Raw genomic sequence first — 144,179 nt, 5'->3', positions numbered from 1 at the left:
TTTTGATATGTCATATATGAAAAGAAAGGCAGAAGAAAACCTCGTTATACCAGGAATGTTCTACGCAGATGACATTGCACTGTTAGCAGATAGCCTGGATAAGTTACAGGAGCTGATTAAGACATATGGTGATGCCTGAAATTCAGTAGCGTCAAGTTGGGAATAATGGTTTATAAAGAGGAGAAAGGGGATGTGCTCAACATTCAAGATGTCTTAATAGAACACGCAGAGAAGTATAAGTAACTAGAAGTATGGTTGCATGAGGAAAAACAATACTTAGAAGAACAGAAAAAATGTGCTTAAGAAAAAAAATGAATGCAGCAATTATGAAGCATAAGGCACCAGGGAATTACCATACATATGAAGTTATTAAAAGAATATGGAAAGGAGTCATGGTGCCGGGGTTTCCTTTTTACAATGCGGTATTGTGCATAAAATCTGAGGTCCAGTCGAGCTTAGAGACCCGGCAGAGGAACGTCGACAGACTGGCATTAGGGGCGCAGGGGATTACACTGAATGAAGGAGTGCAAGGAGACATGGCCTGGACATCTTTCCAGGCCAGAGACGCAACCAGTAGTTGAAATTTGAATAAAGGCTAGACATAATTGAGGATTCGCGATGGGCGAAAAAGGTCTATAAGCATCTATACATGAAAAGTTTGAGCACTAAATTGACACACCAAACCGGAAAACAAAAACACTAGTCATCCTCAAATGATATTAATAAATGAGGAGGCTTGTAATTGTGCAGCGTCTGTGAAAGAATTTTTTGTCTTCCTTCACTCAACCTAATCTGAGTAGAAGGAGGAGGAACGTGACTAATGAGTGAAAACGTACACATGTAGGAAATTTAGGTTTTAATGTAGGCGTTCACTTGGAAGCAGAGGATCCACCAGAAAAATCAAAGCCCCTGCACTGGAACTTTAATATTGCCATAGTAAAATCAAGTGCAGAAAGATATTTGGCAAAAGTGCTGCGTTAGCATTCGGCTAGGCTTCGTGTCCAGTTAATACGTCGAAGGACACTCAGCGCCGGATTGCATTGCTGAGATGGTGCAATCCGAGAGGGATTACGTTTGCTACGTTACGTGGAGCAAGAGAAGGCTGTTAAAAAGCTCTGATCATTCCAGGTGGTGTTGAAACAGAGCTTCGCTAAGCTGAACATAAGTGCTCTTCGGGTTTCTTTGTCTCACTACCTTACCCAGAGTTCAGCAAGGGACCATAAACAGAGCACGAACGTCAAACGGAGTGCAGCAGATTTTTGAAGAACAAGGGTAGCACAATTTAGTGAGGGCAAGTAATTACATATCAGCTTGTGGTGCTTCATGGACGATAACGGTACACTCAGATGCTACCAATAAACAAAACAAAAATTGTCCTAACATAAAGCTAAGCTGAACGTTTTTAAAACTTGATTTTTTTATTTGTTGTATCACATATATTTACGCTCTTGACGTTTAGAGTCTGTGAAACTTGATCCACGGGCCGTTCGCTGGCGTAGACATCATGCCGTAGGGATCCATGTCCAATATTCCCTGTGAAAAACGTAAACGGTACACCATCCTTTCAGTGGAAGGTCTTCTTGGCCACATCAGCATTTTAATGCGATCTAGCCAACAAGTTAGCGCCCGTTATTTTGATATCAAAGTTTTGATTTGCTTATTTCTTGTACCATACACATCCTAACCATTGGAAGGAATTCTTGGAGTGAAGGCTATGAAAACTTGCATACGTTACAGCACTCTAAAATGCTGTTCGTCTACTTTCCCGCAAAACACTTGAGAGAGTAAATTGTTGCATTCTAGGGAGGGTAATCAGCGAAAGACACGGCTCACGATATGTTTACATTTAAAAATAAACTAGTCCGTTCTGTAACACCGATTGTAATTAAAACACAGGAACATCATTCTTAGCGTCACAGTGCATATTGTTTTAAAAGTCTATTTCGGGTCTCGTCATTCGCCGAGCTCTTTTCATGGGCTTTGCGAGGAAGAAGACGCACTGGATATTTTATAATCAAGGCCGTCTCTGTTGTATGTCTGCTCTTTTCTTTTTTTTGAAACGGCTGTTTAAATTAAAGCCAATGTGAAATTAACATGCCTCTCATGCGAGCCGTCAAACCTAATCTACGCAGTGTGCCCCTGTAGCTTTCAAGGTTTGAGAAACGCCCTGGGGAAAAAATCGGATATTTTTAGGTCGCGTTTCTGTTGTGCATCACGTCGTGTTCTTTCAAGCGCTTGGTTAGTGCCATTGGACAGACGCTGTCGAACGCCGACAGACGCTAGTTTACGCCCGTGAATCGTGCATCATGGGTCTCTAGGACGCCGCTTCACGTCAAACCTACATGCTCGCGTTTCGAGGACGCTAGCGGAGGCGCCTCTTTTGTAGCCGCGCCTCGTGGACGCTACAGCGTCCCTTTGCCGAGATAAACAGGTCTATTGTCATTGAAGACTTCAGTGGCAATAGGCTCTGCTTGGCGTGGGGCGAGGTTTCAGCATTTTATTATAGCTCCTCAGTCAATGAGGTTGATGCTTCAGCTAATAAAAACTCCGAGGAACGAATTACAAAGCAAGAAGCGTGGACACAAACACCACGCCCGGCGCTCTTTAATCTGGCTGCTAGTTACCATAACAAAATACACAATATGTGGATCCTTAGCACCGCATCCTCAATCTTGTATGACAGGGATTGTCAATACATGTTAATCAGTAACCTAGTTCTACATTTTTAACCCATCCTACTTCAGGGAACTTGCTAAAGTAAACAAACTACAGGAAGATGAAAATGCAGCCGTGGCCGATAATGCGGTTTTATGCTGTTTTTCTTATACGTTCTTTGACCTACTTATTGGCAAATTTTATCGCTCCGTATTCAATGAGGCTGCATCTCAGCGACTACGGAGCGATAATAAGATGCGTGGGTCTCGGCCACTGATCTCCCTTGTAGTAGGCTCCAACGCCGACCGCAAGTTCGTCTGCTTCTTTTAAAGGGGTTGGGGTGACGTCCGAACATCAAGCTCTGATTGGCTCTGATTAAAAGATAGTGGTTAGACTTCAAGGCAGCTTTCCTTGAGGTCTATCCACTATCCTGCAATCAAGGCCAATCAGAGCTCGGCCTTCTGACGTCACCACAACCCCTGCAAAAGATGTCAGAACGCCAAGCTCTTATCGGCCAATTGCAAAAAAAAAAGTCGGTGGACGTCGAGGCATCTACCATTGACGTCTACCCACTATCCTTTCAATATTAAAAGCCAATCAGAACTCGGCATCTTTCTGATGTCACTGCCACTGCTGCGCAAGAAGCGAACGACTTGCACTCCGCATAGCCTGTCTATGCCTTCGATGAAATATAGGGTGGTTCAAGTCACCAGGCTCGATCTAAAATGGACCGTAAAAATCGACGCCTGCACGTAGCAATGTAAACTTTTCGTCAAAGGTGTAATTCACAGGTCGGTTTTTTCTTGTAAAATTACGAAGCGTAGCTTTCTTTCTGTAAAAAATTAAGGCCAAGAAACTTTAAGGGTCTACGACGGGCAGCAACGCAGACGACAGGGGTTCAGTAGCGGGGTGTGTTTGGCGTTCGTATTGATAGATGGCGTTACATCCTTATCGCGACGGCTGTCGACCACCGAGGTTTATTAAAATGAAAATCATCTTTTTGAAATGCACCTTCGGTTAAAAAATAAATGCGAAAAATAAAAGTAAAACTTAAAGTAAAAAAACGCGTCTGCATAACGGCGGCGCTTTTGCTGCCAACGGATTTCGTCTGCGTGTCGTCTGCTATCTTTCGCCGGTCGGCTGCAACTTCAGACGCTGCTCCCGACGCCATCTATCAAGACGAACGGCAAACACAGCCCGCTAGTGGACTTGGTCGTCTGGGTCACCGCCCGCCGTAGACCCTGGCAAGTTTCTTGGCCCTATTTTTACTACGAGGGAACTTCGGTTTGTAATTTCACAAGAAAAAAAAAACTCTGAAATATACCTTTGACGAAAAGTTTAGATAGGTACGTGGAGGCGTCGATTTTTACGGTCCATTCTAGATCGAGCCTGGTCACTTGAACCACCGCACGACCCAGTTAGGAAGCTCTTTGATTCAAGGTACCCATGAAACTATGAAATACAGCTGGCTGGGCCTAGCTAGTACGACTCTGACGACAATGTCTGTGCCTTTCCTCTCAAAACTTCGTATCTAATAGAGCCAGGCAGCGCTGCCTAGCTTACGTCAGCATTGCTTTTAGGGGGTTATGCCACGTCACAGGACGAGCGCGGTGCTAGCATGAGCCGACGTCAAGACAGACGCGCTTGCCGCTTTGCGGGCGTCTCTGGGCGAGCTTCAGCCGATTTGTCACGACGTATGTGGTGGATCCACTAACAATGACGCCATACTCAGGTCTCTGTCTTCTAGGTGGCATGGGTCTAGCACACCGGGCCTTCATTTACTTCATCATGCGTACGGAGACTAACTGAGAACAATTGAAGTAGCGGAGAACTACGGACAAGTTCTCTTATCTTGGTGCTTTGAACTCTTCCGCGAGCTGTTCGCGGTGTCGCGACATTTTCCAAACAAAGCCTCTCTATGGGTGGTTTATCTATCATTTAAATATTGGAAGTGCGGTCTGCTGGAAACATGTGCAAAAAAAAAAAAAAAAATAAGGGCAAACTCCTTTTTTGAATGGACAGCATAAAAAAGCGGCCTAGAATATGGTTGGCGCTGCTACTCACAGAAAGCACAACATTGAACGAAAACTTCAAAGCTTATTCTAGATGAACACAGGAAAGGAGATTCAGCGGATCCGAGTGTGTGCGATAGGTACACCATCCGTGAGTATCAAGTTCAACCAGACGGTTTTTGTGGCCGCTTTCTCCTTCCCGTACATAGAAATGAGTTTTTCTTTTTTGCATTTGTGTCCGGAATTTCAAATTCGCAAAAGTTTAGTATGATGAATGCGCCAGCTAAGGACACCTTTCTGAACAGTTTATTTGTACCGTATTGTCTGGGCTATAGGGTGTGCAAGTTCGTCGTAAATCCCGGACCTCGTGCGTTTGTCCAGCCTCCAAGTCCGCCTACGTGTTTGTCCCCCCCCCCCCCCCCCCCCCCCCGACCTCAACCAATCATGGTGTACGCTTGGCTTCCTCGTCATCGTGCGTATCCTGCACGTTCTCAAGGATTCCTTCTGATTCTACCTCGAGCTCCTTCTTGAGGTTAGGTGCTGTAATGACTCCTTGACGAGCACTTCCTTGACGTATAATCAGCACCCGGTGTATAGTCCGCAGTGGCAAATTTGAGCTCAAAAATAAAAGTAATTTCTTTGGATATTTCGCATCCAGTGAATAATCCGCACGCCGTGGATAATCGGCGTATGGTGCTTAGTTGACTCGAAAATATTCTCATGCAAGGTGTGCCGTGTATAAGAGAGGTGTGTCTTGTTAGCTCACAAAGATGCCTCTATTATACATAAATCACCATAAACTTAATCTTTCATTCACAAAATCCGTCACGTCTCGTCATAATGAACTTACCTTACAAGAATAGAAAGTTGGACGAGTTGGTAAGAATCCATTTAAAAAACAGCGCGAAGGACACACGGACAAGAAGGAGAGACACAGGACGAGGCGCTGACTATCAACTATATATTTAGAAGAAACACAGAGAAATTCACGCGAGGACGACTTCGTCTTTTTCCTCTTCCACCAGTCATTCACCATTTTGCACGCAACATTGTAAATCATAACAAATTGAAACACACCAGTACACTAAATCACACCAGCACAGGTATACGTCCTCGCGTCTTCTTCCTCATTTCCTCTTTCTTCGATCTTCAATCTCGATCTTCAAGTCTCTGGTCATCCCATGTCCATAAAAACCATCTCACTGTCCACTAGGTTAATGGATGGTTGGCTCACGCACCCGGGTTTTCGTTTTGCTATATGGTAAGCTTCTACTACCTCCCTCGATAGCTGGTCTTGTGTTTAAACAGCACGTTTGTGTCGCTAAATCGTGGCTGACATCCACAATCCCGGCAGTGGACAGCTAAATGGGAGTACGCGTTACCTTTTAATGAACTGTGGTGCTCGCGTAGGCGAATGTTAAGACAACGTCCCGTCTGACCTATATAAGAGTGACCGCATGAGAAAGGCATTTCATATACGGTCCCCCGTATATGAAATACCTTTCTCATGCGGCCACTCTTATATAGGTCAGACGAGACGTTGTCTTAACATTCGCCTACGCGAGCACCACAGTTCATTAAAAGGTAACGCGTACTCCCATTTAGCTGTCCACTGCCGGGATTGTGGATGTCAGCCACGATTTAGCGACACGAACGTGCTGTTTAAACACAAAGACCAGCTATCGAGGGAGGTAGTAGAAGCTTACCATATAGCAAAACGAAAACCCGAGTGCGTGAGCCAACCATCCATTAACCTAGTGGACAGTGAGATGGTTTTTATGGACATGGGATGACCAGAGACTTGAAGATCGAGATTGAAGATCGAAGAAAGAGGAAAGGAGGAAAAAGACGCGAGGACGTATACCTGTGCTGGTGTGATTTAGTGTACTGGTGTGTTTCAATTTGTTATGATTTACAATGTTGCGTGCAAAATGGGGAATGACTGGTGGAAGAGGAAAAATACGAAGTCGTCCTCGCGTGAATTTCTCTGTGTTTCTTCTAAATATATAGTTGATAGTCAGCGCCTCGTCCTGTGTCTCTCCTTCTTGCCCGTGTGTCCTTCGCGCTGTTTTTTAAATGAACTACATTGAGAAACAAAATTACTGTATAGTCCAACCGCGTTGATAGTTTGCACAGCCGAAAATTTAAACATTTAAACATGGATAGTCTACCGACTATAGGACGGAAAATTACGGTACTTAATTTGTTCTCTTTCATAAGCGGTCTTTTTAAGGTAGAATAGTACTTGCAAAACTCGTATTTATGCCTCACAAACTAGCCCAAGCGCCTGATTCTTCAGAGTGTTTTTCCACGGATATATTTCGCTAACCAAGAAGTATGTGGATGGCATTTAAAATGCTCTCAATAATTGACCTGCATAATTCTTATGACACCATAATTAGTATAAATCAAAGTTCATGGTGGATGAAGGCGCTCTATGATGCTTCAGGTTAGTCCTTAAGGCTGTGATACATTTTTTTTTAAAGCGCTGCTCTTAGGCGCCCGTTTCCGGCTTGAGCGGCGTCGCCGTCGCCATTGGCGTCGCCGTTGCCGTTGGTGTCGCCGTCGGCGTAACCGCGTGATGCATTATGAGAAATGTCCCATAATGCACCACGCGGGGAGGAGGACGACGGCGAGGAGGGCGAGGGGAAGGGTTGGAAGAGGGAGAGAGGAGGAGCGGGAGGAGGAGGGGATGAGAGTAGGGAGAGGAGGAGCGGATAGAGGAGGGGGAGGAGGCAGGATGAGGGGGAGTGGAGGGTGGGAGCTTAAAGGAGGAGAGAAGGGGAGGAGGAGGGAGGAAGGGTATACCCTCCCCTCAGTACCCTTCCCTCCTTCTCCTCAAGAGCTTCGCTCCAATTCAGCGTTACAGGGTGTTGTAAACGTCTTTCATTTTTTTTTAATTTTGTTTTTACAGCATTCGAGATGACGCATACCTTCTGAGTTTCTCCAAGATCGAATCGAAAGCTTTGAACCATTCTTGCAAGGGTGTAACGAAGTTCGAGAACGGCCATCATGTATCCGACACAATTCCGGGGTCCGTGGCCGAAAGGCTGGAACGCCATCTTGTGAAAGTTTCCTATATTTTCTGGACTGAACCTGAAAATATTAATAAGGATCAGTTTGATTGATATATGAGTGCTGCAGTAGCATAGTGGTTCGGCCCAATTTTTTTTTTTTTTTGTCAGAGAAGTTTGGGTCTTTAAAGGGGTTATGACACGCTAAAAGTAAAATATGAGATTACAATACTGCTAAGACCCATTGTATGTTCCTATAATCCTGTTAAATTTGTTTTGAAAATGGCGCGATAGTTTAGTGGATAAATCGATCCGGGCGAAGTTGGAGACTGGCTACGTAGCCAGCCCCCCACGCGGTGTCCCCTTTCGCGCCCTCACAGACTTGGCTTTCTTAGCATCTCGAGCTTCAGCTTCCTCGTTTATCTTCCGCGTTTCGAGAATGCGGTCCGTGACGATTACGTCTACGGCATCGCTCGCCTTGTCAAAATGTTCGACAATGAACACAGCAGCAATAAAAGTGATTGCTATCAAGAAAACTTGGAAGTTGTTCATTTTTGACTGCGACTCGCTGGCTACCGGCTCCAGTGACAGCGAGTTACGGACGAACTCGCCGTGGTCACCGTCGTCTGGGAATATCTCGCAGGCGACAGGATAGAAGATGAACGGACCGGGGGCGAGAGCGAGAATATCGTTGGGGTTACCGAGTTGCGTGAGCGGTTTTAATCGTACCGCCGCGAGGAGAGCTGGGGCGATCATGGGGGCGCCTAAAATGAGAGAAGGTTCATGATCACGTGGTTTATGAATACCAAGGCGTGACTAACTTGGGCAGTGTTGCCTGATCGCCAGATGAAAATGATAAAATTCGTAAATTGATCATTGAAATTACCAGAGCTCGAAAAATCGCGTAACTTTGTGTATTTAACAAGTAGCCTAAGATCATTCCATTTTAAGAATAATCTATCCGTTTCATTTTTGTGTCATAACCCCTTTAGAGACCCTAAAAAGTCAAGTTAGAGCCAAGCTTCGCCTTTTTTTGTCAAGGTCTCTATCTTGGCTCAAATTAGCAGAACATCCCGACCGAAAAACCCATTATAACATTTTTACTATCTGGGCTATAAAACTGGACATGAACTGGGATTGTTTCTGGAAACATAAAATCTAGATTGACGACAAAGCTGTTGGAGCGCTTAAGTGGTTCGTAATAAGCCATATCACTGGCACGAGGACATCGAAGACGAGGAGGAAATCGGCCAGAGACGTCTTAAAAAGGAGCGCGTGGCAAGGAGCTGGCGGCCGGGGGAGCGCGTGGCCTGGGCGCGAGACGAGGCTCGTGCTTGGAACGGTTGAAAACGACACGTCAGATCGCATCGCTTGCAGCTTGTAGATGTATGTAAATAAAAGTTTGCTTGAACTTAACCATCGACGACTACCAGAGGTTCCTACACTGGTGCCGAAACCCGGGAAGAACGACTGAACGAAGGGAACCTGGTGGTTTACAGCAATTTTTCATCAAGCCAAGCCAGAACAATCGACGATCATGGACGTCCTCAAGAAAAAACGGAAGACGCATCGGATGCAAGTGACACGACTCACTGGTGAGGCCGATGCGTTACTACTCTTAGCTACGCCAAGCGTCAACGACCTCGAGGTTCTAATCGTCTGGCCCGCGACCAACTGAACGACGTGGACGCGGCGATCGAACCTCTGATCACGGGGCAAGATGCAGAAGCAAAGTTCACTCACGCGATCGAGTATTCGGACAAGATTGTCACGTACCTCACCAAACTCAAACAAAAGATGAAGAGCGCGGAGGGCAGCCACCCAGCAAGGGGAACATCGAACGGAGATCGGAACGGAGGATCCTCGGTGGCATCAAAAATCAAACTCCCAAAATTGAAACTAATCCAATTCAACGGGCACCTAAAGGACTGGCAACCCTTCTGGCAGCAATTCGATACCGCCATTCATCAAAATCCGGAACTCACGCCGTCAGAAAAGTTCAACTATCTGCGATCAGCGCTGACCGGCGATGGAGCAGCCGCCATCGGTGGATTGCAGCCGACCGCTGAGTGTTACGCAGACGCCATCGAGCTCCTGCAGTAGCGGTTAGGGAAGCAAGAGACGCTTATCCAGGACCACATGGAACGTCTCATGGACATACAGCCAGAGCCACCACAACGGAACACCCGAGCCCTACGGCGTTCATACGACACTCTACAGGCGCACATCAGAGGCCTTAGAGCGTTAGGGGTGGGCGAAGAGGCGTATGGAGCTATGCTCTACACAGTTCTTTTGCGAGTGCTACCGAGAGATATCACTCTCGATTTCAACCGGAAGATGTCGGCGGAGGAGACCGGGAATGCCAACGCCGCAAGGGCATCAATGACAGACGCCAGTTTAGAATCCGCCCCACAGCAAGTACACCTGAGGGCTCTGCGGTTTCTCCTCGACTCACGACGCATCGAGGTGGAGAGCCGCGAAAGGGCATCAAAGCACCAGCTGGAAGACGCCGTTGGTAAGCCCAGACCTTCTTCTTTGACGCATAGCTTTGTGAAGAGGTCAACGATCAACACTCAGACTCGGAGTTCCACCGCGGCGGCATTGCACGGCAGTGTGGACGTCTTAGAGTGCTTGCTTTGCAAGTCAAAAGCGCACCGAACACCGGAATGTAACGCAAGAATCGGGCTAGCGGAGAAGAAGCGTAGGTTGCAAGCAGACCGGAGGTGCTTCCGCTGCACGAAGGCCAATCACATGGCAAGATTATGTCGAGGAGCACCCAGCTGTGGCAGATGTCAAGGCAGACACGCGTCCACTATGTGCGACCCGAATTACGCGCCGGGAAAAACGTCCACCAGATCGAATGAGACAGAACCGAAGGAACCGGCACCGGTCGCTATGCATGTGCGTGGTAGGAACAGCAAGCCGGCAGTGCTCCTACAAACGGTTACTGCGTGGGCAGAAGGTACAAACAGAAGGAAGCTTGCCCGTATTATCTTCGACAGCGGCAGTCAGCGCTCCTTCATAACTGAAGAACTGTCTCAGCGACTGGACTGCAAATTGCTCGGGACAGAGATCCTCACAATAGGCGTGTTCGGGGGCGAAAGCACTGAACGTACGTTTCGCAGGGTTCAAGTAACTTTGCGAGACCAACACTGCAACAAAAGATATGACATCGACGCTCTCGAGACACCTACCATATGTGAGCTGGACTTTCCGAGCCCAGATGAAGCCATCGTGGCAACTTTAGAGGAACTTGGCTGTCTCGTGGGAGACAACATGACCGGACTGGAACAACGCGGCGTCGACATACTGCTGGGATCAGACCACTACTGGGGGTGCATCACAGGAAGAATTCATAGACTGAGCGGATGTTTGACTGCAGTAGAAACTGCATTCGGTTGGGCGGTCCAGGGACGGACAGGCTCGGAATCGACCATCGTGAGTTGCTCCCAGGCGACCGCGCTAATAGCAACGCTGCAGGATCTAGAAGCCACATCGGTTCTCCGACATTTCTGGGAGCTAGAAAGCGTGGGAGTTACCGACCCGCCAGTAGAGGATCCCTCGGACAGCGCCGTGAGACGAGAGTTCGAAGCCAACATTACGAAGACCGCCGGTAGATACGAAGTGGGCCTTCCATGGAAATCGGACGTAAGGCTGGCAGACAACATGGAGGTGGCAAGAAGGAGGTTGGAGAATCTACGTAAGAAGTTGACCAAAATTCCCGATTTCCTACAGAAGTATGACGAAGCGATTCGGCAATACCAAGTCAACGACATGGTGGAGAGGGTCGATGAAGAAACACAGAACGAAGGTGCGGCGAGGGTGTATTACATGCCCCACCAGGCTGTTCTCCGCGAGAACAGCAGCACCACCAAACTTAGGATTGTGTTTGACGCTTCCTCTCACGGCGCAAACTGTATATCCCTGAACGAAAACTTGGAGAGTGGACCGAACATGAATCCAAATCTCGTCGCCCTACTTCTGAGGTTTAGGACGCACCCAGTAGCGTTAGTGGTGGATGTGGAGAAGGCTTTCCTGCAGATCGGAGTCAAGGCGGAGGATCGTGACGCACTGCGGTACCTCTGGTACAAGCAACCGCCGATCCAAAATCAACCGGTACCAGAGGTAGAGACATGGCGAATGACGAGGGTGACTTTCGGTGCAACGTCAAGCCCGTTCCTTTTGGCGGCTACCCTGCGGCACCATTTCGCGGCGATGGAGAACACATACCCGACAACGGCCGAACAATTAAGCAAGTCTGCATATGTTGATGATCTGTTGACCGGAGCGAGCAACGAAGACGAGGCTAAGAAGTTGTACGCCGAGGCGAACGAGGTGTTTAGGCAGGCCGGTATGAGACTCCACAAGTGGGGTTCAAATAGTGCATCACTAGCGGAGGTGTTCGAGGAGGACGGCGCAGGCCAAAAACCACTCGGACAAGTCGCGAACGTGCTCAAGGTGTTCGGAGTGACTTGGGAACCCAAAGAGGACAGTCTCATGTTTTCGCCGGAGCACGTGATGGAGACTGCTCGCCACCAAGAAAATACGAAGCGCTTCGTGCTGCAAACGACAGCTCGCCTTTACGACCGTCTGGGATTCTTGGCACCCTTCGTCGTGAGAGCCAAGGTCTTGTTCCAGGAAATCTGGAAACTAAACCTGTACTGGGACGATGTGCTACCAGATCACCTGCAAGGCGAGTGGACCGGGTGATGCAGCGAACTTGTCGAGCTAGAAAGGGTCAAGATCCCAAGGTTTTGCGACGACGGATTGCAAGGCAAGGTGACCCACCGATCATTGCATATCTTCGCCGACGCCAGCACCGCCGCCTACGGTGCCATGGTCTACCTTCGCACTACCAACGACGCAGGAGCGACGACGACGACGTTATTGCTCGCAAAAGGCCGAGTTGCGCCCCTCAAGACTGTCACACTGGCGAGATTGGAACTGATGGCCAGCTTGATCGCCTCAACGCTGTCCAAATACGTTCAAACCTGTCTTGAGCTTGAGGTGAAGGAGGTTCACTTGTGTACGGATTCAATGATAACGCTTTACTGGATCAGGGGAGAGGCCTCCCGATGGAAGCTGTTCGTCAAGAATCGAGTGCAAGAGATCCAGAGAAATTGTGAAGGCGCGACGTGGCACCACTGCCCGGGAAAAGAATATCCCGCTGACCTCATGACACGAAGTCTGACCGCATTCCAGTTGGTCTCCAGTTCACTGTGGTGGTCGGGGCCGAGTTGGTTGCCACTGCCAGCGACAGAATGGCCCAAGGAAAGGTGCGGAGAAGTCCCTCGAGACGCCCTCGAGGAGAGAGGATCGAGAGCAGAAGCGTTTGAAGTCACAGTAACGCCCATTCCAGAGTTGATCGATATCTCGCGATTCAGCTCTGCTTCAAGGATCAATAGAACAACGGCTTGGATTTTTCGATTTCTCCACAACGTCAGGTCAACTGAAAGACGAACGGGACCACTGACAGCCGAGGAGATCGAGGCAGCGCGAACTCACTGGATAAAAGGAGGCGCAGCGCTCGGCGTTCGCTACCGAGCTTCGCCTTCCAAGACTTCGCCACTTTCATCGATCAGCGTGGAGTACTTCGCATTCGAAGTCGCCTCCAGTCCGTCAGCATGACGTATGACGAACGAAACCCGATCGTCCTGCCCAAGCAGCATCGATATTCAGCCTTGCTGGCAATCGACGCGCACCGACAGCTGCTGCACGCGGGAGTCAGACATACTCTCGTGCGGCTCCGTAACCAGTATTGGATTCTGCGGGGCCGAGAGCTGGTGAAGAAAGTGGTGCGTGCCTGCGAGACCAGTCAGCGCTTTAGCGCGACCCCCGCGAGTGCCCCCACGGGACCCCTGCCGGATGCCCGGACAACACGAGCGGACCCTTTCGAGGTAGTCGGCACGGACTTTGCGGGCCCCCTCTACGTCAAGGGCAAGGACCTCACATGCAAGTCCTACGTGGTGCTGTTCACGTGTGCAGTCACCCGGGCTGTGCACCTGGAGTTGGTTCCAGACCTGTCGACCCGGAGCTTTCTCTTTGCCTTCCGTCGATTTGTGTCGCGCCGAGGGCTGTGCCGCGTAATTTATTCCGACAATGCGTTGACCTTCAAACGAGCGTCGAAGGAACTCACGGAACTGTGGAAGACGTTGCGCCACCCAGACGTAGTCAACCACTTTGCGAACGCGGGTATCCAGTGGAGGTTTATTGTCGAGAGAGCCCCATGGTGGGGAGGATTTTACGAGAGGCTTGTGCGCTCGGTAAAGGTGTCTTTAAGAAAGGTTATCGGAAGGAACTGTCTGGACACAGAGGAATTGACCACCGTTCTGATTGAGGTAGAGGCCGTGTTGAATTCGCGGCCATTAACGTTTGTGCACGACGCGGTCGGAGAGGGGACCCCGCTGACGCCGGCCAGTTTCCTAGTTGGAAGGCGGCTGACGACACTTCCGCCGACGGGTTGGGACACGTTCGCTTCCACACCGGAGGAGCTTCGCGTGCTCTGGCGGCAGCGAAAACAACTGCTTAACCGATTTTGGGGAGCATGGAGGGAAGAGTATCTTCGAGAACTCAGATCAGCGTACGCCATTCAGAACAGGCAGTCTGCGCCCATCAGAGAGGGTCAAATTGTTATGTTAAAAGAGCCGCTTCCACGCCTGCTATGGAAGCTCGGGCGAGTAGAAAGAGTGTTCCCCGGCCGAGATTCTCGGATCTGGTCGTGTGAGATCCGAGTGCATCGCGGCACCATATTGCGAAGGCCAGTGCAGCTTGTGTATCCGTTGGAGTTAATGGAAGTTTAGAATGGACTTCCATCCATTCGGTGGGGAGTGTGTTGGAGCGTTTAAGTGGTTCGTAATAAGCCATATCACTGGCACAAGGACATCGAAGACGAGGAGGAAATCGGCCAGAGACGTCTTAAAAAGGAGCGCGTGGCAAGGAGCTGGCGGCCGGGGGAGCGCGTGGCCTGGGCTCGAGACGAGGCTCGTGCTTGGAACGGTTCGGAACGACACGTCAGATCGCATCGCTTGCAGCTTTTAGATGTATGTAAATAAAAGTTTGCTTGAACTTAACCATCGACGACTACCAGAGCTTCCTACAAAAGCGATAATAATAAAAAAATTCCCTGAAACCCCGATAGAATCCAGAGAAATTTCTAGTTCCATAATCGAGATAGCAAAAAGTTATACGGGGTTCTTTGGTAGAGATATGCCAAATTTAGGCTATAGTTGTGGTAGTTTAGATGTTATCTGGCATCTTTGGATCTAACATGCAAAACATGTGCTAGACATAGGCCTCACTTCCGGCTGTTTGGCTTTCAAGTGCAACTTGGGGCATAATTGTCAAACAAGTGCTAGATTTAGGCTTTATTGTTGGCGAGTCGGTTTATACGTGCATACTGGAATCAGGAGTGTCACTTCATAAATTATCTGGCGAGCAAAAAAACAAAAAACAAAAAAATAATAGTAGCACTACAGAAAAATACTCCGGCAGTAGCGACTTCGAGCAAAAGCGTATTATATCCCAGGTTAGGCACCGACGATTGGCAAGCTTGGGGAAAGTTACTTGTTTGTCTGGTGTAGTTCTTTGAAAAGCACTAGGTGAAGAATAGCATAAGTATATAATAATTGTGCATTGTGGTTTTGTTTTGCCAACCTTTTGTTGATACATTAAAGAAATTCCTATACATAGACAGATCTTCATGCCACACAGTGGTTTTCTTTTCATGACAATACAGGAAGATTTTATCAGGTAAAGAAGTGTGTTTCCAGTGCCTTGTACACATGAAGATATGTCATAATTTGCGTGTTTTTTTATTTGGGGCATATGTATATCAATAAGTGGGGTTCCCCAGGATACGTGGGCAAACCTAAAAGCCGGAAAAGACACGATCACATAAAAGGAGGATCTATTTGTGTTCTTGTGAGTTCATTCTTATGCACTATTGCATATAGCCACTTTCCATCATTTGGCTTATAGTTGGCAATGTACGAACGATGTATGAGTTTCAGAAAAATTCGCAAGTACTTTTACGATCAAAAGTGAAGACGATGAACGTGAAGTTTACTAAAACGGAATAAATTAAATCAGATTATAATGAAGACATATAAGAGCATCCGACATATGTTTTTTTTTAATTCTTTACATGCCTGCTCAAATAAGACTTCTTCAGTCAAAAACGCAGTTCAAACCAAAATACAGTTGTGAAGTATGGGCACACAATTTTCTATCACACCTGTTTTATTATAAAATTTTCCAGATTGTTTTCCCCTCCAAACCAACTTTTCATATCATATTCGAGAGTGACATTCGACCGGAAATATTTGCATTTAAGTAGAAGCTTCAACGATGTAAGAATAAATGAACAATTGGTCCAATACATTACCGATCAGGGTTGAACTTGTGGGGTTCTGGCCAGTACCTCGAATCCATGTGTACATGAAGCACTGGCGACATAATGCTCAAACCTGCCTTGAATTTCGTGCCATTATACTCGAAATCGTTTTTGGCCGCTCTTGTCATAAAACTGAAAGCAGAATAACAATGAGTGTGCGGGCGAGCCTTTGGATGATTGAATATAATGTGTACCAGGTCGGCGTGTTTCCGTGTTTTATGCGTCCTCCAGACGGGTTCTTGTTTTAGTGGGTTTTGTTGTTCATTGTGAAAGAACGTTTCTCATGGTCATATCCATTGTGCGAAAAGTGTGTATAGTTTGGATAAATGGGTCTCCCGGTTAAAAATTATTTCTGTTGTGAGGTCTTTCATTTGTTGGGTCGACAAGAAGAGTATCAGGAAAGATGTCCGTGACGTCAGCATCAGCTCTATGTAAGCAGCAAGAAAATAAATGATATTAATTGCGCTTGAGAAGGTTTCCTACTGTTGTCTTCTTTCGACTTGTGTTTATTAATTTTTTTATCAGTTTCAGCTGTAACATAATGACAAGGAACAGAAACTTTTAGTATTCATCCGACCGAAATCAATATAGATACTTATAATTTTAAACTACGCATAATAATTGAGAGGTGAGTAACCTCAGGTACAGACCCTTGCGGAGGCTGCCGTACAGCCTTTCTTGAGTAACAACCATTTTTCATACTGTATATTTTTCACTCGCCTGTGCCATGCCAATCTGTAGACCACAGGACACGACGTCCTTATGCAGCCTGGGAAATTAATGTTCAAATGCGGTGATTGTATGAAGCGCCCCAATATACCCTTTTGCATTTTGCGCGCTATTATCCGCTGCTTCGCCACTTTAGCCAGTCCGCTATTGTTTGGGCACGACCCTTGAGCATGTACTGAACACGAGGAATGTGCCAGTGGTTGGCGAAAACTCGGCCGAGCCACTATTGAAAACGAGGGCTATGTCAGTGTTCGGCAAGGACTTCCATCCAGACACGCGCTTCGTGACCAAGAAATGGCGGTCATCAGTGTTGCCTGATGAGCTGCTGAAAATGACCTATTCATTGTTCACTAGGCTTGTCCCCGAAGATACCGGCGGCGTCGAGGCGACGCCCCATTGTTGCTCACTTGCAATCCAAAGTCAACGGAAAAGACAGCGGCGACACTGCACAAACCAGAGTATATTTGGAACTTCCGTGCCTAATTGTGATGTTCTTGTATCGAAGAGATATTTTGATGGCCAAGGGGAATCGCGTAGTCGTGCTGACAGCAGCGCACTTTCATTTACAGTAGATTAGTGTTGCTACTAACTTGAAAAGCGGACAGTTGTAAACCAGGCGGTCGCAGTGCCCAATCCAAGTGTCTGTCGGCATTCATTTGTGAAGAGACAACACGCCCCCTGACTGCCACGGCATGAAGGTAGTGGCGTCTTTTTGAATAGTCAGAGCCCTTACGAGGCTGTTTTCGTCCGTACCTCAAGGCGACAGCGAGTTGGACAATGTGGTTGACTACAAGAATGACCTCCTTCGAAGAAACCAGGATAGCTAGCTGACCACGGCCTCGGCACTTATTTACTCAAGTCAGGAATTCTGACTTTTGACTTAGTGTGGTGCCATACCCAATGTCTTTGAGGGACTTGTTAGTGCCCCGTCATGACGAAGCAACAACTGCCTCAGATATCCAAAAAAGGTTATATGAGCCGTTCTCAGGGTTTAATTAATTATTTACACTTGGTTTAAGACAAAATACCCGGTATATAGCTCTTTCTGGTTTGATGTGTTAATCGATAGAAGCCTGGAACCATTCGGATATTACGGGCAGTATATGGGATTTAATTCCGGCTGTTCTGTGGTGCCCGATCACCTTGTGACCTTGTGATTGTCCTACGCAGCGGTAGTCAAGAGCGTGATGGCTCCCGATTATAGAAAAAAGCGCAGCTGGTGTAGCATCATCTCGCTGGAATGCGACGCAGCGCACTGGTGGCGGCCCGCGGTTGAGATGATTGAAGAGTAACTCGACAGCACTCTCGAGCAGCTGATTAGAGATTCCACTGGAATTCGACGCAGCTCACTGCTGCGGTCGCACTTCCAGGTAACAGAAGAGAATTTGCAGAGTAATTTCTACAAGGTTCTAGAATTTGGACTGAACGTATCTAAGAAACCGGGATAAGCAACGTGATTCATTATATAGTCAGAATTCCACCGAAGCCTGTTTACAATCTGAAGGTAAAGGAGTCCCGGAAACAAAAATTAATGTATTGTACTGATTGAACTTACGTGAGGGACGGCGGGTACATTCGGAGAGTTTCATTCAACACTTGTCCAAGGTACCTTAGTTTGTGCATCACTGTCTCATAACTGAGGCTGCCCTGTAGTATGAAGACTCCATGAGACAAAATACCTTCCCATACAGATCTCGTGTGTGTCTTCAATTATTAGCTATTACGCAATAGTTTATGTAGTTTTAATGGTGTTTTCTCTTCTCCCCTTCAGTAGAGTGTGGTTTCTATCATATATATATGTTTGTAATTTTTACATAGTGATGATATGAATAGCATGACTTTTAGAATCTACGTAATCAATTTAAAATGTTTATTGGCGGATTTGTAATAAACTTTAAATGAGACTTTAGCGCAGAGATGATTCAGTAAAGTTTAAATAAACTAGGAATATAACTTTGTACTCACCGATTTTGCAACTGCCTCGCTAACTTCCTTTCTGACTTTATCTTGAATGTCAGGATGCTTAGCCAAAAGGAAGGTTGCATAACAAAGTGATATTGATATAGTTTGAAAACTGCAATAAATAAGTAAACTTAATCGATCATCAGTGAACTGTCATTAAGTTTTCAACAGATGTATAATCATGTTGTCTACGGTAAAAACATGGTGGTGAAATCCTCAAACAGGAAAAATTCTAGTGGAGGCAAATGCGTAATGTTTAAAATAATTTGATGCTAACTATGCATTTTATATCCGTCTGTTGGTCAACATAGGTGATACCTGCTGAATTCCCAGTACTGAACAAATATTACAAATTATTATATTAGACATGTAATAAAAGATCTGGGTCAATAGCGCTAGCTCATGGAAACCGTTCGCTGGGGCAGGATTTGCTTTGGGCCGGTTTTCTTGACTCTTTTAAACAATCTCCACGTGAACAGCAGAGTCAACGAACTATCAAAGAAGCGCTTCAAAGGACAACAGTCTACTTGTAAAGAAAGTAACATGTATGCACATTTCTGTAAATATTCTTTTATTAATTGTTCTAGAATTGTTTAATTTCTTCAGAACGTTAATGGAATTTGGGCATCATTTGATATTCCCATTGGGAAATTCATAATGCGACAATCAGAATTCGTAGTCCATAACATGTTGGATGATTTGGTAGCGTTATTGCTTGACAGAGACTCAACAAATCAGCGATTATTGGTACCACATGGCTGGGAGTTGCTAAGTCCCATGGAGTTTGTTGTTCGCCTTTCTGGGCTAGAGGTGCTAACTGGACAAAGTATAAGTAAAATGGAGCAAACCGTAGGATTAATTCCTAAACAAAGAAATATTTTTAGCGGAGAAGGAGCGGGGACGTGATAAACGCTACGTAAATTTAGATATTTAGAAAGGCATTTACAGTTGCAGTAGTCTTTTTCGGTGAACTCACCCTCCAAGGAAGAAAATTGTTGCCTGCAGAGTTGTTTCTTCTTCTGTCAGCTTTCGAAGCCTTTTGATATTGCCTGTTCAAAAGTTAAAATTCCGTGCTCTAGCACATCACGAAAGTATTTTTTATTCGGTTTTACTAAGGCAGAAATGTGTTTATTTGACTTAAACCTTTCTAAACTTTTTAAGTTCGAACACGCGAAAACTAATGGGCATTTGTTACATTTCTAAGACCGTGAAACCGAATATTTATAATAATAGTAAACAAAAAGTTCCGTTATTCACAATTGATTTTCCTTGAGAAGTGAAGGCAACAATAAACCCCTATAGATAAAGATAAAAGGAATTACCTCTGATTCCGAAGGCGACGTTGTTCGTTGATTTCTTATTGGATTTATCATCAGGTCTTTCTTCAGCATCGATAAGGCACTGGAGCACGTCGTTTCTTCGAAGCTAGGCAAAACATGCGGCCGATTGCAATGTTTGTATTGTCTTTTCGAGGGGTTCAAAGACAAGATTCAGAAACATTCGCTTCTTTAGATTTAGACAAGAAGGGTTTTTGCAAAGCCCTCAAGAGGTTGCGAACATGCGACAGTTTGCTTGAGGGAAAAATGTAGTTCAGAATTACAGAAACATTTCGTATTCCTCATTGTGTGTTCTATCAAAATTAGAACTTAAGTTGAAGAACTGAGATGTGCGTCGGGGTAGGAATGCGGGTCAGTTTTAATTCCATCACTGAATAGGCAATCTAAAACAAACAAAAAAGTTATATCAGCTTCCTTTAACGCTATGCGACCGCGTGTTAATTTGACCTTTTAGTATATAGCTACATCGAGCGAAATTGCCGCTGTCATGACATACTGTCGCCAATAAAAAATAATAGATGAATGTAAAAACAAGAAATAAATGTAAAATAAAGCGAATCTTGTGCACACAAACTTAAATGGTAAGGTACCACATAGGTAGCTAAATTTTTCGGGGATCATTTTGAATTTCACTTCGGAACTTACGGCCTTGAAAAGTCCGAAGAAACCAAAGCGGAGGCAGACTTGGCATTGTTTCGACCAGAATCGAGGCATCTCAACCATAATTCCTTAAGCAAGTGCCGAAGTTAAGTTTCGCGTTTTGTTGTTTGGCTTTCATAGGGCAACTTTCGGGCCTAAATTTCAAAACTAAAGTTAGATTTCTGTTTCGCTGCTGGCTCCTTGGTTTACATGTAGCATCTTTGGATTAGGCAACGCAAGGATTTCCGCGTTTTTGGAGGATCTTTATTTGAAAATTTCGGAGGCTGTTCTTCGGAATTTCTTTTTTCGCAAAAAAATTGGTGTTGATCGAGGTTTATTTTTGCTAGATTCATACTTTGCCGAAATTGGGAAAATTATTTCATAGTTTTTTTTTAATAAGAACAATTTTTTTCGGAAATAACAACGTAAACTGAGGTCACAAGATTTTGCCCGTGTCGAAATATATTTTTGCAGCTACATTCAACGTTGGTGCAGTTTGACAGCATACTAACTGCCTCACGATCATTCTTCAAAACCTGTGTTATTTCATTAAATATCGGTAATTTGATATAGTAAAACCCTAGAGTATAAAACCTGCAGCTTCCCTTTCCATCCCATTGAAAACTCTCACTAATTGAAAAAGAATAACGCCGGCTCTCTCTAAAAAGCCCAAATAATATGGCCCAAACTGGAAACAGAAACAGCATCTTTTGTTGTGGTTCAGAAGAAGATTTGCACATTGTATTGCACCTTGACGGGATAAGCTGGAAGCCGCCTTTCGTATATAGTCCAAGACAAACATATACTGAAGTAGCATTTCCTCAGGACCACTAATCCTGTGCGGTGTTCTCAAAATTTGCAGTTCTTCTGATAAATCTGAATTGCAAAAAGTTGAACAGGCGATCATTTTTGGCGTTTATCGGATTCGTAAGAGTTTAATACAAGGATAAAGGCGACCTGTTTGAGAACTGAAAATGTTTAACCTTAAAAAGGGGAGAAAAAGAAAGACGGGGCAAACAAACCTTCAAGCACAGCTGTGTCAGAAGATTCGTGTTATACAACGTTACTAGAATACTCTGTTGGAAAAGTGCCATATATGAGCCTGCATTAAAAAAGTGACTCCAATCCGTAGTAGAAAACCAAACTTATCGCGATCAGAACGGCGCCCTTTCACACTCAGCGGCCACTCCGGGAACTGCATGGCTGCACCAATTTTTTTCAGTTTGAGTCGCGCAAGGGCGAGTGGCGCCGTCTCGCTGTAGCTAGAGTCACTCTAGGTTGCAGAGTATCTAACTCGATAGCGTCCGTTCTTACTGTTTCATTTTGGCTTCGATCCGCCATTTTGACGCAAAACGTATACCGTGGAAGGGCTTTCAGGGCTGGCGACCCCCGTCTCCAAAGCGTGCGCCCCGCGCTTGACCATCAAAGTTAGGATGCGCCCAGGTCGGGACACGCTACCTTAAATCACCGGTGGCACACGGTTGTATAAAGACAATATTGATTGTGCCGTAAAACCTTTTAAACAAAAATGTTTTATGGAAACATTGGGCTCCTGTCACTCTGTACTAATATCCAATAAAATGTCATAGAAGAGCCTTTTCCGTTTGTTTTTCCGGAAAAGCCTGCTTTCTAAAAACTCATAGTGATTAAAAAAAAAAAAAGGTTGAGCCGCCATATTGGTATATCTAGTCTGGTAGTTTCGGTACTATGAGAACATTCAGCGACTCTAACAGTAGCCATATAAAGCAACTTTTATGTTTTAACTCGTCGCAGGAAAGTGGCGCTGTTATCGCATTCAGATCGGTGTCGGCGGACGCCAGCGGTTTAGGTTCCAACGGTGAGTTTCCCAAGTGAGTGTTTTAGTAACGTTGGTGTTGTCCTGTTCTGTTTCCCCCCTCTGCACTGTTAAAAAAATGTCAGTTTTCCGAAAACACGGATCCCTCAGTATGGCACTCTGCCGAATATGTGGCAAGCCAGTAAAAGCTATAAAAACACCAAAGAAAAATATTTTGGTACGTACTAACGCCTTGGCGAAAATTCGTTTTATACCAAGATTAGACCTCTAGGATTGACAAACTTGTGCAAGTTAGGCGCAACTCTGGCGTGTGTCAGAAAACCCTGCTTAGAAAAAATAAAAGCTGTTGACCCGCTTCCGCCAGTTCCGGCTTCTAATATATTAATAATGCCGTAGAAGAAAAATATGAACTAAAAATATGAAGTAGAAAAAAAACTAGAAATATAACTCGAGACTCTACTACAGCGTAAACTATTTGAAAGGTATAATGCAGATTTCGGCAGATGAAGTTTCAACCCCGCCCACAAACGTGGAATCTGTTTGCTCCGCGAACTCGCAAATGTACGTGGCAATACCATGCATTATGTGATGCATTTGGTTGAGTAAAATGAGGCGATTGCTATGCATACATTTTGAATTCTATAATTTCCACATTTGTGTTTTTGATTTGTTAAAATAAACATATGTAGCAGAGTTAAATTTTTTACGATTAATTAATAATTTGAAACGGCATAAAGTGACCTCCAGACTTTGACGGAACAAATTCCAGAGCAAAAAGTCTTTTGAATATTTGCCGTTTTTGTTGATTTTTCAGTTTTTGTTCTGCTGAATCTATCCATATATATCATCGAAATATCCGTACTAGAATTTAAATACGCTGCAAATGCATTTGTAAAGGCTTACCGAAGGGTTATTTCTTCTCTGCTCCACTATCTTGGCAATGTCGCGAGAGAAATTCTCAAGGGCGAATGTTCCTAATAATTTGTTCAACCAAGCCAGGGGCTTCACGATTCGGCCAAAAGAAGTCGTGCAATCTAAAAAAAATAGATAATAAAGAAAAAATATATAGGTTTCCTAGACTGCTGTGCACAGTAAAGAAGGAATGCCTGAAAAATGTGGAAACTTAACATTTTTAGGGATAAATTTATTAGTAACGATGATAAAGAAGGAATGCCTGAAAAATCTGTAAACTTAAGATTTTTAGAGATAAATTCATTAGTAGCGACGGGCGATTTTGTAAACAAGGATCTAAAGTTCCGTAATTACATTTTTATGAAATATTTCTTTAACTTGAACTACCCAATTGGAGCTTTGTTGACCTTCGTCAAAATGAGAACTAACCGCTTCTAAGCTAAGAAATCTAAAACACGCTTTAAGGTACGAAGGAACTGTGATAACGAAACCAAAAAATGAAATAGCAAAATGTGTGCCACTTGCTTGTGGCGTACGCGTCCGACAATCCCGCAGCGGCGAGTCATCTGAGGTTAGGAGGGCACGAAACACGCCTGTCATGCACTGTCGTCACCAAATACATGTTTGTTTGGATAAATTAGTTTATCCATTTTTACTCGGCACTGATATTATGTGTCTCGGTTGTATCTCCAGCTGATGTGTTTTGTCTTGAGGCATAGGACAAAATGGTCTCGGACCAAATAGCGCCAAAAAATGGACCCGGTCAAAAGTGGTCCCAGTCAAAGTATTCCCGGTAAAATGGTCCCGGGAAAAATGGTGCCGAATGTATACTCGGACGAAATAGTACCAAGTTATTTTTGACAGCTTGGGCTCTCATTAATAGTTTGAATGGACTGCTACACTGAAGCTTTATTTTACACACGTGTAATGTATGTTTATTCAATTGAAGCATTTCGAAATATATGTTAAAGTCAAGGGCAATGACAACCGTAAATCCTAAGGCAGGGTTTTGATTTCCTCTTTTTCATTGTGTGAAAACTTTAAAGTGAGTGACGGGGTGGTGCTCGGGTAAAAGGAGAGGAGGAAGAAGAAGGGACGCAAGCAGAAAGTAGACGTTTGTTTTTATTGATCTTTCTACAATAGAGTCCGCTCAGTCATTTTCTCACCGCCAAAATTAACAGACCCTCGGCGTTATCAGTCATCGGGTTCCAGACGCAATCATAGAAAAAGAAAAAAAATCTGCACTATATATTCTAAGAAACAACAAAAAGTTGTTTCTTAGAATATATAGTGGAGATTAGTTCTTTTTTTGTGATTGCGTCTGGAACCCGATGACTGATAACAATAAGCCCTGAAATTAATTAAATTTATATTATTGCTCACTTTGCTCTATGGCTTCTGTTCAGCTCAGAGTACAGTACAAAGCTCGAGCCTGAAAGTCACTGCGCAAATGCATACGCGTGAACTAAAAACGCGATGGCGCGACACACTCTGTGCTCTATTACACTAGTCGGTAATGATATGCAAAACAAATGGACGAATGTCATTAGTACGTTTTGTTTTCCCTGCTTGATTAGCTCTATCAGCTAGTAGCGCCGGCTGAACTAGGACTCTAGTGAAACGTAGTGGGGTTAAAATAATCATATCTAGCGAAAATATATATACAGTGCAGTCCACTTATAACGATATTGAGAAAACCGCAAAATCCAATCGTTATAGCCGATTATCGTTATATCTGGATCAAATCAAATCTAAAAAAATAGCGATCAAATCTAAAAAATTTGATCGCTATAAGCGATATATCGTTATATCTGGTATCGTTATAAGTGGATTACACTGTATATATATATATATATATTTAATTTAAAATTAGTGCATCGGAGTTTAAAGATACAGCGCCTGCATTATGAATTAAATATATCATCATGCACATTCATATTTATGATTGCTAATATAGAACAAGTATTATTGTTTACAGGATACGCAACATATTAGTAATCCATAAGTTTATATATGTACAGTCGGGGACAAAAGTCTCCAGGACGTGCGAGCTCCGGCTGAAATGCATTGCTCTGCCATCTGCCGGCGGGTCGCCTGGTTTCGAGATCACACAAAAGCGCATGCGCGTCCTACTTTGCCTGCAAACATGTGTGTTTTCCCGCTCTTCTGCGGCACAGTGACTAACTCGGAATCGGGCGCGTGGTACCGCCTCGGAGATAGCGCTGGCGGCTGACGAGCGTCTGCTACACATTCCGAAACTCGAGATACCGCCTGGGGCATTGCGCCGCATTTCGCCGTGTCAGCGCACCTTGCTTTGTAACCAGTTGAGCTTCTCGCTCAGTTGAGCTGCCGTGACTTCTTGCTTGATAGGTGCCATGTCAGTAAGCGCTATCTCCGAGGCGGTACCACGCGCCCGATTCCGAGTTAGGCGCCGCGCCGCAGAAGAGCGGGAAAGCGCACATGTTGGCAGGCATAGTAGGACGCGCGTGCGCTTTTCTGTGATCTCGAAACCAGTCGACCCACCGGCAGATGGCAGAGCAATGCGTTTCAGTCGCAGCTCGCGTGTCCTGGAGACTTTTGTCCCCGACTGTACTTGTATATTATTTCTACAGTGAAATTATCTGTTTCGTTCAGTAACTAAAACAACTGTACTTTAATTGAATATACAAACTTTAAAATGATTAAAGGTTCAGTTTTAGTATTCAGTCAATCATTTCATCTCTGTTAAATTTTGCACAAAATACGAACCCCCGACTAACCACGGAAGAGCAAGCAAACTATGCCGCAAAATTTACCAGGGACCATTTTGTCCGGCGTCAGTTTGACCGGGGCCGTTCCGGCGTCGTTTTGACCCGTATAATTTTGTCCGAATCATTTAGTCCTGATCCCAGCGTCCTAAAACGTGGCCCCTCGATTTCCAATTGATTACATCCTAAAAGTGTGGTTCTTTTTCCGGCCGCGGTTTTGAAGGTTTCTCAGCAGCGGTTGTAAATGTGGCAGACGCGTGTTCTTTATCAGGTGGCTTCTCTGGCTCACAGTCGACAGAAGCTTTTGCACTCGGGAATGGGGACGGCTCGACGTTAGCCACGCCTGCTTTCCCTCGTACTTTGAACCCGATAGAGTTAAGAAGCTCGTGTCGCAAAGAAGCCGGCATCCGTGGCGTCGTGACGAGAAAACATTGATTGGTCGAGAGGGTCATGACGTCACAGCCGCATGACATCGCGCGGGTATTTCCAACAACCCACAAGGCTCATTTGAAACGTAAGGTTACGCCTGGAATGAAAGTGAATTCAACGTGACACGTAATGCGAACGAAGGTTCGCCGCATGTCTCAAACGATATCACTTTATAAAGCGATTCATTTGCATTAAAGAAGCAGGAATGAAGCGGGACTCAAACCCACAGCCTTTCGGCTGCGAGCCAGACAAGTTTCTGACTAGGCCATGTCTTCCGCGCTTCCCACTCACTGGCAGGAAGAGCATAAGACGCGAGAGAACGCGATGCGACGGAGCCTCAGAACACTATTGCGCTCCACTCTTAAAGGCGAAGCTTAAGCGACCTCCAATTTGTTTACCGGTACTTTTAGCAACACCCGCGTGATATCCGGCAGCATGACTTTTACGCTAGCATTAATCTTATTCTGAATGAGCGATTGACGGGTAATTCTTACGTGCAATAAAGTGGAAGGGCCCGGTCATCATTTGGGGTATAACATTCAAGGCTTTAGCAATGAAGGCATCTTGAACGTTGTGCTGAAATGTGCTGTTCAGTCCAAAGAAGGTCCGCCCTACATTGTCCATAGCCAAAGCCTGAAACGTCTCAAATGTAGACAGCTCTCTTCCGAGGTCGGACACTTCTCCCAGGATGCCGAGAAGAACCTCTGCTTGCTCGCTGATATGAGGCATCATCTGTGATGCGGTGCAACATCCATTACTGTCAACAAACGCTGACGAAAATAACAAAAATAATCCTCGGAGAAGGGGAACAAGAGGGACAAAGGACAAACACAAATCTCCAAACACAGCTAGGTGACTGGTGCGCGACCGAAAAAATCCGCCTTGTCCGCGTATCGAACTGGGACCTCTCCATTTCCAGTGGAGCGCTCTACCAAGTTAGACGTCACTATGCAAACAGGTTTTGTCAGCCGCCACCAGTCTAACACCCACAAGGGTGAAAAGCACCAGTCACTTAGCTGTGTTCGGAGATTTGTGTTTGTCCTTTGTCCCTCTTGTTCCCCTTCTTCAGGGATTAATTTCGTCATTCTTGTCCAGCTCGCTGGCCCCTTTGCATTTAATTGCATTATAATCGAAACCTTGAAATGCAAGCTTTTCACCTTTGTTGGTGTTAGACTGGTGGCTGCTGATAAAACCTATTTGCTCAACTGACGTCTAACCACTGGGTAGCACAGTTGGTACAGCACTCCACTGAAAATCGACAGGTCCACGTTTCGATACCCGGACCAGGCGAATTTTCACTCAGCTGTGTTTGGAGATTTGTGTTTGTCCTTTGTCCCTCTTGTTCATCTTTTCCAGGGAATATTTTCGTCATTCTTGTCCAGCTCGCTTGCTCCTTTGCATCTAATTGCGTTCTAAAAAAAAACACAAAAACACTGTCTTTTTTGCGCAGAGAGAGTTTCTGTGTGGGTGTTTGTAATTGATTTATATGCAAAACTTGTAAGCCCTAAAAATGTCCAGGTTATTTATTTTTTTTTACCGCGAAAGTAAACTATGCATTCTCGAACGTTCAATCTTCGCCCAAATGTAGTGCTAGTGATCGGAACAGATGCCAAAGTTACAAAACTGACGGTTATCTAAGTTAAAAATTATGAGTGATATGGCGACAATTCAGAAGGAAAAATAACGCCCTTTCTCCTTTGCTGCCGCCATTTTGCTTTATGTATTTAAGGACTCCGTCTGCCGCCATTTTTCCATTCAAAATGTTACAAAATCCCTTGTAACTTTTGATTGAGGTAATGCTTAGCTCTGAAACTTCTGGAGTTTGATTCAGATCACTAGGGCTGCACTTGGGAGAAGAATGAGCGTTCAATAATGCCTGGTTTTGTAATCGGTAAAAAAAAGCATCCTGGAACTTTTTGATGAACACCCTCTACAACGTTTGTGTGTTCCCCGTGAAAATGTTAGGAGCCAAAAAAGGTGAACATCGCGCAAATATTGATCACAGAGAATAAGCGTCTAAAAAGGAGAACGATAATTCTCAAATAAGCATTTCATATAAAAAAAACATCCAGCAACAACAATGATGTCAGTCGTCACACGTACAAACAAGCTATCTCTTTGGTGCGCACTTTGACCAAACTTTGGTAGACATATCAACCTACTTCCTTCTTTTGTTAAAGCAAGAGCCTCTCCTGTTTCCCTCGCTATCTTATCCCTCCCACCACTTCATGTGTCAGAAAAGAATGTCTTTCATGCGTGAGGTATCAGCCCTCCTTGGCTGAAGGCATGAGGGAAACAATTATCGTGACTCCTTCGATAAGTTTTCGCCAGAAATCTGCGCAGTACAGAGTAAGTGACCTCCAGCCGAAGTCCGTTTGGATCACCTATTGTCACGCATAACTTTACTTACACAACTTGTTTGGCCAATGTAGGCACTTCTACACGTTAGCGCAGTACTGTAAAAGATGTCAAGCGCGCTCTACACATACGGCATTAAGGGCTGTACAAATAGGATACCGCAAACACCGCGCACGGCAAAAACAAAATTGGCAGTGACATTTGTCTTCAAACTACTGAAATGCTTGAAATGCAGTATTTCGAAAGCGATTGTTTTAGTTTCTTTGGAGGACAATTTATAGTGTCTTATGAGTCATTCCATGCCAAATGAGACGTGGAAGGTTTTTGTCTGGGATATGTACGAAAACAATAACTTGTATAAAAAAGCCCCTGAAATCCAAGAAGTGGATTTCTTGTAAAAAAGCATATTTTATTTTTGCTGATATCATGTTCTAAATTTCTAAAATCGCCATAAAACCTGCGTAGCTAAAAAAAAAACAAAAAAAACGGTTGGGTACCAGAGAAATATATGTAGGCGCCTAATTTCTTAATAACAAGCCCTATCTTACAGTTAAATACAAGCATTGAAAGACGATAATTTGAGTCCGAATAAGAGCTCCAAAAAGAGGGACTTTACGAGGTTTCTTAATCTTTTAAGTCACCCTGGAGTTGAGTGTTAACTAAAATACTTTTTTCGTTTGCTCTTCCTGAACAAATAATTGCATCTCACGTGTAAATTTTTTAAACCCTCGTTTTGGTGAGTTTTAATTCAATGACAAATTCTCCAGTTTATGCAGAAACGGCCCAATTGAGAGCCATAAAAGGCAATGTGCACATTGCCTTTTATGGCTCTCAATTGGGCCGTTTCTGCATGGTAATGGCTATTTTGAAAGTGGAGGGCACCGAAGCCCCATGGGGCTTCGGTGCCCTCCACTTTCAAAATAGCCAAACGTTGAAACCACCATATTTTAGAGCGCAGCTCTTAGGGGCCCGTTCCTGGCTTGAGCGGCGTCGCCGTCGGCGTCGGCGTCGCCGTCGGCGTCGCCGTCGCCGTCGGCGTAACCAAGGTCATCCCAAGGTCACGTGACCCCCAAGGTCACGTGACCCCTCCCAAGGTCATCTCAAGGTCACGTGATCACACGTTACCCCCTGAAGGTCACGTGACCCCTCGAGGTCACGTGACCCCTTCCAAGGTCATCTCAAGGTCACGTGACCCCAAGATGACCCCACGTGACCCTTTGAAGGTCACGTGACCCCTCTGAGGTCACGTGACCCCCGAGGTCACGTGGTCGCCTCCCCAAGGTCACGTGACCCCCGAGGTCACGTGACCCCCAAGGTCACGTGACCCCTTCCAAGGTCATCTCAAGGTCACGTGACCCCTCTGAGGTCACGTGACCCCTCTGAGGTCACGTGACCCCCGAGGTCACGTGACCCCTCCAGGTCACGTGACCCCAAGGTCACGTGGGGGTCACCTTTGGGGTCACGTGGCCTTGAGGTCACCCCCAGGTCACGCCTCCCCGAGGTCACGTGACCCCCTCCCCGAAGTCACGTGACACCCCCCCCGGAGCATATTAAAGAATGAGGGGAGGAGGAGGAGAAGGGGGAGGGGTCTACCCTCCCCTCAGTACCCTTCACTCCTCCTCCTCAAGAGCTGCGCTCCAATTCGGCGTTACAGGGATTTGTAAACGGCTTTCACTTTTTTTCAACATATCTAAAAATTAGAAAATACCATTTTGTTGTTGCTCAGAAATTACACTTTAAAGATGAGCCTTTCCGACCATGCCTCCAGGCGCCCGCCTCGTAGTCGACGCACGCTGGCAATCTCCAGCTCAGCGTCAGCGTTGTAAGAAGACGTCGCCGCAAGGCCTTCAGCGCTCACCTGAAAACACCTTTTATTAAGTTGAAGTGGACGTTAACCTCACTTCAACTCATCCGTGTCCTTTTAACGTGATGTATTTATACTGGCGTCTTAATTTTGCTCTATTTTTGCCCAGGTAACAGCCGACGAACGCAGGTTTAGGTGCATCGTCTGCTTCCCGAGTTTGGGTTAGCGTTCTGCGCGTCGGCCTTGTCTGTCGTATGTCCAGATATAAAAACAATGCAGACCGGATAGCTCTTCATCACTGTGCAATGGTAACGGTCATGTTGCTTCTGTATTGAATTTAAATATATTTTGATAGAACATGTAGCGCTACCAAACAAGTGCAATGATGAAAAAGGCATTCTACTGTTTGCGGCGGACGCCTCACACCCTTGAGGTCAAGTACATGTGCACTGTTTCAGGCTCAGGAGTGCACTGGAGGTCAACAAAACATTCTGGAATTCTGAACTGACTAGTATTTTTAGAGGAAGTGTGTTTGACTAGAAGTGGGAGTTACACAGGTGACGTCTTTGCTATCTGAGTGTCAGGCTCGGCGGACATTAGGTGAGGTAATAAACGTCATGGTAAGTCCCTTTATTAAACAAATTGTTGCTTGAATTTTTAAATAATTTCTTCATGGCTGAAGTTGCAATTCCAGTATCGACACCAACTACAATCAGAGGCTTGACCAATTTACAAAATTTGCGAAATGGTAATAGTTTCGATGATAATCATCGACCAGTTCTCGCGTTTTTACACCCAATTCCAACATTGCGTGCAAACAAATTGCCACAATCCCTCCCCAGAATGATTCTTAGATACGTGACGTACAGTGCGGTCCACTTATAACAATATATCGGACGTAGCGATCGAATTTTATGGAAGCATTGATTTTCGCATTGGTTCTATGCAAAAATAAACCATTTATTGCGATGCATTTTTCCACGACATATCGGATACAACGGTCAATAAATGATCGCGTAGAATGTGTTTAATACAAAGCGCGTCCTTGGTGGATTGGCCAACAAACTTCAGTACAACTTAGTTATCTCAAAATAGATTTAAATTCAACGGGGAAGCGACATCACTGTTATTATTTGGCGTCGGTGAAGAGCTATTTGGTCTAAATTGTTTTTACATCTGGACATACAACAAACGAGGCCGACACGCAGTACGCATTCGCCAACGCGGGAAGCAGACGATTAAGCTGAGCACTCGTCGGCAGTTACTTATTTAGTCGATTGAAATTTCGACGCCAGTATCATTACGTTAGTTAAATAGGATACGGATGCTTGGGTCTCAGGATAACTTCCACTTCAACTGAACAACGACTGTTTTCATTAGAAAGTTGAAGACCTAGCGGCAGCGTCTCACACCGTTGGCGCCTTGTTGGCGAGCGTCGGCGTGCGTCGCCTACGAGGTGTGCGCCTCGAGGTATGGTTGTAAAAGCACATCTTTAAAAAAAGGAACTCTCAGCAAAAAACAAAAATACGCTTTCTAAATTTTTATATGTTAAAAAGGTGAGGTTGACTGAACTTTTGGCTGTCTTGAAAGTTGCGGGGAACAATTTCCACATTGCTTTTTCTGACTCTCAATAAGGCCAAGTTCTGCACAAACTCGATAGTTTGTCATTTAATTAAAATGCACCAAAACGTGGCTTTAAAATTTTCACTCGTGCAATTCAATTATTAGTTTTAAGAGAACAAACAAAAGCAACAAAAAAAAAAAACTTCAGCCCTTCCCCTTTGGTGAAGAAGTAAGATCAGCGGAGCTCTACAATGGAAAGTAATGGCCGGCCGCAAGTCGGCAAGCTAGACTGCCAGAGTGGAAAGGCTGTCGCCATCTATGAGCGACGGCGGCAACCAGATACATGACTCGCCGCCGTCGCTCACAGATGGCGGTAGGTGTCCAGAGTTCTGTGTCTTCATTTCTTTGCGGGGGACACGAACCTGGGGAAACTAGCCCTTAACAGCTCCTCTGTAAAAGTGTTGTAACACCCGACTCCAAGTTGGCTAAAAATAAAGAAATCTCATAAACTTTCTCATTTTTGGAGCACCTGTTTTGACTCAAACTGACGTTTTTCATGTTCGTAATTTACTGTGAGATAGGCCATGTTATTGAGTAATTCGGCGCCCACCTAAGTTTGTGTCGTACCCAACTGTGGTTTGACAATGTTTTTCTTCACTACACGCGTTTTATGCAAATTCCAGAAATTTAGAGCATGTTATGAGCAAAAATGAGATTTATTTTTCACGAAAAATGTTTTCCTTGGATTTCAGGGGCTTCTTTATCCGAATTAATTTTTTTGTACATATCCCAGAGATGAAAAAAAGTGCCACGTGTCTTTTGGCATAGATATATGAGGTGGGCGTCAATATATGCGACTATATATAGGCCACGTGACAGCAGGTCATGTGACGTCAGTTTTGACGCTAAATTTAGCGAGGAAACAAAATTGGTGTTGGGTTAGATGACATTAATATTGTCGCTAAATGTAGCGGGGAAACTGAATTGGCAAACGCGCTTATCGTCTATCCCGTTTTGGGCACTTGTTTTGTGTTTTTCTTATAGAAACAAGTGTCAAAAGCACATGATAAGGGATAAGGCGCCCGCGTCGGGTTTCTGTCAAACATTTCATCTCTCGACTACTTTTCTGTCGACGGACACGAAAAAAAATCCCGACCAACGAGTCATGTACAGCTTCGCTGTAATAAATAAATAAAAAGTCACTGAATGTCAGTAATGCTTTCAAACGTACCCGTTTTAGTTTGGCCGCTGAAAATCCAGAAGAAGCGTAACCCCGCAGGGTCCTCCATTGAGATTCCTTCGCATTAATAATAGCCTTTCCAAGAGAAGGGTGCATTTCGTCGGTTCTCATTGTGATCTGCAACATGTCCGAGTTACAATCAAAACCGCAATGTGCCTTAAAGGGAGGTAACGTAACGGCAGCTATTGCTTCGATTCACTTCAAGTCCCGCCTGTGTCAGCGCTACAACTTGATGGAGCCTGTCAAGCAGCGCCAAGAGTGCATCTTCATGAGGTTGATGGGAGTTATGCTATTGCTAGCTAATCCAACTAAAGTCGCTAGATAAGGGCTTTCTACAAGTAGCGACATTCTTTGAAGCGCGGACTGCGTGACGGTGCAGGCTTTAGGAAGCGAATGGAGGCGCACAGCAGAGGTTTGAACTGAATGCCGCCATTTTGTTTCAGAGGAATTTGTTTTGTCATTTTTATAGGTTGTCGTTACTTGTAAAAGAAGTATCAAGGGACTTTGAATTCAACCAGTCCCGGCAAATCCGCTCGCGATCCTACATATTTGTTTTCTGCGAGATTCGCTTAGGGTGTGACTAAAGAACGCACAATGACGACGAGCCTGGTGTCGATGCGCTTTGGACACTTCTCGATTGGCTGGCTCTATCAGGTCGTGGCATCGGCTCCTGTCTACCTTGGAGTGAAATGAAGTATAGTGGCTATGGAACTCACACCGCGATCCGTAAAGTTCTTGAAGTTTCTGACAAAGACGTACTCCAACATGTCCAGGTCCTTCACAACTAGCGTTGGGACGTCGCCGTTGTAGAATCTAGGGAAAGAGGGGGGGGGGGGGGGGAATGGAGTCAAAATATGCAAATATTTATGGCAGCAAATATTAGCATATATATATATATTTTTTTTTCTAAGTTTAGTGGAGGCCGGAAACGAAACACGAAGAGCCTTACATGTTCGGACACTAATCGGGGCTCGACTGCTAGGCTCAGCAAGGTTCAAAGTTTATTAGCGTCTTCGTTCACGACAAAAGGGTTAATTTAATGCGTAAATCTTTGGTATTCTTAGGCGATGCGGAAAGTTATAAAATAATATTTCAAGAGATGCCCTACCACAAAATATCAACCTACTTGCTTTTACATGATTTGCTATATTTTCTAGTAAAATAAAATCAGATGGCTGTAGGACCGTTTGTTGAAGAACAAGTCGAAGTGAGGTAGTCTCCTTCACGGTAATTCGCCTCGATGACGGTTCGTCACACCAATGGCCGAACTCTGTTGAATTTTTTATTTTTGTTTTTTTATCAAACATATTGCAACTCCCAAATAATTAGGCATGTGCAAGGCTCCTTTTTACTGGCACGGTTTTCTATCCTACTCAAAAGTGCCAGCTGAAATGCTCCAAATTAATTTCACAACGTAAAAGATCACAGCCACGAAATACGCGAGCTCCCTATCAGAAGTGAATAACGTTAACCCTGAGAGATATTTCTTTTTTGCTATGATCATCAAGGAATGGAATGCCCTCACTATGGAGGACTTATGGCAAATATGGAATTCTTTAAATATTTCTTCGTTCCACGTGATACTGGCTGATACTCACGCTGAAGCCTGAAAATGACTGAAAAATAAACATATCAAAACCGACCAAATGAACACCGAATATAGGCAGTCACATTCACCCAATCCTAATCCTAACAAAAAAGGTAAAACCGACCTATGAAAAAGAAACCAAAGGACGCGGGCAGAAACGAGTCTTCAACGTTTCGCGCAAGCATTGGTGAACATCTTAAACAGGGATCAACGCGGAATCTTAAAACGAAAATATAGTGTCATCACTCCAAAACCAAAAGTAAGCATGCAAAAAAAAGTCTTCGTAACTTTATCTTCTTCATATGCGCGTCAACCTTGTCACTCTCTTTCCGGTTTTGAGCCAGCGCACTAACCGACAAATTGTCCTCTGACAAATTGCATCATGTGACCAATTGCACTCCTACAATTGTTGTCCTGTTACGAATTGTCTTTTGATGATATTGCCCACTTCTGGTAACCTCTCTGTACTGGCTAATGGCGACCCCTCCAGAACCGGGATCAGTTAGCATGAACGCGAGATATAAGAACAATGTTGACTGGAAAACACAGTCCTCCTTGGCTCATTCCCCCTCTGCTCATTCTCCCTCTCAATAGTGACCATGGGGCAAACTGGATTAGATGTGTTGCTAGAGCGAGAGATCCGCACACAATGCTGATCATGTCAGTCGCCCTTGTGGCAGACTCCTTCACTGGAGTGACAAGTTTGAAAAGAAACAGGATAAAAAAATAAGTCTTCCTCAAACGCCGTTACCACCACCACGGATCCACGAACTTAAAAAGCTTGGTCAGTTCGTCTTCCGTCGCAGAGAAACAATGACATCAGTATGCGACAGAGCTTCACTTTTCAGAAGGCGGAGGCGGGCCAATAGCACTGGAAGAACGGAAGCAACGTCAGCAAGATGGCGCTTCAAATAGGGGTTTAATGAATGCAAGTGGGGCAGCAGGACTCGACTAACAAAAGTCACCTACAGCAATGCCACGAAAAAGGCAAATTAAAGCGTTCCTTAAACAACGGATGGCCCGTATTTTCAGAAAAGGTTGCCGATGGGCTCTTCGAGTTCGTCGATATAGAAACAGAATAACAAAGGGCCTATAAGACTCCGCGAGATTTAAGAAAAGCGATTAAACTTGCGCAGGTGGCTAATTTGGGACGCTTGAACGTTTCTAGCCAGTACCTGTCGCATTGGGTGCACAAAAAAAATATCCGGTAAAAAGGGCCCCGGAGTAAACAACCCAGGAGAAAAAGCACCGAAAAAAAAATCAACAGAAAAGAATGTTCGGTTTTATGTGGAAATTAAAAAAAAAATCCGAAGGCGTTCAAAGAAGTATATTCTTGTAGAACCAATTTTGAAATAAGGGAAAGCCTCGCAAATTTCTCTATGACAGACATATTGTTCTGAATTCGAGTGGAGTCATATTATTTTATTTATTCTAAAAAGGAAGCGGCACTTCAACATACTGCCGTGAATATTCTGAGTACACACTGACACGGTAGATTCAAATAGTATGTACATCAATCAGGAAGTCCTCGATTACTGCCATCCCACCGAAATGCGCTCCTCACAGAAGTACCTGTAACGGCGTTGCATTTAGACGAGCATCGACATGCTTATAATTCAATTAACTGCAAAGGTGCAAGCGAGCTGCACAAGAACAAGAGAAAATAATCCCTGGAGAAGGGAAACAAGAGGTACCTTTTTCCCTCTTGTTTCCTTTCTCCAGGGATTATTTTCGTCATCGACATGCTCCTTTTCTTGGGATGAGCCGACTCGGTCCTGGAACATCTTTATGGTTACGGTCAATTTTTCTGAGCGTAAAGCCACCACCAATGCTTTCAAAACCTTATATTATATGATTTCTGCCCGTTTGTGAATGTAAATATTGTGTTGTTATTTTTTTCTTTTAAAAAAGATATTACAGTCCTTCAATCGAGAATGTGATTATTTCGTTGACACAAATTTGCAGGGCTTACATCTTCTATTTCAGAATGGGTTTGTCGGGAAAATGTATTCTTTGTTAGACTTTGGGACATGTATTTTCTTCACACCACTTGGGATCACTTCTTTAGGTGACGTGTTTTCCCCAAACCCGTCGCGTTTACCTTATTCGTGCTGAAGGAGTAATGCCCAAGAGCAATCGAAAGAAGCCATCGCGGCAAGACGCTGTAATCTTTGTGTCCAAAACTTGGGCATCTGATAGATTTATAGATTAATAAAGCTTGGGCTTGAGCTTGGGCTAGTTGGTTGTACATTGATAGACGTGCTGCGCTGCGAAGTTCTACAGAACAAACGCGTGACCAAAAATTGAAATGAAAAGGATGAGTTTACATTGAGATGAGGAGAAACACAACAAATAATCATTGGGCATCCGCCTCCTAGGAAGTTGTGGTCCGGTTATACGAGTGGTGCGGCATGTCTACCGTACCTGGTGGTTTCGAAAGCAGCCCTAGCTCCACGAGCGACTTCCAATGGCGGTTTCCCTTCTGGTTCCCAGCCGACTACGCCTTACTATGTGCGCGACAATGTCATGGGTATTCTGTACAATAATAATAGTGACTGTTCTCTTAAAAGTTTTGAAAAAGACTAGACCGAACGGAAATCAACCAACATTCATGTTCTTTGGCTATGCTTTTTTTTTGTTTACTATTGATTTTACACTGCAAGTTAGCCCCTTCCACTTTTCACCTGAATTCTGGGTGGGCTATATATGGGGATATTACGGCCGTCACTACAACGTAAGAGACGCTAAACTTGGTGATTTTATACCATCTTATTATCGGTCAGTAGCCACTTATATGTAGGGTGTGTATTTTCCGGTTTTAACCGAAAAACACCGATAAACATCCGTCGGCGAGGAAAATATAAAATCGGTTAAAACCGAAAAACACCGGCGGTTGGATTTTTTCGTTCTGGTTAAAACCGAAAAACACCGGTCAAAACCGAAAAACACCGGTCGTGGCATGATTCCGACCTAGCGAAACCTTTTCCCCGTAGAGGTTCGTCAAGCGTGTTATCTCGTGGATCCTGCATTCTTCCAGTGTCTACACATGGCTTGCACGTGGCGTCAGTCCGCCCTTTTTTCTGGGGGTCAAAAGCGTCTAGTGAACGCACTGGAAACTAAGCTCTCACACGCCTTTCCCCTATTGTGTCTCCCATGGCCCCCTTTTGTGGAAAAATTAACGCGGTGGAGGGTAGGCTCTCTCGTGCCCTTTAACCATTGTGTCTGGCCAAGTAATGTCGGTGCAAGCCATATATTCAGAGGTTGCTATGGTTCCTGGAAGACACTGCCAACGTCCGTGTCATACAGGAGCGCGCGTTTTCATAATTGTGGGTTGTGAACCGCAAGGAACGTGCTGCCATGACGGATGCAAGCCTCTCAAAGTATGCTTGCATCTACTATAATAACCAAGTATGAGAAATAGATGCTTTTTAAAAAAGAAGTGTATGAAATATGTGAATAAAATTGGAACTCTCTGTCTGTGATCAATCGCATTTTTTCCACCGATAATCACCGATTTTAGCCTCATCGTGAGACTTTCCACCGAAATAAACCGGTGTTTTGAAAATAAATAAACACCGAAAAACATCCGCCGATTTTTCTCACAAATAAACACCGGAAAGTACACACCCTACTTATATGGTGATATTGTCGTTTTTTATTTTATTTATTTATTTTCAGGGGCCGAATTCCTTACAGAGAGGAGTGTGCTAGTTATTCGAAAATACAAGAATAGAGCGCTAACAAGCCACAAATATATTAATATCATTGAACAAGGCAAGAAATACGTCAATACAAATATAAACGAATAAAAAATGTACGAACATCATTATGAAACATAATTTTAAGAACAATCGTAATTACAGTTTTAACATCAAAGCTGTCATTTATTGAGACTATTGATACCGAAAGGCGATTACGATCAATGAATATCTGGGGAAGAAAGGAAGCTTTGAAAATGGAAGTGTCAATGGAGGATGCCTATGTTTAGTGGGTTATCTATGCACGATGAGAACTAAGATGGCTCTAAAGATAACTTTCTACAAAATGCCGGGTTTTAGTGATAAACCATGTGAAATAAGCATAAACGATAAGGACGAAGGAGAATGAATTACGAATATGAAGTGAAAACAAACCACCGCACTGCATTTATTAATCACTCAGCCCATAGTACAATATTGTTTCCGCGAGTAAGCATAAAATATGTCAGATACCATTAGGATGGCGTTTTAGGTTCCTTCGACGTAGTCAACTTCTCTTTTCATACTGGACTATAAAATAAAAACCCAAAACGTTGAATTTTGATTTCATGCAACAAGTGTACAACTCCCTCAACGCACGGAAACATTTTATTTTTACTGCCATGGACAGTTACAGTTGGATGTGTGGTGTTGTCTTAAACGAAATAAAGCTTATTGCAGCTATGCAACGTCTAAGAAATTAATCATTAATATTTATTATTTGTTTAGTAAAAATAGTGTTATTTAAAGTTTAAAAGGGTTCATCGTAACCCTCAGAAATAAGGGTGTAGTACTTACACCCCTTCTGCCGTAGATAACACACCAAAAACAGTCCACCGACCGTACCAACTTTCACAACCGAATTGATAGTCGAGTGACACCACCTAATATAATAGCTAATGTGTTCATCAAGGAATACAGGAAAACACTTAAGGTTTTGATCGCTCAGCTGCAAAACCTAAGTGTTGTTCTTTGTTTCTGTAGTCTTGGATACGTACATTAGGTATTTAGTAAGTTATATCAAATATCTATCAAGACACTCGTAAACGTTGGTATCGTCCGTTCGATGTCAGTGGACTGAATTGACTTAATATCGGAATTATAGTTTTGGGATGTTATATATGGGACAAGGGGTGTAAGTACTACACCTCCTATTCCTGACTGTTGTAGGCAGAGTTCGCTTGAAGAGAATGATGATATTTAGGGAACTTCACTGAGACCAACATTCAAGCACTATCTTCCAGCATAGCGTAGTGTATTTGTGATAAACCTATAATGTATATTAATATGTATGTTTGCGTTTTTTTTCGTAGATGCAATCAGCCCATAAGAGAGGACCAAGCGAACTTACCCAAAAATGTCACCATAAGTTTGACACCATTCGTTCAACGCTTTGTAAAATCCCTAGAAAATAATTAGATCGCATCAGGCCCCGAAAATATATAATGCAATTACAATCTTTATGTTACAATATCTTTTAAAACATTAAAATATTTTTGTGGATATTAATGCGCTTCCTGGGCGAATTTTCGACAAAATCTTCAAGTACACAGGAAAATAAAATACGGATTTCTCTAGGGATTCAGTACGACATGAGTACCGCTCTCAGCATTATGCACCGTAGGATATAAAAAAATACGTCGTTCAATGACTCGCAGTCAAGTTCGAACGCGGTATAATGCCCTAAAATACCTATTTCATGTTATTTGTATCGCGATAATATTATAGAATACAAAATGTGTTGACAGCAGAGAAATCACTTGTAAATTTACGCGCTTTCAAAACATGTCCGCGTCAATGTCTTAATTATAAACAATTCGCACTTACATAAAAAAACAAGACTTCGGTTTCTTATTTTTTAATACATTCATGTCACCGAAAACCTAAGAAACCCGAAGCGTGGCGAATCTATGTCATCTTAATTTTTATCGCTACGCATTCAATAGAACTGCGGCATTAGGCAATAAAAACGTCGAGGAGTGGATTACAAAGGTAGAAACGGGAACATGATGAGTAACAACCCTTGTTTCTTAAACTCTCGGTTACTCTGGCACTATGCACATTGTCTTGATAAACACGCGATAAATTCTCAAAACATCACTTACGTTTTTGTGATACTCTCGAATGTTTCCCCATATTAAATTAGGCGGAGGCCCGGGTATGCCGATGCTCTTGAAGTATGAAAATGTCTTCCTCCTGCAACTTTGTTTTTTTTTTTTAAATAAAATAAAAACATAGCATTTTTGGTGTCAACCGTATGAGAAAAACACGAATGTTCTGCGAATTTAGGAAGTGCGGTAAGCCAGTGTTTCAACGAGGGGAAGTCTTTCTCTACACATACCAAACATAGCATGGTCATGTGGGAAGACTTTGAGTTCCTCTATTGTAGGGTCGAATTGGACTTTACTATCGCCAGATTACAATAGTGAACTTCGCAGTGCATTTAACATTACATTTATATCAACCCCCCTCCCTCCCGCTCAATTTTGGAGGCTTCGCGTTTATACCTATTGTGATATCGACAGCGGTAGGCATAGACTAAGACACTTATAGAATGTGCCTGACATTGCTCAATGAGCGACAAAAGATTGCGATTTCAAAGTAATAAATAATGTAAATTTTATAGTCGCTGCGAGCTTAATAAACAAACGGCGTGACTCATCGGCCGAGAAGCAGTACTGAGCTTCTTGGTTTCCACACGGCCTGCATTTCTTAAGCCGCAAGTTACAATAAGTATCACATTTAAAAATCTGGAAACACTTACCATGAAGAAGTCGTGGAAAGTTTCTTACCTGAGTAGATATAAGAATAGAAGGCCCGATAAAGCAGCGAGGAACGCTTGAAAAATCATAGTGCACGCAGAGAGAAATACCGAACCTTGAGCTAAGCATTAGTCAAAGGTTTTGTGGGTGAACGCCGAGCTGCGTAGTTGTTCGAGCAACAAGCGATAATGATGAACTTTCTTATCACGTGGTTCGGCTCCTATCGGTCAAGCTTGGCGAACGGCGTAGACGTCTATACCTTGTAAGAGGGAGCTGTTTACTGACCCCTATATGAAGCTGAAAAAAAAAAAACAATAGTTGGTTCTTGTTACCTCAGGCTTCTTGTCGCCAAGCCTGAAGAACGCGAGACAAACTACGAACTTGGCACAAGTTTGGCAGTCCGATAGAATCCTAAGTTGAAGCTAATAATTAGTAAAGTACCGAATCTGCCAAACTTATGATTCGTCAACCTTTGAAGGAAAGTTCGGCAAAGATTCGGTGAAAATTCCGCAAATGTCTGCGCACGCATGAGGACGCGACGGGGCCATGGATTGCAAATGGCCGCCATGCGGTCGTGCGGTAACCATCGTACAGTGTAGTACTACCAGCCGTTAGGGCGAAGTACGGAGTAGGCCTCACGGTAACTGTGAGCTTTTGAGCCTTTGCGAGTGTTGTTCTCTTCAATATTTTCTGCCTCAAGAACAGAAGATCAACCGGTAATTTACGCTGTCCACAGCGCAAGTGACAAATTATGTGGTACATTCTCGATAGCGTGATTTTAATTTGACCTTTGCAATGATGCAACAAAGTAGTTCAACATTGACTGACAATTACTTTAAAGCACTCCTCGCAATTATGAATCTTGTTTTCGGCTCACAGGTAGTTTATAATTATAATTATAATAATTGTTTATTGCTACCATCATAGAAAAGTTTGGTATTGCGGATGCATCAAAGCCAACACGTGGCTTGTGCGACGCCATCCTCCAATAAAAAAAAACGATATGTAGCATGGGTAGTTACTGAAAATACAATAATATAAACCAGACAAAAAAAAATGTAAACATAATTCCATGAAGTTTGGGCTAAAGCAAAGTAATATTGCTTTTTAATTATCGTTATTGCGCGGTTTTCGTGTAGTTCCTTAAAACTAAACACAGAACTATCATGCTCGACATTGCACATCCGATATTCCTAACTCTTATTATCTTCATAAACGCCCATGTGTCTCCTAACATCAGAAACCGGCATTTTAAAGGTTAAAAACGAGCGTTGCGAATATGGGACGCACACTTTCATGCAAAGCTGACGTCAAGCGACTCAAATCGAGAAACATGCATATTTAAAATATTATCGTTATCTCAACCGGTGAAGGCTCACCAACCGTTGCATTCGTTTTCGCGGACGAAACGGTAACTCTCAGAGTAAGAAAGAACTCAATGTTATTGCCTTTATTTTAACAATGTACACAGACACGCAGGCTGGCGCTGAACAGTCAGGACTCAAAACCGAAACTATTATTGTATCGTGTTTCGCGACTGCGTCTGCTACTGCCCAGCCTCGCTGTCACGCCACTTCTGCAAGAGGTCACTGCAAAATTGACAGTAAACACACAAAAACGACACCAATACAATCATAATATGCAATATTACCTTATTGCGTAATAATTGTTTATATAAGACTACATGTTGCATTTAAAGTAATAAAAAACATTGCTCAAAACCTTTTTTCGCCAGAAAGAAACTAAATATCAACGTTAAGTATGGTAAAAATGTACGTTTGCCGAATCTTTGCCGAATCTTTAGAAAAGTCTGGCAAAAGGTCGGCTTTGCCGAGTCCTAAGATTCGGCGCCGAATTTGTGATTGGGCAGAAGTTCGAAATATCACTACTTAAAAGCTTTTGCTTCAAGGCGTCAGTTAATGCCGAAGTATTTTTTGCGGGGTTTCGATTGCTCACCAGATATTTGCAGAGGTGCCAAACCTGATCCAAGGGTGATACGTATAGACCAATCAAGCAGCACATCCTTTTTGGACCATCATCGGCCCACCACTGGCAAATATTGGCTTCAATATTGGCCTAACATTGGTTTTCTCGAAAGCGCTACCCTATCAAATGTTGGAGCATTCACTAATGCCAATGTTCGACCGCGATTGAACCAATATTTAAACCAACACTGGACTATCATTCATGCCATTGTTGGACCGCTTTTAACCCAGATTAAACCCACATTCGGCCACAAATCAAACAATACCCAAGTTATCATTGAACCACCGTTTGGGCTAGTTAGTATTTTATGATTAAAAATTAAAAAAAGAACAAAAAAACGCTAAGACACGGATAAGAACGAGAAGGTAGAACAGGGTGCTGACTTACAACTGAAGTTTATTTGTGCAAACATCGAGTATATATACTGCTACTTCAAAACAAACAAACCATAAAAAAATACATGACATTGACGCCACGTTCTCCTTAAGGCACAGTCACCCTCTAGTATTGTGCGTCTAAAAAGCAACATTCTTTGATGGACGGAGATAGTGACGGAGCGTTGACACAGTTTCTAGCTAATCTGCCAATTTCCCACACTTCAATAATTTTTCGAGTGAGTTTATCTTTTTTTTATCTCCTCACATTAAAGAGCAGGTCCTCGGAAGATTGGGAGAAAACTGGGTCAGCACTCCATCACTACCCCTGTGCGATAAAGGGTGCTAATTTTTAGACGCACAGTAACAGCGCGTGACAGTAGCCTGAAGGGCGCCTGAAAAATAATATTTTTTTTGACAGTCTGGTTGGGACACACGTGTCTAAACATAAATCTTAAGCAAAAAAAAAAAAAAATGTGGGCAATATTTACGGCGAAAGATTTATTTGAAATTCTGCGTGCAAAATCCATGACGTCACGGAATGCTCATTCGCATCTTTCCGCCTCAACGTGAAGGTGAAGACGATTCCCTTCTCCTCAGCGCACCCGAAAATGAAGAGAGGGACAAGTGGAAAGGAGGTGACTACCAACAAAATCGCCTCTCGCGCTGTTAATATCTCTCCGTTTTTTTTTTTTCGCGTAGAATTCATTTGTGAACACGCGTGTCGCAACCAGACTGTTAAAAAAAATTTTTTTCAGGAACTTTTTAAAGGGGCACTGACTGGGTATTGATGCTCGCTAAGGTTTTTGTTTGTACGTTACATATGAGAGCCCCAACTAGCCAGCAAACTATTCGCGGCTCGAAATTTCTTTCTTTCCGACCGGAAAAAGCCGATCGAGAACTCGCCGGTTGGAGTCGCGCTAACTCTCTTCTCCATGGCCACCTGCGTTTTCTATGGTTTAGAGACAACCACCAAATATAATCAGTCTTAGAAAATCGAAGGCACACACAGACAATTTAAAAATAGAAAATAAATATTTTTTGTGGCTTCTAAAAAGCTGCGAATGCGTTGTTTGGGGAAACAAAAAGTATCACAGCCACGCGACTGCCAGCAACTCTCTCCTCCTCTATATTTATTGTTCCTCCTCAGTCCAGTTTCGGTTTTGGATTCGAGCAGTTGCATTTTTTTTTACTTTATCAAAAGCAAACATGACGCTGTAGCAAACAATTGATTAGATAGCCTTCTAACACCACCATAACCCGCATGGCAAAAAAGAGAAAAAAAATGGGGGGGGGGGGGGGGGGTGTCAGTGTCTCTTTAAAAAGCACGTAGCGTGTCCCTGTCATGTATTTTTCATGGTTTGCTTGTTTTGACGTTGCAGTATATATACTTGATGTGGGCACAAAGAAATTTCAGTTGTAATATATAATAATCTTGAGTATTCTAGTATACAACAACAGCATTTCCTTCTAAAACAAATAATGCGCAGGTACGACACCACAGCCGGCTTGCTAAAAGCAGCGTCTTAGCTGAGACTGTGAAGGAAAGCACTGCAAAGGCTGGGGCGCGTGAGCCTCTTGAGACGCTTTTGGAGTCGCGCTCAGCTCGTGCGCTGCCTTTGACTCTGCTTCATGTTTCCGCCAGTCTCAGCTGAGACGCTGTTTCTAGCAACCCGGCCCAAGCGTTTACTGTCGTTTTGTTCATCCGACTTGTCCTAACTCAGAACACAACTGATACAGATTAAAATGCTGGAAGTGAGTGCAGAAATTAATCAAACACTGTAAACGACTTAGTTGTCGGCGGCTCGATATTTCGTGGTTTAGGTCAAAGCTGAAATTATGGAATAATTCGCGGGTTCTAATTTTCGCGACACGGTGTGATCTCGATATAGATTCCAATGTCTTCACATTCCACAGGAATCGTTGGTGGGACCTATATTTCGCGAATTGTAGACAATTCGCGAAATTCGCAAAAATTTGGTCCTCGAGAAAATTAAGTCGTTTGCAGTAGTAGGAAGGTTAATCCATCAAGTGCTTAGCCCTATATAATGAAATATAATGGAAAAAAAAAACATTGTCACAAATCGTACAAAAGAAACAACCGCATCTCCATGTGGTGAATGATGTTGATTTGGGCGAAGCTCTGGTGGTGCTGATGATACTGATTTTGTTCATAGGTAGTGCTGATGGTGCTGATCTTTTTTTCGTCTATAAACGTTGAGCGGATGCATGCAAAGTTTAACGCGATTATATACGCATTTGACCGAAGCGCCCTCTCCTGTATAGACTTTGAGCGGCTACATGCAACGTTTCATCCATGACAGAAACCCCAGCTCTTGAGTTACTACCACATCTCAGGGCCCCCTACTCGTCCCGCAGTCGCGGCCGAGCGGTTAGGGCGATGGACTAGAAATCCATTGGGGTCTCCCCGCACAGGTTCGAATCCTCTCGGCTGCGCAAATATTTCTTTTTTCTTTTTTTAAGAAGACATGTGTTTAATATTGTCTAAGGGTGCATTACCATCTATGGTGGAAAAAGGCGATTGTTCCTATACTCAAGGCTGGGGATCCTTCGCAGGTTGGGAACTATCGCCCCCTGTCCTTCCTATGTTATTTTGCAAAGGTATTTTAGTTAGTGGTGCACGCCCGTCTTTCTTTTTATCTTAACGTATCAGTTCTCATCAGCGCGGTTTTATCAAGGGACGCTCCGTCGAGACAGACCTTTGTACCTTTCTTGACAATTCAGTACTTTTTTTTTTTGTGGAATCGCGGTCAAGTTGACGTTGTTTATTTTGACCTCTTGAAGGCCTTCGATTAGGTGAACCACGTTTGCTATTGCACAAATTGGAACAAAACGGGGCTCCTCCAGTGCTTTTTGAAATGGCTTGAAAGCTACTTTGGTGACCGTCACTGTGTTGTGCGCATTTCAAATTATTTCTCTGATCCTTGTTGTCCGTTATTGGGAGTATCAGAGGGCTCCAATTTTGGTCCACTTTTGTTTCTGATTTTAGAGCGGAGCTCTTAGGCGCCCGTTTCCGGCTTGAGCTGCGTCGGCGTCGCCGTCGCCGTCGGCGTAACCGCGCAGTGCATTATCGGAAACGTCCCATAATTCACCGCGGTGACGCGCGCGTTCAGTTATGGGACGTCTCTCCATGATGCACCGCGCGGGAAGGAGGATGAGGGGGAGGGGAGGAGGAAGGAGGAGTGGGAGGAGGATGGAGGAGTAGGGTGGGGAGGAGGAGAGGGCGGAGGAGGAGAAAGAGGGAGGAGGAGGAGGAAGAGGTTGAGGCACCAAGGAAGTCAATTCTGATGCGTTCAAGTGGGCGGTGTGGTTGAGGAAGAGCTGTAGGCAACCTGGAGGCTTTGTGGTAGGACGTTTCTTGGTCTGGCAGTGGTGGCACGCTCGAAGGTACTTGCTGATGCTGCGGGTCATGCCTGGCCAATAGTAACTGCTTCGGATGCGAAAGTAAGTTTTAGAGAATCCAAAGCGGCCAGCTGTAGGGTCGTCATGGTTTGCTTGGATAAGGTCCTTTTGTAGCAGGCGGAGAATCACTAAAAGCCATGGCCTTCTTTGTTGTGTGTCCTAGTTTCGCCTGTGGAGAACGCCATCTTTGAACTGAAAAAGGCGGGCACGGTGCCGAATTTGCACAGAAGGATGCGGCAAATCACCTTCAAGGCATTGAAAAATGGGGTGCCATAAAGGATCAAACCGCCCTTCTGCGATGTTGACGGTGGTCAGGACAGCAGTTGTGCCTTCGTGGGCGGAGGGGGTGTAACATTGCTACCCATGGGGAAGGGGGCATCTGGAAAGGCTGTCAGCATCAAGGTGTCGTTCTCCAGATGTGTAATGAATCGTGTAGTTACAGTCTTGAAGTTTCACGGACCAACGTCCGAGTCTTTCTGATGGGTCTTTTAGGGTGGCTAACCAGCATAGGACGTGATAATCGGTTACGATAGTGAAGTTTGTGCCGTATAGGTAGGGATTGAACTGCGATATTGCCGACACAACGACCAAGGAATTGCGTTCAGTTATGGTATAGTTACGTTCACTTTTCATTAAAGTGCGACTGGCATAGGCAATCACTTGCTGGACAACGGAAATTTTCTGGGCCAGTACGGCGCCGAGCCATGGCCGCTGGCCTCTGTGCGAATCTCGGTGCCAAAGCCAGGAACGAAATGACCGAGCACTGGGACAGTCGTCAAAGCGGTTTTCAGGGCTTGAAAAGCATTGCTTTGAGGGCTATTCCATTGGAAATTGCTGTTGTTATGGTGTAGCGTGTTGAGGGATTCAGCGATGTGGAAGAACCCGGGTATACATTTCCTGAAGTATGAACAAAAGCCCAGAAAGGACAGAACGTCTTTTAAATTTTCGGGGATGGAAATTCCGAAACAGCTTGTAATTTAGATGGGTTAGGGCGAATGCCATGCGCATTGATGATATTGTCACGAATGACAAGTGATGAGGCGACGAAAACTGAAGTAAACTAAACTTTGAATGGGGCGAACTTGTGCCCAAAACAAAACGGCCACAAAAGATAATAATAGAGCGTCGATGTCGGCGTAGCAGCAGGATCGAACGCTGGGGCGAGACTGACTCCGGCTTGCCATGCGGAGCCCCTTTTGTACACGCATGGGCTTCTGGAACATTCGGCGTAGAAGGTTCGGTGCGTAGAACATTCTCACCTTGGATCAGCAAGGCGGTTGTCGAATTTACCAGAACATCACATTACAGAATGAACCAAAATGTGTAGCCACGGCCAGGCACCGAACCCTGGCCTTCTGCGTGGAAGGCAAGCGCGATAATTGTTAGGCCACAGGCGCGCTGCCTCCTTGGTGAGCTGTGTGTGCGGCAATATGACCGGGGACCTTAATTTGCCGAGCTCCAGAGATATATTTTTTTGTGTTTAGAAGCAAATTGGCGGTGAGAAAGCAATCGAGCCCTTCTTGTACACTTTGCAAGCGCTCGTTGAATGAGGCGGAGAAAACAATTACATCGTCGAGGTAACAAAGGCAGGTTTCCCACGTTAGACCCCGTAGCACAGTGTCCTTCATAAGTTCAAATGTGGCAGGCGCGTTGCACAGGGCAAAAAGGCATTTCATTAAACTGGTATAGGCTGGAGGGTGTAACGAAAGCCGTTTTTGGCTTGTCGGCGTTGGCCATGGGTATCTGGCAATAACCGCTTCTGAGGCCCATAGAAGAAAATAATGATGATACCTGAACCGCGTCAACGGTTTTGTTGACCCTAGGTACGGGATAGACGTCTTTATTGGTGCTCTTGTTAAGTCGATGGTAATCTACACAAAAATGCCATGATCCGTCTTTTTTCTTGGTGAAAACAACAGGGGCCGACCATGGGCTGGATGAAGGCTCAGTTATGTTTCTCCGCAGCATATCTCTGACGTGATCGTCGACGGCCTAACGTTCGGTGGATTGAAGTTTATAAGGGCGGCTTCGAATGGGAGCTGCTGTTCCGGTATCGATGTGATGAGAGAATACCAAAGTTTGAGCTAGAGGACGGCTATTAAAACCTAAGAGTTGTTCATACGAAACAAGAAGCTTTGCTAGGGCTTCTTTCTGGTGAGTAAACAAGCTAAAGTCTACCATTTTAGCAACTTGTGTGGTGGTGCTTTGGGCAGCTGACGGCAGTCTCGTAGGTGTAACTTCGGGGAGCGTTGCAAGCATAGTATAGGAATGACATGTAAAAGTGGCCAAACGTGCCCCACGGGGAACAATTTGCGTTTCAGTAGATGTGTTGGTGACGAAAAGAGAAACCTGTCCTTGAGTTGTTGTGGCGATGCAGTAGGGAAGAATAACTAGTTTTTTTGTGACAAAGCTGGCGATGGGTTCAATGAGATCAGTGGTGCTTTCGAACGGACGGTCCGGCACGAGTGTGATAGAAATGGCGGAAAGAGGGGCAAGAGGTAATCGTCGTTGGTGTAAAGCAAAATGGGCGAAGTTTCGTACGCGTCGTAACTAGTCTGCCGAGTGTTCAAGTGGAGTTCGCGGCTGGCGCAGTCAATGAATTTCATTCATTTCATTTCATTTCATTTATTGAACCTTAAGGGCCCGTGAGGGCATTACATAAGGGGGGGATCATTCATATTATACATTGGAAAAACAGACAAAAAATAATACATTCAGGAAAAGGTTGGTAAACAGTTAACAACATAAAAAGTGCGATTGAAGACTTGATTTAAAGGCGTTTGGTTCTACGATGGTGACGATGGAGGATGGGAGGCTGTTCCAGTCTTTGATAGCTTGTGGGAGAAAATATCGGTTGAAAGCGTTTGTTGAGCCAGAGATCCTTTTGATGGTACAGTCATTGTTGAGGCGAGATGATGTTCGATCGAAAGGTGATAATAATGCTGTTTTAAGTTCAAGAGAGTCATAATAAATTTTGTGAAGGAGGCAGAGCTGAGAGATGTTCCTACGAAGCTGCAAAGAAGAAAGGTTGAGTTGACTTTTTAGGGAAGAGACACTGATGGAGTTATCGTACGTGGAGAGGATGAAACGAGTGGCCCTGTTTTGAATTGCTTCCAGATGATTAATAAGGTAGCCTTGATGGGGGTTCCAGATGGAGGCAGCATATTCTAATTTAGGTCGGATAAGTGTGTCGTAGGCCAGTTTGCGGACAGTTGGTGGAGCAGGTCGAAGGTTACGTCGGAGTACTCCCAGGGTCCTGGAGGTGTCTGCGGAGATGGCTTCAATGTGATTATTCCATGAAAGGTCTGATGTTAATTTTACACCAAGATATTTGTACGAAGGAACGGTCTCAATTAAATCGGAGCCCAAGTAATATTGGTAGGACAAAACAGTTTTTTTTCTAGTGAAACAGATTAGTTTACATTTAGATTTGTTTAATGGCATCAGCCACTGTTCGCACCATTTATTAATTTTTACTAAATCATCTTGAAGTTGAATGTTGTCATGCAAACTTGTTACTTTGTTATATATGACACAGTCATCTGCAAACAGGCGAATATTAGATAAAATGGTGGCCGGAAGGTCATTTATGAATATTAAAAAAAGTAGGGGACCCAATACGGACCCTTGAGGAACACCAGATGAAACGTTTGTTACGGCCGACTCATGGTAATTAGTAACGGTGTATTGCACGCGGTAAGAAAGAAAGTCACGTATCCATGAGAAGATTAGCGGGTCAAGACGTAGTGAAGCCAGTTTGGATAGTAGTCGTTGATGGGGAACATGATCAAAAGCTTTCGAAAAATCCAGAAAGATGGCGTCAGTCTGAGCCCGACACTCAAGATTAGTATGTAGGTCATGGATGAAGTCGCAAAGCTGCGTCTCACAGGAGAATCCCTTTCTAAATCCATGCTGCTTTTTGAAAAAAAATTTTTTTCAAAAAGGGATGGGATGGGATTTTTTGTCGCCTAGGTGGGCGACAAAAAATCCCATCCCAAAATGACGTTTACAACGCAATTAGCAAATACAGCAAGCAAAATAATATAGGAAGTGCCTCTGATAGAAATAGAGATGTTGCAGAAGCCAAGTGGTTGCACATGCTCACTGTTTCCCATGTGTATAAAATATCCAGCGGTTGGAGGGGTGAGCACTTTGTGTAAACGGTGGTGAAGTTGATTACAATTCCAGGATTTCGCGGCAGCTGTGTCGACTAATGCTTAAAGTTTCTCTTCTGCAATGTAGACGGTAATATTTGTACGGCCAAGGTAAGGAGGATTTAGGAGCAGGGACAGTGGTGCAGCCTGATCTCCATGGTTATGAGAGGCTGCGCTGCTTACTTTGACGACGGACGTTCGGCAGTAGCGTCAGTGAACGGCGAGACGGAGCGGTTTTGCCGAGGATAGGGGGAGGGTGATCGGCCACGTCGGAATTCAGCAGCGGGAAAGCAGCGTGTGTTGCGACGGTCGTCGGAATTGCGGCGGTCGCTGGAACTGTCACGGGTGTCGAAATTTCGGCGCGTGTTATAGTCGTCAAAATATCGAGTATGATTGTGTGGGATGCGAGTGCAGGCTTCGGCGTTTATGCGGCGTCGGCAGTAGCGGATGATACGACCTGGGGCGTGACAGTAGAAGCATAGCCCTTTACTTTTTAATTGCGCGGTCGATACTTGAATATGTATGTGTTATATCGGATCACTTCCAGCAGTATCTGACCTAAAGATTAGAAGAACTTCAAAATCAAGCAGCGTGGTTTGTTAGCAAAAACTACGTTTCATATGCTAGTATGACGGAGGTTCAATCAATCAATCGAGCTTATTGTCATGAGTTGCACCATGCAAATTATTGAGAACCATCTGGGCCATAGCCTTTTGGATAGTTTGGGCCCGTTTTAATAATACCATATTAGGAAGGCAGCACTCTTAAGATATATTACTGGAAATACAATAAAAGGAAAAGAAAAGAAGAAAAAAAGAAAGAAAGACAATTAAAAATAAACGTAGAAAGTGACTTGTTTAACTACAGCAGGTAATTTATACATTGTATAATAACGACACGCATAAGAAGCACGAGTGTATTCGATGTGAAATAAATTATTATGAATTCAATAAGAGAATATGCGATTCAGTATCAGGATGGCTGAAGACATGTTCTATTAAGAAAAAGATAGTATTTTAAAGCGCTGTTAAAGTTGCATGAATTGGTGACTGGAGATGCTAAGTGTTCCAGAATTTAGTTCCGCACGATTGCATCAGTCGCTCGCCGTATACGTTATGAGAACGTGGTATGTTAAAGTGACCAGATGTGTTCGCCCTTGTTAATCGAGTCCCCTTAATTAAAATGTTCGCGGACAGTGGATTGTTTGATTTTCAAATATTATTTATTAAGCAAGCAATCTTATAGTGTTTAATTTCTATTTCAACGCTCCCAACAAAGCATGGTTAAAGCCATGCTCGGTTGGGAGCGTTTAAACATCCGAACGCAGAAATTAAGACTGAATTTTTTTCATCGCATTTATTATTACGATTCTGGTATTATTAAGAATAAGTACCTTTTGGGGCAAACGTACGTTTCAGCAAGGTGCGATAACCATAGATAGCTTCAACATTGTAAAACCCGAGACGTAGGACAAAAGGAGAATAAAAAAGGGTACAACACAGATACAGGCCTCAAACTCAGCTGAACATTTATTTCCCCAACCACGCTTATAAGGGCAACAAACCACCATCCCTCGGCGCATGACGTCACACTGTCAAACATTCTCTCACCCACACTTTCCAAAACCCCCTCCGCAGTTCGTAAACACGCTCAATAAGCCAACACAGCTCCAGACTGAATCACTTCCCCAAAACTTCAAACTTGACACCAACACTAGGCGGGAAGCAACAACCGCTTTACAGATCGCTGAACCAAACTAAAAAAAATGTAACCATGGTTAAAAGGTTAAAATTAGTCGAAAATAGCGTCTGCTAAAGACGCCGGCTCTCGGCGCTGTATGCTCGTTCGTTGGTGGCAGTTGGCGTCGTGACCACTCGTGCCATCTCTTGTCTGCCGTGCGAAACGGTGCCGTATTGTTTGAAGACCGGTAGCTTCGCTGGGTTTCCACAGGACCTAAGCCTTTTTCATTCTTTACTTTTTCCTCAGGTAAGTTCGCTCTTTGCAAATTTTACCAAAACAAAAATGCACCATCTGTGGGCAACGCTGCACGAAGTCGTAGCACGATAGGTTAAGAAACCGAATTTAGGGGTCGATTTAAAAAGCCTGGCCGCTGCTTGAAACACTCAGTAGCTTTGAGTTAGATTTCCAGTTACACAATCCAAACAGCAAAACGTTATAATGGGTTTTGGGGTTGAGAAGCAATTTCGATTACCAGCGTATATAGTTTATATTTTTTGCTGGGTTAATATATAATAAATGAAAGAACCTAAAGCGGACTGACAAAATGATCAGGTAAAAAGTGGGTGTTTTTTTTTTTTGGAGAATTATGAAAACTACACATCAGAAAAATACATATATGCATTCGAATTTATAGCATATCAGATCAAGAGATAAGCTTTGTCACTTCAGTTTCTATTTTTTTTAGAAACTAGATAATAAACTGTGAATACTTTTATTCATAGACGAGTTGCTCATTGTAGGCACGAAACCGTGTGCACATTTCAGTATCTTGCAGCCATGGAAAATGCTGACTTACTGTGAAATAACGTACAGGAGTGATCCCATACCAGGCAAAGTTTCTTTCGAACTTTCGGCTTGCCAGTGCCACTCTAATCTGTTTCCTACTTTTGTTTTTCATGTAAAGTAATTTATATTTATTGAGTGATACGGGCATTAGTTTTAATATGATTTTGTTTAAAATTTTCGTGCAAAATTGCTTTCATTCCTTGCCTGATATATTTCTCTTTTTTACAACTTTTAAAGGGCTGAGTGCCTAAAAGTATAGTATTGTTATCAATAAAATAGAAAGCAGTCGAAGGCTCCTCCGGCTGCGAAGCATAAGTGGCAATTAGAAATTGAAGTAAAATTTAGATCTCATCTAACATGTCCTTAAAACAAGTTAAAAATGTGGCATACATTCAAGACAAACCCACCTATGTGTATAAAAATTATATTGTTTTCCCATCTTTCTGAACGAAAGTAAAGGAGGGTAAAAATTGTGGCCTTGCATTTCAGGGAGAGCTAAACATGAGTTGCTCCCTAGCGAAAAAAACATTTGTGTCAGAAAGTTTCTTTGTCTAATAAACGTTTATGAATAATACAAGGTATATAAGAACATATAAAAACTATTGATATATACGAGCATATAAGAACGATATAAGAAACTTCTCCCAAGATTGTTATACTGTTCTTATATATTCTTATATATCTTATATAATTCATATATGGTTTTTATGTGTTCTTTTATATCTTGTATGATTCATATGTGTTTATTGGACAGAAAAACCTCTCATACGAATGTAATTTTTCAATACGGCTATCAGTGTTGTAGGCGTTACCGTAAAAAGCTGGGGCCACAATCCACGCTTTGAAGTCGGTTGGACAGCGAAGCTGTAGTTTCACCCGGAACGATTGCCCGCTGCACTATATACCCCTTTTTATGCAAACGCCACCAGGTGGTGCTCCAGTTATTCACGTCCCGAAGAACTTCCCGTTTATAAAAAGAATGAACAAAGGACATCTTAACACCGCTGCCTGAAATGTAGATGAAAATTTTAATCACCAATTCTCCAGGTGAATGCCAAAACAACGAAGGAGTTAGAGATCTGTTAAAATTATTGAAGTATTCTTGTAAACCGACTTCCCTCCTCAAGATGCAATATCTTACAGCCGAAGACCATCTTAAAATCTCCAACTCTGTAGTCGGTGTAGCATTTCTGATGTCTAGGACTGGTGGCATAAGCTAGCTCAACAGGCTTGCAAACATGATGGGACCGGAAGTCGCCTGGGCGCCAGCGGCAGTTCGTGTTTGTAAACAGCAAAATGATATGTAATAAATGATTCACGAAAGAAACGTAAATGCATTGTACTAAAGCCTTTTTATATATAAAAGACTGTACGCAGCCGTTGCCGCAGCGCTTGTGCAACCGCAATCGTTACCAAGAAACACACACGGGGAGTGCTACGTGCTTCGCATTGTTCGCGAGCGCCTTATCATCTATCAAGTGCAAATGTCAAACACACGCGAAAAGGATAAGGCGCGCGGGAACACTGATAAGGCGCGTGGCATGGTTTTCTGTCGAGGACTGTTCTGTCGACGGCACGAAATAACGCGACCCACAAGTCGCAAGCAGCTTCGAAAAAGTAACGAAATATGTCCCTCGTTACTTGCAAATAAAACGAAAGCGTTACCGACCTACGTTACCTTAAAATAAAAGGAACGAGTTACCGCTACCGTTACCGATCAAATGTAACGCACACCACTTTTGCGTTACTTCTTTAGTTATGAATTCACATGTACCAGTGTTTTGACGGTACAACTATCCATAAGCGTCATATTTCAAGTTGCCCGTTGCTGTTTTGAAAAAAGTAACGAGTACGTTACTGCGCTACCGAAAAACGTAACGCGATGCCGGTCGCCCCATTACTTGTAACACATTACCGCCAACACTGGTTTCTATGCCGTGGACTCAACACCCTAAATTGTTCAAGTTGCACAAACAACAAAGGTCTGAACAAACTCACAGGCAAAATTGTTTTAAATCATTGCGAACACGACGGATTTACACCCTACACATCCACATTTGACCGCCGATAAGCAAGCACTCCTTGAGTTCCTTTATTTTAGCATCCGGTGGGCGGTTTGCAAATATAACACGCGGGAAGTTTTCAAGTTGTACTCGAGAAAGTATGTTTCCAGAGTACGACTTTCTACTCGAGAAACGTAGTTTATCGAGAATAAAAGAAAAATATGTTCTGCTTGCTACGTTTTTAAGTATATTATTCTTATATTATAATTTTATAACCATCTAAAATCTCACCAGAACATTTACGAGGTGTTACATTTTGCAATCAATAATGAAACCCATGAAAGAAAAAATTGTATGGAGATGTCAATGACGACTGCAACATCCTCCTTCACACAATTTCATGTCCCACGTAGAACAGTGATTTCGAAAATTATAAGCACGCGTCTTTATTTTGTTTGCTATTTTTTTTCGATAAACCCGAAGTGACATGCCAATAAACTTTTTATTCCTGCGTCTAAATATTTTGTGATTACTTTGCCTCGTGTTAATTAATTTAGTAGTTGAGAAGGTGAAACTGCTAAGGCCTTTCCTAGTACCTTTTTTGTATGCTTACATCTGAGGCAGTCCACATTAAAGAAGTTCTCAATAATTTGGCATATTTTCAATCATTCCCTTACTGACAGTTTTTCTAAAGTTATGAGGCTTGTCTACTTGATGTCCATAAAATCATGTACATTTTTGGCCAAATATTTATTAGCAATTTTTATTTAAACCGAATTTTACGAACTTGTTTATTGTGCCTGTGCAGCGAGTCTCTTTTCTGAAATATGTTTTCGTGCGTATAGATAGTGCCTTAACATTAAAAGTAATTTCTTTTTTATTTTGGGTAGCGCCATTAGAACACCGGTAGTTGTTTCACGCTTGCCTTTCAATTTTTTCAAACCTTTATAGCTTGACGCAACTTAGATTTGTGTCCATGATATGTAATTTGCTATCAAAACACAAATCATAAATATTGAACACTATCAGAAAAAAATATTTCGTATAGTTTTTACAGGTATTTAGGGCGTCGTGTTTATTATGACTATGAATATCTGCTACAAAGGTAGCATCTTTTACTTTTGTCTAAAACAAGGAAGGCTCTTGACCTATTTTTTTTTTTTTGCAGAAGCTTTCGAATAGCGCAGTTGACTCGGTTTATCTACATTGTAAAGTTAAGTTTTATGTAAATTCTTGCACTAAATCAAAATTAACTGTTGGGCTAGTTGGCTACACATTGTATAAAAATTCAAAAGCGCTCTGTCCTGTCCCCTCTTCTTTTCCTTGGTGTTTGCGCTTTTGAATTTTTATACAATTCTTGCACTACCAGAGATCCAATATTTTTTTCTCGGATCCAGTCGCCCTATAACTGTGTCGTAACTTCGGATCTTCATATCTGTGCACCAGCCTCTGAGTTGTGCCTCCTGTTGACTAATTCGATCATTGCTAGCTAATTTATACTTTGTGTTTTTGGATATATTTGCAATAGCGTGTGTTCAACGCGATACTGTTTATATTTTTTTCTTTTTTTTTGTGAGATGCACTAATCTCGAGATCATCACATTTAATTGTTTTGGGGTATTTTAATTTTTAATTTTTTTGTTTTTTATTAATACTGTTTTTTTGTACAGACTTGGGCGCACCACACTAAAATAATGTGCTAAATACAATTAAACGGTAGTTGTTTGCATGATTCAAATTTTAAGAAAATTATTATTGTAGTTTTTTATTTATTTATTTATTTATTTATTTATTTGATACCCACAGCGCCTTTCGGCATTACAGTGGGGGGGTTATACACAAAAAATCAAGTATGAAGTCACAGGTTAAAGAGTTAAAGAGTTAAAGACGTAATTAAAACTAACTGGGTCAATTTTGTGGGAAACAAATTAAGTGAAGTCGCTACCACTGATATAATCAAGTAATTATAATGATTCCAGCCCTGCTTTTTTCACATAAGATGTTGGAAACACATATCAATTTTCGATTCTAACCCACGTTTATATATTAAACTATTATATATATAACAAACTGTCAATCAGCAGTACAATAAAACGTGTTAGATAGTAATTCAATGAATGCAAATGTTTTAAATGTGGCATACTGCTGAGCTATATTTTTCTAAGAACTAATTTATATTTGACTCGCTTTGTGCTTTAACGAACAGACAAATTCCACCTTGAAGTTCAACAAGGAAGAATAAGTTCCCTTTTTAAACTGAAATCTAAAAAAAAAATATTATTTCAATAGGCAACCTAGTGAACTAATTCGTTTCAGGGTTTAAATTTTACAAGCAGTTGAATGCAGACTCAGCAGTTGCAACGCTACTTCAAAGCTATCAGTGTACCACTGGTAGCTTTGAAGTGGCGCTACAACTGATGAAGCGCCCAAAGCTGTCCAAGACTAGGGTGCCTAAAACGCGACAGCGACTGATGTCCTACCGCGTCCCCCAAAAAGTGCACCCTCGACGTCCGCCCTCTGACGTCATTGAAGATGTCATGTTGTCACCTGCTCTGATCTTGGCGGTGGCACAGCAGCGATGGCTTATATGCGACAAACGCCTTTACTGCTGCAGGTCGCTCTCCAGATTTACAGTTCGCAGAAGCTTCGCAGCCAGGAGTTGACACGTCCAACTGAGAGGATCGCGACATCTGTCTAAACAACACTCTGGCTTCTATGATTTCGGGGCCACTTTTTACTATATCCATGGGCAGAACTTGACGCCAAACATACCAGTCAAAGGCGCATTTCACAAGCCGTATAAAAACTGCTCACCCAATCGGAACTGCCGAGGACCTGTCATAGATCTTTAATACCGCTGTGGTAATTGTGGCGGAATTTAATGGGTGTGCGAAATTTACGGTTTTCATCTGTAAAATATTTGATTGAGCAATCGACAAGGTTGTACGTCACTGCCTTTGAAAGTGATTATGTTTGTGTAACTCCCACTGCGGCACTGCGAACTGAAAGCAGTGGGCTTTTAGAAAAAATAACAACCAGTCTGTAAGAAGGTAAGGGTTTTATTACTGATAGGTGAAACAATACTTCCGCTGATTTAAAGTTGCTGATGGTAACTTTATAGCTGAAGTGTAATTAACCAAGGAATATACCCTCTAATTGAATATTCTTGGCAATTTTCACGGATCAGTGTACCGCTTAAATATAGCTCCTTAACAACCCGTTAAGAATTGATTATATATACGTTTTTAAGAGCATCTGAAAATTGTTCAAAGTGTAAAATGTAACGTTTCATTCTAAGAATAATTCGAACATTGTTATATTTCTCTGCAAAGCAAACATTTGCTCATATACACCTTGCCTCTGCAAAACAGGCCGCATGTCATACATTTAAAATGTTCAAAACTCTTGATTTATTATTTTGTGAATGTACTAAAATCGCCTGAACATGTGTACTAACCAAACAGCCAGCAGAACATGTATACTAAACAAAAGAAAATATAATGCTTGTAGATTTGAAGGCAAAATCTGGAACATTTGGTTTAATCTGGGGGCATGAACATTTGTAAAAAAAGGACAATACACGCGTTACATTACAAGTATATGCGCAAAACAGCTGATGTTCTAAATGCTCGAAGCAGTAGCAGTATTTTTATATATTCTGCACAGTGCAGCATGTGGTTCGTGGTTTTTTCTGCTGAAAGTGGCGAAATTATATCCTTGTGAATTTGATCCAGGGTCCATTGTCCAGCTTCGACATCATTCCGATAATACGTACCGGAATATCACCCTAAAGACACAACAGATGTACATGTTTTATTAGATATTTTATAACAAACTATTTGCCAGACGTTCATTACTCTAATAATTTTTTTATATTTTGAAAATAGATCAAATGTTTAAAAAGTTTGATTCCTGATAAAAAATGAATGTTTTTGTAATATACAACTGTGTGTAGAAATATAATCACGCTGTGCCAAGTAAACAAAAAGTTAATCAAGTAGAAATAATACTTTATAAACCAGGATTTTTTCGAGGGGGAGGGGTGGTTAGGTAACTGGGATGCCCATGACTTGGGGTGCGGAGAGCATGAGGGGGGGGGGGGGTAAAAAGGCATGTGTATATTATAGGGTCGGTTGGGATTTTGGCGGGGGGGGGGGGGGGGGGCGCTGAGGCCCAAGAAGCTTTCCCGCTGGCAAAGTCCCTGGTATAACCCAAGCTTTTGTGGCACGCCGGCTCTGAACTCAAGCGAAACGCCACCATATACTTCATTAATAACTGGCCCACAGATAGCTCGATCGTTTGCGATTAGAAGATTAATCCAAAATAGTACCAGCATTTGATTTGATTGTTCTGTTTTGCGGTAGCAAAAATACCTATTAGAAATACTGAGGAAAACACACCCTTCTTGCCTTCAATAAAAAGTGAGTGTTACTTAAATATAATAAAATTTTATATATTTTTATTTACATGACATTCGTGATGTGTCTTAAAGATACATTTTCACTGAAAGTGCATAAAATAGAAAAATGGCCAGTCTGATTGTGTGAGGTCCTTTAACATTATGAACATGTTACAGGGACGTCATCAAAGTATATACATATTTTGTGAAATATACCTCATAATAGACATTAGCTGCTGCACGTGCCGTAGATTTCTTGTGTGTGCTTTTTTGACTCTGTGCATCATTACTTATGCTACTCGCCGTTCATGAGCACGGAAAATAAGCAGGTGAATGAATGAATGAATGAATAAAAAATTTCAGATTTTTAATTTTGGAATATCAGAAGGTTCACATAACGAGAAAACCAATGCGAGATCTCGGCACCCTATTTTTTAGCTTTCTAATGCATGACTGTTGTGTGGAATCTGAGCCATTTCACTCTATGATAAGTTTTAGAAATGTTTAATAAAACTCCATCTCAACCTTAGTCCCATCAGTAAGTTGAAATATAGTTTTTGCGTCGAAAAGTGTAAGAATACATTTACATAAAAAAACAGATTCAATAAAGACGTAGTTAAAACAAAGTATGCACGGGCTGTCCTATCTATTTACTCTCTATAATGGTTACCTGACATAGGGAGACGATTAACTTTCTTGTTTTGATTGGTAACCAAGCGAGGTGCTTGCAAGGACGCCTGTCGGATGGCACTCAATTTTGAATCGAACACGAAGTATACCTTCTGTGCTTCTCCGACTTCCATCTTGAATTCGGCCACAATCCTTGCGGTGAAGTACAAGACTTGAAGGATTGCCAACTTGTATCCGACACATCTGCGTGGTCCAACACCAAAAGGCTGGAACGCAGCCTTGCAATAGCCTTCTTTGTTTTCAGGATCGAACCTGTAATAGTAAATGTCGGGCGTGCGCAGGGCGCCGCACTGTTAGGAGTGCATATTCATTTGGTCTTATAGCTGGTAATTAAGCAGGGGACGGAATTCCCTTCCCGCATCCCAGATTGTTTCAGGGTTCCCACCTCCATTAATATCGAAATGATTTTCGTTTGAATGTGTCGACCTCTGAAGCACCTAACAATCGAATACGACAGAAACTTTTTTTTCTTCCTTAGGATTATTAATATATAAAACGCGTGAATAAACTCTTGTTATTTTCACACATGCTTCGCCGATCGGCTTTCTAATAATAATTTTCCCCCTTTCCGAGGTAATGGAAAATTGGTAGGCCTGCCAAGATTGTGGCTTCTTACATCTTTGTATTCTTTTTTTTTTCGGGTAAAGGAGGTAGATAACGATGCAAAGAAAAGATTTATGATGCCACTCGATTTGACAGAGTCCAGATTATGTTCGGCACGCCTGGCGTTTGTTTTGAACGCCAATAGATGGATCCCGCATCAGAGGGTCAATCTATCCGCTTCTTTCCCATTTGGTATTTCAGTTCAATTGCAGCTTTATTTCATTTTTAGAAAGCACATAAAACTAATTGAAAAGACAGCTGAACCTATAGCCAATTCGCCAGCGTAGGTTCATAAAAAGCTATTACCTAAGATGCACAGCGTTTAACGTGTGAATGAAAAGACTAACTGAAAAGCAACTTAACAAAATATAGACGGTATTTATTTCGAACTATAATAAGAATACAAATATTTTTTTTTACTTACAATAATTAACAAAACAAAAGCAGTGCCCACGAGATGAAGATGATTTAGGGAGAAAAGAGAAGATTGTGCTTCAGTGCTTTTTTAAAGTTTTGCGAGTTACAATGATCAACTGGCAATGAGTTCCAGATTTTTGTACCAGTGAATTGAATGAAGTTTGGTTGATTTAAACGTCCAGCTAAAATGCTGAAGTTTGACGAGTATCTTTAAAAAGTATTGTTGTTGGAAATGGGCTGTTTGTAGTTACAATTTCATAAAATGTAGAAATTTTGTCTGTTATGATATCTTGAAGTGTTAGTATACGAAGCTGAATAAATAAACTGCGTGATTCTTGTGTATAATGTGATATCGTTATAATTCGAATGGCCCTTGTTTGTAAAATGATCATGGGCGTGAGCTAGGTGTCATAGCCCGTACCCCAAGCCTCTGTATATTATGTTAAGTTTATTAAAAATATAAAGAAATAGATCATATGTATTACGTGAGAGTTAAACAAACGCCGAGTCTTTATCAAAATATAACATGCCTAGGATTTTTGTTGAGAAATAATGACACTACGATGCTCCCAATGCAAATGAGAATTGAAAATACCACCTACGTATTTACACGCTGTTACCTGTTCTATTGCAGTATTTCCAATGTAAATTTGACAGTTATCATAGTTGATGTGCGTGTTGTTTGAGTGAAATGCGTTACATTTTGTTTTGTGTTTATTGATAGTCAACTTATTATAATTGCGCCATTCTTGTACAAGAATTACTTTATCATTAATTACACTCTTTATGTCATTTAGAGAATGATCGATGTAATAAAGGGCTTTGTCCTCATGATATTTGTAGTGAAAGGTTATGCGGAAATGGTTTGTCCTGTTTTACATCACACTTTTAACTTATCTCTGGAATCAGGTGTATTCCCGACAATGTGGTAGAGCTCTGCCGTTATCCCAGTATTTAAGCGGGGTGACAAAAGTAAAGTGAGCAATTATCAACCTCTGTCACTGCTCTGCATATTCTCAAAAGTTTTAGAGATGCTAATTGAGAACCGTCTATAAATGCATGTTTGCCAAAAAGGTGTACCTGAACAGCACGGAATTTTGAAAGGTCCATTGGTGGAGGTGAATTTGTCTTCTTTTCTGCATGATGTTGTCCCCATTTTTCATAACCGAGAGAAGGCCGACGTGGTCTACTTGACATGAGGAAAGGTTTCGACAAGGTAGATTCACGGCTTCTGTTGGTTAAGTTGAAATGTACGGTTCGTGTCCTAGGTATTGTTAGCTTCTTGAGAGTTACTTATCTAAACACGAGAACTTGGTAAGTTGTCAAGCTGTTTATCTAATTTGCCCACAACATAAAACTATATTGACCGACAAATACTGTAGAGGACTGTGTTTGTTTTGATCGTAATGTATGCTCTATTTCTCTGTTGTGCTTGTCTCAATGTCTTGTATTTAACGAATCAAGAAAAAAAAGCTATTTCTCCTAGCAGGAAACGTGACGGTTTACAGTTTGGTTATTCTTTAGACACCACAGTTATTAGCCGTGTCTGTCTGATTAGAGATTAATATGTATTTTTAGACACCTAACTTTCTTTCAATCAGCATGTTAAAAATATTGTAAACTCGTCGCTAAGAGGTTTTGGTGTTATAACGCGTATGTCGTGTAATCGCAAAATTCACTTTGTTTTTAATGTTACTTCGCTCTCTTGTGCGAAGCCGCCTCCAGTTTTCCTCAGCTGTATGGAACAGCACTGGAGAGAATAACTCATCTAGTCTTGAGAGAGTCACAAAAAATGTATACCTGTGTTTCATGATCGTTACTTGCACTCCACAGTCCTCTTCGACTACGAGAGAATATGGGGGCAGAGTGGCTTACATTATTTGTGTAATAGACGTATGATGCGTGATTTCATGTTCGTGCATAATGGTGATAATGGTGTAGTCGATTGCACATCTTGACTGGACTGTATATGTTTACATGTTCTTTAGAGGGCTAGTTAAGTACGCTTATTGTTTTAACATTTGTTTCTAAAGAAGACTCGTCCCACTACTCGTCGGCAACTGATTTTTAACAAATTGGAATCAAACTTGAATAGATTTGATATTGAGATTTTGGGATATAAGCTAACATTTAGAAAATGCATTGACGTCTTCCTTCGAGCTTGGTGTGTCAACGTGTGATTTTGATGTATGAATTCCTATTTCGACGTAGTGCACCACTAAACAGGCATACAGCTGTTCGCCGGCACTGAAGTAAAGCATTATCAATATACTTTATTATTTGTAAGCGGGCAACACAAGTAAGGATATCGCGTACCGTGTGCGTTTGTTTATCCCCCAAACGCTACCTGTGCTTTTCTTACTCCCCTGATCTCAAGTAATGGCGGCGTGCGCTTCGCTGCATCGTCATCGCCCGTTTCCTCCCCATTCTCTATGTTGCCCTCGGATTGGCATGTTTTTCTTGCTTTCCGATGCACGAAATACAGATTTTGATACCCTTGTTCGCCGCATTCTTCTAGCGCATTATAACATCGCTTTAGTGTTCGCTGCAAACAGGGTTAGAACGTTATGTTTACACTCGATCTGGGAAATGCTCACTGTGGTCGGTCGGTCGATTGACAATGGCGTATGCGTTTAGACTATATGAAAGTAAAACTCGCTTTCCCCCAGATATTTTGATGTACCAAAAAAAAAAATAAACCATGAAAAGTTATGAGACACCAAACATGAACATGGTGACATTAGTAGGCCGTTTGCCACTAGACTCCCAGGTACATTGAGTGATGATCAGAAGCAGCAGAATTCAAAGCAGCGCTTGAAGGAACGTGAATCACGGTTCTAGTCGATTCCAAAATGATAGCGCAAAAGATTCGGATAGGAAAGAACAGTGGTACCGGACAGAGTGCTCTGTCATGTCAAACATGTCCGTCCGAAATCCGGACGGGCATTTTAGATGTCAAGTCCGAAATGAGACGTTTTTACTGACCTGCTATAAGAAACTGACTGTCATTATTAGATAACAAGAGTGCCAAACTCTGCAGGGGATGGAAGCTCGAGCTGACGTCTTTCTTTCTAGAGGTGCAGATACTACTCGGCACAAGGAATAATAATAAGAATATTTATTAAACTTTTGTTTAGAGTCCCTATTTTTCGCTTAATATTATTCAAGCATACGACTTTACTATTTTCTTTTCGAGAAACGTGTCTTCATTAGTTAACGACGACCGCTCTGCCTGCTTCAATTGTTCATAACATAAAAAGCAAGCATTCTTTAAACTGGCCTTTCATGCCGTATTTTATCTAAGAACTTCCTTCAAAATGTAACCTTTTTCGTAAAAATTAAATGTTAGATCCGTTTCACTTGCGCAATTTGAGATTAAATACTCACTTTATTATTTTATATTTAAAATCTTGTTTGCGGAATGAAACCTGGTGCTTAGCGTAATTTGTGCGCGCCATCGGGATTGATGAAATGAGATATGAATATGTTATATTATTTGAGATAGATTTGTAATATGTGAACGCGAAATTGAAGCACTTATTTATAAATTACCTGTCAGGGTCGAACTTGTTTGGTTCGGGCCAATGTTGTGGATCTCTGTGCAGTTGTATTACGGGAGCCGATATACACGTTCCAGCCTTGAACGTGATGCCTTTGTACGTAAAGCTTTCCTTTGCAGTTCTTGTGTGAAACCTGGAATTGTACATACCGGCATATGTGGATTGAGAAAAGGTGCATTTCTGCATGTGTAAAGTCAAAGGTAAGCATAAACTTGAGGCTTAGATTACGTAGATAAACGGAAGACATTCGGGTGTAAGAAGGCAAAACAATTTTGAAACCAGTGCATCGAAAAATGTTTGTTTAATCGCAAAAAATTAATATTTTTCTTTTTTGTTCGATAAAGAATTAATATTTTAAAGCCAGTAAATATACAAGTGAAAAGAAGCTTGATCATTTCAGACAGGACTTTTTTATACCTATATTTGTGTAAAAATGTCTTCAACATTTTTTTTCTGAATTTCCCTTCAGCGAGCGGTACAAATGAATAGTTTGTGGAGTTGTGACAATGTTGTTATGTTTTGCTGAATCGTCAAATGACTGCCATAATCTACGCGCTCTTCTCATAGAGATACCTGCAATACGAAGAAACAAAAAAAAAAAACCCAAGGTTTTTTTTATGTGGACGCATGTATAGCGCAATACTCCTAAAAATCTATCTTCAGGTTTTATAAAAAGGGTAATTAGAAGAGAAATAACCACGCACTTGAATGTGTTTAGGATTTTATAATTTGTACTGACGAGACAACGTGGGCGACCCACATAAAAACATGATATATACGTAGGAGACATTTAAGAATATATATCTGCATATTAAATATATGTTCTATAAAAACGTCTGTATACGGTTAAATGCAGTATGAAGATAATTGGTAATTCTCTAGGAGTCCACGGTCAACATTATAATAGTGATAGAGGCTGTGCCATGTACCCCATACCTATTCCCCTCTCTTATATATTTGTGAATCTGAAATATATTCCAATAATGAAGGTCTGCAACGAAGCGTGTAGTTTTTCTTGTCAGTGAATAGCACGTAATACGTTACCATGAGTTTAAAAATTCAACTTACAAGTTTAACTTAGACCGACTGCACCTTGCAGAACCTTACAGGCTTGTACCTGCTTCACGAATTGTAAATTTAGTTCACTACTACGCTTCTCTTGAGCTGAAAGTTTTGGTGAAAATGACTAATTTGTTTTTTTTTAATGACGCTCAGCAAGTTTCCAAAGGCCCGTTCACACACTCGCGACTTCTTAAAACAGAGTTTTTTTGAACCTCCTAGAATCTCTTAAGACGAGAGGACACACTGGCACCACCTATCGGGTAGCATTTGAACACTGGGCGGTCCCATATATTTTCAGCTTCTTTCGGCCATCAGTCTTTTTTTCTTGGCCTGGAAAATATCTAGTCAATAATATGAACGAACATTTCTCATAAGTAGTACGTACATTTACCTCGCAAATACCGCCAAACCTTCGCTCTAGTGAAATGCGATTCCAGGGTCACCGCATAGATGGCGCTAGCGTGTCAGTGTGCTCTCCCGACATAAGAGATTTTAAGAGGTTTTAAGGCGCTCGGTTCTAAGGAGTCACAATTGTGTGAACGGGCCTTTATTGGAACCACATGTCTCTTTTCTCTCAGTCAAAAATCAATTAGTAATTTTAGTTAATTAGCGAAATAATTAGTAAGTATCGCGCATTCTCTGACGTACGCCGCCACGAGTAACGCGGTTGCGGGAAAAATTATCCTTTTTCCTGGAATACACCAATTTTAGGAGTTTGCGCCACTTACGTAAAACACCCTGCATATATATATATTAAAGCTTTGGAACAGTGCATTTACTTTTCTTTCGTTAATCATTTGGTATAGAGCAGTGGGCGATGGTTCGAGGTGATACCATAGCTTCACTGGCCAATCACATTCACAGCGTGGATTCAAGCCCCGACGTTTTATTACTGACACGAGTTTTCCACCGATAGAAATCCCACAACCGTACACAATGTCAAGTTCTGTGCTGAAACTTAGGTGGGCGTGGTCTCGTAGATAAATTTAATTTTTCTCTCTTTTTTGTTGATTTAGGTGACGTCGCTTATTCTTAAACTTTTGATGTCTGTCCCAACTGTTATAGTCAGAAACAACGAAAGAGAGGCATTGCGACGGTGAAAATGTCGTAAACTAGCAAAGCTGAAGCAGGGAGGAACGACATCCTTTTCACAACGGCTTCTCTTGTGCACACTCTTTTCCCCCTCGTATTGTCTTTCTTACTTTCTATATGTCAATAGTCTCCCCTCCTCACGAAATACGAGCTTTCTACGACTTTAAGTTTATTCACCCATGCGAAAAACACGATTCCCTTTTCTTGGGAACTCCCTGTAGATAAGTAGGTCAGAGCGTTCTTTGACGTATATGTCGCGTACTATCATCATTAGTTATAATGTTATCTTTAGTCTTCTTTCCTGTGTGAACAATCCAAAATTCCTATGTGCTTTGATTTGCGCCTGGTGAGTTTTCTGGGTCCCGAATATTGTGCAACGTCGTAATTTTCTAAGTAATGACCATTTTCAAAACAAAGTATATGTATACTTCCAGATTAGATTATTGTTTTTCAAAACTTTTCTTTAACTTTTAATTTTGTGTTTTTGCGCTTACCTAGATTTATATATGTATTTTCTTTGTATTATTTCAATTTGCCTATTTGTTTTCCCGCCCTCGAGACAGCGACAGATTCCCGATCCGGCCCCTTGGCCAATACGTTTAGAGACCCTTGCTGTAGGCAATTGATGGTAACTTACGTAACGGAAGGTGGAAACAAACGCAGTGTCTCGCACATAACCTGCCTCGTGTACCTTAGTTTCTTCGTCACGGTGTCGTAATCCAGACATCCCTGTTTGAAAGAATTTAAAGAGAGGGTAGCCTTGGTGATACAGTACAGGGTAGACTTGATGACTGAGTAGTTTGATATCCCCCCCCACACACACACTTTTTCAGGTCCGGCAGCAGAAGTGGAAAAGAGAATAAAACATGTGCGAGAAATCACACTACAATAGTGCATAGACAATTTGTGACATAAACTATAAACATCAACAGGAAAACATGTTTTTTATAATATTTCAGCTTGGGCAACAATAATAAATGGAGCGAAAGTGCACAGTGAAACTAAAGGTGTAGTAACCAAAACAAATGAACTTGCACGTCATAATAAAGTGCATTTTACTTCTTAAAAAAGTATCTAAACTACAAAAAGTTACATGTAAAAAATTATAAGGTGCGATGCTTATGTACAGGTACAAAATGATACACCATATAAAATTGCATTTATAATATAAAGAAAAAAACATGGGGCACTCTTAAGCTTCGCCTTTAATATTGGAACGCGATAGCGTTATTGGGCCCCGTTCGCAAAGCGTTCTTATATAAACCCGCGCTTGTTCCCAAGTTGTGCAAGCGTGTGTGCGTGGTCTAGTCGATAGCGTCGCATGTCACGTGACGTCACATGACGTCCCATGTTTTAACTAAAATTCACCCGCCAAATTTGTTGAAAATGTCTTCGACAAATTCGGTGGAAAATTGTTTCGATAAATTTGGCGGGAAATGTTTCGGCTAGATTTGGCGGGAAATGTTCCACTAAATTTAGTGGTAAATTTTCCTGGCAAAATTAGCGGGCCGATAGGGTAATTACGTCACAGCCATGTGCGACGTCAAACACGGCTGCGCGCGTTGCATTATGATATTTTTGGTCCCACCGACGCCGATGCCGACGACGGATTATTTGCGACAACAAGCTGCTAAACGCTATGATGTTAAAAATACGCACATGCGCGTAGCGAAACCAGAGAAGGAGTAATATCGCATGAAAAGTAAGGAAAGTTAGGATGTGGACTCGGAGTCATCGTTAGGGTTAAAGCGAATTGAATGAGGCTGGAAAATAATATTGCACTTATAAAATGAACCTAACATACAACACAGTGTTTTTTTCAGGAACATTCGAAAACGAGCCTTTGGAAAGGTTCAGGCTTGCAGTGTTTTTCTTTCAGATACAAATGGTTCGGGAATTTGAAGATGACGACATTTATTAAAACGTCAGCTACAAGGTGGGGTCAAGCTTCCAGCAAAATCTTTTTTTTTTCAGATCAGAAAACAATAACTTGCAATAATATAAGATATGATATTACCTTTCGACACATAATCGCAGAACTTTCTATGTTATCCTTCATCATTAATTGTTTGACCGAGAGGGAAATGCAACTGTGTATTGGGGACATTGCAAACTGAATTCAAGATGGTAAGATTGTTACAGTAGGCATTTATGTGTTCTGTGTTAGTTATGAAAGAGTTCTACACAGCATACATGTGTTGATTATTAAAATAAATATGACATAACGCATGATATCTTTCATTATTATCGGCTACAGTCGTTGACAGGTTAAGAATGAAGTGGAAGCTCCTCCCACCTCATTCCATCTTAGCAGAGAGAACACTGGAGAGCAGGTCGCTTCCTCTCCAGCGTTCACTGAACTAAGGTGGAAAGAGGTGGGAGGAGCTTCACCTGAACACTTATCTTATAACCGACTACAGTTGTAAAATCTCAAGATATATAAAACCAAAAAAATACGATATGATACCTGAGACACATACCAAACAGATTTAATTTTACAAAAAAGTATAAGGTTAAAACAGTGACGCAGCTACTATAATCTATTCAAGAGAATTACATATCGACTGTTTTGAATATTTAGAGGAAACAAAAGATATCATTACCGAACTTGCGATGGCATCCTTTACTTCCTGCCTTACTTTTTCTTGAATTTCCGGATGCATGGCAAGCAACACCGACATGAAGCTTAGTGTTACCGATGAGGTCTGAAAACTAGAGGAATTGAAATTGTCAGACCCATTAAATATGGTAGAACCATACCCATTAAATACATATAATGTATTTAATGGGTATGCTTTTTTTAAATCAGCGGCCTCATTGTTCAAAATTATTCGCAAGATTCCATTTGAGGGATTGTTAAGAATTCTGAATTCAGGAGGTACTCCAGTCTGCATAAAAAAGTTATGTAATACTAATATTTCTGTGTTTATCGGGCAGATATAAATTATTTTTACAGGGTCAAATGTTAATAAATTGAGTTATTTCGATAGTGGTGAGTTAGATAACTTAAAAAGAAACGTCCGCCTGACCCCTGTCATAGATATTCTTTTCATAAAAGAGGGATCCACCGGGACGTTCATTCAAGCTTTAGGACACCGTAGGAAACCACTAACTAAGAAACTACGGAGTTACCAACATTTGTAGTTATAGTTCTGAGAAACAGTGCGGCATTACATTAACAGCTGATAATTAATTTTCAGGTACATCCCCCAGAGTTTCAATCCAAGCATTTTTTGCGGTTTGTTCAACTTCGTACGCATTAAATGGGTACGGAAATAAACTCCGTAAGCTCATATCTTTGCTTCAGCATGACGCAAGCAGCAGTAGAACCTCACAAACATCAACTGTTTGTTGTGAAACTCAAGAAAACATATTTTAAACTGAATAAAACGATGACCAAAACCCACCCGGTTGTTGGTTAGGAAGCTTCAATAAAATGTCATGACGCCATCAGCTTCTAACGGCAGCGCCACTATATAGGAAGTACACTCACTAGTACATATTACCTAGGCCAGAACGTTATACCAAAGACTTTGTGGAAAAAAGCCAAAGCACTGTATATCACATTCCATGTTAGTCCACAGTTGGTCACCTTCCGAACCGCGCTCTTTAATGGCTGATTTCGAAGCGCTCGCCAGAATTCAACAATTCGAACGAAAAATACAGCCATCCGTTCAAAATACAAGTGTGCGATTGTCACTAGGAGATAGAGTTGATCATGTTTAACCTATTTCTGAACGTGCGACGTATACTTTAAGTTTACATCTATAGTACCCCTTTAAGGTTGGTACATTAATTTTTGAGCTTTAAAGAATGTCAATGCCTGTTGGGTAAGTTGCCATTATTTTATTCCGGGCTCTGCCTTTACATCTACAGCTACTGAAGCATTGCTTGGTCTGATTTATCTTTAACTGTGCCAAAGTTAAATAGTGCTTTAGAAGTGATATTAAGGTTAAGATATAATATAGTTGTGGTTACCTTCCCAAAAAAAGAACAGTTGCCAGTAAAACAATCTCTTCTTCAGTCGGGCGTCGAGGGTTTTGGAGGTCGCCAGCTGGAAAAATTATTTCACTATTAAATATTTAATTGCCCCGGTAAGACCTTCATTATTGTAAGTAGGCTGCCTCACAAATTACAATGCTTTTCCTATTGTAGTTTTATAATATCTCGAACTAACCAAAAAAAAAAAATTGTCTGACTTTTAGCCTCGCCAAAAAAGAGAACCTTCTTGATTTCTTAATGTTAGTTTTTAAAACTTTTATCACAAGAAATAAAAAAACGTTAAAACTTAAAGTTAAACAAAACAATAATAATAATAATAATAATACTTATTAATATTATTATTATGGTTTTTAATAATTATTAAATCAACGGCTTGTAGGTCTAGTCCCACAAGCCCTTGAGGGTTTGAGAAGACCTGGAACTTGATCCTGACTCTAAGAATTAGTTATTAAAGATTATTATTATTATTATTAAGGAACTTTATTTTCTATTTCGTTACATAAATGGATGAAACAAGGAAACAAAGTTGTGAGAACAGCTTGAAGGAGCCCCTTTCTCGCTTCTAGGGTGGCATATACAGAAGTCAAAACAAAGCAACAGCGAAAAAAAAATTGAGAAAACCGACATATCAAAGTAAAATACAAAAATCAAACAGGTCTCAGAACTCGATTCGCTCAGTTTTGACCCACATTAGTTCAGTTCGTAATTCTTGAATTGCAATAGAAATGATATCAATGTTATTTTTTATTAGGGTGTTCAATATAATTGGACGTGTGTATTTGAGTTATTGCATTGAATAGTTGTAATGACACAGTGGCTCAGTCCAATGTTCCGCCGACCGAGCTGGGTAGGAAGTTGCATGTCCTTTTAGCTCCGCGAGGTTGACTAAACTACCCCCATTTCTTTTATTTTCTAACTTAAAACTGATCGGGAGTTTATACTTGTACATGTTGTAAACAGGAAGTATACTATTTTTTTTATGAAACGACCCTGGGCACTAGAGATGTAAGAAACATTCTCAACAAGGCGCACATCATATTTTTGCAATAGTAGTATTTTTTGGAGATTTGTGCGGGTGGTTTTGCCCCAAACTGGATATCAATAATTTAGTTGAAAAATAAAAAAAGTCTGGTATAAAAAAAAGTAACGTTTCTCGGTAGAATAAAACGGTTACGAGAGACTCGTCCAATGACCTTTGACAATCTAGTGCGTAAATCATTTACATGACTGTCTCAAGATAATTACTGATAAAAAATTACACCTAAACTCTTAAAATTATCTACAATATCTATATCCTTTGCATTTAGGAAAAGTGTCTTAGTTGTAGAAACATTTTTGATTTTAGGCCGAAAGATGACTCCCTTCGCTTTACTCGTATTTATGTTAAGCGCGTTATCATAGGACCATTTTTGCAACGCTGTTAGGGTCACGTTTGCGCAGCTGATAAGCTTTTCGCCAGTCTTGCCAAAAAAGAAGAGGCTCGTGTCATCTGCGTATATTACGAATTTAGTCATTGGATTTATGTTTACGATTGCATTAATGTATATATTAAACAATAATGGCCCTAAATTGCTTCCTTGTGTTTTGCCTATTATAATTATCTTTGTTGAACGGGGACCTAAATATGAATTAAGCAAGAGAAGTGCCAGACCTCGAATTCTGTAAATATCCTGCTTCTCTACCAGTAAACTTTGATTTATATAATCAAATGCCTTTGTAAAATCTACAAAAATGCCAAAGGCCAATTTCTTACTCTCAAAACTCCGTAAATTACATTATTTTTGTTCGAGCAATGCAAGTTACATTGATCGATTTTGTTTTTCATAAGCCGAACTTAGCATCAGTATTTATTTGATGCTTATTAAAAAACTGAGATACACGAATATGTATGATTTCTTCTAAGCTCTTTGAGAATACCGAAAGGACAGAGATAAGCCTGTAATTGCTTATGTCGTTCTTATATCTCTTTTAGTATTGTGATCACATTTGAACTGAACCAGTTCGAAAAGGCTTGACTCGTGAGTCAAAACCCAACACTGCTACCTCACAGGGGAGTGTTGTAGCTTCTTTTAAAAAGTATTTCTGATGGTGCATAAATTTACGTGGGATTTGACTTCGAAGTGCACTGCTCATAATTCATAGTTCATTGGTTCATTAAATACGCGTGAATTAAAACAAATATATACTCCATTATAAAGACAATACTGAGCTTAACATCTTACCCTCTGAGTCAGGGATTTTTTTTAATCCATATTCATCAGAAAGACGCATAGTATGCACTTGTGCTTCCAACAGGTTCTGCAGCATATCCTGTCTTTGTGTCTGAAAAATACAGTTTTTTTAGCTCGTGTTGTGTAAATGTCATACCTGGGTGCATAGAAATCGCACACATACACAAATTAAGTACTTGAAGTATGCAGACATCAAACTAACGCAAAGGTGAGTTCTGAATCAACGAAGCAACGAGAGTTGTAATAACGGGAACGTTTGTACAAGATGCTATTATCTTAATGTAATGTAAATTATTATCGCGCAGCAATTTCAGAAAGGTATATAAATTGAAAGTGCCCCCTTGTTGGTAGAGCATTGGCATTATTTTTAAATGGAGCAAAGAAAGCTAGAGATTCGAAAACTGACAGTTTTCATAATTCGGGCGGTCAAACTTCGAACTACAATAAAGTAAGTAGATGGAAAACTGACAGTGTAGACCGACTCGCTTGTTACTGATAGGGACAAGGAAGTAGATTGTTGGTGGTGGGATGGGTTATTTCCCTGCTATTGATTCGGATTTTTACGTGTTTAGAATTTCCAAAAGTAGTTTAATACAATTGCTAGTATAACTCTAAGGGTTCAATAGCAAACGTTTGCAATGAATGCAAAACAGAGTGAAGATTCGTTTTAAGCTTAACTAAGAAATAAAAAAAAAACAAGAAACACTGAACAAACAAAACGCGAAACTAGAGCAAAGCAATTTTTATAAAGGTGCTATTTTCAGTACCGAACACATATATTAGCGTCGTTGTTTTAAGGATGAGCAAGGCGTAATGAAACAGGAGTTTATTTTTTTAGTAGAAAAATGAGCATACCGAAGGATTTTGTGTTCTGAGTCTCACAACCTTCTCCATATCTTCAGCAAATATTTTCATGGTGAAAGTCCCCATTACTTTATTCAGCCAAAAGAAGGGTTTCATGAAATTTCCGAAAGTTGTCGTGCATTCTGACAAAAGATAGAAACACATTAACAAATGTTCTACTCTCAAGTCGGTAAAGTTTGAAATGCAGGAGTCTTAGTTTAAGTTGTGTTAAATAGCGAGAAGCAGAGCACTGCTGCAGAGAACAAGGTAACGTGTGACAAAATTTGTTTGAGACTGAAGAAAAAGAATTACGTGCAATCGCGTGTAAAGGGCCTTTCATCATTCCGGGAATGACGCCATCGGCTTTGATATAGAACGGACATTTCCTGTTGTGCTGTAAGTCGGTATCCATCCCGAAGGCGGCCCGACATGCGAAGTCCATTGAAAGAGCTTGGAACGCGTCATTCATTGATTCCTGCCTTCCATCATTGGCAAGTTTACGCACTATATTCATGAAGATGTCCCCTTGCTCAACGAGGTGTGGCATCATCTGCAAATTGAAAAAGACGGCAAGTCAGTAACCGTCTCTAAGCGAATGATAGATGGCGCCTCCGCTAAGTGTTGGGGTGCTGGTAAGATAGATATAATGAAGGCCGAAATAAATACAAGATGGATGCCAATGGTAATATGTCATTAAAAGAAGAGTTTTTGCCGAGCGCGAGGTTGGCGGGCTGGTGCCTTTTGGACATTCCACTCCTTTCTTGCAATGCTTAGCATTTTCTTCTGTACTTTAAGATAGTGGTTCTTGTAGTGTCGACATTTCTAATGCAGCGGACACTTACTTGGTATTTGCCGTAATTGTAAGAAACCTAGGATTCATTCCATTAAGTCACCTGTTTAAGTTTGTACGAAGAGAACTCCCTTGATGAGACACTTCGAAGAAATCGCCATTGGGGATCCTTGGCATGAATCATAGACTGTCCGAGAAACGAATGCTCCTGATCCGTCATCATTGTAATCTGTAAGAGCAGTTGTACTATGTATTCCTCTGCAGATTTCCACATGAGAAAGCGTTCCGAAAACCAAATCAACTGTTATATAATTTTTAACGTCCTTTTGAGTCGTGAGACTTTAGTGAAAGTTATAGTCTAGATATATTTGGGAAAGTAATAAAAAAAAACGTACCCGGCGTAAACTTATAGCTACAAAAAATAATAAAAAACTCGTTATTCCTTAAAAAACGCCACCATGTCAACACGTGTTTCTATTCGTTTTCTCCGTTGAAATGAGTCTAATGCGATGTTTTCCTTTGGTAAAAACTATATGACTGTGTACAATTGCGATTTTACACGTAATAGGTACAGGTGTTGTCTGCCGACATTTTTGATCTGGCTACTAATGTGGACATTCGCGTTATTTGACAATGTTTCACAATCTAAACATACAAAAATAATATGAGGACACGTCAAGTAAAATTGCGTTTTCATATCTGATAGTGCCGTGAGTTAAATTAAAAAGTCGAAAGATACATACATTCTAGTAAAACGTATTTAATGTTCCAGAGCCAGCTTGTAGTGGTTTATTTAAATTCATTAAAGAATATGTAACTTGTTTACGTAAAATTGAATGAGATTTGGTTGATTTGTGTTATTGCGCAAGAAATGTCAATTCAATTAAGTTATGTAATGTTGAAAGTGTACATGTATCATGTTGTGATATAATAATCTAAGGATATATAAAAAAATACTCCACAAAACGACACCTAATCTTAAAGGCAGCTCGGTCAATTCACGAAAAACAGCACCATATAGCAGCCCACACGGACAGCAAAGAGACAAGACAGAAGACACCCCCTTAGAGCGTTGACCGAACTCTGTCAGAAACATTAACTTCGTTCGATTTACTGGCACCTGCGGCACCGGTGCAGAAAAGTTCAGGGCGGCATATTTCCGATCTTATTTTAATACACATACCGGATGTACACCGCCCTAAACGGATTTCTGCACCCGTGTAAGAGATGCAAGGTAATCGAACCAAGCAACTGCTTTTTAAACGTAAACACTGCGCCAACAGCACAAGCATGTCACCAAGCCACCCGACCTAAAAATCCCCGTGAAGGCTAGTTGAATCGAGTAAATCTCGCTTAAAGGGGCGGTGCAACGATTTTATGATTAAAAGAATTTGCATCTCGTCACTTTTACGTTGTTTATCGTGTCCCAGAGGATAGAGAAAACACTCCCTTCATTAAAAATGTCGCGATTCCTCTGCATAATCGCAAAGCAAAAGTCGAGCTTTTTCCCCCACCTGCAGCCCCAAGTGGCAGCCGAAGGAACTACGGCGGAAAGATTATGTGACCTGGCTCGGCTCTAAGCTGCAGCATAGCGCCCGCTAATGTACGCAGAGAGAGGGAGGGGAAGCGTCCTCCGAGATAGCACACGGGAAGCTACACGGCACTCCGAATGGCGTCACTGGGAGTGCGACCAGGTGTGACCCTGAAAACTGGGAGTGAGTTGAGGGGTGCCCGAAATGCCAATCTTTATCTTTTTTTGCGCAACAACTAGGACACGCAGGCAAAATCGGTTTTCTGTTCTTTACTTCAGAAGTGTCAGGGGGCAACTTCCAGAAATCTTTGACCGAAGTCCGAAAATCGTTGCACCGCCCCTTTAAAGGTTGAATAAAATTTCAAACGCACACCAGAAGGAAGCGGCTGAGTCAATGAAAGCTGTCATGTATGACGAATGATGTGCAAACATAAACACAATAAAACTTGATTTCTTTTCGTTTCTTCTAGGTAGCCCAGAAATAGCGAAAACAACCCCACTAATATTCGCGGTCAATATAGCCTGTTTCGCGGTACATGCGTTCGCCATGGTGCGCTCGGGGAGAATTCGAAAACACGGGGCACGGGACGCCCACAATAGGTTAATCTCATTTGTTGAGACGTACAGTGCTCAGTCTCTCTGCTCGGGTTGGCAACGATAGCTGTACTGACTTTAATTTTTGTTTGTTTTTCTGATTGCGCGCGCGTAAGCCTCTGTAGCGCCGACGCCTGAAGACAGCAGAGACTGCTTCGATGCCTCGGACGCTGGCGCCACGCGGAATGGCGTGGTAGATCACGTGACACTTCGGACACTTTGTGCCACGTGACCAAAGCAGGACACCACTTTGCGAGCTACATCGGCGTACTACTGGTAAATATTGCCTACAATAATGGCGTAAAGTTTGATTTCGCGAAAGTGCGACCCGATTCAACGTTGCACCATTGACTCATTCCATTGTTGAACCACAATTCAGCCTACATATGAGCCAGCATAGGACCATTACTCATGTCATGGTTCGACCGCGATTTAGCCACCGCTTCTACCAAGGTTGGGCCACTAAAGAACCACTAAGCCATCATTGAACTACCGTCGGCTGTGCGTTTAACAACCAATATTGACATCCAAGTTTAATCATTGGCTTATTCAGTATTGGCTCCCAAACCTATCCACTGGCTATATAAATTCCGTCATCCTTCCTTAACCACGGGCTGCACTATTGCCGGCAGTCATTTTGAGCAGACATGCCACTGAACACGAGAAACACCCGAAAAGAAAACTGAAGTAAACAAGCCACATGTGCCGTTTATTATTATTTGCTTCCGTCAGCCCAATAGTTTTACGTATATGCACGCATTTTGTCATGGATGAGAAAGTCTCATGTCAATATTATATACAGTAAAATATAGAAATATGCGATGCAAATTAACGAGCAGAAGGAACGCTCAATAAATATATTTATTAAAAAAAATATAGATTGAAGAAAAATATATAAATCAGTGCAACCCACTCTGTGGAGGTCGGCGCGCCTTTTCTCTCTTGTCTTTGATCTCCAGAATCGTACACCCTGCCTCTGCTCGTATATGGTATCCTGGTATACAGAAAGAAATCTGGCAGAGGTTGTTAAAAGCCGCGTGTCAAAATTATAAGAAAAAAATACGGTAATAAATTCAATGTATACTAAATAAGAAAAAAATCTGAAAGCGCTGGTATTGCCCTGTATCCATAGATTGTCACACAATCTCGCGAAGTTGGTCGGCCAGTTTGTCATTTCCTTGGTATTCACAGCACCACTGAAGCTATCTAGCGTATGCCCCCAAGTAAGCAAGAATACAGTCAAGGAGGGCATGTTCACAGAAAATATGCGGACAAATACGTCGAATGCGCCGGATCGGTAGTCTGCGAAATATCAACGACATGCGGGTGATTCTACATAGTGCGGACAGGCAGGTGCATTCATGTAAGTGTGCGACAGCGTCAACTTTCTATAAAGCGGTCTCCTTGGGGAAACTTGGCCGTCCACTATGATGAGAGGCCATGTGGTTCTGTACTAGATTAAACACAAATTTCGGACAAATATGACAACAAAAAATTAAAAAAATAACTTTTTTTTTACGATGCGTACACATTCAAGGGAAAGGAGTGTGACGGCAGCCTCAGTGCGTCGTCCCTCGTTTGTTTTTCAGATAAGTAGTTCAGATTCATCTTGAGTGAGGTATAGTTGAGTGTGCATATATGTTCGCGATTTTCACATAAAATTCAGTTACCAGCAGCGCCCCGTTTGTTCACTTCTACTTCTTTGTGCTTATTTTGCCCCTTTTAAGCTTAACAATTACATACCAGCTTGTCCGCTTGCACGTTCTGTTACAATTTCTATTTATCCTCCCTCCCTAAAAAACGAATGGCGATCGTACGCCATGCAAATAAACGGTGTATGTCAAAAGAATATGCCCGTCTGTGCGTCGCACCCCTTTCTGTTTTATTTTTCTTACAACGTGTAAGCTAACTGTTTGTTATAGGTTTTCAAGAGAGCTCATTTAGTGAGTCCAAATGCATCGCTTCTCAAAAAGCTGGTCGCCGTGGTTTCCTCCCGGTACGAGAGCATCCCATTGCTCAACAGCGCGGAGCCGTTTTAGCAGCGCACCTTTTGGATCCGTGCAGTGCCGCCTGGCTCGCTTCAGCGGGGTCTCAGTCTGACCGCGATCCTAGCACGCGTCTGCGCAGAAACGGACGCATCTGCCGCTTCTGGTCGATTCTCTTCAAGTTTCAGCGTGCTTTTCGCTTGTGGAGGGTTGCATGTTCATTAACAATGAAGACAAAGACCGCGGCCTTGTCTTCCAGGTATTGATCATGCACAACTCTTACTAAGCGCTGTGGCTCAAACTCTAACCTGCGAAGAGTACAAGTTCGTCTGCTTCACAAACAGGGGTTGCGATGATGTCAGAACGACGAGCTCTTATTGGCTGATTAAGGAAAACAGCGGGTAGACCTCAAGTCATCTGGAGCATTGAGGTTTACCCCATATCCTTTCATTTAAAGCCAATCAAAGCTCGGCGGGGTTTCGATGTCGCCGCAACCGCTGCGCAAAAAGCAGACGAGTTGCTCTCCGCATAAAGTTTCACTAAGGCCCAGGGAATTGCAAACAATCAAAGAAATTTCCGGCGTTTCTAACGCTAGAGAACAAATTAGGCGCCGTACGCACCAGTAACTGTGGACGTTACGAGTCATGCGCGAAAGTACGCCCAGTGCTCGTGATTTTACGCATGACGTGCCAATATTTATATGGACGGCCAATATTTACCAGCTTATGCGGAGAACAAGTTGTGTGCTTCTTGCGCATTAGTTGCCTTGACGTCAGAAAGGCACAGAGCTCTGATTGGATTAGACTGGAAGGGTAGGGGCTACACTTCAATGCTAGATGCATTGAGGTCTGTCCACTATTTTTTTTTAATTAGCCAATCCGAACTCGGCCTTCCGACATCACCGCAATTAACCCCTTTGCAAGAAGGAGACGGACTTTCGCTCTGCACATGTTATAACCTACTTGCTTTGTTGACGCACCGAGGATGCTGGGAAGACAACAGTTGCCATTTTATGTCAGCGCTTTAGCAATGTTGACAAGCCAATGAGACTGACAGGTCAACATTGGCAATTTTTTCCAACTGTCCTTTCAACCCTGACAAGTCGATGGTACTGACAGGTCAACATTGGCCATTTTGTGCCACTGTCCTTTCAATGGTTGATAACTCAATAGTACTGACAGGCCAACATCCGCCATGTTAGGCCGATGCTTTACCAATATTGGCAAGCGAAGGGTAGTGACAAGCCAACATTTGCCATTTTATGCCGATGTTTCTCCAAATTAGCCAAGCCAATTGAATTTAGAGCCAACATTGCCCATTTAATGTCATTGTTTATTCAACATTAGCCCGCCAATCTGACTGATAGGCCGACATCGTCCATTTTATGCCATTGTTCAACTAATTTTGATACGCCAAAGAAACTGACAGTACGACTTTCACCAGTTTATGCGAGTTTTCTTCCACTATTGGTTTTCCAATAGAGAAGCTTTGCCATCATTGGAAAGCTTATACAATGGCAAAGCCAATATTGGTAAGCTAGGAGCTCAACTGGACCATAATTGATTCCTATGTTGCGAGTAAAAATCAATTATTGTTCCGACAGCGTGTGCTGCTCAGGGATGGGGGGGGGGGGGGGAGGGGGAGGGGGGGCGGGGGGCAGGATGCCTTGTTTTTTTTTTTTTAGCTCGACACAGAAGTTGAGCACCACAGGCGTTAAAAGCGAGATTTCACAATGATTAATTTTAGAGAGGCCCTTAGGCGCACGTTTCAGCGTACAGCGGCGTCGCCATCGCCGTCGGCGCAACCACCCCGCTAAATTTAGCGGGAAATTAAATTGGTGTCGAGGTCACGTGACGTCGATTTCCCAGCTAAATCTAGCAGAGAAACTGAATTTGTTCACGGGTGACCTTACACAAAGTCATGTTACGTCATTTTCTCCCTATATTTTGCGGGGCAACTGAATTGGTGTGGATGTCACGTGGCTTCAATTTTTCAACTGAATTTACCTGGGAAACTGGGGGAGAAGGGGAGGGTATGGAAAAGGAGGAGGGGAGGGTACGGAGGAAGAGGATGGGAGGGTGCGCAGGAGGAGGAGAGGGTACAGAAGAGGAGGAGGGAAAGGTACGGAGGAGACGGATGGGACGAGGAGAATGGGAGAGGAAGAAAGAAGAAGGGCGAGGAGAGGAAAAGGGGAGGAGGAAGATGAAAGGAGGAGGAGGAGGAAGGCAGAAGAAGGAGGGGAGGAGGAGAAGGAGGGTGACGAGAGAGGAGGCGCATGAGAAAATGAGGAGAAGGAGATGGAGGGGGATGAGGAGAGAAGAAGAGGAGGAGGAGACAAGGAGGGGAGGGTACGACGAGGAGGAGGGACATACGCTCCCCTCTTCTTCCTCAAAAAGATACGCTCTAATTTCGCATTACAGAGAATTGTGAACGACCTTCATTTCTTAGCTGCGTATAAAATGTAGACTCCTCCCACAGTAGTTTTCAAAGTGAAATATCCCGTTAACTCGAAACTGTCGGAACTGAACCGTTGTGACTGCCTGAAGCCGAGCAGGTTGGTTATTCATGCTTGTGAGATATGCCAGCTGAACGAAGGAAGAAATATACAAGACATAGGGAGATACACGGAACATACACATGCACTTCGCTGGTGAACTCATGCAGTCCGCTCAACTGAACACAGCTAGTCTTTATAGAGAAAATAACATCCCTGAAAAATTTATTTTTTTATATATTTTTCAAGCCGATTTATTATGGCGTCACGAGACTACCCAATCAATATTTTGCTAAGGAGCCAAATATATTTTTAATCGAGCCAAAAATCTCAGCAGCTCGAAACCAAAACCGAAACACGAGCACGGAAGCTCATTGCCGAAAGCCATGTGTCTACACCACACCGCGTTTTTGTTTCTCCTCGTCACCGGCGTGTGAAGCACACGACGACAACAACGGAGTTGCGTGTACCGTTTGTCGTGCGATTGTTTTGCGCTTATATCCCTTCCACTTGATCTTCTGCGCTTGTGGATGGATTGACCTGTACCCCGAATGATAGTTCCGAACTAACGGCCCCATGTCCGTCGCAACGTTGGTCTGTTTTGCGACGCCATCGCGTCGTCCAGCCAGCGGTACGTCGCCATATTGGAAATAACGTCTACAAATGCTGCTTGTGGTCTGTGCAACACTTTTTTTTATCAGTGTATTTCCAGACTCATGGAGGCTACAAAAATGCGGTTCGTATTCTTTGATATTTTTTAATATTGATCATGTCGCTTTGATGACCCACGAGTGTGAGTATATTTGGTACAGATAGTTTGAATACCACGTGACCATGTAAAAAAGAGTGATCGCGACAGAAACAGCCCAATTCTCGACCGGCGCTTTTCGGGCGGAAAGAAAACTAATTTCGTGCAGCAAATTGTGTTTTGGGTTTACTGGACTCTTTTAGGTCATGTTCAAATAAAAACCTCGGCGAGTATAAATACGATGTCAGTGTCCCATTAAATGGAAACGAGCAATGACCGTTGTACACAGTTAAGAGGAAATTAAGGAAAATACTTAAACAAAACTAAAATGAAGTCTTCATTTTTTCACTCCGCCAAATATACCCTGATAGAGCATTTCTAATATCAGAGATAGTCAGATAATAAATATTAGAAGGCGATTCTAGTGTAGAAAGTGAAACTGAAAAGTAATTCATCTCACCGCGGCCGAGTTTTGCTTTTTTTTTTTTCTAGACTCACCCCACGGTTCACGAAGTTTTTGAAGTTCGAGACGAAGACGTAATTCAAGAAATCAAGGTCCTTAACCACGAGGGTGGGAACATCGCCGTTGTAAAAGCTGAAAAAAAAATATTACGATATTTAAAACTTCCTACACAAGAATCGGGAAATCGCTGTGTAAAATGTTATGATTTTAAAACAGTGTAGTATTAATTTATATACACTAACCTATATAAGTATTAAAACATCAGAATAAATCTAGTACATAAGAAGACACATAGTGTTTATTACCTTAAACATAACCTCTAGAAGTTTCGCGCTTTTGAGCCACCGTGCTTACCCAAATATATCGCCGTATTTTGCGCACCATTGTTCCAAAGCATTGCTCCGGTCCTGTATTAAAACACAGTAAATTCATTACAATATAATTGTTTGAACATTTAACGCAAATGTAAAATTCTAGGTACTGTATGCTCTCATTATCTCAAAGCTAGCATCTGAAAAATATGTGAGGAAGATAATGCCCATATTGGAGCAAGTAAATCACATAACTCTAAACAAATAAGGCATTGACATGAACAAATATATCATCAACAATTTTACACTATGTAAAAAAAATAAAACCAGAAATTATCACAAAGACAGAAATCTTACCTTTCCTCGGCAGACGCTACAGTGTCGAAGCAGAGGTAAGAATAGAGTAACCATTGTCAAAGCAACGATACGATATGAAGCTAGTTATTCAGTTGTTATAAACATATCTTAGAAAACGTTCGCCAGATAATAGAAAGAACAAAAACAACTTTCCATCGCCAAACGTGCAATCTCAGCCCAAATGTAAAGCTAGTGGAACACATGCCAAGGATTAAAAGCTAACCACAGACTTAATCAAATGTTTAAATTTTTTCCTTAACTTTTTAAAGGAAAACGGGAATTTTGCACTGGTGTTAACACCATTAATACCCATTTATTCGTGGACTCCGTCGCCGAATTTTTTCAATTCAAAGTGACCCAAAATAGCTAATAATATCTAAATATCATAACGGTTATTTTTTTTTTTATCTCGCATTTGATTCGGGCCGTTAGAAATACTTATCGTCGTAGGCTGAGCGTATAAAAACACATAAAAATTAGTTTATTCCAAAACAAGGTGTACATTTTGGTGGTACTCCTTCAGATTTCCCCAGATAATGTTCGGTTCAGGTCCAGGTATACCGAGACTGCTGAAGTACTCAAAGGTTTTCTTTCTCCACCTAACGGAAAAAAAATGCCGTTAGTTTTCTTTTGAAGACCGGGTCTATCGCGTGCCTCACGCGTATACATAAAAAAAAAAGCCGTTAGCTACCACAACAACAAAAAAAAAGGTTTATTCTTGTTCTGAATTATTGTTTTTTTTTATTATTGAGTGCGTGCGAAAACTAAAGGGAGCGCGGCGCTCCGTTTCAGCAGCAAAGATTCTTTGATAAATTCAAGATTTGCGTTGCTTACAAATACCGCCAACTATATCGTTCTGCAAACGCGCAAAACAAGAGAATCAAAGTTTTAGAAATATTCTTTACTTTATGATGCAGGTTATCAAAACAACACGGTAATAAATTATTCATAAAATTTTTTGGGAACAACATTAAAAGTAGTTACTTTACAAGCTGCTCGTAAGATAAAATTGGCGTATTCAATATCCAGAAAGCGTTATATTACTCTATTAGCAGCTTCTATAGAAATCCCAATTCATTACAAATTAGTAAAACAGAAATAAGCCATTGTAATCCTATTTCTCTGCAGAAAACAATCTTGACAAGGCTTGTTTAATTTCACAGTCCTATACACAACTTAGATTCCCAAACAAAAAAAAGCTCTTTTACGAACCAAATATTGTCATGGCACATCGTTTAATATTCTTAAGAAGAAGTTTGTTTAGCAAAGAATAGCAGAGGGCCACATTGTCCTATATTTATTTTAGTGTGCAATTTCCATAATATAACAATTTTTATAGTAAAAAAACCCCGCCAAATGCTTGTTATATCACAAAGCGTGCAAAACCCAAGATAATTCTGCTTTTGGGAATAGGACTTGAAAAAATGCCCAAGTAAAGACAGGGTTGTTGTTTTAGCCGCCTCCAACTTAGATTTATTTTGATCCAAATAAAACTAATGTACTTCTAGAGTAGGCATATATCGCAAGAAATCACTTGCTTTGAAATAAACAATTCGAGAATTGTGCCTGTTTACATGTCTAGTGGTTCTAACGTAAAGACATCACTCGTAAAAATAGTATTTCAAATAACCAACCACGGCGTAAATATTTGTTTACCTGAGCAGAAAAATCACTAAAATGGCGCTCAATGTGCAGAAGATTGCAAGCACATACATCCTCGAGGACTGCAGTATGACAAAGAAACCAGCTTAAGTTGCGTTGTTTCTCTTTCGACTGAAGTAGAAACGCTGCTAGAACCTAATGTTTTTCAAGGGACGTTATTAAGCCGGTTTAGTAATGACGCACATAATAACTTTAATACCAATGAACAACAAAACTTGAAACTCAGTGTTAATATCCTGCCGATGCTGGCACGTGTTTCTGTGACGTCAAAAGGCTCTCGGAATGTTCTGTTTATTTTGCAGCATACCATGAACATGTGCAGCGATAAATCACGCCACCAGAGCATGCCAGAAGACAGCAGATGTGACCGAACAATCTGCCCTGCCGTAACGTAAACAAGAGCAATTTCTGGGAAACTAGTCCCTTTCGTTTTTTTCTGTCTCTCAGTTCACAGCCTTTCCATCTGAATCTCGCGGATTTGTAATCTAGTCTCAAGTTATGAAGCGGGCGCCTCTGCTCATTGTTAAAACAGAACCAGTGATTTAATTGTTTACGAATCTTCAACAAACTTAGTATAATCGAGTGGTTCCTCTCTAGCTACCGCTATTGTTTATGAAGTTATTTGATTAGAGGGGTCCTTCCAACTTTACACTCATTTCAGCACCTATAATGACAGTTGTAGAAAACAAAACAGCGGCCATATTTCAAGTTCAAAGCATTGTGTAAATTTGCGTTGAAGGTGGTATGCAACACATGTGCACCAACTGAAACACCACATTCCCTATCAACAGCTGCCGTTGTGACTGCCGCGATTACTGCACGACATGGAAAAATAAGTACATTTACAAAACTTTATTTTAAATAGGTTAGTTTGGTTACCCTGAACTTCGCTTGAAGCTTCCAAATGTGCACTGAAACAAAAACGTCCATTAAACTACTCTATTCGCGCTCCTCAACTCCACCACCATGGATAAATCTCGGAAAGCTACGAATGCGTAATTGGCTGCAACGGCTGTTACTGGCACCGAGGCAATTTCAATGACTGCTGCATACTCAATGGACGCCGTCCAGTCACACAATAATACTTTTTTTTAATAACATAAGCATTACTCATCAAACTTTCCTTCCTCGTTTTTTGTATTGTTTTCGTTGGTTTACTTTCGTATGACCTGAATGGTCAACATTTTCCTCATATAATTAACGGTACGTGAATCCAAAATAAATGGCCAGTAAATATTTCGTAAGCCATTTAGGAAGAAAATTATGGCCTTCGATTCGTTTGAAAATTTACCATGCACACCAACAAACATCGCTGAACTCTTGACCCAAATATTAGCCCAAAGTATTTTTTGCGAAGTTACTGAATTTAAAATTGCGGCCTTCACCGTGCTCAAGTCTCTACCCACAACAAAAAGTAATTGACGGCAGAGGCAGGCAGGGGTTCGCTATTTAGATTTAAAAATTTGTTTCTAATTGATCACAAATAGTTTCATTGTGTCAAGTGAATGTTATTTGCGAGCTCCCTCCAGCAGCGGGGCACGAAAGAAATGTTCGGCATTGTTTATGTTTTAACCACCTGCTCTACCTGTGAGACTGCCGGCCAGTGATGTCACGGCATTCAGAAGCATGGCTGTTTTTGAATGTTGGTTTTGTCATCGTTTTCATTTACTGATTTCACGATACTCATTCATCAAGGAGCTTTATTTGCCATTTCGATACATAAATGGAGGAAACAAGAAAAAAAACTGCGAGAACAGCTTGACAGGGCCCCTTGCTCCCTTTCTAGTGGCATCTACAGAAATCAAAGCAAAACAACAGCAAAAACACTGAGAAAACCAACATAACAAAGTAAAATGCACAAATGAAACAGTTCTCATAAATTGATTCATTCTTTTTCGCCCCACATTAGGTCAGTTTGTGATTCCTGAATTGCAATAGAATTAATATTATTAATTTTATTAGCGTGTTCTATCAAGTAGGAAATGCTATTTGAGTTATTGGATTGAATAGTTTTTGGGACACAGTGGCCCAGACCAATGTCCCGCCGACCAAGTTGGGTAAGAAGTAGCATTTTCTTTTAGCTCCCCAGGTTTTACCAGGCTTTTCCTATTTCATTTATTTTCTAACTTAAAACTGGTCGCGAGTCTATACTTGCACATGTTGTAAACGGAAAGTATACTATTTTTATGAACAGACCCTGGGTGCTAGAGTCGTAAGAAACATTCTCAATTAGTCGCACATATTATTTTTTTATTTTTTTTTGCTTTGCAATATGAACATTTTTTGGAGATTTGTGCGGCTGGTTGTGCCCGAAACTAGATAAAAACAATTCTGGCGAGAAAGAAATAAAGTCTGGTATAAAAGAAGCTTAATATTTATCTGTAGAATAAAACGGTTACAAGACAGTAGTTCAATGACCTTTGACAACCTAGTGCCTAAATCATTTACAGGATTTTCCCAAGATAACTACTGGATGGAAATTATACCTAAACTCTTAAAATTATCCACAATATCGATATCATTTGCACTTAAGGCAAGGGTGTTAGTTGAAGAAACATTTTTTTTAGGCTAAAAAACAATTGTCTTCGTCTTACTCGCATTGATGTTTAGCGCGTAACCTGAGGACCATTTTTGCAACGCTGTTAAGGTCACGTTTGCGCAGTTGATTAGCTCGTCGCCAGTCTCGCGAGAAAGTGAAGAGGCTCGTGTCGTCCGCGTGTATTACGAATTTTGTCAGTTAATTTATTTTTGACAATATCATTAATATATATATTAAACAGTAATGGCCCTAAGTTGCCTCCTTGTAATACACCGGAGATAATTGTATTTGCTAAAGACGCAAAAACATTAAAATGAACAAACAGTTTACGGTGATCTAGATATGATTTACGTAACAAAAATGCTTGACCTCGAATTCCGTAGGTATCGAGTTCTTTTAGCAGTAAATTGTGATTTTTAAAATCAATTGCCTTTGTAAAATCTACAAAAATGATAAGAGACGATTTCTTTCTCTCTGAACTTCGTAAAATGAATCATTTTTGTTCAAGCAATACAAGTTCCGTAGACCGATTTTTCCGAAAGCCGAACTGAGCAACAGTAATTATTTTATGCTTATCCAAATACTGAGATACACCAATATGTATAATTTTTCTTAAGCTCTTTCACAATACCGGAAGGACAGGGATAGGCCTGTAATAGACCATTTACGAAAGTCAGCGCCTCTGGTGTCGGTTGCGCGAACTTGACGAAATCCGCCATTACTGCGTCGTCAAGCATCAGGAGGCGGTTGAACATGAACCATTCCGCTGCGTTCGGCAGTGGTGATTGCGTTTGACATGCCAACCCATTGCTGCGTCCCTCAATGCACCCAAAGATGGCCAAACGATAAAAAACAAAAGAAAAGGTGAGCCTTTTTTTCACGTTAAAAGCACCAGCATTCGGAGAAATCGGGTCATGCAGATCCGCGCGGAGTGAGCGACGATTGCATTTGGCCTGTGCACTGCTGCCTCAACGCTTTTCGAAGCTTCCAGCGCGTGTTCACCGCTTCGGAGTGTAAATTTAGCACAAATAAAAATAACCTATAGAAAATAACCCCCGTCCAGGTGACATCGTTTGGAAATGCGTTTGAACTGCACGAGTAATCGTACGATGAATCCAGTAGCTGCGAGCGACTCCTGACTACTTTTCCGAGTTGATTTCTGACAACGTTGCGTTGTGGTGTCCGATCAGAACTTGTGTGAAGTTTCCTAGTAGGTACGGGCACGTAGCTTCGGATAATACCTTGTCCGCACAAGCACTCGCGCAAAAAAAAAAAAAAAGAAAAAAAAGAACGAACGCTAGGAATGCTCGCACGTCACGACATTACATGGAATTCGATACAACATTGTCTTACGTTCACGACATCGGCATCGCATGGTTGCTCTTGCTAGCATGGAGAGGTGTACTTCATCTCTTTAATGCCTGTACCGGAAGCTCGTGCTGCAACTTCTAAACATGTTTTCAAGCGCGCGCCCGTAGCGGTATCGGGCCTCCGAGAACGATCTGCTTTCCTCGTTCCCGCAACGCTCTGCTAGAGCTGCTCTTCAAGTGCTTTGACCACATTACCTCGTAACTTTGTCCGTGAGCATAGAACTCACCCGATTACAAACCCAAAAGGCACAGCATGCCATAGAATACATCACACAGGACATTTGTCTGCCATAACATAAAGTATGGAATGAATGAACGATGTGGTTGTGGAGAATAACACTGGAGAGTAAAACAGACATGCGCGTGGGATGCATAGGAGAGTTGACTTCATTAAGGTCGTTTCAAGAGCTTGTAACAAAACAAATAGGGGAGAGACACACCTGAATCTTGACAGGAGGCTGTTTAAAAACAACCAGTAGAACAGCCCAACGGAAACAAGTTTCTATTGCAAAGTTCCGTCAGCATCGTTTAAGCTATACAACCACATTTGTATTCTAACCGCAATATTTACACTCCCAGATATCTTACTTTGGCTTTCCTCTGGCTCCTGAAGCAGCTCGCTTTCTTGAGCACCCTAGTGGTGCATCTGAAATAAACCTGCGTTCTTGTTTTCTTATGTTTATTGCGTAGATTGTACAGTGAAGAAACATATCATGTGTTCAGCCACAATGTTTTTTTAAATAAGTAAGAGGCATAATCTTAGCAGTGTTCCCTATGTGTGAGAAAAGACGCGTAATATATACGATTATCGTTTACTAAACGTCGGAAGCTTTTACTACGCCGAAAGTTGGGACTGGTTTGTCCTAACTTTTGAGCTAGCATGCTCGTGCTGATATTGGATATAGTTCACGCTCGCGGACACCGCGCACGCCAAACCGTAAACGTGAAACTTGCCAGCACAGAAAGCAATACAATCAAAACAGGCGCCTTTGCTAAAAAAATAAAAAAAAAAAAAAATGAAGCACGCCGTACAGAGGCGAAGTTCACCGGCACGACGCAACAGCGATTCGGTTTACCTCTCACCCCCGCCTCGTACTCTTTAGTCCGTACGCCACTGAGCCTCGCAACATTATCTCAAGCTGTGAGAAGTCAACGAGCCGGAAAATATTACATTTCGTTTCATCATGCATGAAGCCGAAGATGCGCGAGTATCTTAGGCCTCTTTTGGCGTTTCCTTGTGCACGGCGCTGCGGCAGACGGCACAAGTCCACCTGCACGTAAAAGACATGTTCACGGCGTGATGCGCGCGCTTGTAGCTTTGGGTTGGCTCACGCTTAGGTCTGAACGGGCGACAAGAAAGAACAGTGCTTACCTCAACACTTGAACCGACGCCAGATCAACGTAGGCCTCGGTGATGAACTTGTTGCTTCGGGCAACCTAGCGGCTCGATGCGAGTGCCGAGGCGCGGTACGCCTCTATCTTACATTTGATAAAGCTACGCGGAACTGCAGTGAGGTCAGTGCTCCACGGGGAAGGCCAAGTCACTCGTCCCTGAGGACCGTAGCCAAAGGTACCGGGAGTACTGCCACAAGCACCTGCCGTCGCTCGCTCCCGAAACGACAACGCAGTAATGGTGGCGGTTTCGGTGTCTCATGGTTGCTTGACTGACTTTTGTAAAGGGTCTATTCTCAATTTCGCAAGACTAAACAGCATATCCGGACTAGTAAAGAGAGGATTCATAAAATGCAGTTAGTTAAAGTAGCTTTGAAAATCGGCGGAGTACCCCCTTAAGTCCTACTGTAGTCGACACTACAGTCCAATAAAGTTAAATCAAGGACTTCCAGAAACTCATCATCACGGAGCGTTTAGTTTTTGTGAGGTCGCAACAAGTGGCTAGACCAATCAAGGGCACAACTTCGCAGGATCGCAGGGACGGTAAGGTACCGCCTTGCCGCACTGCTGCCGCGATGGCCTGCTCGTGAGTCGGGCACCACGCAAAAAGACCGAGACGCTGTTCATAAACAAGCCACCGTTTCGCTCACACGAGGCGTGGGCACTACGCCTGCACATAAACCAGATACGGGTGAGACACGCTGTCTACGCATGAGCCGTGGCGACGGCAGCGCCACCGCCGCCGAGTGCTGTCATAACCTGGGGGCGGTGTTTTACCTACGGCTGTCACATTAAAAATAAGCCGATGGCTTTCGCGTTGGATATGCTGGACGTCCGCTGTTACCACTGAGACAATAACCACACCCTGCCCCCCCCTCTCAAAATGCACTCCCTTTGATTGTTCGCATTGTGGAGCCAAGCCGCGTATACTCCTTGGACTGCTCTTGCACGAGTAGCCCGGACCCGTTCAGAACGCTGCTCGCAGCTGTGGCAAACACTGATCTTCTCCCTTAGCGGGCTGCATCTCCGGCACCGCGCTGCTTCTCCGAAGCTCCCGCCATGACTCCGCCCGTCGCTGAACCATGGACTACCGTGCGTTATTCTACAAAACCAACGAAAAGTCACCTCACCATCGTCATAAAGCTGACCGACGGGGTTTCCCTATCGGAACTTTAGTCTACCCACCTCACCGATGCCGTAACCGCCGCCGCCCACCTTACGCCATCGGAAGCGAAAGAGACGTATTTCAAAATCCGTGACGTGCAAAACGTCCTCATCGCCGACACCTACCGACCCTCGGCCCAGGAAAAGCTCCTGCAGACCACGAAACTCACCATTGCAAATCGCGACTACGCCGTTACCAGCTACCCCTCGGCCCCCACCAACTCCTGCAAGGGCGTCATCCACGGCGTCGCGTCTCTCACCGCCCCCGACGAGCTCATCGCCAACATCGAATCCAATGTCCCAGTACTCACCGCTCGCATGATGGGCAAGACCGAAACGGTACTCATCACCTTCGAAGGCACATACGTGCCCTATACTATATACTACCGCCGCCTCCAATTCCGGTGCCACCCACACAAGCCAAAATCTCAACAATGCCAAAACTGCCTCCAACTCGGCCACCGCGCGGAAGTCTGCCCCAAGAAAGGCAAGCTTACAGTATGCGACATCTGTTACCAGGAAAACATGACCTCGGACACCCTTCACAACTGCGTTCCTTACTGCGTCAATTGTAAAGAAGAGCACGCCTCCAAGGACCCGAACTGCCCCGCCAAAACGCAAGCCGATGCGCAAGCCACTCTCGCTGCCTACAAACGGCGAGTACAGCAGCGTCCCAAGGCAACAACCATCCCCAACACACTGCGCACCCCTCCTCCACCACCAAGACCGAAGGGTGGGAAAGCCTTGACCACTCCCAACCCGCCCCACCAACCAGCACCTCCTTCCGACAAGGTGCCCACTACCAACTCCAGACAGGAGAATTATCGCCTACCGCCCATCCCACGAGGCTCAACTCAGCAACATCGCAGGACCCGGAGTCTCAGCCGCAACAACAAGGTGAGAGAGCCACTCCGTTCCACATTACACCCGACACACGCATCCCGACCCAAATCCATACCCCAAGCCATTACTGCATCTGACACGTACAAACAAGCGCTTCTCGCTGCCAAGCGCACACCAACCACCCCAAACACAGTACAAGCGATAAACGTAGCACCAGAAAATCAACACATGGACACTTTACCTCCCCCCTCTCAACCCGTCACTCCCCAGGTCTCCATCGAACTCAAGCAAATCATGCTCGTTCTGAAAAACATTCAGGAGCGCCTGGCCGCTCTCGAGCAGGATGTAGCAGAACTGAAAGCACAGGGCCCTCAGCACCCAAAACGAAAAGCAGACGACCCCTACAACCCTGAAAGCAAAATCCCCCGTCAAAATATCGACACCTCATCAACTGATGACGAAACCAATATCTAAACAATCTATACACATCCTACAATGGAACTGCCGCAGCCTACAACGTAAACGAGCCAGTCTCACCCAATACCTCAACACGCTAGATCGCAAACCTGACGTCATCTTTCTTCAGGACACGCAGGGCACTCACAACCTTCCACAATACACACCCTACACCCAACCCAGCATCACTCAAACCGACCGCAGGCAAAACTCATATACCCCCACACTCGTCACGATATACATCTCTAAGGAACACCCGTCAATACAACTCAACACAACAGACATCAACACCGCTCACCAAGAGCACGTCATCATCGCCCTTCAACCCCGCAACTGCCCCAATCCCATCACAATCGTCAACGCGTACTGGCGACCGGGCCGCAAGGTCGCAAATCCCACTCCCTGGCTCACGAAACTCGTGGCAAACAACTCAGACCACGACATCCTCTTAGTCGGAGACTTCAACAGCCCCAATGTGTCCTGGGGTTACCCAAACACTCAACACAATGGGCGCCTCCTCGCACAAGCAACCGCCCAAGCGTCGATGACACTGGCCAACGACACTACACAACCCACCCGCACCGGTAACAGTGTAGAGCGCGATACCAATCCCGACCTGGCCTTCCATCACGGCCCATCCGTTGCTGTTCGTCAGATGCGGACCGCATCTGACGAACAGCTAGGCAGCGATCATCGCCTCATCCACCTCACACTGATCACCAACGTCAAATAGAAAGTACGTCGCAATACTGCTCGCATCACAAACTGGGATCACTTTCGCTACCATACCTCCAACAACCCCCCACCGACGGACGCTGATCCCAGAGCCTGGGCCAACCATCTCCTCCAGGCACAGAACAAATGCACCAAAGAAGCCCAAACCACAACCGCTACCCCGTACATTGACAACCATCTTCTCAACCTCTGGAAAACTAGGCGCAAATTGGTGAAAAAATGGAAGAAAACCAAGCACTCCAAACACCTAAAACACAAAATTCACAACATCACCAAAGAAGCCGAAACCTACGCAGAGCAACTCACCACCGAAAACTGGCTCCAACTTTGCGACTCCCTCAACGGCCAACTCGGCACCAAAAAAACGTGGCGCATCCTACGCACAATCCTCACACCCTCTCAACCTCGCGACCCCCTCACACGCATTATGCTCGCCAGCAAAATTACCTCGCACGACCTCGAGCAGCAACTCCGCGACACCTTCTTTCCACCACCAACCGACACATCACACACACCAGAACCTCCAACTCCTCCCCTCGACCCATGCGACATGGACGCCCCCTTCCCACTCAACGAACTAAAGCGGGCACTTGACTCTCTCAAACGAAACACATCACCTGGCGAAGATCAAATCACATATCAACTTCTCCGCAATCTCGACGACACACAACTCCAACAACTCCTAAACTACTTCAATAGTGTTTGGCAAACTGGCGACATACCAGCAGAATGGAAACACGCCATCATCACCATGATCCCCAAACCAAACAAAACCTCCGAAGTCAAGAACCTACGACCCATTTCTCTCACCTCGTGCACCGGCAAACTTTTTGAGAAGCTTGTTCTCACACGCCTCGAATGGCATCTCGAGCACGTGAAAGCCCTACCCTTTACACTCATTGGCTACCGCAAGAATATCTCCACACAAGACTGTCTCCTTCGGCTATACAATGACCTCCTCCAAGACAAAAGTACCACACAACTCCGCTCACTCCTAAGCCTGGACATCTACAAAGCCTTTGATAACGTCTCACATGACTCCATACTCAGTACCCTCAGAGAAACGCAGTGCGGCCCTCGAATGTATAACTACATCCGCAACTTTCTATCGAACCGCACGGCCGCCTTTAAAATTCCTGGACACATCTCCACACCTTTTCCGTTACACCAAGGAGTACCACAAGGCTCCATCCTCTCTCCCACCCTTTTTAATCTTGCCATGAGCAAACTTCCCGCACAACTCGACACCATCCCCCACCTCAAATTCTCCATTTACGCCGATGACGTTACCTTATGGACCAACACTGGCTCCCCCGGCCAGCAGGAAGAGACACTGCAACACGCTTGCGACACTGTCGCACGCTATGCCATTAGTATAGGTCTGGCCTGTTCTCCATCCAAATCGGAACTCCTCGTCATCTCCAACCGCAAAAACAATCCCGACAGGCAGCTGATCACCGTACACCTCGACGGCACTCCCATACCCCAACGCCCGCACATCAAGCTCTTAGGCCTCACCATCCAAAACAACGGTGCAAGCGATATCACCGTCTCCACCCTCTCCAAACAAATAAATCAAATCACACACATCCTCGGCCGCGTTTCCCGGCGCCACAGAGGCCTCAAAGAGAGCGACATGAGACGAGCCATCGAAGCTCTCATCTACTCTCTCGTACTCTACCATATCCCCTACACCCCACTCACTGCCCGTCAACTCAAACACCTCCAGACACAGCTCCGCAAACCCACCCGCCTTGCTCTCGGCGTGCCACAGTACGCTCCCCTAGAGCACTTACAACAGATGGACCCCTTCAACACACTCGAGGAGCGAGTCGACTTGCACCGACTGGGTCAACAGCAACGCCTAACCACGTCTCTGCAGGGTCGCTACATTCTCAATTCTCTCGGTTACGACACCCTGCACCTCCCTCCCATCGAAACAACCACACCTCCCTGGGATACCATACCCCAAATCACCGCACTCCCCATACCCAAACATATGAATCCCGACAGCAACCCGGAACGCCGCAAGCACAGAGCCAAACTCATATCCCAAAACCTCGCCACACTTCAGGCACAGCAGCACCTCATCTACTACATAGACGCCAGCTACGACCGTGGCACCAAACTCGGCCGCACCGCAATTCACTGTCCCCAGACCAACACAACGCTTAGGCAAACATACACCGAAGCGCCTTCGGCACACCTCCTGGAGACTCAGGCGCTGTGCTCCGCCATTCTCCATGCCATCGCCAACCCCCACGAGGGACACACCTCCATCACTGTCCTGACAGATTCCCAAAAAGCAGTTCGCACATTTCAGTACAACCAACTCCCCAACTACATGTCGCGTGAGCTTCGAGCCGCCCTCAACACCACCCCCACCCTTCGCTTCTACATCTACTGGATCCCTGGCCACGCTTTAATCCCAGGAAATGAACGAGCACATTCACTTTCCCGAGTCACTTCCACTCCGGGACCTACGATTGACTGGCCTACGTCCTATGACCCCCAACTCCAGCGCAATGAGTACCATCAACAGCGCTCTGACACACTCCGACAATGCCGCGAATCCAGACTCGCCCTCGTACCACCGCCTCCCACACTCTCTCGACAACAGGCCAGCACTATACGCCGAGCACAGACCCACACGCTATCCTCCCCACACTATACTCATCTCTTCCAAGGCGCTCAGGGCACAGCTAAGTGTCCCTTCTGCACTGGCTACCCAAACAACACGCACACCTACTGGCAATGCCTCCACGCACAACCATCCATCCGCTCTACACTTTCCAAGCTCCCTCCCGGGCTTCGGCCCACGACATGGAAAGAGTGGCTCTCTCCCACAAATCATCAAAACGTGCCCGCCATCTTCGACGCCCTTCTTCACCACATCACAACCATCGAAGAGAAGCTGAGGGCATCGAAAGACGCCACCAATCCCCCATGATCCACCTATCCTCACCCTTCTGAATGGCGTCCTCCTGGACACCACTTTGACACCCTGAACTGAGGGTCAATAAAGATGTTTTCTCTCTCTCTCTCTCTCTCCCTTAGCGGCTGCGTGACTCGCACGTATAACTTGTTCGGGTGGTTTCGATAGAGCATGAAATCCTGATGTGGTGGGCTCTGAGTTTGCAATTTGATCGTATAAAACAGGGACTGCTCGGTCCGTCCGCGTGAGGAATTCGTCCCCCTGGCATACTTCACGTTACGATCGTATCTTGATAAGAAGAGTGTCCGGCGTAGGACACATTAAGAGCATGTCCCTATAATGAACTCTTCGTCGGTCAGGGGTCAATTGTTTATGAACAGTTGGATGCTAAAATGGCTCAAATGAACATACTCAGAGATACTGCTCGAATCAATGATAGCCAATTCTATTTTTATCAAGTTGATTTCATTGACGACAGAGTAAATGAGCAGAATACAATAAGTTCTTTTCTAGATGCTTCTAGCTGAACCTCACAGCGCCGACACTTTACGGGGACGTATCTCCTGTCAACACCGAACAATTTCTTAAGTCAAAAAGGGATACATTTTTTTGCACGCACCATAGTGACTTAGTCTGGATGTAAGCACCGTCTTGGACTAGCTACCAAAGTACCCGGCTTCCAAGTCTACTGTGTCCTTTTCAGTCAACGTCCAGGAATACTCTACGGTGCTCATGAAACAATTAAGGCGCATGCGAACTATGTCTTGTCGTGGAAGCACTATCGGGTTTAGCAGCCGAAAAAAATTCCAAAGACACCTAAGCACTTTTTATGAGTTGTGAATGCGAAAGCGTGGGTGTCGAATTGAACGCCGTTGAGTGCTCCTTCAAGTTTTTCTGTGCGAGTATCAGGCGCTGCCATGTTTGTCTGCTCGTCGGCGCCGAGAGGAGCGGAAGCGTCCAATCCCCCTGACTCACGCAGAATTTTTGAAATAAATGTACAACAAAGCTTGAAACTCGGGGGTAATTGCCTGTCGAGGCTGGCAGGTGTTTGCATGACGTCAAGAGGCTTTAAAAATATCCTGTTTATTTTTCAGCATAGACCATGAAAAAGAGCAGCGATAAACTAGGCCACGGGAGCATGTCAGAAGACAGCAGTTGCGACCGAGCGATCTGCCCTGCAGGAACATAAACACGCACCATTTTTTGGGAAACTAGACCCTTTTGTGTCTTCTGTCTCCCACACCACGCACATCTCAATCTGAAAGTCGCGTATTTCTAATCTAGTCTCAGCATCTAAAGTGTGAGCCTTTACTCGGTGTTGAAACAAAACCAATGATATTATTTTTTCGGAATCATAAAATAAAGTTTGTATAAAGCAGTGGTTTCTCTCAAGCTACCGCTGTTATAAAGTTATTTGAGTAGAGGATTCTTTCAAAACTTACACTTATTTCAGCAGCTGGAATGCCAGTTGCAGAAAACAAAAAAAGCCTTCCATATTTCAAGTTCAAGAACTCAATAAATTTGCGTTGAAAGTGGTATGCAACAGATGTACACCAATTAAAACCCCACATCCAGTACAACCGCTGTCGTTGTGACTGCAGCAATTACTGCGTGATATTGGAAAACAAATACATTTACGCAAGTGTCATTTTTGACAAGCAACGTTCGGATACTCTGACCTTCGCTTGAAGCTTCGAAATGTTCATTTAAACAAAGACATGAATTAAACTACGCTCCTTGCGTGCCTCAACCCTGCCAGCATGGATTGATCTCGTAAAGCGACGAATGCGTAATTAGCTCTAACGGCTGCTCCTGGCACCGACACAATTTCAATGGCTGCTGCTCACACAATAGAACTTGTTTCATAGCATAAGCATTACTCATGAAAAATACGTTCCTTTATTTTTGTCTTGTTTTTAATTGGTTTGCTTTTGTATGACCTGAATGGCAAACATTTTCCTGAGACCATTAACGTAACGTTAATGGTCCCATCTATTCAGATTTACGTAACGTAAATCTGAATAGATGGCCAAAATGAACCCTTAATCCTTTGAGAGGAAAAAAATTATGGCCTCCGATTTTGCTCTACCAAACACACCAACAAACATAACTGAACGAATAACCCAAATATTAGGCCAAATGTTTTTTCCTAAATTACTGAATTTATAATTGCGGTCCTCACCGTGTTTTTCAAGCTCAAGTCTCTACTCATAACAAGAAAGTGACGCCAGACAGAGGCAGGGTTTCGCTATTGGATTTTAGATTTGGTTTCAAACTGATTACAAATATTTAGATGGTGTCAATTGAATGCTTTGGGAACCCCCTCCAGCAGCCGCACAGCAGTACGAAAGAAATGCTCGGCATAGCTTATTTTAAATCGCCTGCTTGAACTATGAGCCTGCCGGCCTGTGGGGTCACGGCACTGAAAAGCATCGCTGTATTTGAATGTGGGTTTTGGCATCATTTTCATTCACTGATTTCACATTAACGATTATTAATTTCGCGAGACTAAATGGCATATTGGAAATAATAAAGACAGCGGATTCAGCAAATGAGGTTAGTTGGGGTTGCTATAACCTATAAAAATTTAACGTAGTTCAAAAATGAATTCTTCATTTTTGAACTACGTTAAATATCTTCCAGAACAGCATTTGTAATTTCAGTAATTGGCAGATCATAGGTTTTCAAAGGCGACTCTATTTTAGTGCGGGCAACTAAAAAAAGCAATCCATCCCACCGTTGACGAGTTTTTTTTCCTAGTTGGGGTAAAGTAGCTCACCCTGCGGTTCACAAACCTTTTGGAAGTTTGAGACAAAAACGTATTTCAATAATTGAAGGTGCTTAACTACGAGGGTGGTAACGCCGCCGTTGTAAAATCTGAAAAAACTATGGCCAACGTAAAAAGAATTACTACTAAATAATCGGGAAACCACTGTGTAACATTTTGTGATTTTTAAACATTGAGTTGTTATGAATATACACTAATCTACATAGGTATTAAAACATCCGAAAGAATCTAAAAAATTAGAAGATAAGTAGTGTTTTAATATCTTAACGAAAACCCTAGTAATATTGCGCTTTTGATCCACAGTGCTTACCCAAATCAATCGCCCTATTTTTCGCACAATTTTCGCAAATAAATCTTCCGTTCCTGTATTGAAAATACCCATTAAATTGATTACATTATAGCTGTATAAAGATTTATAGCAAGTGTAATATTCTAGAGACTTAATGTTTTCAAATATCTCAAAGATAGCATATGAAAGATTTGTGAGGCTGACGATGCCCATATTAAGGAGGACATTGACATAACACTAAACAAGTCGGAAATTGACATAAAAAATAATGCATCAACAATTTACACTTTGGGGAGAAATAAAACCACAAATTATCACACTCACAATAATGCTTTCTTTTGGCGGCATATGCTACGGTGTCTATACAGAGGTAGGAAAACGGTAATCTTTGTCAAACCAACAATATATTGTGAAGTTTGTTGTTCAGTCCTTATGAACCTGTCCCGCAAACAATTCGCTGCGACATTGAAAATAAATTGGTTATTTTCAATGTCGCATCTTTTCCAGGCCGTAAGAAATACTACTCGTCGTACGCTGAGGGTTCAGATAATGTGTAATTTATTTTTGCGGTGAAAAAAAGAAAAGCAGATTTTTGGGGGACAACCCGTAACATACTATACCTTATGTTTTTTTTTTCCGTTTTGACAGGGACCTGGGTGCACAATAACGTTTGTTTATATAAAAACAAGGTGTACATTTTGGTGCTAATATCCTTAATGTGCCCATGAAACGAATTTTCGGCTTGTATAAATTAATTTAGATTGGAATTTTACTAATAGCATATCGTTTAGTGGGCCAAAAGAAGAAAAAAAACTAGAAGGTCAAAAGCCTAACTTTCAGTAAGAAAATGTTAAAACACAGCGGACTATTTCGTATCTCCTTCCCTTCGAAAGCTGTCTGCCTTTTCACAGGGACACATCCGCGGTCCCCAAATCCCGTCGCCGGCGCGAATGCACCTCGCACGAGACCGGACATCACTTATTCCCTCCACCCCTAAGCTGAAAGTGCGAAGGAAGCTATGTGTTTGCCGGACCAACCAGACACCTCCATTCATCACGTGACCTCATTCTCTGTGTGTGGGAATGCGCGAGGGAGCGTGATCATTTGGCAAAAGTCTGGCTGTTCCAACAAGCAAATAGCTTGGACAGCACTGTCAGCTTCGGGGTGAACGAAGTGTGGAAAGCAATGTTTGTTCGAGTTTTGAGCGGCGGGATAATCTTCTAGGGGGAGAATGGTGGTGTCCGGGTACACAAACGAGGGTCCGAGCAAGAGGAGTCTCCCTCCTTTCCGTCTTCATAAACTGTTCGGTACAGTGCGCGATTTGTGAGTTGAGGAGGAAAGCTAAACAGGAAAAAAGTTAAAAAATCTTTTCATAGCCCCTTTAAAGGAGCTGTGCAACAATTTCAGGGCTTTGCTGAAATAATTGTGGAAGTTGATACCTGACCCTTTTGAAGTGAACTACAAAAAACAGATTTTGTCGTCATGACGTCATGCCACGTGCTTCTCATGGCCGCCGCTCGCGGCTGCAGGTCGGGGAATATTTTAACGTTTGTCTGGCTATTACGCGGCAGAATCGCAACATTTCGATGAAAGGAGGCTTGTTTTCTTTCATTTGTGACAAGGTGAACAATGTCAAAAGTAGAAGATGCCAATTCTTTCAACGTTAAAATTGTTGCACAGCTCCTTTAATATTTACCCAGGCAATGTTCGGTTGAGGTTCAGGTATACCGAAAATACTGAATTACCCAAGGTTTTGCTTTCTCCACCTAAAAAAAAAATGCCGCTAGTTTTGTTTTGAAGACCGAAGACTTCGTGTGCTTCACGCATAGACATGAAAAAAAGTCCTTGAGCTACCACAGCAAAACGAGGAGTATTCTTACGTTGAAATTTTTTTTTTAATTATTGAGTGCGTGCGACACCTAGAGGGGGCGCGCACCTCCGTTTTGAAAGCAATGATTTTTAATAAATTATACGATTTGCGCTCATTACAAATATCACTAACCATATTGCTGTGCAAATTCTCAAAACACGAAACTCATACGTTTAGAAAAAATCATGGTTTTATGGTGTAGGATGTCAAAACAAGTCAAGGTAACAAAATATTACTAAACTTTCTTGGGAACCAAATTAAAAGTAGTTATCTTACATGCTGCTTGTAAAATCCCATTCGCTGATTCAATATAAAGGAAAGGTCATATTATTTCATTAGCAGCTTCTATACAAATCTTAATTCATTACAAATTAGCAAAGCAGAAATAAACCATTGTGATCCTATTTATCTGTAGAAAACAATTTTGATAACATTCAATTTCACGGTTCTAGATAAAATGAACATTTAAATAATAAATACAGCTATTTTACGAACTAAATATTTTTAGGGACATCTTTTAATATTCTTAAGAATAGCGTTGGTTAGCAAATAATACCAGAGTGCCACATTGTCCCGTATTTATTTAAGCTATGTTCCATAATATAACAAATTTTATACAAAAAAAATACCGTCAAATGCTGGTTATCTTAGAAAGCGTGCCAAACCCAGTATAATTCTGCTTTCGGGACTTGAGAAAATGCCAAAGCGAAACACATGGTTCTTTGTCTAGCTGCCTCCACCTTGGAATTCTATTGATCCAAACAATAAGGATGTATTTACAGAGTACGTATAAATCGCAATTGATCGCTTGCTTTGAAAAAAAAACAAAAAACAAGTTGATAATTCGGCCTGTTTACATGTTTAGTAATTCTAATGTAAAGACATCACGCGTAAGGAGAGTATTTCGAATTATCAACCAAGGCGTAAAATTTGTTTTTACTGAGAAGAACAACCACTAAAACGGCCATCAATGTGCAGAGGATCGCAACCACATACATCCTCCAGGACTGCAATATGTCAAAGAAACCAGCTTAAAATATGTTGCTTCAGTTTTGACTGAAATGGAAGCGTAGTTCAAAAGTAAGGTTTCTCTAAGTACACGTACATTATTAGTCCGGGTTAGTAATGACCCGCATAATATTTCTGAAACAAATGAACAACAACAAAACTTAAAAAATCTGTGTTAATTTCCTGCCTGAAATTAGTCTGCCTGAATGGGTGTCTGGTGTCTCAACTGTATATGAGCAATTAAGCCAGTGCGGTACAACAGCTAACCTGGGGTCTTTAACGTGCACCACGCAGTAGTGATACACGACTGCACGCCGGCACGATGCTCATCCAGATCGAAAAGGCCAGGGGTAGTTATTGAACCCAGGAAACCCTGGGTTCCGCAGCGCGAGCTTTCGCTCCACATGCCCCAAGCTAGAGTGCGCTAACCCACTCTGCCACCGATCCCCCTGACTCACACATAATTTTTGAAATAAATGTACAACTACAAAGCTTGAAACTCAGGGGTAATTGCCTGTTGAGGCTGGCAGGTGTTTGCATGACGTCAAGAGGCTTTAAAAATATCCTGTTTATTTTGCAGCATAGACCATGAACAAATGCAGCGATAAACCATGCCACCGGAGCATGTTAGAAGAGAGCAGTTGTGACCGAACGATCTGCCCTGCAGGAACGTAAACAAGTACCATTTTCGGGAAACTAGAATCGTTCGTTTCTTCTTTATCTTACACCCCGCATATCGCTATCTGAATGTCGCGTATTTGTGTTCTAGTCTCAAAAGTTAAAGCGTGGGCCTCTACAAGCTGTTAAAACAAAACCAATGGTCCCAACTTTTTAGAAATCTGCAACAAACTTAATATAAGCGAGTGGTTTCTCTCTAGCTACCACTGTTGTTTATAAAAGTTATTTAAGTGATGAGTCTTTCAAAACTTACACTCATTTCAGCAACTGGGATGCCAGTTGCAGAACACAAAACAGCCTTCCATATTCCAAGTTCAATGGATTGAAAAAATTTGAGTTGAAACTGGGCTGCAACACATGTACACCAATCAAGACAGCATATCCAGTACAACCGCTGCCGTTGTGACTGCAGCAATTACTGCGCGATACTGGAAAATCATTACATCTACCCAAGTGTCATTTTTAACAGGCTATGTTCGGTTGCTCTAACCTTCGTCCGAAGCTTCGAAATGTTCATTGGAGCAAAGACGTGAATTAAACTACGCTCCTGGAGTGCCTCAACTCTACAAGCATGGATTGATATCGTAAAGCGACGAATGCGTAATGAGCTCCAACGGCTGCTACTGGCACCGAGATAATTTCTATGGCTACTGCGTACTTAATGCACGCTATCCACTCACATAATGGAACTTGTTTCATAACATAAGGATTAGTCACAAAAATTCGTTCCTTGATTTTTGTCTTGTTTTAATTGTTTTTCTTCTGTATGACCTGCATGGCAAATATCTTTCTCCGACGGGGCAAAGGGTCGTTTTATTTCCTAACTCAGGTTATGGGAGCCTATTAATGTGCTTGAATAATTTACGCAAGGTATAAATTATTACTTTTCTATAGCCGCCAGTTTTGTCCCGATAGTTTAAGTATTTGCTTAACGCGAAAAATGGCAAATTCCACCATCATGGACGCTGCTGTTTGTCTGGCAACCCTTCTTTTTCCTCTCGACATTTGAATTTCCCCGAGCGAGAAGGAGGCGAGAAAGGCTACGCCAAGGCGTTTGTTGCTTGCAATGGGAGGCGAGAGGAAGAAAGGCGAATTAGGCAACAGAATCGGAACAAAGCGGGCGTCTGCTCTCGTGCAGGCAACATCGGCGCATATCCTTTTCCAATCCTCTCCCTCAGGCGCCGCCATTAAATTGCAAACGCTTTCCAGGATTTTCGTTGCGCCCATGCTCACTAGAGCTTCCTTAGTTCGCCGTGGCGACGGCAGCGCCACCTGAGTGGAGTGGTGTCAGAACCACGTGGCGGTGTGTTAGCTACGTCTGTGGCCTTAGAAACAACCCGATGACTTTCGTGTTGAATATGCTGGACGTCCGCTTTTACCAATGTGACAATAACTAAGCTCGCCCCCCCCCCCCACCCCCCTCTCAAGATACACTCACTCTGATTGCGTGCATTGTGGAGCCAAGCTGCGTATACTCCTTGCACTGCTCTTACACGAGTAGCCCTGACTCGTTCACAACGCTGCTCGCAGCTGTGACAAGCACCGATCTTTGCTCTTAGCTTCTGCAACGACCCGCACTGATAACTTGTTCGGGTGGTATCGATAGAGCATGAAAACCTCAGGTTGTGAGGCACTGAGTCCTTAGTTTTATCGCATATAAGGGTCACTGCTCGGTCCGTCCGCGTAAGGAATCTGTCCGCCTGGCCCGCATCACGCTGTGATTGTATCTCGACGAGAACTACGTCAAGGGCAGTACAGATTGTGTGCATGACTCGAGAATGAACTTGCCGTCGGGCAGATGTTCATTGTTTATGAACAGTTGGATTCTCAAATGAACATACTCAGGTATATTGCTCGAATCAATGAGAGCCAATGTTGTTTTTTTTCTTTCTTTTTTTTATGACGCTGATTTCGCTTTCGTTCTTCAGCGATTGAGCTATTGGTCCAGAATAAAATAGGTCCTTTTCCAGCTGCTTGTCGCTGAAATACAAAGCTCCGAGGCTGTATCTGCGAGCAACACCCAACTTTTGCTAAGGTCAAAATGGGCGAAATATTTTGCAGGTACCAGTACTGACTTATTCAGGCTCTTGGCCTCGCTGCCAAATTGGTCTACTGTCTCTTTTTCAATCAACGTCCAGGAATGCTAAACGAAGTGCTGATGAAACAATTAAGGCACATGCGAACAATGTATCTTGTCGTGGAAGCCCTTTTTATTTGATTCTGCATAGTAAAGTAAACTTTATGTGTTCAGGTTAAATAAACTTCAAGTAGACGGAACTCGGTCTTCTAGCATACTCTCAGGCACCCGTGCTCGTCCTGTAGATGAACCGTTCTGGTCATTTTGCTGACGGAAGTAGCTTTGATTTCGGTTGTACATAAAGTGAAAAATACGGAAGTTGACCTACAGAGACAACAAAGCTATTAGCATATGCTTTTTATGTAAGTAACTTGGAATGTTTTTGCTACATTCACACATCACCTCTATCTTAATGTAAAAATTTAGAACATTTTGATTTATGTTAGAAGCAATTTTAGACTAGCTAAACACCTAAAAACAAAAAGAGCTTTGTTTCAGCCCGGACACCGTGAAGGGCGGCTCCGTCAAAAATAGCAAAAACAGAAATTCGGAAAAGTTCTTTCAATTGTTAAATGACACCTGTGAGCTACAGCAAGAATAGATGAACTCGCCTAAGAGTCAACTTCACTAGTGGTCACACTCAGCCAATAGCGAGCCATTGGGGCCCGATGATGACGCAAGAGGCGAGTTACGTGCTGCGCCGTAGATGATATTGTAGTTCTCGCTCTTGTTTGATCACGTCCTTCTGTTGACTGACAGATATAAACGGTTCCTCTTGTAAACCATCTATTCGCTCGGGATCAACTATACCTCAAAGAACAGCAACAAGGCGCCGGTTCACTCTCTTTTAGAAATACGTCCCGTAAAAGCGTCTTTTGTACTCACCTACCTTTTTTAGGCTCCGAGGCTTGCTGTTCTTTCTAAATGAACTCATATATTTTTAAATATATTCTACTTTACAGGTTATAACTTCAGAATTATAACATTCCGTTTCCCAACTTTAATGGGATCACAATATTATTGGGTAAAAACATATTTATACTTGTTTCGGTTCGTATTTGAACCGCGATGCTTATAGACAGGTGTTTATTGAACTTAGACGCGCGACACTAAACGAAGTTTTGGTACTCGACGTGCAGAAAAAGTTTAAACAATATATTTTGCATAGTATAAAATAATAAAATATTTTACTCGATTGTAGTGAACCCACAGAGGCTTTGGACTTACGCATCAATTTATTGACGGAATTGGCAAGTTTCACTTCTAGCAGCAGGAACAGAAGTTGTTAGCATGGCGAAAGTACCGGCGTTTTTCATCCTTAATATGCTGGATAGGCGTATCATCTTTCAATTGTAAAGTAGACTTAGGTGTTATAACATAATATATAACAACAAACCTTCCGTCCGGCAATATAACTGAAAAGTGTTGGATACGGCCGGCACTGGGCAACATATTTTTGCAATTTTATATAATTTGGGGCCTGTGAACTAGCTGTTTTATTAGAAAAAACAAATATACATTTATTTTTTGGGTGATATGTACTTTAAGAAAAGACATGCATCTGCACCCTCCAAATTCAGCAAGCGACAAAACGGTGCATGTTGAAGTTGGCATCCGAATGCATCGACCCCTAAAGGCACATATAGCACGAAAGCTTTTATAGGGCGCTGACAGAACGTACGACCATTGACGCACGGCATGCTTGCGAAAACTCTTCACATAACTTTGGAAGAGCAGAAGTCGTTGCGACCGAGATTCTTTTGTACAATGATATCTCAAAGTGGATTTTTTTTTTTGTGAAAACACTGATTGCTCAATTAACTAGAGTGGGGTATTCAGTCCCGGACGGACGAAACGCTAATGATGCAGCGACAGGCTACCTCTCTCGTGGCGCCGCTGAACGGCCGGCAGCAGAAGCTCTCGCGCAACCTGTCTAGCTCTTCGATGATAGTGACAGTGCCGAGAGGCCAGCTCTTTTAAGTAAAGGGAGGTCGCGCCCATCTGTTTCCACCACGTGCGATGCTGGTAGCCGCGGCCTCACCGAGTAAACAATCTGGCACATTTCTTTCAAATGTGTCGTGCGGTTTTTTTGTGGGCATTTCAGAATGCACCTACCGCATTGTCAACTCGGAGATTAGCGCCTAATGTGCTTGAAGGATGAAGGAGGTTGGCACGGATGTCATTTACCGAAAGGGTCGGTCCTTTGTCGGGGTAACTACCTTCGAAGAGGACTACAGGAAGTGCGACAACTACCGCTGTCGACCGTTGAGCGGCACGGCGATGCAAGACGCTGTCGTTCCGTCATGCATGTTTGTTTTGTCAGCGTCACTTTTTTCAGATATATATTTACTGAATAAGGTATGTGTTTCTGCAGAGCAGAAAAATATTTTTGAGGTGGACTACAGCGAACTGAAATCGGAAACCTTACTAATATAGCACAACGAGACTGTAAGGAGCTAAATCGTTCATTAGGAACCTGTGATATAAAATTCAGTTAGGGTGGCAGTAATTTTATAGCTGAACCGCCACGGCCGTATAAATGTGTCCTCTGGCAGGTTCTTGCAGCCATAATTAAAGGGCGCAATTTGCTGCTAGATCCTGACTTGTAACGATCTAGCAAACGTTTTGGTAATATCATCTTCCTCTTTCTCAAAACCCTAACAAAGTCTTTTAAAAACATAGGCACATTTTAATAAGCAACGTTCGCCTATACTTTATACAGAATTGAAACTTGGCGATATGGGGCTGCACGTACAATGTTCGGAACATACAGCTCTCTGGTTCAAACTGGGGATGTGGCGAACTATGGAGAAATTCTCATTTCGACTGTTTCGGCAAATTTCCGATGTTTTATTGGAAAATAAATAAGAAATAGACGATGTTCGGCCTATGGACAGTGTTAGCCGGCCTCTGCACGAACATTTTAAATGTTGGAGAACAAAAAGTTTAGAAAGTAGTTCATATATTATATAGAATTATTGACTGTGTTCCCACTATGTATAAAACAAAAGTGGGTACTTTTAATTCCTTAGTTAGCAAGTAATCAAACTGCTGAAGTAATTCATCCACCAAATATTTCACTTTTTCGCCGTCAGGCGGTGTCAGATTGCCTTCAAAGCTTCGCACCTGCCAACGAAACTCGAACTTCAGCTGTACATCTCTCAAACTTCGCGTTGGTAGTTCGAAAAAGACGAACCTGGACGACCTTGAACATCATCGCAAGGTTCGCGACATCCCTAGTTCTAAGCAACCATTGATAAAAGTTAGCCAATTTATTCAAAATTCATGATTTATTATATACGCCAAACTATTATCACCTGAATTCATATGGCAGCAGAACTCATGCGCAAAACAAATAACGACATAATTAGACTTTTGTAGGCAACATCTGCAATATTCAGATGAATCTGTCTGCAAAAAGGATTCGATGGTGAAAATCAAGCGGTGCACGACACATATCTACAGTGAAAAGCTGACGGGCAAACCTGCTCGAAGATTGTTGTGCTCACCCCAGCTTTTGGTTTGAAGGTTCTTGCGATGAAAGTAGCAATATTATAATATTGTGAATTTTATCCAAGGTCCATTTTCCAATATCTCCATCATGCCGACATTACGTGTTCGAATTGCACCCTAAAAGATAGATATACATGGTTTAGAAGAGGTATTTTTTACATCACAAACGTGCAAAATATTGTAAAATAGTTTGTTGTTGGGCGAGTTGGTGAATATTTGGATACATGGTTTTGCGCGAAAAAGAGGCGCACAAAAGAGAGAAACAAACACGAGCGCGTGTTTGTTTCTCTCTCATGTGTCTGTCTTGCGCTCGTGTTTGCTTCTCTCTCTTGTGTCCGTCTTTTTTGCGCAAAATATTCATTCGTTAGATTACATCTTGCATTTTCTACAAACCCTTACATGATGGTAGCTTTCTTTTGATAAAAAATGTAAATGGTTTCTATTCGTTTACACTTTATGACACATGCCTGTAGATAAGAGAGTTGAAGAATCCTCAGTTAAAGTGTGTTAAACTTATTCGGTTTCTTGTTTTAAACACCCTTATCTTACGGTTAGTGTATCCCTGACTTCTAGTTAGGGATAGCCTTCATATGCATAATGCATCGGTTAGAGAGCTGTCAAGCAATGCAAGACATTGTTACAAAAGATTATAGATTTTTAATTCGCGACTAGATAATTTGTGAAGTTTTAAACAATAGTATTATTACTGATGTCTTCAGCAATTTCTCTGATATTGCACCATGTCTCAGAAAGAGAATAGATTTAATTAACATTTACTGCAATGTATCGGGCATATTGTTTTGAATTGTTATTAAAATGAATTATCTGTATGGGATTCCATTTAAAATGTAATTGTGTTTTCAGGAATGATGTGATTTCGGGTTTAGATTGGAATTTACAAGGTACTGAAACAGTGTCGCCGATTAGAATACACGGGTATTGACAAAACGCACAAAACAAAAACATTGACGTGCTATGTTATGTTTGTACGTTTTTTTAGTATATTTTGTAATTAGGCATAGTAGCAGGTACTCTATCGGTATGTGCGCTAAATCTAGTCTCATTATCTTATGCGTGTAGTTTCGATACCTTTCGCAGTTTCTTTTTAAATCTATAAATGCAATAAAACGCAAATGGGATCTGAAATTTAGTGCGCCTGGTCTTGTTGAACGGGCTAAAAAAGTAAAACACAAAGCGTATTTAAAAAAAAAAAAAATATTGAGAAAAGTTTTGCTTTTCCCTGGTTTGTGTCAAATTCTCAAATTTGTATGACAATCTTCGCGTCTCCCGGAGACGCATTGGCCACATCCGAGCCTGGTTGGCTTACTCTAAACACACTTGTGATTCATAAGGAAAGTGGGGATTACATTGTTGAAAAACGGCACGAATTGATACCTGATGTTAAGATTACGGAGACACAAGCTGTCATACCCGAGTCGTCCTATCCCACAGTTACCCTTCATAGGAACGTGGTTAAGCTCCCTAATTCGGCAGGTTAAATACCGTGGCATTCATAGGAATGTATGTTAGATAGCAGTCGCTTCTAAATTGAACACGAGGTTTACCTTTTGGGCTTCGCCGAGTTCCATCTTGAAGTTGACAACCATGCTCGCGGCGAAGCACACAACTTGAACGACGGCCAAGTTGTATCCGACGCATCTACGTGGTCCGATACCAAAAGGCTGGAACGCTGCCTTGCAGTACCGTCCTTTGTTTTCACGGCCAAATCTGCAATCGTGATTCACGAGCATGTGCGGCGAGCGACACCGTTAGTGGAAATAGCTGTAATTGGCGTTTTTTCTTTAGCATAATAACTAGTTCCTTTAGGTTACTAGTTTGTTTTAATACTTTTATGTGCGCTCAAACGTAGACAATAAAATTCGTCTCTATACACCAAAAAGATCAGTGGGTTGGAAAAATTTATTTAATAGGCTTTTTGTTTTGCTTTTTGAATTTGTAGCTTATCGTGCCCAGTCGCCACTAAAAGAAAATAGCACAAACGAGCTGCCGCCGTGCCCATAAAGGACGACACGTTGCACCACCTTCATGGAGACACATTAGGAGTGATTTGCTTGGCAGGTTCCACCTTTGTAGCACGGTGGAGGTCTGCAGGCAGCCGACGTTGCCACCGCGCACTTTTGGAATGTCGCTTCTCTGCTTCAGGCTGTCATTGGAAATGCATCACTCTGCAACAGTGATGTAGACTTTTACACAAAAAGTAACAAAATACGTTGCGAATAAAAGAAACGCGTTGCCATAGCCATCACCGCTAAAACGTAACGCACGCTTGTGCGTCGCTTTTGATTAATTAACAAAAACGCTTTATATATTTATTTATTCACTTACCCCCAGCGCCAGATGGCATTACAGTGTAAAGGGGGATATACGTCAAGTGATAGATTAAAGCAATTTGAAGAAGCATAACCGAGAGCGCACATGTATAAACTTTGAAAAGTAAAAAAAGAGGATACTGGATACAAAACAAAACTTCTCCTCACAATGCCTCAAAGAAAAGCGCCATTTTCCAAAATGTCTACAACCTCCGAAGACAAGTGGTTCCATTTGCTATTGGTTTTGCGGAAAAATGGTGATTTAAACTGGTTTGTGTTACATTTATAGTCTCGAATCTTTAGTTCATGATTGAAACGATGCGGGGAGAACCTGTAATTTCCAACAACGCAGCGCCGCGTACGGTGATTTCACCATTCTCGTAGTCGATTTCTGGTGCGCTTTCGTTTAAGTTCCGAGTGTATTTCGCACGTGCGTCTAAGGCAATAAATAGAAGAGCTTATTTATAACTTCCTTTAGCGTCAACGAGCACACTAGGGGCACTATATTTGACCAACCAAAAAGGTAGTTGAGTTTTCATTCATAGACGAGAAAGAAAGACATAATATCGCATAACAACAAAGCTATGAATTGGGCTTTCGTCTCTCCCAATACTGTGCTCTCAGGACGGGATGCAGGAATGACCGATATTAGTTTCGATTGTTTTAATATAGGACATACGATGACGGAAACCGAACACATAATGAGCCTAGCTTGTAGTCGAATCTGCGTAGCAACCTTGGTCAGAAATCCCAGAGAAATTTTGACACGATAAATTAGTTAGCATAAGAGATGCCAGGATGATGACGCCGGGTTACCCAAGACCAGGATCTCCAAAGCTGATAACTTTTGCCGGAAGGTTGCGAATTACGTTGCATACAGTTAAAGCACACGAAGGAGTCAGTCTTCGTCAGTCCTGCAACCACGATGACACGAAATATACTAAGTTTTTAAAGGCCTATAACGCTTGACATAGCCATCGTGTTGCGACTGTTGAAGAGAGAAGAAAATTTAGCTCAAGGTCAAAATTCTACAAGCAGTGGCGACGTCGGCTTCCCATCTGAAAATTAGTATCAGAGTTTTTTTTAGATACGTGGCGGTATATGAAAAACAAAATTCTTCACTGCATCAAAGGCATGTAACCAACATAAAAATGGCAGCTCTTGAAGTTTAACCAGTGGAAAAATATATGCTTAGCAAATAGACTGTTTGCAATCGAAAGTGATAAGCCAACTTTGGGGGATCATACATGCTTTAAAGGTAAAGGTACAATCAATAAACCCAGCTCTAGAGCACTTTTAGGTAAATTTTTATTTTCTGACTGTCCGTTTTTTTTTCTAGAAAACACCAAAGAAACAAAACAAAACAAAATTTATGTTACCTGTCAGGGTCAAACTTGCAGGGATCGTCCCAGCATTCTGGGTCTTTATGTATTTGGAGTACGGGAGCCATAATACATGTTCCAGCCTTGAATGTCTTCTCCTTGTACGTAAAGCTTTTCTTTGCAGTCCTTGTGTGAAACCTGCAATTGTAGATGCAAGTCTGTTTGAATTGGGTAAAGACGTCTTTCCATTTGTGTTCAGACAGAAGCGACGAAAGGCTATTGATTATCATGCAATTAAATGCAAAGGTGCAAGCGAGCTGGACATAAATGACGAAAATAATATCTGGAGAGAGGGAACAAGATGAACTAGGGACAAACACAAATGTCCAGCTCGCTTGCACCTTTGCATTTAATTGCAATATAATTATAACCTCAAATAGCACGATTCACCCTAGTTGATGTTAGACTAGTGGAGGCTGAAAAAAACCGTTTGCTCTACTGACGTCTGAACCTTGGTTAGTTCAGTTGGTAGAGAACTCCACTGGAAATGGAGAGGTCCCGGGTTTCATACCCGGACCAGGCGGATTTTTTGGGTCGCGCACCAGTCACCTAGCTTTGTTTAGAGGTTTGTGTCTGTCCCTTGTCCCTCGTGTTCCGCCTCTCCAGGGATTATTTTCGTCATTCACGTACAGTTCGCTTGCACCTGTGCATTTAATTGCATTATAATCATATCCTTAAATTGCATGCTTCACCCTTGTTGGTGTTAGACTGGTGGCGTCTGATAAAACCCGGTTTGCTCTACTGACATCTAACCTTTGGTTAGTTCAGTTGGTAGAGCGCTCCACTGGAAAAGGAGAGGCCCCGGGTTTGATACCCGGAGCAGACGGATTTTTTCGGTCGCGCACTAGTCACCTAGCTGTGTTTGGAGATTTGTGTTTGTCCCGTGCCCCTCTTGTTCCCCCTCTACAGGGATTATTTTCGTCGTTTGTGAAATGATATTGTTACTTTAAAAATTGAAATGGCAATAAAAAGATTGAACACATGAGGATCAGCTACACCCAGAGTATCCAAATGCCCGTGGTGATTATGTGGAGAAGTCAATTAATGTAAACTTACGTGACTGAGGGTGGATACAATCGAAGAGTCCCGTTGATGACCTGCCGCGTTTATTTTTGTTTCTGGGTCACTGTGTCATGATCCAAACATCCCTGCTCAATGAAATGTAAAACGTAGGAGCATTAACTACACAGTACTGATGTGTGCCTAAAGTATGGCGTTGATATACCTGCGTAAAATGGTACAATCTCCAAACAATGCAATTATAATTAAAAGCAATTATGTTCCTGAGCTTAACACGACAACAAAACGAACTAATCCGACGTTACATAAAATATGAAAAGTTAAGGTAGTGATTTAGCCTCATTTCGGTTAAAAGGAACACCACTATTCTTGAAAAACATTGATGCGTCTGTGAAGAAGAACATTAATAAAATAGGAAAGTGGTAGGAGCTGGTAGGAAAAAATTGAAACTGCGCCTCTTCATTGGACTTATTCGTTGCCAACGTTTTCCTGAGACAGCCTCTTTATCTCGTTAAGAATTGCTAACCTTTTAATGAAACATAAAGCGACGGAGTTTTCAGGAAACTAATTATGAGATCAAAACAAGCGTAAAATTAAGTGCAAAAAATACATCATTTAGCAACTTTTAAGTTCTTTAGAAAACTATACTTGCGTTCGTTTTAAATATTTCCACCTCAGCAGTTGAAGTGACGGCTGTGTATAACCTTCCTTGTACCACAATTAGTTCCCACTTGTAATGTTATAACTTATGAATTCTTGTTCCCGATTATAATAAAACAGTAACATTGACGTGATCTCTTGCGTTTTTGCGCTTTCTTCAATAGTATACAGTAAAGGTACCAAACTCAAACGAATACTGAAAAAAGTCTGTGGCACGCCATTTTTCGTTTGTGCTCTGCACAACGGTCAAATGCACTGTAGAAGTAAACAGACGGCGCAAGCGCTGACTCTCAAGTCAATATTTACTGCTACAGAACCTTGCCTTGCATGGTTTCAGCCCGCATCTTTGCGCGTGGTTTTCTACGTATCTCATTGGTCGTCGAAACTCTGTTCGCATTTCTGAGAGCTACTCTGACGAGTTTATTTCAAGTTCTGGTGTACCCCAGGGATCCATCCTGGGACCACTTTTATTCCTTTTGTTCATAAATGATCTTGCTTACCGTATTACAGATGCAAAAATTCTTTTGTTTGCCGATGATGTTAAGCTTTTTATAAGTGTCAGGTCACTATCTGATTGCTCCGGTCTTCAGGCTGACATAGAACGTGTTTCTGAATGGTGTGCCAAAACCGCTTGTCACTTAACCCCAATAAAACTAAATCAATTGTGTTACCCAGAAAGCGTGACATACTTTATTTTTTATATAACTTGGGAGGGGCCCCGATTCCTCGGGTTCCTTTTATCAAGGATCTTCGTGTATTCATCGATACTATCCTTTAATAATCACGTGTCTATAACTGTTAATGCAGCACTGAGAGTGTTGGGAATGATTTCACGGTTGTGTCGTCAGTTTTCTACGCCCCGTTGTTTACTGCACTTGTTTAAGACATTAGTGAGGTCAAGATTAGAATTTGGCTCAATCATTTGGAATTCATTAACGTTAACTCAGGCTATTTTAATAGAAAATATACAAAAACGAATGATTAGAATTGTGTGTGACCGTTATATTGGAAGGAAATATTTTTACCATTATGAAACGTTACTTGTTCGATTTGCGTTGCACACGCTTGCTGTGCGGAGGCAATACAGAGATTTTATATTTCTTCAGAAAGTTGTACACGGAGAAGTGAATTCAATTGATCTGTTGCATTTCATAGACTTTCATGTTCCGTCAAGGATCAGTAGGAGTGTGCTAACCTTTAACCCATCTTGTATGTCATCTGTGTCTCCTTTATCGAGAATCCAATTAGCATTTAATAAGACCCATCCTGACATTTTTCTTTGTTCAAACCAGTTTATGTTTTATGTGCGAGAGTGGATGTCCTTGAATTACCTATTGTAAGGCGGGTTCTTGATAGTCTTTCAGTTTCTGTTATTTGTTTATATTTTCATTGTGACAAGTATTTTAATGTTTGATATAGTGTTGTGTTTTAATTTTCTTTATGTGCACCACATCATAGCATGTAAACTTGTTTGTGGGCACGTAAAATAAAGATTTATTATTATTATTATTATTATTATTATTATTATTATTATTATTATTATTATTATTATTATTAATATTATTATTATAAGGACGACGAATAAGACGTGTTAGAACTTATATAAGATACTGTGTAGTTCGAAGAGAACGTAAGGACACAAGTGAGCTTTTCTTTACGGAGCATTATGAATCGACCATACACTGAGGTATACGAAAGTTGACATCAAAGAGAAATGAAAAATATCGTCTCAAGAGACGTTCCCTTTCTCTTCTCTTGCTGTCAAATTTCGTAATTCAGTCTCGGGTTCCCTAAAAATACTACGTAGTGGCTCGGACAAAAATACTTTAATTAATGTTAACTTGTATCAATATCAAATTTGATACACTGATGCCTATAAGGTATATTTCTGGCGTTTGATTATTCCCTATACTTTAATATTATGAGTTAAATAAAAATATAGTTACCGAACTTTCAATCGACGCCTTCACCTCTCCTCTCACTTTCTCTTGGATATTCGGGTGCATGGCTAGTAACAATGACCGGAAGCCGAGCGTTACGGACGTTGTTTGAAAACTGCAAAATTAAAGCTGCGTTAGTTTTCATTTGAATTTATTTATTCTGTGCACGTTTGAAAGAGAGCATCACAACCTTCGGCAGTTTTGTAATATTGGAATCAAAAGATATTCAAACATTCATTATTGCGCCGGTCAAGGGGCTACTTTAAGTTTCAAGACATTTTTTTAAATGAATGCGAAAGTGCAAGTGATCTCGACAAGAGTAACGCAAATAATCCCTGGGTAAGGGGTTAGACTGCTGGCAACTGATAAAACCCGTTTGCTCTACATGGCGTTTAACTTCTAGTTAGCTCAGTTGGTAGATAACTCGACTGAAAATGGAGATATCCCTGGTTTGATACAAATATCAGGCGGATTTCTTCGGTCACGGACCAGTTGCCTAGCTATTTTTTTTAGATTTGTGTTTGTCCTTTGTTCTTTTGTTCCCCTTCTCCAGGGGTTATTTTTGACAGTGTTTTTAAATATTATTATCAAATTGTATATCAGATAGATGGATAATATTTTTTTTTGCATTGAACATTTTGATTGTATTCTGATAAATTCACTATCCGCACCGTAAGTATTAATAACTTTAAAAAATTAAGATGCTCCATTGCACAGCGATAAATCGGGCAGCTTTTCCCGAAGGAAGAGGTGAAAGGGATAGAATGTCGCGGCGTTTTTCTTTTTCGACTAAGGGGATAGAAGGGAGTCACTGAGTTAGTAGTTTTAAAACTATCCATTCTGCAAACTTTTAAGTTATACACTTTTTCGGTTGCTTTGTAAGACATGCAGCTCACAATGCAGTTTTTTTTCGAATTTGACAAGCTTGATTTTCAACATGCTTTGACTCTGTTTATTTGCACTACTTTATATACACTAACTTTCTGTGTTGCACCTATTTTCAGCACATGTATGATTACGCTGCCTTTGACCTTTATCAGTATTGCCCTTTCTTTATATCAAAAGAAACTCAAATGGTTAAATTTTTATTTCAATCTAACAGTGTCGAAGGTAAGGGAATACGTAACCGTGCTTATTAAGCGGCGCTTTATTGATATCAATCAGTGCTTACCTTCCAACCAATATAACAGTCGTCAGCAATACCAGTTCTTCTTCAGAAAAGTGACGAACATTTCCAAGCTTGGCTTCTGGTAAAATGAAATAATCAGGTAATGTAAATTTACTGTAATTAAAACATAGTTTAATCACTGGTAACGTTGGTGCTTATTTGGTTTACACTTTTGTAACGGGAATGCAGAGACAAGTAAAATCAGTTTCGCGTCAGAAATAAAACCTCATTTTATTAGTAATGTAGCTAAAGATTTCATGATTGTAGTATGAAGTCAATCATAAGTTGACGTTTTAGAAAATGTATTTAAACAAAACAATGACTTCCATTATGATCACATCTGTGTTCTTTTTATTTTTGCAAAAGGTGCAACAGATTCCCCTCAAGAAGCATTCTAACATTTTAATGCATTTTAGTTGAGCATCTGTATAGGTTATAGACGCCGGAGCTACGGGCAGAAGCTTAACGAATGTAAACTTAAGGGCCGTGCCCCGCGCACTTTGCAGACACCTACGGTTATTCGCAAGTTCCAGCTAGGGTGTCGCCGCCCTGGCGGACAACCCGAAAAACGAAGAGGGTGATTGTTTTGCCGTGCACGCTCAGAACGTGGGTCACAGAAGCTCACAAGGCCGTCCTAGACGTCGTGCTCTAGGCGTCGTTCTCGACGTCGTCGTAGACGGCGTCTTTTAGGTGTCGTTTTCGACGTCGTTCAAGACCTCGTCCTATGCGTCGTCCTAAATTTTAGTATGCGAAGAAACATTACTCGGAAGCATGTTTCCCGCAGGACTATAATGCTTTCGCCTTACTACACATAAGGAGTCTTAAGTAAACTCCTGTAATATTTTATTGTGTATAGAAACGTACTGGTTGAAGGGCTATAGCTGCTGCGCCTTCTGTTCGCTCGAGGCCTAGCACATACTAAATAAACTCCAACCGACTTAAAATTAGGCTATTTAACGTAAAAAATGACCGTATTTCCACGTGGTGAATGATGTTGATTGGGGTAAAGCTCTGGTGGTGCTTGTCTCCGATGTCGAGCCTTTCGTTCGTTTTCATCCATGTCAGAAAAAAAAATGGGAGGTATGGAACGTGGTCATATAGGCATTTGAGCATTTGACCGCAGCACCCTCTCGTCTATAAGCGTTGATCCAATGCATGCAACGTTTAACGCGATTATATGCGCATTTGATCGCAACGCCTTCTCCTGTATAGACGTTGAGCGGCTACATGCAACGTTTCATCCATGATACAAACCCCAGCTCTTGAGTTACTACCGCATCTCAGAGCCCCCTACTCGTCCCGCAATCGTGGCCGAGTGGTTAAGGCGATGGACTAGATATTTATTGGGGTCTCCCCGCGCAGGTTTGAATCCTGTCGACCGCGCAAACATTTTTTTTTCATTTTTGTTTGCCCTACACGAGCACGTGAGCGCGTTAGCTCACGAGCACGATCACGAGCACGAGCACCAGTAAGATCGATGGGAGCACGGACGCCGGACGGACAAGGCTATACTCCGTTTCACCTTATGTTGTACCGCAGCGAAGGCTAGAAGCGCGAGCTCATAGCATTGACAGCTGCCCTTGGTGCACGAGAGCTTCTGCCGCCGAGATGTGTCCTAGAGCAAGGAACTTGTGCTTGTACCCTTTCCTGCGGTACAACACAAGGTGAAACAGAGTATAGACCCTAAGGAGCTTCGCCCCTAAAACGAGCAGCGTTTACTCCCTCAACTCGCAGCCAGAACAAGCGGCCACGTAATCTGGAGCCGATTATATGCCGCCAATGTTGATCATAGTAACGCACTGGGGTTGGCAAAGCACAGGATACGCGCCGAGTTCCCGATATTGTTATTGCTCGGCTAATGTCGTCATTGCAGCGATTGGACACGGGCCACTACCCGAATGCTTCTCGAGCTAGTAATTATCACGAGCCCAAATCGAGTGCCCACGCAATGCTTGGGTCCAATCTATGAACCGCATTCAAATATCGTCACTTGGGGTGTACTGCAATTCCCACGTTACGTCCTCAAATTTTGCAAAGGAGAGTTTGAACGAAAATGATCGCTTTTGTCCTTGAAATTACACCGCAACAAAGGAGTTTCTTGGCCAGTGGCGTTGCGTGCGAGTATCCTTAATTTACACTAGTGCCAGTAAGCTCGTGTAAAGTGAAAAACATTCCAATTGAGTATCGTTGCACCGCTTCTTTAAAGGGGCGATGCAACAATTTTTATACTTTGCGCAAATACCGCTTAAAACGGATCCTTGACGTTAATGACCTATGAAACACGCGTTCGTTTTTCACCCCACGCAATAGAAGTCCCAGAAAAAAAAGAAAAACGAGCATCGCTTACTCCCTCAACTCGCAGCCAGAACAAGCGGCCACGTTATCTGGAGCCGATTATATGCCGCCAATGCTGACCATAGTTACGCGCTGGGGTTGGGAAAGCACAGGACTCCCGCTGTGTTCCAGACATTGTTATGGCTCGGATATTGTCGCCGTTGCAGCGATTGGACACGGGCCAGTACCCGAATGCTTGTCGAGACATCGATTGTCACGAGCCCAGATCGAATGCGTACGCAGTCTTCGCGTCCACTCTGTGAGCAGCATTTGAATACCGTCACCGCAAAGCTCGATGACGTTGTCCCGGGGATCGTACTGTTTCCATTGTCCCCACAGCTCCGTCATCGAATTCCGGGAAGGAACACAAGGCGGCTTTGGCAGGATAGACTGAGAGAAAAGCTCCGCTTTCATCCTTTGAATTCCGCCGCGACGAAGACGTTTCTTGGTCAGTGATGTTGCGTTCGAGTATTCTTGGGCCCACTAGTGCCAGGAAGCTGGCTTAAAGTAAAAAATATTCCTGCCCAATGTCGTTGCACAGCCCCTTTAAGGTGACACTACAACATAGCAACTAGCTTGCGCTAGCCTCCCACCTGGTCGGAGGTGTGCATTTTTGGCGCGTGCGCTCGTTCTGCTAAAGAACACTTCAAAGTTTTTCAAAGTCACAATCTCCTGCGTTCTTGCTCTCGGTATTGGCTGCTGTATCAACTTATGTTAGAACAGAGTATAGACAATTGCAAGCATGGTGCCCCGACTGGTGCACCGTGCGTGCAAGCTCGAGCAGAATGCTAGTGAACATAGCTTTGGCAAGCTTGTAATTTCACGCGCTTTCCCGCACCAGCGGAGACATGCCGAAGGCCAATCGCCACACTTGTATAGGGGTATTCCCACCAGGGAGAAATCCCGGGGATTTCCCCCCACCACGCGCGCATCACGAGGTGAAAACGCGAGGCTTTTGCACATTGCAAAGCCTGACGTTTTCGTCGTGGGATGCGCGTGCCGGGAAAGTGTGAATACCCTTATACGCCATATTTGAAGGCGTTGTTTAGAGTGCATGCTCAGAAGGAGCTCACATTGATAGCCTGCTAAGACTGAGAATCTTTATGGCGCTGAATGCACGTTGCCAAAGAACTGTGGAAGCTGGCCGTCAGCACGCGCTCACCAGCCGCGCACACGTCACGTGACACGTGACGCTACCGATCTGACCTCACACACACGCTTGCACAGCTTGGCGGCGAGCGCGGGTTTACTGAGAATTCTTTGCGAACGGTGCCCGATCAAGCTATCGCGTTCCACTTTTAAAGGCGATGCTTAAACGTCCCTCAATTTTTTTAAACATAATAATTACCACCAGCTTGACCTCGCTACTGTATTCATTCGAAATACAAAAATTATCCATTCAGGATCTTGTATAAACTAGCAAGGTTGAAATTTATCCTATCAACTCCAGTGAAACAAACCTTACGGGTTAAATCATCTTCTTACTTTCAACAATGTTATTGTTGTGGATCCCCGGGAAAAAGAAGAGAAAGAAAAAGCTGATTCTGGCGGTAAAGAAGAGAAGAGGGGCCGTGAGAACGAGAAGGGTGTCTTGAAATGCTTGCGTTGCGGTTACGCATCTGCGGCTACGCTCCGAAGGGAGACTACCCTTGTCTGCTGAGGCTCCCGTCAGGAAGGCTACGGACCTCGAGGCATCTTCGGACAAGCATCCGGGAGGAAAGAAAACGTCTCGCCAAGACCCGTGGCCGAAGCCTAGGTTGTGAGTGACAGCTTAGCAGGCACTGATTTTGGGGTACTTGATAACATGTCTAACTAGATCTTGCAGCCTTTATCGGTCTTTAACTATAGCTGTTTTCGCGCTGTCCCTTTTTGTTGTTGTTGGGAAACATGTATTTGCATCTTCTCCTATACTCTCTCTCTCTTGTCTTGCCTCCGCGGAATTCGCCCGTCATCCTGGACGAATGTGACAATAGAACTGCCAGTCTGATCCTATATTGTGTTCAGAGGGTAAGGTTGTATAAAAATAGAACGTAATTTCGATACGTATATATTTTGATTTGGTGTTTTGCGAATGTTTTCAACTTCTCAGCTCTCCGTTCTCTTTTCTGTTTTGCACTGTATTGTATCTGTTTGTTTTATATACATTTTTTATATTTATTCAGCTGTTCTCATTGCCCTTTTGTGTCGGATTGTAGTATATGATCTTGTATTTCTTTATTAAACTAACGTCCAGTAATACTGCGCCACAAGTATTGTCCTGCAGTGTCTTGCAAATAGAACATAAATATTACAATATTTGTCTGAGTTACAACACTCCAAAGGACAAGAGGTGATCTATGATGAAAAACAGCGCGAAAAACACAAAGACGCAGAGGGAATTACACACAGGACAGTGCGCTGACTATCAACTTTCTTATTTTGAAAAACATGAGTGCTCAAGGTATTCTTTTTCTTTCCACTGTGAGGTCGATTCTTTCTCGTTTCTTCGAGGGAGAAGTTATTCAAGGTTCAATAACAAGAGCCATCTCAGTGTCCCTGAGGTGACGAATGGTAGGCTCAGTCAAGTCTTTTCTTTTTTTTTTATTTGGTACGCTTTAAGTATCTCTCTAGACGACTGAGCTTGATGTTCGCACAATATATTTGTGTCTCTCAACTGGGGCTCGCAGCCGCAGTCATGGCAATGCATTGCTAAATAAGAGTATGCTCAACCTTTTACGAAGCTGTGATGTCTGCGAAGTCTGATGTTTAAGCATAGCCCCGTTTGTCCGACGTATGAGCGTCAGCAGGAGTATAGAATTTCATAGAATGTCCCCTTTTTACAAGGCACGAAATTCGTACCGTGCTTAAGGTTTTATTCATTGTTGTCTTTTTGACTGTTTATGTTGGCGCGTTTTTCGACCGCGGCTGTAATATTGCTCAGTTTGTTGTGGACTGAGAATACGACATTGACCCCGTATTTTGAGGCGACTCCCTTTTTCCCGTGAGAAAGGCGGTTAACATAAGTTTATGACGGCTACATTCTCTTTGTATTTCTTAGCTTTAATCTTTGTGCTCTTTCTTTGGGATTCATTTGGATTTTTCGTATTAGCTTGTCACATGCCGATGAGATAAGTGTGTCAGGAAAGTTCGAGTTTCTGAGCCTGGCGATTCGGGTGGAGTAGCTTTCTTTCATCTTGTGAATGCAGTATTCTGTTAGTGCTGACTATGAGCATGAAATAGCGATATTATTCTTAAAAAGTTTTGAATACGCCGATCTATAGTCAAGTGAGCTCTTGATGGTTCTAGGGTGGTGCATCCAGCATACATGTTCTTTCCTCTTAGACGTCCACTGGGAGATCCAAAACCTACTGTTCAAACACCGAGCTCGGTTGCCTAGGGAAATAGTTGAAGTCTACTATATAGAAGCAGAAAACAGAAACGTGCGCGTGTCAACTATTTGTGAACCTCAGGGACAGTGAGATGTTTTTTTCTTTGTTTTTTTTTGCGATTTTGAATATCTTCTTCTTTGAAGAAACGAAAAAAACTACCCCAAAGTGACAGAAAGAAAAAGACCCAATGCCCCACGTGCTTTTAAAATAAGAAAGCTGATAGTCAGTGCCATCTCCATGTGTCCTCGTGTGTTTCCCGCTGTTCTATATCACGAACATATATTAAGTAGCCCAACTGTTCATTCTAGTGAGGTCATCGAGTACATATTCATTACCTCGTGTACTTTGAAGTGGTAATATTTTACATCGAGATTTCAGGTCCCCTGCTGCCGATTTTTGCTTGCTGTGTTTAATAACCATAGCTAAGTTGCATACATCAATTATATACACACCCGTTTTAGTTTGTACGAAGTGAACTCCTTCGATGTAACGCTATGAAGAATCCGTCATTGGGGCTCCTTGGCATGAACCATGGCCTGTCCAAGGAACGAATGCTCCTGATCCGTCCTCATAGTAATCTGAAAGAGGAATTGTATTATATGTACCGCAATAAAGCTTCAGAGATCAAAATGTCTCTGAAATATAAATGTTTTTATGCGCTCAATTTTATCGTATTCGTTTAACCGCTTTACCTTCTTACTATCAGTGATGTTAATTGTGTTTATAAGACGAATTTAAAGTGAAAGAAATGTAGACGCGCACACGCCTCGAGGCATTCGAATCAAATTAGGGCGAACTAACCAGCTTTCTAAAAATGGCACCACCACCAGTACGCGAAGTGTGTTATTTTATGTTTGAAACCATTTCATATAGCAACGCATCCTTTCATTGAGGCCTATATCAGCTCAACCGTGTGACCTTATATTGCGCGAAATATATGAGACTGCTGCGGGAATTACTTTTCTTATACGTACAAAAAGGTTTTTTTTTTTTTGCAGTTCCGTCTACCCTGAAGTCTAGCATCGTCACAAATTTTAAAAGAGTTCAACGGTACCACTCGAAACTGATGTCGACTAAGGTTTGTTACTTTCCTAAAGGCTTAACAAGCTGCTAGGCGTATTCCAATTCATTCTTCTTTTTTTACTTTCCAGAACAAATTTTTCATGTGGTGCCAGCTGCGCTGCACGCCATGCTTCCCGGATTTATAAGTCGAGGCCGTTTCACATGGTGTAATTTTTCTTCGATAACATAGCGATTTTCATTGTTTCGGGGTTAATATCGTATTCGCAGTCGCACTGTAACCGTACATTTCCCGATTTAAAAAAAAAAGTGGGTGGTGGTTGAAGTACGTGCTCTGTCCACGGGATTTTGGCCGTTCGAGTCTGTTGCCCTATGTTAAAAGGACTTCAGGTGAAAGCAGTGTGGGACAAAATACTCGATAAAAGTATTTAAGTTAAGTTACTAAATACCTGCGTCATGAAGTATTTAAAATACTACTCAAGTTACTTTCACTGTAAGGTCTCTTGAGTAGAGTACAGATACTTAGAAATGTATTTCAGTTACTTTTGAAGATACTTCCGCATCGCTTTATTTGTATCGACGTCATTGACAACGACAGCTATTTAGCTACGCAAATCTGGGTTACCAGAATGGTTATTAACTCGCAACAACAGAAAACGAGAGAAAAAGTATCGTAGGGCTATTTTATGCAGTCCGACTATAAAGAGCAACATATTGTCACGAATGATAAATGATGACGCGGCGAATAACTGAAGAAGCTAAACGTTTAATGGGGCCAACTGGTTCCTAAAACAAAAGAGAGAAAGGCTAGCGTCGCAGGCGTCGATGTCAGCGAAACGGCAGGATCGACCGCTGGGGCGAGACTGACTCCGGACCGCCCCTCGGAGCACCTTTTGTACCCGCGTGGGTTTCTGGAACATTCGCCGTAGAAAGTTCGGCACGTAGAACTTTCGTAACTCAATCAGGCGACAAAATTCTCGAACTTACCAGAGTGTCAAGTTGAAGGAATAAATAAGAGAGAAGTCCGCTTTCTGGTATCGAACCCGGCGCCTCCGGGCTAGAGCCAAGCGCGATAATCATCCGGGCACGCGCTCGCTGGGCGACGCGCGGTGCAGTATCACTGATAGATGTTACAAAACATTTCTGAGACAAGAAGAAAGAGGTCGCTTTAGCTATTGGGGAGGAGATCAGACCGTGGCGCCCCAAGCGGTTAACTTTAGAACTAGATGAGGACAATAAATACAATGGCTCTTTTGTTACCATTCCGGCCTGCATGAACGACGCAGCATGCATGGTCCTCAGCTAAGCACAAAAGCCGAAGTGGGTCAAGCTCGCATCCTCTGAAGACTGCTTTCGGGACAGATCCGGCACTTAACGTCATGGACATTCCCACAAGGCCTGTGGGGATGTCCATGACGTTCCCACAAGGCCTGTGGGAATGTCCATGACGTTAAACATTGAGGTGTGGGGACAGCAAACGGGATAGAGCGCCTGGCCGATAGTGACATTGCTGAATATCACATCCGGCGGCGCACCTTAGACGCATCGTTGAACTACAATCCATATTCCCTATACGGGGAGTTCACTATAAACGAACTTCAGACACGGATATGAGTGAATGGATAACAAAGAGAACCCACATAATAGCCACGGCACGTCACCCTGCTCGCTGTTCGTTTCCTGTCCTGTTCTCTGGTTATCAATGTTCACTTAAGGCCCTGTCACACTGAGGCAACACGACGGCAACAGCAACACAACACGTTGTCCAACAGTCGGGCAACTTGTTGCTCGCTCCCCGTGTTGTCCGACAAAGCTGTCACACCGCGGTAACTGCACGACAACATGGACGACAACTAAAATGTTGCCTCGGTATGACAGCTTTCGGCAACAAAAACAGCAGCAACTTGTGTTGGACAACGAGTGTTGCCCTGATCGCTGGCTGAGCGAATTTCGGGCCGGCAACACGACAACATAGATAGCTTCGATGGTAGAGTTAGTCCCCTATCAATAAAGTCTTACTCAAACAAAGGCTTGGAAAACGTTATTTAACAATAATTAGGGCTGGCGTGCAGCTAAAATATTTTCGATTAATGTTTTTGCTGCGTAGTTACGGAAAGCGATTTTCGAAATGGTCACAGCTACGGTCGTGAACGTTCAGACTGGTTTTGAAACTAGAACTCCCGAGAGACCACCGCACATTACGGAAAGTGAAATAAAATGGCATGCCTACTCACCCACTAATAAAGTATAATAAAAATAATCCAGAAAACCTAAGATTAAAAAATCGAAGCATAAAACGACCACTCTGATCGTGATTGTTGATGCTTGGAACTTGGGAACAGCCGCTACCAGACACCTGATTTGTTTTGAAAATACCCAGGACGTTTTGTGGGAATAAAGCGATCACGTAGCAGCGGTAGGCCAGTAGACAGCGTTGAAAAATATTTATTTCACCGATTGTTATGAAGGCCGATGGTGTCGGTGTCGCAGTTTTGAAGCACTGTCAGTTCAGCTCAACACCACGTTACAAAAGACGCTTTGGGGTACTGCCGGTGCTAACGCAATTTTACAGTAGAAATAGGAATTGCATGTAAGAACCGGACAGAATCACTTCATACGGTGGCGTAAATCCCGAACATACCTCAGCGATGTCACTTTCCTCAGTTAGGGCTATCTGCTTTGTCAGCGAATGAAGAACATCTTGATAAAATAAAGAGCGTAAAATACTCCCCGTGTCAAGTTTTCTAATCACAGTCACTGGTTGATGTCGTACCGTGTGATTCCCGGCCCTTCGAACGCACTAGCACTTTGTAGAGTCACATTTCCAGCGATTCCGCGCCGCACACGAACGAAGGTAAACAATCAAGATGGCGGAGTATTCCCCGTGTTGTCCTCGCCGTCAGCGCGGTGTGACAGGGTTGTCGGACAACAAATCGGGCAACACGCGGTTGCCGGGCGGCAGCAACATGTTGCCCGACTGTTGTTGTTGCCTTGATGTGACAGGGTCTCCGGCAACACGACTTTCCCGTGTTGCCGGATAGAGTTGTCCAACTGTTGCCTCAGTGTGACAGGGCCTTTACAGAGAGTGTTCGCGAGAGCAATAAGCGTCGGACTGACAACACAAAGAAGAAAAAAAACCTTGACGTTTTGCCCCAGCGGGGTCAAATATACAAAAAGCAAAACAAGAATGTCTACTTTTTTGTGTGTGTTCACTTTTCCGGATGGCATCTTTACTTCCGTAAAACCACACCTTTGGTTTGAGGATTTTTTGGGGGGAAAACAAAAGGCGCCTTTGGGAAGGCCGAGTGGAGAACTTTCATTGTACAAACTTTCGGCTGAAATATGAGTCACAGTCGGCAAGAAAGCGATATTTTCACGAGCTCAATCTAAGTCACCGTAGCTAATCGGAGCTGACAACAGGATTCGGTTGCTCGAAAGAATGCTCACGTTTCCTCGTGCCACGCCCACCCCACTTCATACCGAAAAACTTGGAAAATGGCGGAATGTCAAAATGTATTTAAGATAATGAGTACAAGATACTCGGAACTGTAATTAAGATAGAGTATTAAATACTCTTTATCAAAGGTATTTGCAAGATACCAAGATACTCCAAAAAGTATTTAAGATAGAGTATCTTGAGTAGAGTATTTGAGATAGGCACAAGTCTGGGTGAAAGTCTGTACATTTTGGGCCAACACGACCTAGAATGATCGAAGCCCGCCTGCACTATGATTTCAACGTCATCATGATGTCTCATGTTACTACATCCGTAGGTGATTAAGTTACGCGGAGGCAAATGAGGTTGTATATAAGCTTTGATTATTCTGTAAGCAGCATCAACTTAGGAGACGCTGGGCGTAGCGATTCCAGAATATCCCAATAATTTTCATGAGCCAATCAAATTGCAGTATGAACCTGAAAAAATCCCAAATAGTAAATCACAAATCCCGACGACAATAATCCAGTGCCTTCGTTTCATAAGATATCACTCGCTATGTTTTCTGCGTTCACATTAGGAAATAAAGTTACCACTGCCTTCTCCTAGGTTAGCACTGTAGACTTAAAGGCAACTTAATTAATTAAAGTGCGATACTTACTTTATTCATTTATTTACACAGGATGAGTTTCTTAAGCTTAACAGATTTGTTTTAAAAAAGCCGTGAAAGCTACTTTTATGCTGTTTCTGTGAGTGAACTGTGTGGCCAGGGGCACAAAGTATTGAAGAAGAAAGGTGACGATCAGTCTGCTTATTAAATAAAAATCGTTCATTAGTTTTATATTAAGTGAAAATAGATACATGGTCATAATTAGGAGCTTGCTGAGCGTTATCAAAATCTATCATTCATTTTAAAAATGCTTTGAGCAACTGAAAGCGTTAGAGGCAGCTAAATTTTCCTCGCGTGGAGCAGGTAAAAGGTCAGTGGCTAACATAAGGACGGAAAATGACGCGGGCTCGTTATCGCACGGGTAGCCTTGCACCTGCTGAACTAGCGGCCACTTTAGGGGAGTAGTGCGCTTCTCACGCACCCAATTGTTTTATTCTAAGAATAACTGATTTAGTGGTTTTCGGTGACGCTCGGCAGGTTTTTAATTGGAATCATGTGTCTATTGTTAATATAAAAATGTAAATAACAGTTTTTACTTTATTAGACCACTGACCGTTACCTTAGCCTTCTATACTAGGTCCCCATAGCCGTATTACTCACCTGCAGAAACCGCATAAATGAAGCTCTCACGTCTTTTCTCTTTTAACGAATCTGGTGTGCTTTTAAAAACACCTTATATTGGCTTTCTTCTGCTTCGCTAACGCGTCAAAGGATACATCTGCTGTGATTAAATAAGTTTGACTAATGTCGTTCAGTCCAACCGGGCGTGGCTTCTCTTTGTCCTGATTGGTCCTGATATGGATGAGCTGACAAGCTATGGTTGTGTTTATCAAAAACAGGTACGGGAAACACCCTTGTGGTGCCGATGCTAATGAATTTAAAAAGCTTGCTGCAATTCTGATGTCGATTTGCAACGCCCATTCGCGTGATAGACCACGTGCCAGTTTGTAACACATGGGGTCGGGAACACGGGCTCAGAGTTGCTAATCGGCGACGAGCATCTGGTTTTGCTAATGATTACGTAAGTTAATACTAAATTCTGCAACAAAAAAAAAAGAATTATATTTTTTCTCAAAATACATTTCATTTTGCTTTCACAAAGCGTTTCTCGTTTTGCTTCTCAAAATGAGCACCAAAATGCTCTCACAAACTATTGTGGATGCCTTTCGAGTTGATCCAACTAAACTTAGGTACTGAGGAGGGAGAGGAGAAAAGACGAAGGACCGCTGTGGAAGCGAAAGGCAGCATTACTCAGCCCATGCTCGATGAAGTTTTTGAAGTTCGAGACAAAGACGTAATTCAAGAAATCAATGTCGTTGACCACGAGAGTGGGCACAGCTCCGCTGTAAAATCTAGAACAAATTCAAAAACCTAAAAAAAAAAAAATACTGCGAGAAGGTTGGGGTAAGAGAGTAAAAACAGAAACGAGCTGGGGAAGATTGAACATAATAAATGCAGTTGAGAAACCGTTGAGTCATACACAAACATCATGAAATATTTAAATTTTAGAACCAGAAATCACTTTTTTATGATTATTATATTAACATTATCAACTAGAAAGACCGTAAGAGTAAACTGATTTTATAATTTACAATAGTGCCTATATGATGTTTGCATCCGTGGTTTTAAATCACGACACTTACCTGAACACCTTGCCGTATTTGTCGTGCAATCGCAGCAGAGCATTGTGTCTGCCCTAAGCAGAAAACAGTTAAAATGTTCAGTAAAGCGAACAAATTATGTGTCAAACCACATCTTTGGTTTAGCTGCATCTTGTACTATTATTGAATTTCATTGAATTGTACGGTGTACCAATTGAAGAATATGTTAATTTTTTAGCTGCTGTCTGTGTGCCATTGCACGGGGCCGGGGACCTTTTAAGCTGTTCCGCAGCTTCTTTTTTTTCATGCTTCCTTTTTCTTCTTTTGATGAGCGAATTAAAAAACAAGTATACTTTATGTTTTTTGTATGTGCAAGACTAAATTAGCAGAGGTAAGGTCACCACGAACGCGAAGTAAAGAGAGCCATTCACAGCCGGTATAATAAAAATCGCCATTGGAATTCCGAAATAATTCATTTGAACAAAGAAACTTCAGTCTTTGGGGAAAAGTTAAGCCTCGTCTTTTCACAAACATAAAAACAAACGCACGCAGCTCCAAGCACTTTGATTTGACATAAAGCAAACTTCAGTGAAAGAAAGCATATGCCAAATTTCTGGAGCTTATTAAAAATTTCGAAATGATTTCAGAGAATTTGAACTGAAATCAAGTTGTTTCGACAGCAGAAATGATTGTTTTTGTGTCTACTGTACCTGCTGGCCGAAAAACATACATTTGATCGTTCCCCGCAAATAAGAAAAAAGAAATATTATATTGGATAAGGTTAAACTATGCCCATCGTGATCGAATCACAACCACTTTAGCTAGTGTACGAGCGCACAAGCTTGCCTGTGCGCTGGGTATCTATTTTTTGGTTACGCGAACAATATATAGCTTCCGCTTTTTCTAGGCGGGAATCCTTCCGTCTAGAGAAAAAAAAATACATTAAACATTGAAAGAGGTTCTGCTATTACAGGGTTAGGTATTAAGTTGAATTGTGGACTATTATATTATAATTTGAACGTGGGGCAATCTCGCGTATCTAGTACTATTTGATATTGGTTTTAAAGAAAGTTGATTTACGTTTTGGTGGTATTCCAGAAGATTTCGGCAGATAATGTTGGGTTCAGGTCCAGGGATTCCAATATTTTCAAAGTACTCGAAGGTTTTCTTCCTCCACCTAGATTTTTAAAAAGCCGTTACTTTTGTATTAAATCAAATATTTGTAGACGTGCTTTAGAGAATTAATAGGTTAAGGAAAACGCAGTTTTGTCTGGACAGAAGTGCCGAACGATAACAACAAAGTGAAGAAGGTAACAACAAGACGGAGAGCATTCTCAACTGCAAGCGTGTTAGAAAACAAACTGACCTAAGTACCTCACAAAAAGACGTCACTTCCAGCGACTCAATTCTCTATCTCCCTCCATATTTCTCTTAAAAGTAAAATTTTCTTATCTAACGGGGCTACAGACGGCTCTCTGATGCACTTAGGCGCCCCTTGTTTAAGCAACAGCAGGCTCCTGCTTAAATGGCCATGCGGGAGAACACGCAGCAGCTATCAAACTGACCCGGTCTGGGCATTTGTCAGTGCATTGCGATCGATGCCCGTGCACCTTAAACACAATTATCCTGAGACAGCACAGCCAAAAAACAACTGGGCAAATTCGCGTACCGACAGTGCTAAAAACAATGACCGCCGTTGAGTATATCAGTGAGCCGTCTGTGGCCAGGTTAGATAAGGAAATGTTATTTTAAGATTGAGAGAGAGACAAAGAGATAGAATACGGTGGCTCGAAGTGACGTGGTTTGATCAAGCTATTTAAGTCACTGTATTTTCTAATAATCTCTGTTGCGAGTGCGCCCTGTGTTGTCGTGTCCTTCTTCACTTTTTCCCTGTCCTTCGGCGCTTCAATCCAATCACGAACCAACAGCCCCACGTAACTTTTTGTTGCTGTTTGTTATCATGGTTTCTAAGGTAAATCTTAGATATAGTGTATCATTCTTTCTATCCTAGCGCAACGTCTGGGGTGTCTTCGTTTCACTGATTCCGGATGTTGCGTTAGACTATATTATTCTACGGCTGAACTGCAAAAACTATCATAAAGCTTTGTTACTGAGCACATTTCACCTTGAAAGATGTATGAGGCGATGATTTTTATGACATTCGGTGTTAAACCTACAGAGAAACAAAATTTAGTCAACAACTTTCTATAGCAGCGGAAATATAACAAGTCTTCTCATGTTTACTTCTAATATAAATAAAACTTTCCCCTAGGGAGAACTTCACTCCCGGATTAAGTTGATTTCCGACTTTTTTTATTTCTGAATTGGCAAAAAAATGTTATCACATTTGTATGCAATGTGATAAAAAGTTATTTCCTTTTGACTATCTTATGTGAACTACACGCTCGAAAGAGTATTTAAATTAAAAAGTAAAGAAATGTAGGTACCCCTTTTGGTTATATTTTTATAGAATGTTTAGCAAGCAACATATATAAGAAGCGTAACAAGTCACAAATTTATATAATTCGGTTGTACAATAAGATGCGATATTCAGAAAATCCACATCCAAGAATTCATGTTGCGTCACAAAACAAAACAAAAAAAAAGTTCCCGGTTATACTTTAGGTCAGGAGATCAGAAAAATTCCCCAAATGGACGCAAAATATTTTTTGTTGTTGGTGGGGAGACGGATTTGACATCAAATTTTTGTGATGAAGTCAGAAATTGTTTCCTTTAAGCTGAGGTAAAATAGCGCAAACACAAATGTGGGAAGAAGAATGCAAAAAGACGCCAACTCTCAACTAAAGACTTTAGTAAACAAAAGGAAGCAAAATAAACAAAAAGAACACCACATTCCACATCTCCGCTTGCGCATCCATCACCTTGCTCCCTGATAGCGGAATATTTTTAACGCGCCGTGGCCTGATTGTCAACTTTCAGAAATCTACTTCCCAACTAAACAGCGTCAGTGATGGTTCAATGATTCAATCTGTCTCCCCGGCGTAGATGTTGTACTTCAGTACCTCCCGTCGTCACTTTGCTAACCACAGGACGGTATACTCTGTAAATGGCAACCAGCCCAGCTGTCAACCTTATTACATGTGCTCGATGATACGCCTCGATAAGGAATTTTGAGACTCAGTCTTTCAAACTTCTTATTGCTCAATCTCACAAACTTCTTATTCGAAATATTTCTCTAGGCTATATGATGAAATTTACAAGTGCTAAACATGTAAGAGCTAAGAGTCTTAAGCTATTTAGTTGTAAGTAAGCATTTACGTAAAACCAATATTTTGAGACGGTTAGCTGTTTACATGTTTAGTCCTTAAAGCGTTATCATATCGCGTGGGGTTATATTATTCCCGATGACCCATAAATGTATTCACATTACTTTACCTGACCAGAATGACGACTGGAACGACGATCAGAGCGCAGAGAATGGCAAGTAAATACATTTTCCAGGACTGATGTATAATGCAGAGATCGGCTTTCGCGATCTTGTTTCAAGATTGACTGAAATACAAACGCAAAAAAACGTGTTGTTGATTATTTCGATCACGGTATAGAGTAGTGCTTGGTCCGCTTGAACGCGCACAATGTTTTTTACACAACTTCACAGGAGTGCAGAACATGAAATGGCATGTGCACTGCCTAAAGCAACTGACACCTGCAATGAGAATTCAAAAAGCTTTTGGGATGTTCCCACCAGGACATGGTGGGCCAATAAAAGGGCGACTCCGGTCAATATTTTTGAATTTTATATTACGACTGTTTTCAGCTAATTATAAAAACAGTCCTGAGTTACAAGGTTCAATTATGTTTTTGATATTGAGTGTATAGTTTCATAACTATCACGGTTCAAAGTTCCGTTTCGGGCATCTACGGCAAAACAGAAACTATCTGATACAGGGTTGGCAACATTGATTATCAGCCGTGCGGTCGCGATATGACGTCACAAGGGTGCTGCGGTATTCCGTACCACCAATCAACAGCAGCGCCACCGCAACATGACGTCACGAGGGCGCTGGGCCAGTGTTCCTTGATTGAATGCTTACCCTCCTGCCGCCCGCTAAAGGGCAGCTGGTCGGATTATAAAAATCGGGTTGTGTGCAGCACTCGGCCTCACTGTGACGCAATATTTCCTAATCTTTGAGCTGTGGTGATATTTCGTGCCACTAAAGCGATACGAATCATTTATTTTTTGTTTCGTTTTCGACCGGAGTTGTCTCTACAGCATATCACAAGACACTAGGTGCGGGATAATGACCAGCCGAGGAGGAAACTAAAACAGCAACGTTGTTCTTTATCTAGGAGGTATCGTCACCTTTATTTTCTCCTGTCTCTTCCATTGGTCAGGTGATCATTTTAAGCTTGCCTAGCTGCCACATTCGAGGACTAACGGACAAGAATGATCTGGGCTACAACTTGCCATTGAACGAGCAACACTTCAAGGAGCAGACGCTTTACAAATGGCGGCGTGTTCAGTAACACTGATAACTGCGGAACGTCATGCTCAATGCCACAACGCGAGCACTTTCTGTTTGTTTGTTAAAGCATATTTATAACCTTTTCTTTCGCCCAGGTTATCCCCGTATATTACAGCGATCGGCTCTCCTAAGCAGGTTGTGGGAAAGTCCACACTTCAGCTTTCTTAGGTTAAATACGGATTTAAAAATTTCGAACCTTCTTAGTTATTGCGTGCGCTTTCTTTAACTATCACTCCAGTTTCAGCAGTTTTAAGTGCTGTTCCATCATTTAAAACCAGTAAAAAAACGCCCAAAGTAGAGAAATTTAGGGTTAACATAAAATTGTAGTTACAGGAGTCTGCCCACGTCTCACGACAGAGAAACGCCTAGCTTGGTACGAGCTTGGCAATCGTAGGGTATTCCCACTTGGGTCTAATACAAATCTCCTCTAATGCGGTAATGAGTGCAAAAAGTACTTGTCTTTGGGGTTTCTTGGGCCTCCTTTTCAGTTGCCACATAATTTCAAAGATCCAGATCTGAGCCCAAGGTGCCACGTATGGAACTAAGCACCAGCACTGAAGCCCTAATCTGGCACTTGATTGGGAATTCAGGGCCAAATTTGTCACACGAAGACGTATCAACCAGAAGTGAAAATCCAACTCTACCACTTTATTGCAACTTAGACACAAAGACGCCATATGACTGCACAATCACCAGCCGTGAATCCAGGGTTTCACCCATGTATTGGGAAAAAGGTCCAAGTTACATAGAAGAAGGTCCCGTTTGGCCCCTTGGGATTTCATTAAGGCCTCAAATGCCCCGAGAAAGACAAATTGTACCGAAGAACTGTGTTAAATTGGTAAGCATACTTTACGACAGCTGCGACAGGCAAAAATACTACAACTTTTGCCCGAAGCACCCCTAACTGTTGCTGCGCGCCTAGTGCAACCTATGTTTTAACCATTCTTGGTTTTAATTTGTTTTTAAAAGAATCGCTTGAATCTGTAGTTTGAGCCCCAAAACACTCAGAGGCAAAATAACACTTGTAACCTCAGTATCAAAACTGTTTTAGTTTCTGTGTAAGGTTCCAAGAATTTGGAGAAACGCGAATAAATTTATAACCTTGTGAATTGTAGCAAAAAGTGCTAAACATAAGACTTCCTGACTAGAAACTTTCTCTTGATCTTGTCTCGCTCAAAAAAAAATCATTAGTGCTACACAAACAGGTCATCTATCGCGGTCACGATAACAGCAGAGTTCCGCTGTATGTGTAAAAAAAAAGAAACGATTCTTATGACGTGAGCAAATAAAAACATTTTGCTTACAAAACATAAAAAGGCATATAAATCCGAGTACGATTTGCGGCCGATTGATTCGCGTTGCCCATTTTACACCGTCCTTATCGGGGCTGCTTTATCGGTGTCATTTACCTAGCCAAGGCTCTAATGAAAATAAACAAATCGCCGAATACATTTGTAATCAATGCATTTAGGCAAGACTGTGCAGCCGGCGAGGTGACGGGAGGTCCGAGAGTGAGGTCACGTTCTCCTCTCTCACCTGCTTTCCCTCTCCCTCTTCACCAAGAAGGTGGTGCTTTAGCGTAATTTTTGGAAATGTTGCTACGACTGCGCCACACGTCATAGTTAAAAATCGTTTCGATACTCGTGGTCACGGGGGCCATACAAAAACGATTCAAGCTTTTTTTTTTTTTCTCCAATAGCGAATCGCTTCAAATACGAATACATGAAATGATAAAATATAGAGGACAGGGACGGAAACATAACATCTTTCACCAACATGAAATAAGTTATGTTTCCTGCCCATCCTCTATATTTGATTCTTTCAAGTGTTCGCTTCTATTTACCAACATGCTCCTTTTCAATTATAACCGTTTCAGTTTCTCTTTAAAGCAGCGGTTCACTGGGCGGCTGTCACAGAATTCGAGGGTTTTTGTCCTTATTATTTTTTTTGTTGGTTTCCGTTTTGAGTGGGGTGCCCGAGCGCCGAGGACACAAGCTCACAGTAACAAAAAACAAAAAAAAAAAACCTGAAATTAGCGCGCAGGTTGTTGGTGAAACGCGGCGTTAGTCTTCGGTAGGGTTGCTGGTGGCACGCGAAGCAACGCTTTGGCGGTGTGGCTGGTGGAATGCGGTACAAGTCATTGGCGGTGAAGGTGGTCGAAATACGAGCAAGGCTTCGTCGGGATTGTTGGTGGGCCCTGAGAGAGTATGGGACAATGTGCGGGTGCTTGTGAGTGAGCGCTGTTCGACACTGCAAGCACCGAAGACATCACGACTTCTCGATCCCGACTGGCGGCGCGAGGAATCGGACCACCACCGACATCTTGGGATTCTGATCGCACCCTCATCCTACTTCGAACTTTATGGCGTCTTTGATTTGACTTCTGTTCCTGTTGTTACGCTTTCGAAGGTTGCGTGGTTTTCATGTGGCGGTTACGAAAAGCGGAACACTCGCAAGATGTTCTATTCCTTCTTTTCTTTTCTTTTTTGTCAACGACTGTGCGTGCGCCCTGTGTATCTTTTCTTTGAATTTTGTTGCTATTAAAAAATGTTCGTAACGCTAGGCACGACTCGCTCTCAATTTCTACCGCCTCTCGGGAAGTCCGTTTCCAAGGTGTACGTGGCCCTAACACCTGGACAGTGGTCTAATTCAAATTACAAATTGTATTGTATATGGGATCTTTTCCACCCGTACCTGTGACAGCGGCAACATTACCAGCCTTCCGTTTTTCTTTTTTTTAGTCATTTACTTCAGTTCTTCGTTATCACAGCGGACTAGGTTATTGTCTTTTTAGATTATATTGTTTCCTTCTTTCTAGCATTGGTCTTCGAGAAGGCTTGTCAACAGCGCGTGTCAGTGGCTCGGTATAATAAAAGGACAAGAAAAGGTCAGCAATATGGGGTCTAATCTGGAGCGTGTTTAAAGTATCCATAATTACAAAAAACTAAAAAAGCGGGTCATGTTTTCAGCCCTTTGATTCGAACAACATATATGCAAGGATAAAATCAAATAGGGGATATGTACTTGATTTCGTGCTCCGGCAATAACTCTCTAAACGGCTGCAACTGATGGCACGCAAACTTTAAATACCTTATTTATCCGCAAGTCACAAGTGGTAAGCACTGTCAAATATTTTCAACATCTCAAAGAAGACTGCGCCAGCTTGCAACTAGCCACTAATAATTGGTTCACGATGTTCAAGGGAACACAAAGACTTCTGTACAGATTGACCATTAAATTATAAAATTGTTCAGGCACAAAGCTTAAATTATACGCATATAGACAATTAGCAAATATGATTTGAAGGTATTGGGAGTATAGAGAACTAAAACAGGTTGATAACTGTTCGTCATGCTACAGTCACCTGTGAACTTCTTAAGTGTTTGGGATAAACTGCAATCTAGACAGATGTTGAAGATGCAATGCACAGCTGGTCAAATTTACCCATGACGATCCTTTCCTCATTCAACACAAAATCCCATCAATTTCCACCATTATATTCAGCCTTAATCTTATACTGGTTTTCTCTACTTCACCCTCAGTTTTTAAGGAAGTAAAAAAGCAACACCACATAAACGTCCAAGCCTCACGAACTCTGAACTCTGACTACTTGCACGGTACGTCATCATACTTTGATGGTGTCTTTGAGCTTTACGACTAGCTACATTTGAACGCCTCATCCAATTACAGTCGCCGATGATATAAAAAAAAAATTCATGTGAGCGAGTGGCTTAAATGGCCTGCATGGCTATCTAGCTGATACAATCTAGGTCATTATCGAAGCTTGAGCTGCTGTCCAGTTTTTGTTGTCACCCCTCTCTCGATCGGCTGTCGGTGAGTTAGTGATGTTTTTAAAATAGCTAAATGGCATATCCAGAGTATCACCTTCATTTGCCAACTGCCGCAAACTTCATCATTGGTGGAAAAATGGACCCGTACGCCAATTATTTCGCGCTCCCGAGCAAACCGCCTGGAGGAGCTGATCTACGTTTGGGGCGGGACACATTTTCCGGTTGGCGTTCGTGATATCTAGATCCCACACTAAAGTCTGACGAACAGGAAGCATCTTCAACCTTGGGGCATCCTGTGTGCCACTTGTATAAGTGTAATTGCGTTATCTTGAAAACGCCAGTGCTTTTTTACAGCGGCCTTGGATAAGCAGACGACGCCCCAAACATGACGACCAAGGCCGCGCGCGCGAGCTTCCGGTGGTTTTGGAAGATGCCCGCCGCAGCATGCGCTGTGAATTGCGATTAATCTCGTCACGCCTTTGCCCTTGCGTTCCGGAACGACTTTCCTTCGCTCACAATAATTAAACCAGATATATCATACAGTATCAATACCTTACTCCGTAAGCGGAGCATATAGCTAATGCTTCTGCTTTAGTGCCGATTGTAGATGCGTTCGAAGACTATATTGTCGAAATCAGGCGCCACTAAAACAAGTGGAGTGCAAATTGATTGGTCTGTTTTTAGGGGCGTTTGCTAGCAAGTCCAGGGAATAAATCGCGATAAGCGGGCATTAACTTACTCGCAAAGACCAAACAGTGCAATCTCAACTCTACGATATCTCGATCGGTTCCGTCTTTTGTTCTGAAACGCTCCAGCTTGATCCAGAAACTGCATCGAAATTCCTGTTGACTCAGCGATTGTTCGCAGACGAAGGCGGGGGGGGGGGGGGGGGGGGGGGCAATGATTAAAACCAAACAGCCGCTGAAGTGCCGCTCGCGGGGACAATAGCCTAGATAATATAAATCAGCCTTTTTTCATTAGATAACACTGGATGTCTTTGGAATCCACGCACTCGACTGGGCTTTTTTATATTGTCTTCGACTGTAAAATCTCGCTGTGACGGCGTCCAATCGTAATGCGCGGTTTTTGCTTATTCTAAAATGGGTAGAAGAAACTCGCGTTGTCGTATGTCCGCACTTTTGAAATGGCTGAGAACGGCATAACAAGAAGGTATATAATACGTTTTAAAGACTTTCGGTAACAAATGTATATCAGATGAGAAATCAGTAATATCAAGCAATAACATCCCGAGAGCAGTATATCGCTTCTATATGTTTTTAAGATATACTCGAAGTATATTTTGATTGTCCCATTCAGTCTTATGCGTTGACATTTCCAGGTTGCTCCTAATTATGATTAAGTATCGTTTCAGCAGCCTCCAATATTAATTTCCTTACTCGCCCCATCAATTTTGTCCAATTTTCTTTTTTAAACATTCATGGTGTTACATTTTTTCGGAGGCGTCGTATAAGCTGCTTTCAGAAGCACGAGAGATATTTAACTTCCCGATATACAGGATGAATGCAGTCTTCACTATATATTTCGATGGACGAACAACCGTCACAATCTGGTGAGTAATTAATTAAGATGTGTTAATTAACTTTTAAACTATTGGTTTTCTGAGCCATGTTGCAATGGCATTTTTGCAGTCAGCCTCCCTGAAATGCTAGACCAACTTGCACTATTAAAGACAAACTAAAATCAAGTGATTCTGAGAAATCCGTCGACAATTTCAACCCCCATCCTCTCATCCGATTCCGATAAAGAAAATTCCAAATGCGACGGAACCGCTGGCCACATGGTGCCTACAGGAGTGACTGTTTCCGGACGTACGAATTGTGATAATTGAGAGTTTTAGTAATACGTATAGGAGCAAACGCAGACCCCATACGTTAACGTTAACGTTGCGTCCACCACACTGCGCATGCGCCATACGTACGTACTGCGGCGAGCCTTGCGTACGTACGCACGCTATCGATTTTTGCGAACGTACGTAGTGGTCCCCTGCGTGCCATCTTGTTGTTCTCGTCTCGCACGGGAGAGCGCGCGACTAGTCCAGTTTGAAAAATGGTGGCGGTGAGGCAAACCAGCGGAAGTGCTACGCGCATTGTACGGGTTCGCTTTACCATTGAAGATGACATCAACCTCCTCAAAGAAGTCAACGCGACGAACCCTTTCGTGCACCCACAAAGATCGGTGTCGATAGCCAAGAACGTTGGCGACGCCGTCGAACCCAAAAAGGTGTTTACCGTGCGGTCGGTACACAAAAAAAAAAAAAAAAAAAAAAAAAAAAAAACACGTACACAACAGGCACACGGAAACACGCACTTCCGTAACAAAGCGAGGAGAATCGGGGCTTCGGATTGGCTTGACCGAATACCCGCCTTGGATTGTTTGATGCAGTTTACAGGAGCACATCTAGATGGCGCTACAAGTCTTTACGTATGCGTTCTTCTTCCGCTGTACTAAAAGTGCGTATTCGACGCGCTCCGTAACGTTCCGTTGACGCAACGTTAACGCTAACGTAGGGGGTTTGTGTTTGCCCCTATACGTATTACTAAAACTCTCTAATATCAAATCTGCACCGCGGCTACGCTATCTGGCCAAGTGCATGCTTCCCCCGCCGACAAACAATCGCGAGTTAAGCACCAAGGGAATGACGCATTAAAGGGTATCTGCAAGGACTTTTTTACTTGTTTTTAATTCGCACCGAACCTGAGCGCACTGAACGTTGAAACTTAATGAAGCTTCTCTTTTCTCGAATTTAGCTTTATTTTAAATGTTATAGGCAAATTAGAATTACAAAAACAAGCAAAAAATAACCTCCTTCTCGACGTCCTTGGTCGCTTCAGTGGCCGTGAACTAGAAGAGGGGTAGTGAGCTCAGCGAGAGCGCTCATGACTGCCGCACTCTGTTTCGACGGCTCGAGAGGGCGCCACTAAAGCATGTTCTGGATGGGCTTGTAGATTCAAATAATGTTCTACTGAACTCGTTTTATTTTTCTGAGAGATTACACAAGAATAACGACATTAAAACTACGAGGAATGTTCCTGCGTCCTAACCGGGCGCTGCTCGCAAGGCGTCTGCCCTCCTCTCCTCTCTCCTCTCTTGCCGTGGGGGCGACTTGAGTTGTTTAGTCTACCACGACGGAGGTCTGGCCGACTGGCCCGCAACCGGGCCCCCGAGCTGGTGTCGGGTATCCCCGGTGCGTGCCGGCCTCCTCCGCGGCTCGAGGGAGCGTGTTGCGGGGAAGACGATGCTGTCGCTGCAAGCCTCTACATCACTCCCCCCCTAGTGGCACAGAACGCAGAAAGGTGGCACGAGCAGGAGAACTTGAAGTTTATGGTTCACGCAGGGAGAGTTGAAGCCTGTCCGGGTAGTGAACTCTCCGTCCGGAGCGTGTGGTTCTTTCCGGCTTTTTCGAGATAGGGAGCGCTCCCTGGTCTTGCGCGGGTAGAGAAGCCGGTGAAGAACGAGGCGAAGAATTTGTAGCTGGTGGAAGGATGGGGAAAGGGAAATCGGCGTCGGAAGCGGTGTTTACAAAAGCGGGCTTCAGGCGGTCGGTGGCGATTACTTGATTGTTTCCCCTGATTGTGACCGTGAATTGTTTGGGTCCCCGTTTTACGACCTTGTAGGGGCCGTCGTACGGTTGTTGGAGGGGAGTTCGCACCGCGTCGTGTCGAACGAACACGTGTGTGCAGGTGTCGAGATGTGTGCTGACGTAATGGTCTCAACGAGCCGTTCGAGGTGGGGTCGCGCGTAGTCCTTCCATGACCTCTTTTAGGCGGGTCACGTAGCTTATTGGGTCGGACAAGTCTCTGTTGCTCGCTGGTGTGAAAAATTCGCCAGGTAATCGGAGTGTGGTGCCATAGACCAACTCTGCTGTTGTGCACGAGAGGTCTTCCTTGAGCGCTGTCCTGACACCAAGAAGGACGAAGGGCAGAACGTCAGTCCAGTCGGTGCGCTGGTGTGCTTTCAAGGCTGCCTTCATTTGCCGATGGAATCGCTCGATGATCCCATTGGCAATCGGATGATAGGCGGTTGTTTTCGCATGCTTTGATCCGAGCAGGCGCGTCAGTTGAGTGAAGAGTGACGATTCAAACTGGCGTCCGCGATCGGTCGTGATGATGGACGGTACTCCGAAACGTGAAATCCAAATTGACACAAAAGCGCGAGCGACGGTTTCGGCAGTAATGTCCGAGATGGGAATAGCTTCCGGCCAGCGTGTGAATCTATCTATGCAAGTGAGGATGTACCGCTCTTGTGATGGTGGTAGCGGTCCGACAATGTCAACGTGGACGTGGTCGAACCTTGCATCGGGAGTCGCGAAGGTGGAGAGGGGCGTAATGGTATGTCGCTGGATCTTAGCTCGCTGACAGGATATGCACTTTCGAGCCCACTGACGAACATCGCGATTCATGCCGGGCCAAACGAAGCGAGAAGTAACGAGATGCTGTGTTCCCCGTATGCCCGGGTGCGATAGCGAGTGCAGTTTCTCGAACACCAGTTTACGGAAGTGTGCGGGAAGAAATGGACGAGGCGCTCCCGTCGACATGTCGCACCACAGAGTTGCGTCATGCATGGGCAGTGGTACCTCTCGCAGTTCCATCGAGTGCGTAGCTGTGTGCAGTTGGCCGAGCTCGGTGTCTCTTTTCTGAGCAGCAGCAAGGGCGGCGAAGTCCAGCACTGGGTGTTCAGCGGCGCCAATGCAGAGGCGTGACAAGGCATCCGCCACCGGGTTGTCGCGGCCGCTCACGTGTCGCACGTCCGTCGTGAACTCCGAGATGTACGACATTTGACGAAGTTCACGAGTTGTGTGGGTTTGGCTATCCGACTTCAGCGATCGTATTGCGAAGGTCAGTGGCTTGTGGTCAGTGAGAATGAAGAAGCTTCTTCCCTCCAAGAGATGGCGAAAGTGGCGAAGCGTCAGATATGCGGCGAGAAGCTCTCGTCCGAAGGTGCTGTATCTGCGCTCGGTGGGTGACAGTGTCTTGGAGAAAAAGGAGATGGGCTTCCAGATGTTGTTTTGCCATTGCTGAAGGACCGCTCCAATCGCAACTTCCGAAGCATCCGTCATGACGCACAGGGGAGCGTTGTCCTCGGGGTACACCAAAAGGGTTGCGTCGGCGATGTCTGCCTTGATTTTGGTGAACATGCGCTCCGCTGTTGCATCCCAGGTCAAAGCGGCTGCCTCGCCGTGGCTCTTTTTGAGGAATTCTTGCAGCGGTTGGAGGGTTGTTGCGCAGTGGGGGACAAAACGCCGATAAAAATTGACGATTCCGAGGAACTCCCGCAGCTGGCTTCGTGTTGACGGTCGAGGAAAGTTCCGGATCACCTCAA

At 42.8% G+C, this 144,179-nt stretch overlaps 2 protein-coding genes across 2 annotated transcripts; both read right to left on the bottom strand.

Annotated features, from left to right (window-relative positions):
* Positions 1–1,399: 1,399 nt before the first annotated feature.
* Positions 1,400–41,833, bottom strand: LOC8024932 (cytochrome P450 3A14). Its single transcript, XM_029967553.3, has 14 exons — positions 41,706–41,833; positions 41,019–41,115; positions 40,265–40,317; positions 34,305–34,401; positions 33,580–33,705; positions 27,118–27,355; positions 23,439–23,569; positions 20,087–20,189; positions 19,741–19,813; positions 18,768–18,876; positions 18,358–18,449; positions 16,065–16,205; positions 7,601–7,763; positions 1,400–1,533 (listed from the first exon to the last, which is right to left on the bottom strand). Exons 1-14 carry the CDS (start codon positions 41,762–41,764, stop codon positions 1,456–1,458), a joined length of 1,560 nt encoding a protein of 519 aa, XP_029823413.2. The 5' UTR covers positions 41,765–41,833; the 3' UTR covers positions 1,400–1,455.
* Positions 41,834–59,328: 17,495 nt separating this feature from the next.
* LOC115309334 (cytochrome P450 3A17) lies at positions 59,329–134,016 on the bottom strand. The gene is made up of 14 exons (XM_040221241.3): positions 133,958–134,016; positions 131,642–131,738; positions 130,604–130,656; positions 83,681–83,777; positions 75,934–76,059; positions 75,353–75,590; positions 75,053–75,183; positions 74,189–74,288; positions 71,943–72,018; positions 70,568–70,676; positions 68,602–68,693; positions 65,803–65,943; positions 61,320–61,482; positions 59,329–59,928 (listed from the first exon to the last, which is right to left on the bottom strand). Exons 1-14 carry the CDS (start codon positions 134,014–134,016, stop codon positions 59,851–59,853), a joined length of 1,560 nt encoding a protein of 519 aa, XP_040077175.3. The 3' UTR covers positions 59,329–59,850.
* Between the last annotated feature and the right edge of the window lie 10,163 nt (positions 134,017–144,179).

This window comes from Ixodes scapularis, unplaced genomic scaffold (genome assembly GCF_016920785.2).
Source record: "Ixodes scapularis isolate PalLabHiFi unplaced genomic scaffold, ASM1692078v2 PGA_scaffold6__148_contigs__length_123643588, whole genome shotgun sequence".
In the NCBI taxonomy this organism is placed as follows: domain Eukaryota; kingdom Metazoa; phylum Arthropoda; class Arachnida; order Ixodida; family Ixodidae; genus Ixodes; species Ixodes scapularis.
The sequence above is the reverse complement of the archived record's forward strand: the minus strand, read 5'-3'. Positions and strand labels throughout refer to the sequence as shown.

What these genes read in the sequence shown, in the direction of transcription:
- LOC8024932 (XM_029967553.3), bottom strand. Translation starts at nt 41,764, where the DNA reads ATGATTTTTCAAGCGTTCCTCGCTGCTTTATCGGGCCTTCTATTCTTA. An exon ending in GCCCTTCCACTTTATTGCAC is followed by an intron (nt 23,570 to 27,117) that starts GTAAGAATTACC and finishes TATTTTTTTTAG; the next exon opens with ATTGCACGACTTCTTTTGGC. An exon ending in CACAAGTTCAACCCTGATCG is followed by an intron (nt 7,764 to 16,064) that starts GTAATGTATTGG and finishes TAATATTTTCAG; the next exon opens with GTTCAGTCCAGAAAATATAG.
- LOC115309334 (XM_040221241.3), bottom strand. Translation starts at nt 134,016, where the DNA reads ATGTATTTACTTGCCATTCTCTGCGCTCTGATCGTCGTTCCAGTCGTC. An exon ending in TTCTGGAATACCACCAAAAC is followed by an intron (nt 130,657 to 131,641) that starts GTAAATCAACTT and finishes TTTTCTGCTTAG; the next exon opens with GGCAGACACAATGCTCTGCT. An exon ending in AACAAGTTCGACCCTGACAG is followed by an intron (nt 61,483 to 65,802) that starts GTAATTTATAAA and finishes TTACTATTACAG; the next exon opens with GTTCGATCCTGAAAACAAAG.